This window comes from Aulonocara stuartgranti (genome assembly GCF_965226115.1).
Source record: "Aulonocara stuartgranti genome assembly, chromosome: 8".
NCBI classification, from domain to species: Eukaryota; Metazoa; Chordata; class Actinopteri; order Cichliformes; family Cichlidae; genus Aulonocara; species Aulonocara stuartgranti.
In genome coordinates this window covers 20,600,801-20,744,979 of record NC_138959.1, presented here as the reverse complement: position 1 = coordinate 20,744,979, position 144,179 = coordinate 20,600,801, and the positions used below count along the sequence as shown (strand labels likewise).

Sequence of the window (144,179 nt, the reverse complement as noted above, 5' to 3'; positions counted from 1 at the left end):
TGCTACTAAGCTTCCAGGAAATCAAGAGGAGACTTCCCACAGCAAGATTTTAAATAAAATGAAAGATTCAATATTGACGCTGAGGAAGACAACTAAGGTGTACGACGTGCTCTGCCTTAAACCTTCAGCAGCGTTGGAACATGAAAACTCGTGGGATGAGGGGAGCGTGCCAAGCTCCATCGACAGCGCAGAAGGAGTTCGAGGATGACATCATGATTCTGTGAAAGCACAGGAACCAGAAGCTATGGTGGTGATGACAGCAGTTTCCTATGAACATCACCTAACGCTGTGCCACTATACTGTGCATACGATGACACTCTGAAGGCTGCTGGGATCATAACAGCAGTAAGACAAGAGAACCCTGCACCCTTTCCACAGAGGTGTTTCTCTGCAGAGCGTGGACAATGAAGGAGTCATAAATATCCCCCTCGCAGGATGAAGGCCTGAAGTGAGGTAATGGGAGGCCATAAAACTAGAGTGCTGAGAGGTCTGCAGCTCTGGAAATAGCTGAGAACCATGTTGACAAACAACAAAACTAACTGGTATGTTTGAATGTTTATTCTACATACATTTGGACTCTGGTCCTATGGACAACGATGGAAACAACTGGAAGAGACATTCATGACGCCCTGCAGAACTCAAACCACTCTGCAGAGAGACATGTGATGTGCACACCTGGAGGAAGCATTACCAAGCTGAGATGTTTTTGAAAATGTTACTTTTTTATTTTCACTATTAAATTAACAATTTCTTTGTTTGCTCGTAAGATGCAGTTTGCCATGAGATGAGCTCAATGAATGGGATAACTGCTAATACATTTGTTGAACTGTGTACCTTTTCAGTAATTTAGGGTGATTTGACATATGTTGAGTATAAAAATGTTTGCATTGAAACTGTCAGACATGAGGTATTCATACCTGGGAACTTTTCAGGCATAAAGGTCAAAAAGGGGGGAAATGTTAGATTTGTATTGTTGATTGTCATTTATGCTTAGAAATATTTACTTATATATGCTTAGAGTTTTGTAATTAGTTGTAGATTGGTAGAGGTTTTGATCCTTGATAGTCTGCAAACTTTGTGTGTATTAGACAGCACTTTGGGAGCATGAGAGGTCATACCGTGTCTTATTATTTTATGGTAGGATTAACGTAGTTGCGTCTGTTCTAGTCTAAGTGCTCTTTGTTTAGATGAACTGCAGGACTTCCTCACCGTGTTATCTAGGATGAACCATCTAGGGTGAGGGGGAGGCTACCCTCTTCCTGACCAAGGATGTTTGACCCTTTGATCAGCAGTCCACACACACACACACACACACACACACACACACACACACACACACACACACACACACACACACACACACACAGGCAAGGTACTCTTTGTTTGTATGTAGACGTCATATGTTAATGAACTTATGCATATTCATGTAACCTCAATAAAAGGACAGTGTATGGGAGAACGGACGAGACCAACTGGAGTCAAGCGGTTGTCCGGTTCTCTCCCGTGCACGAGTAACATGAAGAACTTTGCCTATTTGTGTCTTGCTTAGCAGTGTAATTATATTGTCTTAACGTTCCAGCGAATAGGTTTATGCTACAAACCTAACACTTACCGCTAATCATTTTAAAGCTCAGTTTTTAAAACCGTACGATGTAACAGCCCAGCCCATGCAGCAGTATATGAATGACTAACCTCTTATTGTGGATGGATTATCTCACTTATTCTCCTGACTGAAGTTCGGTCCATTTACAGCATCCTGCCATGCGATGCGATTGCATTTGTCCCTGACCACCGAGAATCCTCACGTTAACTTTTATCGAGTGGTTAGCGTTCATCCTCCAGCTGCATTGTGTCTATTATGCTAACATGGCTGTGTCACTAGCGATCACGTAATTTGTTTCTGAAATCCCTCAGTCAGGACAGTTTTTCAACTCTCAGTGATGCCACAGTGATCGCTTGACCTATGGACCTGCAGCGGAGTTTGGGCCCAGACACGGCTAATGACGTCAGACTGGATTGTTTTTACCCCTCTCAATTCAAGAGCATAATCCTAGCTACGGTGACCGCTGTAGCAATATCAGTTGGTGTATTTTAAATAGCTTATGAAGACTTAAAACAGCTTTTTGTTTTTTCTATAAGCCCACACAGGGTGACTCCTGTAGCCACAAAAACTTCTCAGTCGATCTATGACCTATGAATTCTCTAATTAAGCGTCCTGTCTCACATCGTAAAACTTTTTGTGTATTATATAAACTATATATAGGTCGATAGATAGATAGATAGATATGATATGAAGCTATCAACACTTTAACATGATTTTCTTTCTCTTCTGAATAAACCTGATTTACTGCAAATGTCTAAAAAAAAGTCTTGAGAATTAGTTTTCATTATTTATTGATTTTACTGATCTAAATAGGTCATCACTGCAGGCATACACGATGGAAGTAATGCAACCTTGCAAAATGGTTTAAAATTCACAAAAAGTTGATCCTGACTTCAAAGATTCTGTTAGTTTTATCAGAATTTTGCCCTGGACTGCACTTTTTTAATACAAAATTTACATTTTACAAAATGTCAGCTTGAAACATCTTTAAATTTTGCAACAAATCTGCAAGTTTAAAATTAAATAATAGAATTAGCACCTAGGTGTTAGCTGATAATGTGTGCCGGTGACAGTTTTAATTTCATGCAACAAATTCCACCGTTGTTCGCTAGAAAGGAGAACCTTGCAGTCTTTTGAACAACATTCAATGAAAACAGAAAACACTGAAAACGCCTGTGATTGGAGCTTTTGTATACCTTTGCTTCAGAAGCTCTTAAAACCAGAGTCAACAATGCGCTGCTGCTCTTGAATAATTTTCTGGCGGCTTTGGAAACATGAAAGATGCTTGTTGAGCTGCTTTTGTACCCTGACTGAATGCGAGGCTCAGCAGAGAAGAATCAGCTTACTCCGTGCTTAAGATGCGGCACATTTATTTTCACAGATGTCGTACGCTAATGCAGCATTCACTCGACGACGATGCCGCATTGTTAGGAACATAAAGAAGATGCAAGATATCATATACTGGTACACATAAGGGGAGCTGTTGGCTTTTCATATCCGGTGTGACAGTGCAGTGATACTCTGCTCTTTGCTCAGAGAAGAGAGACTGAAAGAGAGATAGCTGGAAGAGTGCCTTTCATCTTGAAAAGATTTAGGGAAGCTTAGACAATGACTAAATTAAAATGATTTTTCTCTCTCTCTGTCTCTTCCACTCACTTCTTCTTTCTCATTTCTATCTTTCCTTCCAATCGTCTTTCAATCTATGTCTCTGTGTGTTTTCTGATTGATACACCCATTTCACAAAGATTTCATGCTTGAGGAATCCCAAATGGGTCTGGTCTCATGACAAACAGATCAATTTTTATAGACTTGAAAGTTGCTGGTCTTGAAAATTGTTTGACTATCTTCAAGACGGCCGCAGAATTTTGCAGCCGAGCTTTCTCGCGCGCTCTCTCTCTGAGTCATGGGCTTCATTTATTGTTCTTGTTGTTGTGTCGTTGTCATAAACCATGTGTGAAGGCACTAATATCCGGGACTCTACAGAACCTTTTGTGCTAAAAAGAATTTGCCAAGTTGAACTACAAAATGTATCAGGGGTTGGGGAAAAAATTAAAGGTTTCATTTTGAGGAGTCTGAACCACTGTTAAAAATGCTGATACAAAGACCTGCATGATGTGCTTAATGGTCTGGAGGCTTTTAATGTAAACAGCAGGTGGCAGAGGCTGTGAACATGGTGGCTGCTCAGGGGTGGGGGAAGATGTTTTGAAGCGATTCACCTGCCTCTTTGATATACCATTGGCAGCCTGGAGTCACACTTCAACCCTGTAACTTATGCACACACACCCATGTGCACCTGCACAGTCACTCACATACTGAATGCTTTTTAAATGTTTTTATATTGTTTTATAAAAACACATTCATTTGCATGCAAGTGTGTGCAAGCACCCGCAAACAATGTAATTAAAATGCCCCGTGTCTCCACCTGCAGTGATATTCTTCGGAGCAGATTTTCACAGTGAGCAGAGCAGTCATGTCTCTAAAAGTGCTTTGATCACAGCAGGGTTTGCAGTGGCAAGGTGAGCAGCACATTTACATCTCAGAGTACACAGCAAGGTGAGCCTCCAAGCCTCACTGCTCCTTTGTGTGTGTGTGTGTGTGTGTCCGTGCTGGCTTTTTATTCTCTTTATAATGTCACATTTCTTTTATTATTTGTATGTGTGTGTCAGGACCATTATATTTTATCAGGAGGGTTTCTACAGTGGGATTTCAAACATATCATCAAGTAGTTCCTGTAGAGTTGACACTTTTCTTTTCTGCTACAGTAGCCCCAAAATTTTCCAGTGCTTCAGACTGCACTCTTTTAGTTTTCCAGTCAAATAAAGCAGCGGTCCCCAACCTTTTTTGCGCCACGGACCGGTTTATGCCCGACAATATTTTCATGGACCGGCCTTTAAGGTGTCGCGGATAAATACAACAAAATAAAACTAGTACCGGTACCGAAAAAAAGAAAAAATATTCATAACACACGTGAAAAGACCCAGGAAAACCGATTAAACGATAAAAACGATAACAAAATAACGCTGAAAACCGATAAAAACCCTGAAAACTATACATTTCACACCTGAACCTCAACGACTCACGGACCGGTACCGGTCCGAGGCCCGGGGGTTGGGGGACCGCTGAAATAAAGGACTCGACCAGTGCAAAGAATTCTTGCATTCTTCACCCGGTGGGAACAGATCAATGAGTAATCAAAAAAAAATACAACTTTTAACCTGGACTTTTCCCAAGTGCTTCAACGACAACAATGTAACTCTTAAACAAAAGGAAACAACAATGAATACACTGCTCAAAAACATAAAAGGAACACTTGATCATCTGGATTGATGCCCTTCTACAGCCCTGCACAGCTCTCCTTATGTAACACCTGGTCTCCTGGTATTTCCCCTACACTCTTGATACTGTGCTGGGGAGAGACAACAAACCTTCTTGAGAAGGCACGTAATGGATGTGCCATCCGGGATAAGCAGGACTACCTGTGGAACCGGAATGAACTTCACATACTGCCTCATGCTTTCAGCAGCGACTAGGTCATTAACAAAAAGCTATATTGAAGAAAAATCAGAAGGAGGGATAAGAAGAGCGTTATGGTCTGTAGTCACCACCCGAAAAAACATTCCAGTTTTGAGGGTTTGTTTGATGTTGCCTCTTCAGTAACCAGCTGTTACTGTCTTTTATACCCAAGCAAGTGAAATGGATTCCTAACTTGAGAGACAGATTTTTTTTCAAAATATTAACAGAAATAAAACACTGAAAAAGAACTTTTTAACATGTTAATGTTTTAACTGTTTCTAATCTAAAGTCTAAAATTCGAAATCGAAACTATTGCAGTGAAAGGATGGAGGAATAGAAGTTAGACAGTTAGTGGCATTTAGGAAAAAGTGTAACATCTGGACGGATCAATTAGTTGTGATTGTATTGATTTGTATTTCTGTACCTCACAACATTTTCATATGTTCCTCGTGAGCCAAGTGGCAATTCAAATTTTACGTCAATTCCCGACAGTTCATGGAAGATTTTTGCGCCACCTACAAAGTCATGTGGACAATCGTTAAAACGTCCACGGCGACTTGCTCTGCTGCTTACTGGCAAAGAGCAGTCTTTAAGGGGCATTTCTAGCACGACTAATTTCTGATGTGCTTTTTTTGTTCAGGCTCCGCTCGGAAGCGTGTTCGCAATCTCCAGCGCTGTAATCCTCCATCACTCTCACTAACAAGACTTTTGGATGCGACAAACAACAGAGGCCTTGAGTGTGTGTGCTTGTGTACCGTGGATGACAACATTTACCAGTCTACTAAATCCTGAGCGGGCAGCCACATAAGCAGCCAGAATGGTAGATTGTGCTCCTGAGAGCAATGACTCGTAACACTGATGGGGGGGGGCAGTAGGTGGAAGGACAAGTTGAGGTTGATTTACTACTCAGTGGAGTTGCTCTCCCTGCTGAGATGCTAGCATTCATTTACAGTGTATGCTTTCATCTTGCTTGCAGTTAGGTAAGTTTTTTTTCTTTCTTTGCTTTCATATAGTGCACAATTTGGACGCAGTGGTAATATTTTAATGATTTTTGAAGGAAGAACAGATTAAAGAGAGACAGAGGTGCACATATCAGCTAACTTGCAAAAATAAAGGAGCAGCAGAAAGTCATAACGCTGGTTTATAGAGCAGAAGAAAACAGGTGCACAGTCCCATGGTGGGTATCTGCAACCAACCAGCTCTAATCAGACCAGGTAATCATTCTCTACTTGGTTTGTCCAGTCCCAGTTGGGGCCAAAAACAGGTGAGTCTGATTAATCAGCAAGCAGACGCAATTCATCTATCCCCGCATGACTGTTCTCAGCTGGACGGGATGGAGTTTATTCACCTTGAATCACTTCCATCTCTTTTAGAGTTCAACGATTTGTTGTGGTTGAGATTTTCTCCTTTGTTTGAAACGCTGCACTGTAGACACTTGAGGACATTTTAAATATTTTCCCATCATCCAGGCAAAAATCTCATCAACTGCTTCACAAGCCACTGACATCCAATACTACCCTTCAAGGCCAGTGGCACCACAAAAGTCACACAAATCTAACTTTTAAATACATTTCTTCCAAAAGAATAAGCAACGACATACGTACGTTATCAGGGAGAGGTTTTTGCATACTGAGCAGGTCTCCAAAGGCATATCAAAGGTGTAAAATATTGTAACATAATTCTCTGTATGTTCGCTTAATAGAGCCGAGGAAGTGCACAAATATGTATCTTGATATAGAGCAAACATCAATATGCCTAGTGGACATGCTTCCTGATTGATTTTCAGCTGCAGTGGATAGATGTGCACACAGGCACGCAAGGTTATAGTCAGACTGATGGCAACTACTTTTAATAGGAAACAAGAAGAAAAATTCTGCAGGTGCTGCTGAGGAGGAGGAGGTGTGCTTTATTTTCTGAATGTCACATGCCAAACAGAAGAATATCCAGACAATAAAATACTGCTTTTAATTAGATGCACTTCATCATAGTAACACCCCATGGACAAATTTTGCAATGCTCTGTCTCCTTATATAAACTACCTAAGCACATATGTCCTCCCTTATGAACCTCTATAAGAAAACAAGGTACAATTTATTTCCTTAAAGGTACCATGTGGAGTTCTTGGCCTTTACTTGTGCAGTGGATAAATTTCTTTACAGTGGGTACCCTGCTTTGTTAATGTTATGCAAGCATACGAGGATATATGTGTGCAACCTGATGTTTTATGTTGGCAGCGGTAATGCACAAAGAAAAGTAGCAAAGGAAAACGAAGAAGAGTGCAACTTAACAAGTATGAATAACTATCAGAGCTTCAAAATTTTTGCTTCATATATCAAAAAATGCTTCTTTTTTTTTATGTGTCCAAACTTTACCACAAAAGTTTTATGTAAAGTGGAGCTGTTTGAGCAGAATTCAATTCAATTTTATTTATATGGCGCCAAATCACAGTAACAGTCACCTCAAGGCGCTTTATATTGTAAGCTAGACCCTACAATAATACAAAAAGAGAAAACCCCAACAATCATATGACCCCCTGAGCAAGCACTTTGGCAACAGCGGGAAGGAAAAACTCCCTTTTAACAGGAAGAAGCCTCCAGCAGAACCAGGCTCAGGGAGGGGCGGGGCCATCTGCTGCGACCGGCTGGGGAGAGAGAAGGAAGACAGGATAAAGACATGCTGTGGACGAGAGCCAGAGATTAATAACAAGTATGATTCGATGCAGAGAGGTGTGTTAAGACATAGTGAGTGAGAAAGGTGAGTGAAAAAGAAACACTCAATGCATCATGGGAGTCCCCCAGCAGTCTACACCTATTGCAGCATAACTAAGAAAGGATTCAGGGTAGCCTGATCCAGCCCTAACTATATGCTTTCGCAAAAAGGAAAGTTTTAAGCCTAATCTTAAAAGACTAGTAGAAGGCACATGTTGATCTAAAATCAGCCTTTCTCTGACCAACCCAGACTCTTTTCATCATATTCCTTTAAAAAAAATTGTACGCTTTCATCAAAACATTTTATAAATTCAGAAAAAAATAAAATCTCTGTGATTTTTTTGCTTCCTTTTTTATATACTTTAATTTTAAGACTTCCTTTTCTGTCATTAGTTGGTCAATTTAAAGCAACAAACACCAAAGTAAAGAATAAAGAATTATTTTTCTCAAGTGGAACAAGCTGGTTACCGTGGTTATACATCCCACCTTAATGATGAACAGAGGCCTGTTGGCTGCATTCACATCTACTTTACTACACGACACTACAGGAATCCCCAGTGTATGTTACAATGTGATGCCTAAGAGCGCAATGAGCTACACTCGCTCCAAATTTGGAACCATGTCAGTGCCCTCTTTTCATCATCAGCAACAGTTTCTGTTAAAGATTTGTCTCTGGCATCGAGCTGTAAATTACATACATGCACACAGCAACAATAACATAACCAGGGAGTGTCTCAAGTAGTAAATTGTCCAGATAGTATAGTACACCTCTTTGTCCCTTTAATTTCATGTGTCATACGGTCTTGTGGTGAATAGAGGATGATGAGCAGCCTGGTGTGACAAGTAACAGCACCTGAACTCCCATTACTGCTGTCATGAAGAGCATATTCCACTGTAATGTATGTCAAGACATAGTAAACTAGAAAGACTAGATAACTTGGGGCTGTGCCACGGGTAACAACATATTTCATAGGTTGCATCATGTGTTTCAACTCTAAATATATCACTGCTACTGGCAGCAGTGGTGCATTCTCTGCATTGCTGCATATTATATATATATCGCTGCAAAAAAAAAAGAAAAATGTTACATTGGGCTTTGATGGAAATGGCTTTTTTTACATGGAATATTTTAGGTTCAAAACTTGCATTGAGCTAAGCATGAAAAAATACAGAAATAGATGCCATGGTCAAAATCACGTAAAGGTAGGATTCAAACACCAGTCATGAGTAATACTGAGGCGCTCGCAGTCCTGCAGAATTTTAAGCTGTCCATAAAGGGATAGGATCATTGTGCGGATATGATCGCTCTCCATTTCCCAAAGATTTTCTGTCCAGGTTGGTGGATAACACAACTCCCATTATCTCCTGAAACTCAAGAGCACCACCATAAACGACAATTTCGCCAATCAATACAGTAATTCCATACAGGAATATGCAAAGAGTTACAAATGGGGTTGCAAAGAAGGGGGTGTGCAGGGAGCAATGTCACAATTTATTCCCAAGATGCATCGGATAAAAGCAGACATCAGTGCATCTGTCTGGCAGCGAGTATCAGCAGGAAAATGGACAGTTGGACATTTTTATCTCCTGGCTTTGATGTTGGTGAAGAGGCTGATGGACGTTCAAGGACAACTGCTGCACTGAGGGATGGGAGGGACTGAGAAGGGGTGGGACAGCATTGGGGGGGGAGGTTAAAATATGGTGGTGTGTGAGAAGAAAAAGAGCAAGGGGTGGATGGGATAAAAGAGACACATTACAAAGAACGTGAGAAAGGAAGACATGGCTGCCTCAACACCTACTGGTCTTTAAACATTTACCTGTGCCTGCCTGTGCTGAGGGGGAGCAATGGCTGTTTGATTCCATTACACTTCTATTACAGCTGTAGTTAATGGCTGCGTCACAGTCTATTAACTGCATTCATCTTTGCCTCTGATATATAACAGGACATCAGCATTGAACAAAGACAGATGACTGTGGCTCCCTGCTACACCATTACCCTACATCCATGCACATGATGAGGTGGAGGACACGCGCACGCACACACACACACACACACACACACACACACACACACACACACACACACACACACACACACACACACACACACAAGATTTACTACAAACCAAGAGGAAATGCACATAGACCAAACACACATCGTAATATACTGTACACTGTTACAAATGCTGTAACACAGACATTCATCTTTCTGTCCTCTCCTCACTAATGTAGCAGTGACAGCCACGCAGTCTAGTGTGATAACAGGAAATGGAGCGAGGTACTTTGAATCTAAAAAAACTGGCACAGATACATCTGTATCTGTGAAATCAGAAGACGCCAGTGTAAGCATATATTCAGTTTAGCAGATATGGCATAAACAAGAGAGGGGGGGGAAACAGAAGGTATGCATGAGTGAGCGTGTTAGCGTATGTGGATTTGAGTTTTCATTCACGGCTCAGTTCCAAACTGCTGCCTCTATCTGACTGATCTGAATTACGGAAATGAACGTATCTATTCCAGGGTGTAACCTACTCCATATCACAGCATATTAAAAACATTACAATGGTGATAAGAGGTATGCAGTGAGAGAGTAAAAACACAAATTTAAGCTTTTATTGAACTGAATAGCTGATATTTTCCTCTCAGTTTGCTGCTCTGTGAAATAAACTGAAAATAGATCCGAGCAATATGAGGACAGCTCAGCCTGAAAGAAATCCTGACAATAACACTGTATATGTAAAATCTGATTTCTGATATGACTTATATTACATTTCAGCTTTTGCCCTTTATTTTTCATGAACTGAGCCATGAAAAAAGTATTTGCCTCATTCCTGATTTTTTGTAGTTCTTATTTGTAACAGTTAAATGTTTTGGAATAACAAACAAATTTTAATATTAGACAAAAAGAATCTTTTTTTTCTGCAAAACTCAGCTAAATTTCTGTAGCCACACCCATGCCTGATTGCTGCTGAAGAAACTCAACACCTGACAAATGAAATCACTGAGGGTTACAAAACCATTTGGTGTCCCAAAAGTGGTTTTGGAGTCCCAAAATCACTGGAAGTTTTGGGACTCCAGTGAACTACAAACGGAGAAAACTTGGAACAGTGGTGAACGTTCCCAGGAGTGGCTGGCCTACCAAAATAACTCCAAGAACTTAGGCTACATTCACACTGCAGGTCTTGATGCTCAATTCCAATTTTTTGATCAAATCCGATTTTTGTTTGTCTGCTTGTTCACACTACAAATAAAATGAGACAGCAAACGTGCTCTAGTGTGAACCCACAAAGCGGCCCGCATGCGCAAAAGAAGACGTCACACACAACGCGCTCTGTTTAGATCCAGACCAAACAGTATTGTTTGACTGATGACTTTACATTTCCCAATTTTTGCTTTAAGTTATTTTGTTATTTACATAATAATGTATATAACCTAATAATTATCCTTATTGCTGTTTTGAGAGGAGCGGTGCTTCAAAGTATAGTTGCAGATTTCTGTCAGAATCTGCAGATTATACAGTACAAATAAAATGTTCACGTTTCTCCAACGTTGTCTTCCCAACAGTTTCACTAAAATCTACACTGGATGGCCAGGAAGCGTTCACGATGTCTTATCGGGCGCTTCTCCGGAGCTGATAATTGGCGTCTGTCTTGTGTCGGTGACGTAAAAGACGGATTTAATGCGACTTGACCGTTCAAACAGCAGTCGCTTTCTAAAACATCGGACATGTATCGGATTCAGTACCACATACGAATGTGACCCAGATCGGATTTGAAAATATCGGATTTGTACCGTTCACACTGTCGTAGCATGATCGGATATGGGTCGCATAGGGTCAAAAAAATCGGATTTGATGTGCCTTCACCTGCAATGTGAACGTAGCCTTATTGAGGACTCATGCAGGAGGTCACAAACAACCCAGAACAACATCTAAAGAACTGCAGGACTCACTTCTCTAAGAAAAAGACTGGGCAGAAACGGCATCCGTGGGAAAGATCCAAGGCGAAAACCACTGCTGACCAAAAGGAACACAGAGGCTCATCTCAAGTTTTCCAAAACACATCTTGATGATCTCCAAGACTTATAAAATATTCTGTGTTGACGAAGCAAAAGCTGAACTCTTAAAGAGGTTTGTTACCTTTGATGTGAAACTAACACAGCATTGTATTCAAAGAACATCTACCGCTGGTTAAACATGGCGGTAGATGGCCGCTTCCTTTCCAATATCCAATATATTGGTTTCTGAAGCTTAAGGCCATTTTAGACAGTACAATGATCTGAAACACACCAGCAAGTCTATCTCTGAATGGCTTAAAAAATAAACAAAGTAAACATTTTAGAGTTAAAGTCTGGAGATGCTTTGACCTGACCTTAAACAGACAGAAAAAACAAAAAGCGGGCCAAAATTCCTCCACAGTGATGTGAAAGACTCATTGCCTGTTGCTGCAAAAGCTTGATTGCAGGTTTTGCTGCCAGGGTTGCAAAACCAGTCATTAGGTTTAGAGGACAAACAGAGTCAGGTAGGTTTGGATGCCTTCATGGAAAGTGGGCAAACACTTGTTCACGATGATGAGTGAAATTATTATAGTTTAAAAACAAGTGGAGCAGTAATTAGTAGCTATCACTGTCAATGCACGAGTACAGCCTTTTGACCCAGCCTGCTAACCAAGCTAGCTTGCATTAGCTGATGACTTAGGCCTCTATTATAGCTGCTAAATTTGGAGTTTCAATACCTAAGCCAACAAATCAATAGATTTAAAAAGCTACCGCCATCTTTCATATACAGATTATGATTGCGTGCACATTAAACTTTAATATCAACTATCTTTTTTGCACTGGTGGGAAAAAAAATTAAAAATCCAATTAGGAGTCAAATTGAGGCTTTAATTCTTAGTTGACTTAGTAGCAGTGTTCACATCGTACATGTCTGCACTGGGGTGAGACAAAGGTAGATCAGGAGCTCCCTGCACGTTTAGTTAATTTCATAAAGGGATTATTCATGGTCTCAGCAGTGCCTTAACCGAGCCACTCTGAGATGAGACTCTCATTGCTTCTCTCCTCCCTGCTGGTTCTCGCTCTCCAGCATTAACCTATTTAGGGGAGCTTTCAGACCTCTCCATCACCCCTATACTCTTTCACTATTTATGAGGCCTGATCAATACAGAGTGGAGCGCCTACATGAAAAATGCTTCTGGAGAAACCGCAGAGGAGAGCACATCAAAGACAGGCCTCCCTTGTTTCCAAGAGATACCACTCTCCAAATTAATATAACCTGATACACAATGTGAAGAGCCCAGACCCCACAATAAGAAAACAGAGCCCGGAGGCTAACACCCTGATAAAGCAGTTTTATATGACCCTTCTTCTTCCCTGCCTTCGTCTACACACCCCCTCATAAAGCTTTATCAAAAGCTAATTAAGCCAAAAACAATGAAATAACTCATAGGATGTCAGCCTCTACAGAGCTCATTGTATGAGCCTCTTGGCAATAGTACCCCACAAAAATTATATTGTCACTTACCTATTAATGAAGACAAGTTTGCATGCACTCTGTGGTCTATTTTAATTTATATTAATTCTCCGCCAGCCCTCATTATGAGCATTATTAAGCTGCACCCGGAAGCAAAACAAGGCTTTTGACCTGAGCAGGAGTTGGAATAAATCTCTCTTAATCATTTAGCAGCTCTGAGCAGGCAAAATACCTTAACAAACAACCTGACAGAAAGAGGTATGTGAGGAGAATTTAAAGGATAGTGTTTCTATTTATTTATTTAAAAGTAGGTCCAAATGGCAGAGAATGAAGCAGAATCTAGAGGACAGCTATACCAGGGATGATAAGTGAGTTGCGCTAATTTACTGAGAATTTCTGCACAAATTAATTAACTATAAATTAGAAAAACTGATTGCACCATCAGTAGTTATACTAGGTAGATAGGTAGCACTGCAACTTTGCAAGCTAGCAAAAGAGAGAATTTAACTGGCCACCTTTTTGTAAATGCAAGCATGACACACATGTGGTTCAGAGTCTACAGTATTTATTAGGTCTCAAAGCAAAATTATGCAATCAAAAACACAGCTTTGCTTCAGCATTTATCACATGATGCACACTGGCCTGAAATGCATTTTTCCCTCATACACAATCGCTGGAAGAGGAGCAGTGAAACAGCAAAGCACATTTTCTGAGACTGACAAAAATGTTTTCTTTTCATTGTCGGAACTGGGGCCATTCTGTCTGCTGGCATTTGAAATGCCACATGATTTAGGGTTGAATTCCTCTAGAATTAAATAAAATTTCTGCACATTTGATCTGAAATGATGAGGTACAGATAAGCGACTACACCCCTAAAAGTACAGCGTATTTTTATACAAAATGGGAGCAAGTTTGCTTGTGTTTCCACTAAATCATCTAAAAGTTAGAGAATTACTTAACATTACTTACAATATTTATTTCTTCTTTCCTGTAAAATAAAATTTAAGTTGTAATTTTTGTAATATTGCAGTTTTACTCACCAGTCTAAACAGGACAGACGAACTAACATTCATTTTGTCATGTTTCTAGTTAACTCAGCTCTGGTGCAATCACAGCTGGCAGTACAGCTGGCACAGCTGGGTGAAAAAACTGTAAAACATCTGTGCAAATTTTGCAAATGTAACAACTTTTTACTAAAGAACTAGTTTTGGGGTGTTTGAATCCCCTATGTGCTAGTAGCCTTAGATCTGCTGCTTCCGTTTCCTTCTAATCTTGCTTCACTGAGGAAGCCTAATATATTTTTTATGAAAGCCTGATCATTAATGTTGTTGACAGTAAGGTCACAGATAATGTCCACACCAGAAACCACAACACAGATTCTAAAAGAATTAATGGGCAACGATTGGCTAATGAGGCTGAAACTGCATCATTCCAGTCAATTTAACCAAACTGCCCTGCCTCCGTTTTGCATTGTGATCACCCAAACTGCAAAATGCACCTCAAAGTGCACTCGAGATTTTCAACAGCCGATTCTTTTCCCTAACCGAGACAAGCCTCGCAGACGCTCTTTTCTCCATCTTTCACAGCAGTCAAATTAGTGAGCCTACCTCCGTCCACTACAGGAAGACGAACCTGTTGTTAAATGATCCATTCTTTCTTTGTGGGCGTCTGCTGTTTCCGGTCAGTGAAGAGTGTCTATTCTGCCGTGCTTTCTGAGTCTGTAGGAATGTAACAGGGCTGACTGAATGCGGGTGGTACTCTCTGATTAGAGCACCTGTATGTCTCTCTGACTGGCACAGATATCTGCACTGCCCACCTAACTGGTGAATTGGCTGACCACCTGTCCGAGCACCTGATTGTGTCTAGTCTGACTGCATCAATGTGGAATTTCCTAAATGTTCGTCTCTCTGTGCAAAAAATTGAATTTCTGCCTGAAGGCAGATGTCTGTGACCTGTCTGTCTGACAGCTTGACTGCTTGACTCCCAAAAATGCCTAAATATTTGACCAGTCGCTTGGTTGCGAACACCTGCCTCGCCTCTCGCCTGCCACTCTCAATAGCTGTTTGCCTGCGTGAGCCAGAAAGTCAATCACAACACAATCACATCAAGTGACAGGAAAATTGGGATGCAAGGAACAGCCATTATTGATGCTTTTATTTTTGCGAGTGATTAACACATTCCGCAATCACCCATCAAATGTCAGAAATAAAATATTACGAAGCATCTGACAGCGCATATGCTATATCGCTCCGTTCAAATCGCTTCCAAACTTTTTGTCCTTCAAGCCAAAGTCATTAACTTTTTACATTACCTTTTACTGCAGATACCACTGGACATTCAAGGTTAAAAGCTCAGTGCCACTATGATAATCAGAGCAAGGGTAACTGGCCACAGTGTGGGCTGAAATAGATCTCTTGCTGAGCAAAAAAAAAATGCATATAGTACAGTATTATTTTTTATTAGGTCAAAAATGCTTTGTAAAGCATTTGCAATGAGAGACAATAGCAGGATGAATTTCTTACTGGGATAATGTGCAGCGGAGCTTCTTCCTCAGCGTGTCGTCTCTATAAATATTCAGAGCCACAGTCCCGGGGTCGTGTTTGGTGCTAGGAAAGCAGTGGTTGTTCAAACAGGGTTTTGCTAGCGTGTTGCAAAAGGTTGACAGAGGTCATGTTGACTGAGTGGCCCTCTGGCCTGCCTCATTTCTTCTGTACATAATATTTAAAAGTTTTCCTGTTTCGCTGTCTCTCACGCTTTACTTGGCTAAACCCTCTATCTCTTCATCTCTATGCTCATCTTACTGGCTACACGTTTTCTTTTAGTTTTCCCCTATTTAATAACCTCTCAGTGCTTATTCCTTGAATTCCACTTTGCCTTATGGGAGAATGCTTGGACAAACCAGAAGCATGTGAGTTTAGCACAATTAGTCACCTTAATACTCTGAGATGTCCCCTTTTCCAGTTTGTTTCTTTCATTAATCTATTAATTAATACGCTTCAGAGGTGCTAGTTGCCATTTTTTTTGCTGGACTGTATATAAAGCATGGATGTAGCCACTGTGATGTCACCCGTGTGTTCGTGAAATCCTATTCTGAAGCCTCAAGCTGAGAATTTTGGTCATGGACATCCAGTTTGTTTGTTTTTTAAACTTGATGTGAAGAACAAGAGCATGAAGACACTGCACTCACAGAATTTGTCCATTTCTCTAAAGCATACTGTGTTCACTATCTATTTCACATGAGATCATAATTTACCAAACAAATATAAAGACAGTTTTAATAAGACTTGAAACTAGAGGTGTAGGACATGAACTCCTCAGAAAAAATATTTACCTTTATCGTATAGCAACTGTAAAGTAGAGTAATTTCCCATAGATTTCTATATATCCAGAGGAGTCACCCTCTGCTGGCCATTAGAAGAAGTGCAGATTTAACTCATTTTGACACGGGTCATGTATCTCACAAGGAAGCTTAAGTTTTCTATCGGTTCAAAATGGTAGACGTATCTAAAACATCACCACACATCTATGAAAAAACTTGGACTGTAAAACTGAATTTATGAATTTATGATTCTAGATCAGCCCCTGTTTTAATCACCAGTGTGAACAGAACAGGCAAACTAACATTCATTTTGTCATTTTTCTAGTTATGTCAGCTCTGCAGCAGTTATAGCTGGAACAGCTGGGTGCAGATACTGTAAAAGTCTGTGCAAATGCTACAAATGTAACAACTTTCTGTAGCAATAAGCTAGTTTAAGCTAGTGTGTGGTGCAATCTTTAACTTTATTTGCTATCACAGCATCAAGTCATGTTTGGACATCAGCCAAAACATCTGAATCCCTCACATCACAGCGGCCTCACATCTGCTTCTATTTCTGTTTAATCTAACTTGACTAAGGAAATAGCTCTGAAGTGGGATTTCTTCCCATGCTATTCACTATATCCAGGGAAGTCGCCCTCTGCTGGCCATTAGAAAAAGCACGCTGACGCATTGACTCAAGTCTGGCATCTCATCAGGATGCTAAAGGGCTCGATATGTTCAAAATTGCTCTTTGTCATTGGCTTAATTTTCACTGACCAGAATTCTACGTCCATCTTTTATTTACAGCCTGTTATTAAGCTTCAATTGCTTAGCTATGAGATCCTTCTTAATATTGCTGCTGACTTCCTGTAAAAACCTGCACTCTTTATTCCTTCATTAGTCCTTCATTCCTCCCTTTGGCTATCCTTTGTCCCTCCGCTTCTCTTTTTTTCTTTTTTGGTTTGTTTGTTTGGGTGTTGTTTTTTCCAACCCCTGCTATCTGCCTTCTGAAAGCCTCGGTCCATTCAATTAGCCATCTGGTAGCCTGGCCGACAGCAACAGCAGCAGTGAGACTGGCCGGTTTGATGATGCGACCTCTGGGTTCAGGACAGGTGAATGGTCCACAATCAGCCACTTTGATTACTCCCTTAACCACTGCAGAGCAACCAATTTACCACAGGGTTACCACTGAACCTATTAACCTGTTAGCCCACACAGCCACAGTGAGGAAATTGGATGCTGAAGGAGAGGATGTAATGTGGTGTTTTCTAAAGGAAATCCTGTTTGATTTCCATTAGATTTGCCCTTCAGCTGTAGAAAAATAACAACAGGAGCCAGTTTGTGTCCATGTGATACACGATTATCTGCGCTACAGTCACCATATTTGCAGTAGGAATCTAATAGGTTACACTCATTCATTCAAACACCACTTTTGCCCTCACGTTAAATGATAAACACGTAAGTAATGTGGAATATCTTCAGCATGGATCAGGACACAGCCCAAGAGTTTACCTCTGTGTAAGCACGTGTGATATTAAGGTGAGTAAGAACAGGAACCAGTTCGATTATGCTGCTATTTTTTTCAATTTTTTCAATTTGTTTTTACTTTTCAGTTACATGTTTGAAAGATTATTTTAGTGCTCCTAAGTACAAAATTGAAGATAACACCAATGCCCCCTAATAGCTTTACAATGATAGTTATTATTACTGCGAAGGATAGACTGAGACTGGCACTAGGCCATAGCTTAAGCTGTTATAAGATGAAACATTATAGAGCAACCATTATAAAACATTCCTCAAAAGCTGCAGAGAGCCAGGAAGCACCCACAGCAGGGAGCCAAACACACTGTAAAGGAGATGAAATGACCAAAAAAAGGAAAAATAAAGAAAAAGGAAATTAACTTCTGGGCTTTCGCCTGCCTGCAGTAATACTGGAAACTGTAGCTCTACTGTGAACAATTTCAGCTCTACTTTGCACTTGGAGTCAATTACACTAAGCTACACTCCAATAGGATAAATGAGCCCAGAGGGGGGGAAAAAGAAAGCATGTCGGCGGAGATGTGCATGAAAGAAGGGACGGATCTGCTAGTTGTAGCAGGCGATCAGTGCTTTGTGAGAGATCTCACTGAATGCCAGATTAAGCTTCGAATGTTGGAAAACAAAATCCTGCTGTTACACCGATCCTGTGAGTGATGCCGTAACTTCAGCGACACATTTTCAGAAATCTCACACATAAAAGTTTCAAAGCGGCAGAAATATGATTGTTTGAAGCGACGACAGAGAGAACTTGAAAAAGTGGGTTTTTGTAATCACTGAGACAAAGAGTGGCAGCAGCACCTGCAGAAACTCTGAATTCAGGACAAATTTCAACACAAAGAGGCAATTATTTGGTATTATACTACTGGCTATTGTTTTAATGAAGGGTCATGTACCATGCATTTAAATGCCCTGTAACTTCCAAGAACTAAATACAGAATATGATAAGGCGGAGACATGACACATGGATATCCCAATCCCTCAAAGAGTCGGTTGTCTGTTCGGTGCACATATCTACTCGTTACCGTAATAAACACGCACATACGTACCCTTACTAATTATCTGTATCCGTAATGTGATGTGGCATTTGTCACATCCTCCGGAGTGTGAGTCACAGAAACGGATATTTTTGGAGGTTTCTTCCTCTTAAAAGGGAGTTTTTCTCCCCACCGTTGCCAAATGTTTACTCATAATGGGGCCATCTAATTGGGTTTTGGCTTTATTACTGTTCACCTAATAATATAAAATGCATTGAGGAGACTGTTGTTGTGATTTGTTGCTATATAAATAAAGTTGAATTGAAGTTAATCTGTGGAGGTGGAAAAAACGGCTTAAATTTTCTGTTTGAGCCCAGGTTGTAAAACCTTTAACCTTTAACAGATGATGATCAGTGAGGATTCTTCATGACCAGTTTAATGTCCCAGTGACCACTGAAGGTAAAGTTACATTGCTGTCCCCATTTGTTTAGACTGGAGCTTGGTCTTAAAACCCCTAAAGTTTCTGCTCAGAGTCGCGAGGGTGGCTGCTGAACAGCCAGACTTGTTTCTAAAAGCCTTTTGATCCAGTCCTCTTTAAAAGTGTCAAATTATTGACTGGAATGACCCCCACTAATATGTATGCGAGTGAACTTCAACACTCCCTAAATATAACTTCTATCTCCTGATCCTAACTGTGTCTTTGATCTCTAATCAGAAATAGATATTTCAGCGTCCTTAAAACACTCTCATACATATCCTATCTTGGAAAGATGAACTTATTAACTCTCAGTGTCCTGTTTTTCATATTGGTATAAAATTTAGAACGACATTATCCACTCTGTGCATGTCATGAATCCATAAGTGTCTCTAATTTAGGACGGAGGAAAAGGAGGGCTGCAGGAAGGTGACCCCAGCTGTGTTCTTAATCATCAGCTGGTCCAGATGAGGTTAAGAATGGAAATTGGCTTGGCTCTGTAGTGAATCTATTATCATATCTCCTCACCCTCATCTACCCTTCTTTCTTTGTTTCTCATCTCTGTTAGTCGCTGTTTTACATCTTCACTGCCTCGCCTCGTCTATCTGTCTCCTCATTTTCATTCACTCGTTTTCTTTACTCTCTTTTCCACCTTCATCTTTTTTTTCTCTTTGATGTTTAAAAAAATGCCTCAGCATATTGATAATGGGATTTATTTAAATAGTCTTTCCTAAAGCGAAGGACATTCTCTGTGACATCTGCAGTAATTACGTTGAATCATGTTGGTGATTGTCCCGCTGGCCTGTGTAATCCTAGAGACACTTACCGACCAACAGTCAGACTCTCGTGGTTTACTTTGGCTCCGAGCCGCCGCCAACTGTGGTCGGCATTATGTTGACCATGTGTTTGATACTTCTTCAGGGAATTTTGGCACTAGGAATGATGAAATCGTTAACATTTGGAAGTTAGAAGGTCAAACTACAAGGACATTGTGAATTCACACGTTTTTAGTACATTTGCACAAAACATTCGATCAGTGGTCATGAAAATTTGAATATTAATGATCAAGACACTGACCTCACAGCCCATTGTTCCTACAGTGGGCTAGTTTCAGTCATTGTGCAAATGTACTGTTTATAAGGTTGGAGAAAGATAAACAGAATCAACCTTTTGGGGACTAACAAAATGATAGTGATAGTTTTTATGGGTAACATATTTTTAGGGTGTAGTGCGTTCTAAGCCTAAATGCAAAACCTTTTTTTCAAAAAGCCTTTTGATTTATTGTATTGTATCTCAGTTGGCCTAAAGAGCTGCTTGTTGTTGTTTTAAGGCAAAAAACAAAGAATGTTTTTTTTTAAATAGTAAAAGAAAAAGTTTTCTTAACCTCCTAAGACCCGAACTCTTTCATGGCATGCATTTTTAATTTCACTTTGCTATTTGGCCTTATAGTGTTCGATAGAACATTATGAAGTCACAACTGAGTAATGACCAAAACTCTTTATTTGGTGTCTGAACACAGCAGCATTTTACCTGAGTACAAAAACAAAATGAGAAACAACAATTGTCCTCCTTTGAGCAATATGGCTCATTTGAAAGAACAAAATTTTGTATTGTAGTCTCGACAACTCAAAACATGATGTTCCCTTAAGTGGACACCAGGTCCTAGGAGGTTAAATCACTGATGATGTAGACGACTAAAAAATGCATGTATCAAATATAATAGTTTTGGTGTTACAGGTCTAACTGTATGTGCTGCTGTAGCGAATCAACTTGAAGGCTAGATTTTAGGAACGGTTTAGGCACAGGGCTCTAAAGTGCAAGACCACAAGGTAGAAAATGTTCTCCTCTTCCTTTTTTTAACAGCATAATCTTTGCCAATCTTATTTTTCAGAAAATTCAGCAAATTTTCCAGAAAGTCACGTCGCTCCCTTCCGCCGCTCAAAGGACTCAGAGGCTGTTCTCACACAGTATGAGATTTCCTTTCACTGCAAACACTTGTTGGTTCATTAGGAACCTGTTGGAATGACTGACTGCAGCTTGTTAGGCTGATTAAAACATCACGTTTAATTAGCGGCTGTATCACGGCTCACTTCACAGCTGCTGTAGCATCAGAAAGATACAGGATACACTGGAAGTGTTAAAGTCCCTGCGCTCTGTCTGCCATGTTGGCATGAAGCCTGACAGTCACGAGAGAAGTGAGTGACAACACACTCTACTCCTTGTTGTATGACTGTGCTAATAATCTATCCAGGGATTCCCAGAAGTCTGGACCTCCGGTTTTTCCTATTTAAGGCTGATTTTTCCCTAAAATGAGCAGTTATTAATCAATTACCAATCTGTAGGAAGTCAATAGGTTCATGTATGAAAAGTTTGATGCTTACAAAGAGGATGAACAATCAGGCATACTCATTATGTTGTAGGTACAAATTTTCTTTACTTACTATTTTTTTTACAAATTCTTATTTTCCAAGAAACTGGAATGTAGGAAACTGCAACGCTGAAAGTCAACTGTAAATCTCAGTTAAACCCTATCTGTCTGCAGCAATGCTGCAGGATACATTTTGATAATACATTAATATTCAACTCATTCCCTGAAGTTCATAGCTGTAGGTCAATCCACTTTATGTAAACACTAAATGATTTTTTTTTAATCAATAAAGAAATGTAATCAAGCAGTGCTACTAATTAGAGAGAGTTAGGGAAATGAGAAGCTTGCTGCAGGAAGTAAATAAAACATTTGATTTAAATAACATTTTAACCTGTGGGGCTGCGTTAATTTGTTCACACCGATTATCCCTATATGCAGCCGGCATAGATTAATGAAAACTGTGGCAGGAAGAATGTGTTGAGCTGGAAGATTAGGCAGATAGCTTGTTATTGTATACTGAAAACACTGAAGGTTTTCAGGAACACAAAACATATCCTGCCATTGCATTCAATATTATTAACTATTGGTTTGTATTTTCCAATACTGATAATAACACACGGTCTTGGTCTGAGCAATCGTTCTCCAAACTTTCTGAAGGTCCTTCTTTGGACATTGGCTATTTATTCAGTCATTTTCAGTCTAGTCCTTGAACCAGACCATTTTCAGAGGAATGTGTTATCACTGACCTATGAATTATTCAAAAATGTATCTAAGTCAAGGAATGGCATTTTGTAACTAGCAGCCTGTAACAAAAACTATTTGTTTGTTCCCAATTTTTTCATTGAATCTATGAAAAATATCACAGACAAGACAGTTTAGCAAACATAAAATACTGTTTTTGCATTAACAAGGAAATTTACAAAGAGCAAATCTCAGCATGGTGTGCAGTGTGTACTTACACCGCATTCCAAGTTATTATGCAAATTGTGTTTAAGTGTCATAAAGATTAAATAAGTTGTTTTTCAACTAAACCCATGGATGGAATTATGTCTCAGGGCTCTTTGGATCACTGAAATCAATCTCGGACACCTATGATCATTAGTTTGCCAGGTGTGTCCAATTAAAGGTAAAACAACTAAAGAAGGATGTTCCACATTATTAAGCAGACCATGATTTTCAAGCAATATAGGAAGGAAAAAGGATCTCTCTGCTGCTGAAAAGCGTGAAATAGTTGAATGCCTTGGACACGTAATGAAAACCTTAGATATTTCACAAAAACTTAAGCGTGATCACCATAATGTTAAGAGATTTGTGGCTGAGTCAGAGCACACATGGGTTCGTGCAGATAAAGGCACAATGAGGAAGGTTTCTGCCAGACAAATATATCAGATTAAGAGCGCAGCTGCTAAAAGGCCATCACAAAGCAGCAAACAGATATTTGAAGCTGCTGGTGCCTCTGGAGCCCTGCGAACATCAAGGTGTAGGATCCTCCAGAGATGTGCAGTTGTGCATAAACCTTATATTTGGCCACCCTTAACCAATGCTCACAAGCAGAAACGGCTGCAGTTGGCCCAGAACTACATGAAGACTAATTTTCAAAAAGTCCTGTTCACTGATGAGTGCAGTGCAACCCTTGATGGTCCAGATGAATGCAGTGGTGGACGGCCACCATGTCCCAAAAAAGGCTGCAACGTCAGCAAGGAGGTGGTGGAGTCTTGTTTTGGGTTGGAATCACAAGGAGAGAGCTGGTTGGCCCCTACCTGAAGGTGTGAAAATGACCTCTGCAAAGTATGTGGAGTTTCTGACTGACCACTTTCTTCCATGGTAGAAACAGAAGAAATGTGCCTTCCGCAACATGCAAGACAGTGCACCATCTCATGCTGCAAGGAATACCTCTGCATCATTGGCTGCTATCGACATAAAAGGAGAGAAACTCATGGTGTGGCCCCCATTTTTCCCTAACCTCAATCCTATTGAGAACCTTTGGAGCTTCCTCAAGCAAAAAAATATGAGGGTGGGAGGAAGTTCACATCCAAACAGCAGCTCTGGGAGACTCTTCTGACATCCTGCAAAGACATTTAAGTAGAAACTTTCCAAAACCCACAAGTTCCATGGATGCAAGAATTGTAAAACTGCTATCAAATAAGGGGTCCTATGTTAATATGTAACTTGACCTGTTTGCTTTTGATTGAAATAGCTTTTGACATCAATCGATAGAAAATCACACAATACGACACTATCAGTCATGGACTGGCCTCATCAGAGCCCAGACCTCAACGTTGTTGAAGCAGTGTGAGATCATCTTGCCAGACACAACAAAAAGCTGCAAACATCCAAAGAAGAGCTTTGAATGTCCTTCAAGAAGCTTGAAATTACAAGAAACCTTCCTAAGAGAGTTTGGGCTGTGTTGAAGAACAAATGTGGTCATGCCAAAATATTGACTTTATGGTCATCTCAGGCACACAGCTCTGGCTGTGAGCAGAGAAGCCCCGCCCACTGTCAAATGTTCTAATGTGAGGGGCAGCCAATCAGAAGGAAGCTGAGTTAAATAAACAGGTGTTAAGCAGTGCATGAACTCTGCAGTTAAACTAAAGTTTAGTATAGGTTACTCTAGTATTCCAAAATGACTACAATTGATGCCATTTTTCCTATGATTCCTAAACACATTCATTTCTTTAAAAGCTAAAGGTCAATTTACATAACCTTTAACTGCTAGTCCTGTGATAGACTGTACCACCTCTTGCCCGGTGACAGCTGAACCGGATTTTAATGCTTGTTCCTAATTATTTATTTGAGGCAATCTTCAGCCCACAAGCAAAACCAACAATAGCAGATGTGCAGAGGATAAAAGATCCTGTTAGGATTAAAACTGCAGGTGATGAGTGAAGAATAGAAAACTGAGTTTTGTGCAGCACCAGTTTCATCTGTAGGAGAAACGGACAGCCCTGTCCAAACTAATGTTCTACTTTAAAACAGCAAAGACATTTTCTGATCTCACCTTCTTTAGAAGTTTGTTTTCCCCACAACATCACAGAAGTTTTCCCCCTAACTTTGCACATGTGATACTCACCTAATCAGACATTTTGAAAGCTCTGTTTTAGTTCACATCTACTGCGCTTGAGCAGTGAGAGGTTTTGCGGTGGTTTCTGAGTAATCGTTCTGGAGTCATAGTGTCAAGTGGAGGTGAGATACAACACTGACCTTTCGTGGCCTTTGCAAACACAGTTCTGCAAGGTGAAAAGGTTGCAAAACATAACTCAAAGGCTGTTGGCACGCACACGACCAAGGTTGTTTTTTGTTTCATTTGGAGTCCTCGGGGGTTTTTGACTGTTAGTTCACCTTAAGCCTCGTTTCTGAAACCAACAGGAATCCAAAAACAGCTAAAATTGTTCACATTTCTAGTTTAGAGTACAGCTTTCTACCAGGCCCCTGCAGCATGATAGCCAGTTAATCAATACATGACCTGATGTTAATTGTTACATTATATCCATTGATTTGGTGAGAGTTTCTCAGCCTCTACCAACATCTGATACAAGTGCAGAATTGATTCAAAAGTAAGTCAAAAGCAGCGAGTGAAGCACACAACCTGAACAGCTTCACAGCAGACTGAAACTAAAAGTTCTGCACATACAAAACATCTTTGACTGTTCAGACATGTTATAATCCAGAGACGTCAGATTCATTTTACATAGTGAGCCACATACAGCTCGATCCTAAATGAGCCAGACCAGTGAACTCCCCTTTCTACCAGCGTAAAGTTTACCATTTAGAAAAAGATAAAGAAGGGCGATTTCAACAGTATTTCTTAGTGTTCTACATGATAAAGAAATCCTCCCATAGTAAATGAAAGAAATGTGTCAGTGATTTAAAATGTAAGAAATAAATGTGTAAAATTACAGAAAAAGATAAGATTTCTGTTGTGTTTTTTTTAACTGTATCCACTGTAAAAAAAACTGCACTCAGTAGATCATAAAAAACAGGAACCTTTCTGTCATTTAATTGTTTATCTGTTACTTAATTACTTTGGTGTCGGTGGCCATGGGCAGGGATGGACTGGGACAAAAAAATCGGGCATTTTGACTAGAGACCAGGTATTAAAGCCGTAAAGCCTTTGAATGAAAACAAACGCCGTGGTGACAGTGATGTACGCTGTCTTTTTGGTATATGTATGATTTCTATACATTTTACGTCAGATAAAAACTTTGGCTGTAAGATTCAGATAATTATTTAATAAAAGCGAGACATTTTAAATGAGAATAGGAAAGAAAAGTATTTCTTTGTGCCCCCCTTTCCGTGTTAATGCCCGTGGTGGGGCATTAACAGGGGTGGTGCCCTGGCAACACTTTGCTAGACCCGCCCCTGCACAGTTACCAGCTGTCAGCTACATAGAAAAGGATCCTGGGGTTATTTGTCTCTCAGAAACAGTTCATAACTTTCCTTCAACTCATTCATGTCACCTAAAAGGTAAACCTGTTTCTCCATCACCTGTTCAGCTCTGATGATTCAGTAAGGACATCTCCTGGTTTCATCCTCATGTTTCCCTCTCACCACATATCCAAACCGATATCATGACCAGCAGCTTTTACAGCTGTGGCTCCAGCAAACATCAGCTGATAGTAGAAATTAATGTTAAATAAATTCTAACAACAGCTGATCAAGCTTAAATGTGCTGCTGTTGTTTAGCGCGACATCCGCTGGTTTCCTGTTTCTGGCGCAAAGTGGGCGATAAACAAACAAGAGAGAAAAGCCAATCAGCTGATCATTGATCAGTTTCATGATTGAAGTAGCAACAGGAGAGAGAGGGGGAGAGAATGTGAGAAGAAGAGGCAGCTGTGCAGCAAAGACACAGAATAACTCCAGCTTTGTCTTTTTTTCCATTGTAGCTGAAGTCCTGGACAAACTGTGTTCCTTCTCAGCTCAATACGAAATGCGTAATATTTTCTCTGAATACGAGACAATTCAGTTTTTTAAGGGGCGGTTGACAACTCTACTAACTAACCTTATGAATAAAATAAAGTTCAGTATCAGTAACATCAAAGCACCCACCCAGCTGTATAGAAACTCCGTCATGCTAGCTAGCACGCAGTACAAGTTATTGTAACTGACTGTAAAAAGTCAGCACGACAAAAATAAACTCCACCTAAACTTGGTTTATATCTGACCCAGATAGACTGCAGGTCATAACTTCTTAAGTTCAGTTCACTTGACACTCGGACCGGCTGCTCGGGTCTCTCCTCCTCCTGCCTCCCCTTTCCCTCATCCACCTGCTGGCCTCTGTGGAAGCTCCGGCATAGCCACCACCAAACAACTGACTTATTTTTACACACTGGCCAACATCTGGCCAATCCTCCATATGTTTCCACTGTGAACAGCAGGATTAACCGGGGACTCAAGGTCCGTGCATTTCTTATGTGAAGATGGAAACTCATTAGAGGGAACAGACTTACTGGTGAAAAATAGCAGAAGAAAAAACAAAACTAAAAAAAAAAACAGCTGATGAAATTTAAACTGAGCTGATAAATATGATCTTAAAGCGGGAAGTGTTTTGATAAAGGCCTGAATGGTGGATTAAAAGACAAGTGATTTAGAAAAAGAATATGCGATGTTTGATCAGAAGCAAATTAATCTGGAAAACATCCATATCTGAAATCTTTTCGCCGTTCATAAGCTTTAAATGTTTTTACTGGTGTACTTATGATCATCTCAATGATCAGATACTATCACACAGAAAGCTCCTGTTAATATGAATGAGCTAGGCCCCCTTCTTCTCCAACCTTACACATATGCATAAGTGGGAAGCTAGAGGTGTGGAGAGTGTTAGCAAACAAAACAGAGCAGGCATCAAATGTACTAACCCGGCATCTTTTAGCACTGCCTTAATTCTTCATGGCACAGATTCAACAAGGTGCTGGAAGCAGTCCTCTGACATTTTGGTCCATATTGATAGCATCAATGTAAATCTCCTGTTCTATCCCACAGGGGCTCTGGATTGAGATCTGATGATTTTAGAGGCCACCGGACTACAGCTACCTCACTGTCATGTACCAGTCCCCCTGATTTACATTGAGATTGAGTTTTGTGGCATGGTGTGATGTGGTTTGAAGCAGACATCAGCAGAATGGCCGATATTGAGACTCATCTGACAACCAGAAGATTTTTCCAAGCGTCTTTTGTCCAATTTTGGTCAACCTGTGTAAACTGTGGGCCCTGTTTCCTGTTCTTGAGCTGCAATAATTCATATTCAGCATTTTTACTCAGCTCCACGGGGTGCTTTAGTGCCTTTGAGCATCTCACAGATCTCAGAAGTGTTGTTTTCCCTCACAGTGTGGCAGTTACCAATTAGGTGGTGAATATACTGGAGCAAAACATTTTTTGAGAAGCTGGTGATGGCTTAAAAATAACTTTTAAAACTTTTAACAAATGCACTGATAAGAGTTTACATTTTTCTTCTTCTTTAGCGTTTAACACAACGGACCATCTGCCTCCGTCTCACCCTATCCCTAGCATCCTCCTCTGTCACACCAACCTTCTTTTTTTCCACCTTCACTACATCCATGAAGCTCCTCTGAGATCTCCTCCTGGCTGACAGCTCCATATTCAGCATCCTTTGTTCAGTATATCCACCATCCCTCCTCCACACATGTCCAAACCACCTCAGCCTTGCCTCTCTAATTTTGTCTCCAAACTGCTTAACCTGAGCTGTAAACTGATAGCTAACAGAATATTAGAGGAGAGATGAAATAAAACTGTATTAACATTGTGCGATTATGGGGTCATGACTATTTGCTGGGAATGCACACGACAAGGATGAAAACAAAAGCCATTACTGAACAGTCAAAAAGAGGAGAGGGAAACATTGAGAGCAATAAAACACATAAATGGAGCATCACCAAAATTAAGGACCACATGTGGCAGTAATAGTGAGGCAGATCCCACTCGTTTTTATCTTATAGGGAAGCCCGGCCTAATCTAACCAAGCAGAATGTGAAAGTAAACAAGTCAATACAAAAAAAAAAAAACCCAGAACACAAACCAACAAACCACAGTATTTTGGTTGAACGTCTTTTAATTTCTAAAGCGGAGACTGATGCCTCCAAACCCATCTCCTTAAACCAACTCCTTCATTAGGTACACATCTTTAGCTGCTCGTTAACAAGTATCTAATCAGCCAGTTACATGGCAGGAACTCAGTGCATTTAGGCACGTAAACATCGTCAAGATGATGCTTTGAACGTGGCATGGTTGTTGATGCCACATGCTGGTCTTAGTACTTCAGAAACTGGTGATTTGCTGGGATTTTCACAACCAGCTCTAGAGTTTAAAAAGACTGGTCTGAGAAAAGTAAATGCCCATTGAGCGGTGGTTCTGTGGGTAGTTCTCTGCCTTGTTGACGGCAGAGCGCTTCATGCTGTCAGGAAGGCAACAGCAACTAAAACAACCATCCACTGCAGAAGAGCAGAACTGGATGGACAACACGTCGGGCGATGATATGGCAGCAGAAGACCGCACGTCGTAGCAGTTACATGTGCTTTCAAAACGTCATTTATTACTACCATCCAGATAATGTTCACAGATGCCTTACAAACCAAATACAAACAATTAAGGGACATTATTAATTATAATAATGGTGAAATAATTCATCTAAACTGGAGTTTAATCAGCTATGGCAACATTTATTATTAGAAACTGTCACTGATGCATTTACGATGACTTTATGTGGTCGCAATAATAGAATAAAAATGTAAACATTTTCACTTCATAATAACACACCGGGCATTTTTAGGTCCGTCACACATCATCCACAAAAAAAAGAGCCAATCAAATGACAGCAATCTCTCTTCTTTCTGCACTTTGTTCTTCCAAATACAATTTTCTTCTCAGGAGTGAATGAGAATGCAATTGCAGCCCATTCACCGCTTCTCATTTCACTTTAGATTCGAGCTCACAGCTAAAAAAAAAAGTTGAGCCAAAATTATCCTCGGAGAACACATCACCTCCTCTGGATGATAAAAGGTAAAAATAAAAGAGGTTCTGAAAGGAATTTTTGAAAAGCAGTCATGAATAGCATGTTTAAAAAATATAAAATAAAAAATCTCTGGACCACATGGATGCAATCAGAGCCTCTCACACCTCCCATTACTGTGCATTACAGCAACACATTAGGGAAGCAGCGTGAATGCACAGTAAGAAATTATCACAATTAACGCATTCATGTCTAAACCACAGTACAACAGCTTCGTTAAAGTGTTTGATGCAAAGTGCTTCTTTTTGCCTTTGAGGGGGATAATTTCCCATTATGCTATCTTGCTAGCATAGCAGCTAAGACACCCTGCCAAAATAGCCACGGTGAAGGAAAAAAAAGCATGCAGGCTGATAATACAAACAGATGCCACATGAAAGCGATCACATCCCAAACATCAGTTAGACACAATTTACTTGATTTCCTGCAACTGCCTGATTTTGTGAATAAGTCAGTGAGAATGTATCAATAGGAGGAAATAACATGATTCACTGCACTCTAATTAGAGATTCAGTGAGATGAAAAGGGAAGATTTGCTTTTTGACATGGGTCACCCACAGAGAAACACAAATACTATCTAAATGTCATCAGGCTCACTGTAGCCACAGAGTCTTTGCGCGATAATGCGCACGGTGAATTCATTATTTTCATCTATTTTCATCTATGTGCCATTATAACTCCGTCAAAGGGAAGTGACTCACACGAGAAAGAGAAAGTGGAAAAGCAAAGTAAAAAGCCAGAGTTGAGGAACATCTCTCAAACACGATATGCTCTCCAGAATGAACGGGGTCTAACTTTAATATGTGTCCTCAGACTTTTTCTTTTTTCCAAGTGAGATCAAATGAGACGATCTCTTTACTGTGTGTGACGACCTGATAGCTTGAAAACTATCCGCTCCTAAGACTCGGTGGCTAAAGCTATCGGAGCGCAGATCAGTAATTACTGCAGGTTGTCAACAATTTATCACAGTGGCCCCATGGGGCCCCCGCACGGAGAGGCCTGGACGGTGCTGCACACGCGCACGCCCGCGTTAACGGTCACTCGTGCAACGTGGCACAGCAGAGGCACACATGCACCCGCATGCATGGAGCCTCAAAGACACACAGTTGTCAGCGTGACAGGACATTACCTTCTGTCCTACATGATAACGCCGAGCGCCTTCAGCATGGTTTTGTATGGCTCTTTGAAATGCTCACACACATAGCAGGAGCCATTCATTCACGGAACAGTTTATAGACCAGGAGGAAAATTTTTTCTATAAATATTCGTCTTTTTTTCTTCTATTAAGGTTTCATTCTGCAGGTAAACAAAGCTCTCACGTCTCTGCATTATCATAAAAACCAATTAAACAAATATCTTTTGTCCACTGATTTGTTTTTAACCTCGCAGGTTTATTAAGTGTAACACGAGTTTGGCTTTTGTTCCTCAATGAGCAAATCGAGGCATTATTTAGCATCTAGTGGCGCCGTCAATTGTCAGAAACTTATCGCAAACTATATAACAATCCATCATCAAACAGCTAAGGTCATGCTGTAAGTTTACCCCACTCAGCATGCACACGAAAAACATGAAAATGCATGCTGACACCTGCACGCATAGCCTCCTTCACCAGACTGTTAAATGTGATTTATTAAAAGTGACAACAGCATCAGTGTTTTTAATTATTAATAGGGAAGAGTCCACGGGAGTCATCTCTCAATCCTCCCCACAAAGGTAATAGGGTTATTTGTTGTGGCGGAGGCCCGTATACTATGATTCATTTGACAACCGTCCCTTGTGTCAAGTGGAATTGCAACGGCACATAGATAAGGAGGCTATTCTCGGTGATCCAGTGACATTGACCTGCCTTACAGGAAGGCACACACACCTGCACACATCCACATTTACAAACACAAAGCCACACACTCACACACACGCACATTTAAACTGATTTGATCTGCCAGGCAGTATTACGCGTCCTCTTACCGAGATAGAGACACTATTACACAAGCTGAAGGTTAACATGTGACCTCTTTTAAATTGCACCTCGGCCGGACGGAATAAAACCAAACACATTAAGAGGTTAAATGAAGGTTAAGTGATGTTAGTCTAACTGTAATATCCGTGTGTGAATCTGAATGCCGATGCCAACGAATTCATATTTATTCAGATTTTAAAATGTGTCCGTGAATGCAATTTTGCATGGTTGCACACGGTGTTTATCATTCAAGACATCTGTCATGCTGCACAGGGGTATGCGCAGCATTTCAATCTGTGCTAATTACAACCCTCCTGTGAAGGAGCACTGTAGTCTGAAACCTTTTCACTGCTCTTTTTGCAGGACTGCAGGAGCCCAGAACAAATTAGTCTAATAGCCAGAAAGTGCCTCCGACGCAGCGGCAGAGGTTAACTAGTTGGGAAACGTAGTCAGCTCAGCTGGACAAGGACAAAGCAGAATGTTGCTCGTGTCACTTCATTTGGATCGGCCTCAAAGATGTTTCTGAACACCGGGCAAATGCAAATTAGAGGCGTAACATAAATATTTCATAAAATCTTTATTTAAAAGAGGAGCTACTATGTTCATTTTCAGATCCATATTTTAATTCTGCATTCTACTAAATAATTCAAATTTTATTTATATAGCACCAAATCAAATGTTTTATATTGTAAGGTAAAGACCCTACAATAAAAGCAAACTACACCATGTGTCTATTCTAAATCTTTCACATATCAGCACATAATTAAAAAAAAAAAAAATCACCAGGCCTTAAAAATGGGTAAATACAATCTGACATGAACTACGACACACATGCAGCGAAAGTTCATGGAAGAAATTCACAAATCGATGGGGCTGCCTTCCCTAATTACCCATGGAAAACTTTGATTTTGGCAATAGTTTGGAGAAGAGGTGTAGCTAAGAAGTCCGGTTAATAGATCCTTTTCATCTCCTACAGCTAACGTCAGTATACAAAATTAAATAAATAATTACATTACTTTCCATCAACCATCAAAGTATAAAATTTCCCATATTTTAAGCTTTAAAATGTAATTGGGATGGTTTTACTGCATGCTACATTAACAAATCTAAAGTAACCAGGAAATCCATCAGTGCCTGTGTCTAAGATCACGCCCCTGTGTATTTGTTTATCCCTCCAAATCCATCAGCCAACCAAATTAAAACTGATATCTTGGTGTTGCAGGTTTCCCAATATTATATCCAATCAGGGACAAAATTATTCAGCAAAGGTTGTCTGCTATAGTTGGAATAGGTGAGGTTGCATTACTGGGTGGGTACAGTGAGGGCATAATCAACTATAAAATGTGTAGTTATGTAAAAAATAGACTATGAATTAATGAAAAAAACACATGTATGTATAAATATACATATACATTTTAAAACTTTCTACTTAAAAAGAGTTTTAAAATGCGGTCACAAATTTAACATGATTTCACGAACGTGCAAAGAGCCATTCTGTCATGGTCCGCGGCCCGGCGTCTGAGGTGCTGATGGGATGCCCACTCCCGTGGGCGTGGCCACTGACTCCACACCTGCATCCCATCCCAGGCGATCACCAGGTGGACCATTTAATCCTGCCCAGCCTGCTGCTCCACGCCAGTCCGTAGTCGTCCTTCAGCGGTAACGTACACCTGCGGGAAAGCCCTTATGTAAACCTATCCGTGTGAACTAACACTAACTCTGCCTTGTATACTCAGATCACAGCTCGGCGTGTTTGAGCCACCAGCCTGTCCACCTGCCTGTCCGGAATTTGGATCACAATCAGCCCCAGCCCCCTCGCCCTTTCTGGAGTTCCTCCCCACGGACCCTCACCCCTCCCTCCGGTTCCCTTGGCCCCGCTATCATCGTAAGACGCGTACACTACCTCCCCTCGTATGCTGCCGGTTTACCCGCACCCCAATAATCCTTTTTTCTTTTTCTGTTTCAGCCTCCCACGGTCCCGCTCTCGGCGTTTCCTGCGCGATTCTTCTCCCGGTCCCTCGGTTTCTCTGGTTCCGTGCGTTCTCTCCCTTCTACTCTCCCGGGACACTCTCAGTTATAATAAAGTTTATTTTTTCTCTCGTACCGCTGTGTGTGTGTTCTGCTCCTGGGTCCAGCTTGTGTGTGTTGAACTTCGGTTCTTGACAGTACGGACTGGCCAGTATGGACCCAGCAGAACCACTCCGTTCCGCCATTAATAAGCAGGGCGCTATTCTCGGTCGCCACGACCAGCAGCTTCAATCGCTCCAGGACCGCTACCAAGAGCTCAGTGACACTCGGGAACAGCTGCGAACCAAGCCGCCTGATCCCGTGCCCCACGGCGTTTCGCCTCCGCCTTTGGAGCCCTTCCACGGGGAGTTAGACCTGTGTGGGGGGTTCCTTTTTCAATGCTCCCTGTTCTTCAGCCGCACGCCACACGCCTTCCCCACGGATGCAGCTAAAATCTCCTATTTTGTGGGTTTATTACGGGGACGTGCTTTAACGTGGGCTGAGGCCTATTTAACATCTCACTCCATTCGTGATTGCGATTACGATGATTTCCTGGAGGAGTTCCGGGCTACGTTCTCCCCTCCGGTCTCGGAAGATGACGCCACACAGAAGTTGCTGGGGCTCCGTCAGGGGCGGCGCAGTATCGCGGAGTACCTAGTCGAGTTTCGTACCAGAGCGGTCGCCGTGGGTTGGCCCGATTCAGCTCTCCGTGGGGTTTTTTTACGGTCACTAACCGACCAGATGAAGGACCAACTAGCTTTTCACGAAGAGACTAAATCCTTCGAAGAATTGGCTTCCCTCGCCCGTAGGATCGATAGACGCCTGCGGGAGAGGGATGCCGAGCGGCGGCTTAAACCTATGGGCTCCGTATTGCGCCCCGGGATCAGTGTTTCTCCGCCCACGCCCACGGCTGCGTGTGCGCGCTCTCCGTCGCCTCCCCCGCCCGAACCCATGCAGATCGGACGCTCTCGGCTTTCTCCGGAGGAGAGGGAACGCCGATTTCGGGCTGGAGAATGCCTGTACTGTGGGAGGCCCGGTCACCGCATCGCTGTCTGCCCGGTCCGCCCAAACGACCCGGCCCACCGGTAAGTCCGGGGATACGGGTGGGCAGCACGTTAAGCACTACTAGACCCCGATTATTACTGTCCGTTACCCTCGTAACTAATAACCAGACCTTTACATGCTCCGCGCTGGTAGACTCCGGGGCGGAACAGAATCTTATGGATGAGAGACTGGCTAAGAAATTAGCTGTGTCCCTCACGCCACTCGAGCCGCCCATCCCTGCATCCACGTTGAATAATCAAGTGTTTGCTTATATCACCCACCAAACTGCACCTGTACAGTTAGTCACATCAGGGAATCACCAGGAGCAGCTTTCCTTTTTCACTTTTCCCGCTCCTGACACCCCGCTTATCTTAGGTTACCCCTGGCTACAGAAACATAACCCTCGCATCGATTGGGCCGGAAAGAGGATCGCGAGCTGGAGTGTGTTCTGTCTGGCGAACTGTTTGGGGTCGGCCGTACCCTCCGCCTCAACGAAACGAAATTCAACCCCGCCACCCGCACCGGACCTCTCTTCCGTGCCCCCCGAATATCACGATCTTCAGCAGGTGTTCAGTAAGGACGAGGCGCTCTCACTACCTCCTCACCGTCCTTATGACTGTGCCATTGATTTACTCCCGGGAGCTTCGCTGCCCTCTAGCAGACTGTATAACCTGTCTCGCCCCGAAAGAGAAACCATGGAGAATTACATCCAAGAGTCGCTAGCGGCAGGACGAATCAGGCCGTCGTCCTCCCCTGTCGCTGCGGGTTTTTTCTTTGTGGGAAAGAAGGACGGGACGCTTCGCCCCTGCATCGATTACCGGGGTCTTAACGACATCACCATCAAGAATAAATATCCCCTCCCACTAATTAATTCTATTTTTGACTCACTCCAGGAAGCCACAGTCTTCACCAAGCTGGATCTGCGGAACGCCTATCACCTGGTTCGAATACGTGAGGGTGATGAGTGGAAGACCGCCTTCAACACCCCACTGGGGCATTTCGAATATCTGGTGATGCCGTTTGGACTAACCAACGCCCCGGCGGTTTTTCAAGCTCTAGTCAACGACGTGTTACGGGACTTCCTAAATGTGTTTGTTTTCGTATACCTAGATGACATTCTGATCTTTTCCAAAACACCCGAAGAACATCACATCCATGTGAGAAGCGTACTACAACGGCTGCTCGAAAACAGGTTGTACGTCAAGGCGGAAAAATGTGAGTTCCACGTTTCATCCATCTCCTTCTTGGGCTACATTCTAGCAGGTGGGCAGGTGAAGACCGACCCGGTGAAAGTCAAGGCAGTGTTGGAATGGCCGGTTCCGGAGTCACGGAAGAAGCTTCAGAGCTTCCTGGGGTTTGCGAACTTTTACCGCCGCTTCATCCGGAACTACAGCCAGGTGGCAGCGCCGCTCACCCAGCTCACCTCACCCAAAGTGCCCTTCACCTGGTCCCCTGAAGCCCACGCAGCCTTCGCTAAGTTAAAACGGTTATTCACTTCCACACCCATCCTAACCCACCCAGACGCTGCTAAGCAGTTTGTTGTAGAAGTTGACGCGTCTGATGCGGGAGTGGGAGCGGTTCTCTCCCAGCGGTCTGGGCCTCTGAATAAGCTCCGGCCATGCGCCTTCTTCTCACGCCGACTCACCCCCGCAGAGAAGAATTATGACATCGGCGACAGGGAACTGCTAGCCGTTAAACTCGCTTTAGAGGAATGGCGCCACTGGCTGGAGGGGGCCGCTCAGCCCTTCCTCATCTGGACAGACCATAAGAACCTCCTGTACCTGAGAACCGCCAAGAGGTTGAATCCACGCCAAGCTCGCTGGTCCCTATTCTTCGCCCGCTTCAACTTCACGCTCTCCTATCGTCCAGGATCGCGGAACACCAAGCCCGATGCGCTCTCCCGTCAGTACTCCTCCGACAGCGAAGCGACTCCCTCTGCCACCATCCTACCCGCCACCTGCGTGGTGGGCGCCCTCACCTGGGAGATAGAGGAGACCATTCGCCGAGCTCTCCCGGGAGACCCCGATCCAGGGACCGGACCACCCGGACGGCGCTTCGTTCCTGCTGCCGCCCGTGGAGCTGTCATCCACTGGATCCACACAGCACGATTCACGTGCCACCCAGGCGTGAACAGAACGACGCACCTCCTCAAGAAACATTTTTGGTGGAAAACGCTAATAAGGGACGTGAGGGACTATGTGTCTGCCTGTGCCGTCTGCGCCCGTAATAAGTCATCCACCCAGCGCCCCGCAGGCCAGCTCCACCCGCTCACTACACCCCACCGGCCCTGGTCTCACATCTCCCTCGACTTTGTTACCGGTCTCCCTGCCTCGTCCGGAAAGCGTGTCATTCTCACCGTTGTAGATCGGTTTTCCAAGGCCGCTCACTTCATCCCACTAGCCAAGCTGCCCTCAGCCGCTGAGACTGCCCAGTCGTTGGTTGCTAATGTGTTCAGGCTCCACGGAATCCCCTTGGAAATTGTCTCCGATCGAGGTCCCCAGTTCACCTCACAGGTGTGGAAGACCTTCTGTTCCGCTCTCGGCGCCAAGGTTAACCTAAGCTCCGGCTTCCACCCGCAATCCAACGGACAGACTGAACGTCTCAATCAAGAACTGGAGACTATGCTACGGTGCGTGGCCAGTCAAAACCCCTCCTCTTGGGTTACCTACCTGCCCTGGGTGGAGTACGCCCACAACACTCTAACCTCGTCCTCCACCGGTCTATCACCTTTCGAGGCGTCTCTCGGATATCAGCCTCCGCTCTTCCCTGAAGAGGACTTGACTCTCTCCGTCCCGTCGGCTCCACACCACCTTCGGCGCTGCCAACGTGTATGGCGCAGCGTTCGCAGCGCCCTCCTGCGTGCGAAGGAACGGCATGCGCACTACGCCGATCGTCGCCGCGCCCCAGCCCCTGACTACCAGCCGGGACAGAAGGTTTGGTTGGCTGCTGGGAACATCCCACTCCGGGGCACGTCCCGCAAACTAGCTCCCCGTTTCATCGGGCCATACGAGGTGGGCCGAGTCGTCAACCCAGTGGCGGTCAGGCTTCGGCTTCCAGCCTCCCGGCGTGTGCACCCCACGTTCCATGTGTCTCAGCTTAAACCAGTCCGCCTCAGCCCCCTGTGCCCTCCTTCCGCGCCCCCTCCTCCCGCCCGGCTCATCGGCGGCCATCCGGCCTATGCGGTCCGGCGTATCCTGGATGCGCGCCGGCGCGGGCGCGGCTGGCAGTATCTCGTGGATTGGGAGGGGTACGGCCCCGAGGACCGCCTCTGGGTCCCGCGCTCCTTCGTTCTGGACCCTCGCCTCATCTCTGCTTTCCATGCTTCTCTCCGCAGGCGGGGTCCCGGCCTGTCGCCTGGGGGCGACTCTTGAGGGGGGGGTACTGTCATGGTCCGCGGCCCGGCGTCTGAGGTGCTGATGGGATGCCCACTCCCGTGGGCGTGGCCACTGACTCCACACCTGCATCCCATCCCAGGCGATCACCAGGTGGACCATTTAATCCTGCCCAGCCTGCTGCTCCACGCCAGTCCGTAGTCGTCCTTCAGCGGTAACGTACACCTGCGGGAAAGCCCTTATGTAAACCTATCCGTGTGAACTAACACTAACTCTGCCTTGTATACTCAGATCACAGCTCGGCGTGTTTGAGCCACCAGCCTGTCCACCTGCCTGTCCGGAATTTGGATCACAATCAGCCCCAGCCCCCTCGCCCTTTCTGGAGTTCCTCCCCACGGACCCTCACCCCTCCCTCCGGTTCCCTTGGCCCCGCTATCATCGTAAGACGCGTACACTACCTCCCCTCGTATGCTGCCGGTTTACCCGCACCCCAATAATCCTTTTTTCTTTTTCTGTTTCAGCCTCCCACGGTCCCGCTCTCGGCGTTTCCTGCGCGATTCTTCTCCCGGTCCCTCGGTTTCTCTGGTTCCGTGCGTTCTCTCCCTTCTACTCTCCCGGGACACTCTCAGTTATAATAAAGTTTATTTTTTCTCTCGTACCGCTGTGTGTGTGTTCTGCTCCTGGGTCCAGCTTGTGTGTGTTGAACTTCGGTTCTTGACACATTCACAGTCAGAGCAGTACGCACAGTCGTAGACTGCCAAACACACCAACCTTAATCGCATTAGCTTGATAATTCACCACACTAACTCTACTCCAGCTTGGCACTAAATCTTTATGACCAGACATATTGCATATAGTTAACAGAAGCGACAGCTACTTACTAAACTGTTACCCCAATCTTCCCTCTTATAATAGATGAGAATGAGTTTGGTAGCAAAGCTAATGATTAAGGCACTGTTACCTTTTTGCACAATAGTTAGCGTTCAGCACACGTGCTTCTTTGGATGTAGGCAGATTTATTTATTCAGCTGTCAGATAGAGTTGGGGTTATTTGTTTGTTTTTCTTCTCTGTAGAGTCATTAAATGATTTATTGGTGACAGGGTTACACAAAAAGACGTACATATTACCACTGTACATGTTGTATTGCATGCTGTCTTTCATGGGTCATGTTTACCATTATCATCTACTGTGTCTCACTGTGAGACTTTGTAGCGACCCTTTATATTTACTGTTATTATGCGATTATTGTATAGTATTGGTCTTAACAGGGGTAGTTCATGCGCGGGTTAAGTTTTCCAAATGAGGTATCGGCATTCAAGTAATTACATTTTATTTATCCAGCAGTCCACATTTATAGCCGAGAAGACCATCAATGCATGTGCAAGTGCAAAAGGCTGTTTACCTAATAAAATGTACAGCTATTACATAGCTCACTCTTAAGTAAATATAATATAATTTCAAGCTACTTTAGAGCTACATAACCTCTTTAGACATGCACACTACTCTGATACTTAGTAACTTACAGACACCGCAAACATGCTGTTTGCCAAAATCTACTATTTTAGTGCTTTTATTGTTAATATAGAACATGTCTGTCACAGAGCAGTCCACATTTAACTACTCATTACTGATTGTGTTTGTGTTTTGTATCACAGATTCTTTTTCAAGATAAAATTCAGCAAAGGATCAAAAGTGGAGAAGAAGACTTCCAGAAAGCATCTGGCCATCAGTCTTTACTGGATAACAAAAAATGTGTGAACCTGCTCTCATCTGTAAAGATAATGGGGTGCCAGTGGCAGACCAGCCAGTTCCTGTATTCTCTGAGGAATGCCAATTGATCTACATGGTGCTGGGCTGTGAGCAAAAGTCCCGCTAAAGGACATCAGACCCTCATGGAATCCTCAGGGAGTCTGTTTCTGGCAGGCTGGTCATAAATATACACATGAGTAGCCCACTAGAGGTCATTTTGCAGTGGCTGTGGATGTTCTGTTCCTGTTTGCACAAAGGACTGGTCCTGCAGCTGGGCTGCTGCCCTTCTACAGCCTCATCCTACTCTCCTCGTGTAACGACCTGTCTCCCAGTACCTCCACCACATTCTTGCTAGTTGCTAAATTTTTTCATTTCATTTTCTGTTCTCGTTATTTGGCTCCTAAAAAGCCACTAAACTTTTTCATTTGTATAACAAATTGTACATAATTTTGAATTTTGTCATCAAGAATGTTGAAAGAAGGGGAAATATTTTCTCTTGTGTTCTATTTGTTAACAAGATTAAGTGTTGAGAACAGTGATGGAAGGTGGGATGAGGGTTTGAACCAGGAACCCTTTTGCTGTGATCGTGTGTAACCATGCAAAAACACAACAACAACAAAAAAAGTATTTTAAATATTTGAATAATCTTACACTTCACATCATAGGTTTTATGCTCTCAGCTATAACAAGTCTCACTATCACACACTAAAACAAAGCTGCTTCACATTCATTCAGACATTTTCTAATCATTTCCTATATTTCCTCTCACGCTCATCCTTCAGCACCTTCGAAGTTAAAAAAATTTTCTCTGCAAATGTCACGGTGAGGAATATTGTCACCTGCCCTCCTTTCCTCCTACCCTGCCTCTGTCTCCATCTCCCACCGCGCTGCTTCGACAGGCAGCTGAGCCAGAATTACACAGGAGGTGAGGACTAATGAGCGGGTTTGGAGCACTTTCTCATATCTACCCAGATGAACCTGCAGGTCTCCTGCTTCTCCAAACCTCTCTTATTCTGTTGTTGTCTCAGGTTTTAAAAGGGGTTTCTTGTTGTCCTTGCTCTCACTCAAACTGAGACCCAAACGTCAGACTCTTAATAACATTAATAATAACATAACATAAAATTTTAGGTGTAAAACTAAGAGGCATCCAGGAATCCTGAATCGAGCCGTGACCTTTTAATAATAGAAGCAACAGCAGCAATTGTCACAATAAGGTTAGGGGTTTGGAAAGGACTGCTGCCTGATCATAGATAAATAAATATCAATTTCAGGGTTCCTGCTTCTGAACATTTTGATATTAACATTTTTTTATTCTGCCCCACTTAATAAAGACCTACAACCCCCCGTTTCCTCATCAAATGAATCACGCTTTTCTCTTTTACCAGCACTCTTGTGGAAGAGACATCATTGACTTTCAATTACTGAACGCAGGATATAACTGGCCTAATATGGAAATCTTGTAAAACGTTTCACTGGGGATTGCAAAATAGGATTTGTGCTAGATGTGAACATTGGACTTGCAAGGTAATGGAGGATATATCCTTCCGAATATCAGGCAGACAAAGGGATTTGCTTTCACAGAAAATCTTTCCGACCTTGTTCCAAACCCATTTGGAGGTGTAAATTCACCACGCTTCACTCTCACAAGTCAAATTTACCCCTACTCCCTTGATAATTTCTTCCGATCCATCACCCAGCATGCTGATGTGTTGTTAGTGTTTGTAGCTACCGTGCAGCTGTGTCTGCTGCAAAACATACAATCAACCGGAGGCAGACCTAACAGACACAGAAGAATTTATTTGGTAAACAGGGTTTTATTTGATTTCCCGTTGTGCTGCGGCATACAGTGCAGGGGAACGATATTGTGTTCATTACTTTGTGTGCATTAGCAAAGGCATCTAATGGTTTATGCATACAAGACCAACAGCGGAGGGCTCAGATGATTTAAGATGATGCTCATTTTATGGAAATCAAAGCAAAAAATAAGAATAATTCTTGTAACGCACAGACGTTCTCCCTCCTTCTCCCTCCTTCTAGTTTTGTGTCTTGCGGTTGTCTCTGTCAAGACAATTCTCTGCCTTCCTCACCCTCTTCCTCCCCTGATCCTTCCTCACCTTCCCTCCATCCCTTTTTCTTGTTGCTGTCAGAACGCATTAGGACTTTGCTAACGAGTGACTTAAATTAGGATCCCCCACAGTCCTATCCAGGTGCGGGTAATGAGGTGGGAAGACAGGAGATTGGGGCTACCCCCCTAGTCCCCCCCAACCACCCTTCCACTCTTTGACTTGCTAAACAACAGAATAAGATTTTTCGCTGTGTTCCAGCAACACATCAAAATATTCCCCCATGTCCCTTAACAAGGTTATATGCTGGTGATGTGACAGACAAAATGAGCACGCCACAATTTTGGACATAAACTGATGAACAACACAAGCACTGACACTGGCGCATTTGTGACAGCCATTATTTGTTATGTATTGCTGTGGATTTATGGAAACTAGCACGGCAGACAGGCTTAATGATATGGAAATTGAAGTCGTAAGTTTGGGAAATGCAGTCATGAGTTCTCTTCTCAAGGCCATCAGTTAGATCTGAGCTCCGGTGGCTGATTGGCCGTGATCTGTTATCGTCCCTGTGGCCTGGCCTCTCACAGACAGGCTAAATAGGTGGTCTCCCTCCACTGGAGGTGGAAATGAATCTGGCCTCAGATCCCCACTCCTTTTCTGCTCCCTCTAACACCCTGCTTGTCTCCCCGTCTACCTATCTAGGCCATCTCACTTTGTTTGACGTGATGGATCCAAACGGAGAATATGTGTGTGTGTGTGTGTGTGTGTGTGTGTGTGTGTGTGTGTGTACCTCTGAGCCAAAGCTTCAACTTTCTAAAAGTACAGAATGATCGACTACAGCACAATTTTATTGAATCCAATTACCTTCAATTCTTTCTCAGGCTGATCTGATGCTCTGAAGCAGCAGTGTCAGCTAAACATTCAGGGACTCACATTTTTCCTGCTCTTCATCACTGTCCTTCAAGCCGCCGTGACTTATCAGAAGCAGCAGAGGCCTTGACAGAGTGACATAGTCGCAAATGATGGTCATGATCTGCCTTGCATGAAAGTTTTGAGAAAAACTAATCTTATTACCATCTCTCCTCGCTGCCTCAGCATGTTTCTGGTCCAGGAGCTTTTACTGTTTGAGTTACAGCAGGAGAAGAAGAGACGTGGAGCTGGACTTTCCATATATATATATATATATATATATATATATATATATATATATATATATATATATATATATATATATATATATTTATTAAGGTTCACTTGTCTTTCTACCGGGTTGCTAAGCTGTCACTCCATATACAAGGCTTTGCCTCTTAGCCTCTGCACTCCTTTATTAAACTTTTTGCAGGAGGTCTGCTGTGTGGGGATAATAATGTTAAGTCAACTTGGAAGGTATCACTCACAATAATGCAGATGTCAAAGCTGAGAGCCCTGGATCTGAAGGAAGCTGCAGAGAAGTGGCCAAAAAAAAAAAAAAAAGGGTTAGCCAGAGAATAGAGTAGTAGATAGAAGCGCACTTGTGCATTTACATTAAGCTAGTTAGCTTGCCTTTCTGGATTCCTAGCTGTATTGTTGTTGTACTGCAGGACCACTTTTTCAGTAATTAGAATTGCTATTGTTTTTGCTTTATTAAATTAAACTAGTGGTTCAGTAACATTTACTCAAGTGTTGTACCAACTGGAGGCATCAGTACTAGGGTTTTTGCAATTTGTGCAACTTTATACTTCTATTCATCAGGCGCCAGGTTATCTTGGAGCTCTCTGCTCTCAGACTGCTGGCTTACTTGTGGTTCCTAAAGTATCTCAAATTACAATGGGAGGCGGAGCTTTCAGCTTTCAGGCCCCACCCTCAGCCTAGTTCTGCCAGAGGTTTCTTCCTGTTAAAAGGGAGTTTTTCCTTCTCACTGTTGCCAAGTGCTTGCACATAGGGGATCATCTGATTGTTGGGTTATCTCTCATTTATGCCTTACAATATAATGTGGCTTTGAGATAAGTGCTGTTGTTATTTGGTGCTATATTAATTGAATTTTATTCCCAATCACGCCCCTCTAGGTAGCACTGTTGTTGTCCACATAAACTTTGAAGTCTCCCAGTAAGACGACAGAGTTCCCAGATGGAGCACCCTCAAACACCCCATCCAGGAACTACAAGAAGGCTGGGTACTCTGAACTGCCATTTGGCGTATAGGCACAGACGATAGTCGAGACGCATTCCCCAACCTGAAGGTGCAGGGAACAAACCCTCTTGTCCTCCAGAAAAAAAACCCAACCCTACAGACAGAAAGCTGAGGGTATACTAAGATACCCACCCAAGCCCACCGCCCCACTAGACTGAGACAGAGTCCAGCCCCTCTCCAGGAGACTTGCTCCAGAGCCCAAGCTGTGTGTTGAGGTGAGCCTGACTATATCTAGCTGGTACCTCTCAACCTCACGCCCTAGCTCAGGCTCCTTTCCCACCAGAGAGGTGACGTTCCATATCCCAGTAGCTAGTCTCGGTAGATGGGATCAAGCCACCAGGGGACATCATTGGCTGAAAACATGGCACACATTACACCTGACCTCTACAGAGCCTCCTGTGGGTGGGCTAAGCCATATTTGTAATATTATTCAAGCACACAGACGCATGAGTGTTATTAATATCATCAATTTCCTTGTAGAGGAAAAAGAAAACGTGAGATTCCAAACAGTGTTTTGTATAATCAGTCTTTAGTGATATTTAAAAATCCTCATAATGAATCTGACTCAACCATGGATTAAAAAAAATCGATATCTGCTGCCACAGAATGCGAAGCATTGTGGAAATCTGTAAATAAGCCCTCTTGTACATATTCTGTGATCTCTAAATGCAAAGATTTGGACCTGATCAAATAGATATGAGAAATCTGTCACAGATAGAGGTAGATCTATCTATCTGTCAGGGTCTCACTGGAAGCTGACTGGACATACTGGACAAGCTCCAGCATGCTGTTGTGTAGAGAGTTGGTCCCCAGTAGCACCTGGTGCTTTGTCTTCACTTTGAACAGCTTCCGTCTTTGTAGCTGGCTCCCTTCCTTGACACAAATCTCCCCTGTGGAAAAGAGAGAAGTGAATTGGTGTCTGCCTTCCTCTCAGGTACATCCTTCTCCCACCTACACACTTCTCTTCCCTCCTCCTCCACTCTCCTGCAATCCGCTGCCCACTCAAGCAGCTGTCAAGGTGAGGCTGTTTTACATGGTGAGGCTCCAATGCCCTTGTCCAATTTCACTTTAGAGTGAAGCTGGGCTGAACATGCCAATCCTGATATTACCAAACAAATTAAATCACGCGGTTGGGCGCAGAGGAGAGGGAGAGTGCTGAGGATGCTGGGATGAAAGAGGGGAGGGAGGAGGGGGAGCAGTTGTCAACTGAGCTGAGCAGCTTTCTGCCTGCTCTGATCAGGACATCCTATGAGGAGAATCACTAATTGGCTTGGGATGGAGGGAAGCACTGGAGGGAGACCATTCAGGTACTGCTGGCCTTGTCCTTAACAAATCCATGATGGTCAGCAGTTAAAAAAAGAGCAAACTATTTCAGCTTGAGGGCCATAATATGCTTTAAATACCAAGTCTATCAAATCTTAAATGTTTACTACATCACGACCTACAAAGGTTGCACTCACATTGCGTGTGCAGTGCACTCTGGGCCTATGACATGAACCGGCTGCGCTCCAGAGCTATCATGACAAGTTCTCTAAAAGTCGGGATTATAAAAAGTATGAAAAAATGTCAGCGTGCGCTGCTCTTGGCTGAACTTCCAGGTCGAAGGAAACGAGTCCTCATTGCTTTCCTGTCAAGAAGAGCAGAACGGAGCGGGGAAGAACTTGGGGAGGGAGATAACTTTCAGAAAAACTCGTGTCTTCAGACAGCGACTAAACAATGGCTGTAAGAACCATGAATTTGACTAGGATTAAAATTTTTAAATGAAAGTATTAGTAGAGTCCATGCATATTTTGGAATTAGGATGTTTTATCGAAAAAAAAGAGAAATTAGATCTGTACAATTACCTGCAACAGCTGCTGCCAGAAAGATGAGCTCTTTCTAAGAGACACCAAGGGTTTTGCACAGCGACTGCTAACATCCTGATTCTTTACCAGGCTCGTCTTAGTTTATGTGCTGGCATGCAAACATTTGCTTTGTACTTTTGGCTCAATTACAAAGTGAGCCTTTATATGAGGTTTTGCAAGCATTTCTAGCAACACCACCTAATAATAAAGCAATGAGTGAAGGAGATATAATGAATATCTTCCCCAGGTTCAATGTTAGCTTAGCTAATGGAGGCAAAACCAGGCAAACCATCGACGGAGATGACCTGATGTTTCCATTTGGGTCATTTTAAGTCCCTACCATGGCTAAAAGGCCACTTTTAAACTTTTGCCATGAAAGCCTTTTAATTCATCCTGAAATCCATTAAGAAACAGGGTTGTCGAATTCCCCACCAGAGTCGCATTCGGTGCAGAGCTTCCTGACTCCAGTCGTGCTGCTTTTTTATTTGAAGTGTCTAACAGGGAGTGAGTTTGAAGAGGAACAGCAGGTGTTTTCTATCTCTTATTAAAGGGCTGATTCTGGGAAAACAACAGAATGCGAAGACAGGCCATCACCACGTCCGAGGCTGTCTCTTGACTGGAAAACACGCTGCTTTGCCCTTACAACTTATCATCTATCATACAGAGTTTGCTGCCTCCTATAAGACACATACCAGGGTTGCTTATGGGAAAGTGGCAAATGTCTAATTTTAACTTGGAAGCAGATAAAACTGACGCACCAAAAAGTATACTAAGACACAGAAGAGCTCGTCTGATGACTCGATTGTAAGCTGGTGTATTTGGGGGTGAAATTTTCTTCAAGTAAATGTGGTGCACTATACTAGTAAATGTATCTCATCGTGGGACCATATCTCAAAGCTGATTATTATGTCTTCTATCCTTCTATTGTCTTTCTGCCACCCTCATTAACCTGCTCTCTCCTCTGATTGATCCCTAATTGGCTGATTGGCTTCAGTAAATGTATCATTGAGAGGGTGACCGGGTGAGTGTATGAGGCCAGACAAGGTGATGAAAGTTAGATCCGACTCGTTTCCTCTCACTTCTCCATCAGCTCTGGCATTGTCTTTCTGCTTTTGCATTTTTTGTTTATTAGTTAAGAGTTTATTGTTCATTTCCAGCAGTGCTGCTTTCAGTTTTGGTCCTATTAGTTGAGTTAACGAACACTAGTTTAGGGCAAAAAACAGAATCCACGACTCACTGTGGTTGGTTCTTCTTCTTGTTTTGTTTTCATTATTAAAGGTTTGTTGAACCACAGCAGTGTCGTGACATCTTATATGTTAAGTTCCTCTGAGCCATGGATTTAGGGAGTGTAACACTGGAGAAAGTGTGAAGGACTTTAAATTTTATTGGAACATATCTCATTGCTATAAAAATAATGGGAAGCCGTAGACTTTTCCATTAATTAAAATAATAACTGTGGTATGGAGCAAGAAAGCCGTTTGCAGAATCTGCAGCACTTGTTTGTGAGTATAAATGTGCTCATTCATAGCGCTGTGGAATTTTAAAAAAATAATATTAATAACTAAAAAAAAAAAAGTCTTCTGTTGCCATAAAGTGTACTTCAGCTTTTTTGCTACTGGAGCATTTCAGAGACCTCTCACTCATGGGTTCACACAGTCACCAAATCCATCACCACAACTTGCCTTACAGGTTTGAGAGCCTTTCTAGTGCCTTTCATGCCGCACTGCCAAGGGCAAGCACATTTCTAGCTTTGTACCTAATCAATGTGTCCAGCAGGAGCGGGACACCGATCGCTACTGCGCACAAATTGATTTCTGAAGCAGTGTGATGTGCTAAATAGTGTTTGACACCAGGAATCATGTAAACGGCGGTCAGGCAGTCACTTGTGTGATTAAAACAGGCTTGGATTTAAGGAGAAAATGGGCTTTTCTATTAAATGAAACTGAAGGGACACAAGAAAAGACAAACTGAGAGTGAAACAGGATTGAGTTAGAAGAAGCATGTTTAAAGGGAAAAGGCTCAGCGAGGCTCACTTTAGCACTACTACAAGTTCAGACGGTAAAAGAAATAGAACAAGTATAAAACCAGATACAACGCGAAGGAGCGCAAACCTCCACCAGGGCAGCTCTCTCTCTGGGCAGTACTTACTTTTAAGGGAAGTGTAGTATGTTTAGAGATGCTCTTCTGCATACTGCCGTTGTAACTAGTGGTTATTGGAGTTACTGTCGCCTTCCACATCATATTCAGAGCCACTTAGGTCACCTTTCTTAATCATTCTGATGCTCAGCTTAACTTTTAGCAGGTTGTCTTTACTATGTCTACATGCATAAATGCATTGAGCTGTTGCCATGTGATAGGCATGTTAGGTACGTATAGCTAACAAAGTGGGCAGGTACTCTGAATACAATAGAATACAACAGAATAGAATAGAAATATATACAATATATACAAAACAGCAGAAAGGCACACATTGAACAAAGTGCTTGAAAGTAGTGCAAAGGAGTATAGAGTCTGTATGTGAGTGGTCCGAGTGATGGGGGTTACTCAGGCTATGGCTCAGATGAGGTGGGTGGGCAGAGTTGGGGTGTATGTTAACAGTCTGAATGTAACAGGGGAAAAAGCTGTTTGTGAGTCTGGAGGTGTGGGACCTGATTTACCTGCAGCGCCGACCAGAGTCCAGCAGGTCAAACAGGTGGTGGGAGGGGTGCAAGGGGTGACCTGTGATGGTCCTGGTTTTCCTAGGACGGGAGGATTATGCGCTTCATGTCTGAAGTGTAGCTTCCCTTCATGCACACTTGTACTAACAACACTGAAGTGTGCTATTCAGGGCCGAGCATACTCCAAAATTAATCATCTTCTACTTTAACACACCAGCCAGAAGGCTTGTCTGTACTCCCTTTTTATTTTTGACTGAATTTTAAAAGAAATTACCGAGATACCGAGGATTCACAATACAGCACGCTGTAAATATAGAGCAACATGAAACACTGCACATGAAAAATTACAGACAGCTTAAATAAAAAACAAGGAATCAAAGAAGGTTTTGGCCCTTAACCTACTTTTAAAAAGCTTGAAATTCCACATACGTGCACCTAAGAGAACCTAGTTGATATTTTGTTTGTTTCTTTTTAATCAAAGATGATTTGAGCTTTAAAGCTAATATAAGTTTTTTTTCTCTCTGAGATGAAGCCAAGTTTGTGCTGATGAAGCTAACTACCTACAGGCTCCCAGTCTCTATGCAATTCTATTGCCAAAAAAAGCACCGTTCACTCCAAAGCCCTCTGCTGTCCCTCTCTGCAAAATATATCAGAGCAAGTTTCATTCACAGAAGTGAGTCGTGGACGGGCCTGCCGCATCACTGTCACCCTGACAGAGAGAGTGACTTTGATTGCGTACCATGCTGCTGTGTGTACAGCTTGTGCAATTAAAATCATAATGGCAGATTTTCGAAACACAACTAATGAGCTCGACTCCTCTGAGTGGAAATGCCATTAGAGGTCCTAATGGGGCTCATTCTCCGAGCAACAAAACAAATCCTCAGCTGTTAGATATGAGCTGAGCTGCTTCCCTGGCTGGAGATCAGCACACAATCGTTTTTTGATTAATACTGTTTGTTTACATGAAGACACAAAGAATCGTCTCCCCCCACTGCGCTGCAAAGCCTGTGATATATAATTGAATGCTGGCTGCGAATCCTGTTCTTGAACGATAAATTGTGCAGCAAGGCAAGGAGTGGATTAGGCTGTTTGGTGAAGTACTTTTTCACCTCTGTCTTTTTTTCCTTTTCTTTTTACGCTCAGTACAGCTTCTCCCCAGACTCAACATCTACTGTACGTTTTCATTACGCCGTATCCAAATGTGTCTCTTGTGAAATATTATAGCAGCTTAGTTGCGACTTTGCTGAAAAATTTCCCTTCTTCCACTTCTCCGTTAAGCTCTTTCCCCTTCCCCTACCCTCCCTTCAGCCATCCTCCACGGGGCTGAGGATCATTGGAGAGGGGAAGATTTCATCATCTGGTCCTGCCAGGATCTATTCCTGCTTTGGCATGTCCTTTGAGAGATCTGTTCTGTGCCAGCACTGATGATGATCCAGGCTCTACACCTCCACTCCCAACGGAGCACATCAATCACCTCCACTCCTCACAGTTCTGGGGAAGGGAGGGAGGCGAGGGAGATTTTGTGTGGTGGCGGTGGTGAAGCCTTTGACTCCACTTCACTCATATGATGCGCAGGAAAAAGGGGAATAAAGGTGGAGACGGAGGTGTGGGTGCCGCAGCCGTCACCTCTGCTCCTGTGATGTCTGCCTGCACTCGCAGGATGCCGGGAAAAGAGCCCCAGGAGGCATTTTATGACACATCGCAGGGGAGGTGGTGGGGACGGAGGGTTGTGGGTTTTTGTATGTCTGTTGTGGATTTCATATGTCACGTAATCTCTTTAAAATCAGAACAGACACCTGAGGCGTGAAATAGATGCCTGTCCCTACAGAGGACACCCACAACTGCACACACACATAATTGTTCAAAGAGATTGGACCCCCCCCCCCCCCCCCCAAAAAAAACGACTGAATGTGAGCCTGTCTCCACCTAAGTTAATCCTTTCATCATGTTTAGCATCTGAGACTTGACATAAATATCATTTTGTTTTTTGGAGAGTGTGATTAGTTTCAGGTCACTGAGTCCTGCCTGGATTCTGCCCAAACTGACGTGAGTCTGCTGGGAAGTGACGCAGCAGCTAGTGAGATGATGCAGCTGATGTTATGAGCTCTTATATCTAGAGATATATAGCTTATATTCTTATATAAAATCTTATATCTAGATATAAAACATATCTAGTTGTATATTAAATACAACTGTAATGAATATATATGCTGTTGTAAAGATAGCTGTGGTTTGTAGATGCACAAAAGCAAACAGTCATTATTAGAGCTGCTCAGCTTCTTTTTAATGCAAATATCTGATCAGTCAATCACATGGCTGGAGGTCAAGTATGCACTTGTGCATGTAGACATGGTCAAGATGCCCTGACAGAGTTTAAATTAAGCATCAGAATGGGAGTAAAAATGGTGATTTATTAGTATTTGAGTGTGCCGTGGTTGTTTGTGCCAAACAAACTGGTGTGAGGATTTTCCCACACAGCCATTTCTAGGGTTTCCAGAGTCAGGAAAAATATCCAGTAATCGCCAGTTTTCTGAGTGAAAAGGTCAGAGCATGACCAGATAGAAAGGCAAACAGAAACTAAAATAACCACTTGTTACAGTCAAGGTATGAAGAAGAACATCTCTGAATGCACAACACTGACAGCAGAAGAAGACCACACCGGGTGCCCCTCCTGTCAGCTAACAACAGGAAAGTTAGGCTACATTTTTTATAGGCCAACCAAAATGGGACAATACAAGATTTGAAAATGTTGCCCGTTCTGATTGTTTTGATTTTGATTGAAAGTATGGATCCATCCTGCTTGGGGGATCTTTTTGGCAGAGGGAGCAATTTGGGCTCCACAATACCAACTGAGCCACGACCTACATACAGTATTGTTGCTGACCATGTCCATCCTTTTATAATCAGAGTGTAGCCATCTTCTGATGGCTGTATATAGCAAGATAATGCACGATGTCACACAGCTCAGATCAGCTTACAGTTTTTTTTGTTTACTCTGCTGTGCAAATAGCCTTTGTAGTCACCAGATCTCAATAGAGCACCTTTGGGATGTGGTTAAATGAAGATTAACAACATTAACAACAACTATTTGGGCCTGACTAAGATGTCCTATGGAATTACCTAAAATATTTCAGATTCATGATACCCAAAGGACAAATCCTGTGTACTTAGATGATTGTGACATACCAGCTCAGTTAGACATTCACGGTTCCATGTGATCTATACTGATACTGGCTCAGCAACTATTGAATAAAATGCTTATAAAACTTGGTACATATATCCATACTTACCAGATGATACGCCCCCCTTCATCTTATCCAAAGGAATTACTCCAGTTTGCATTTTTCCCCTGCAAAACTAATTATGCAAGGATGCTAATTACAGCATGGCAAAGCCGGGTTTTGTAATGTCTGGAAATTCAGGAGCATCAAACATGTTACAGTTATTGTTTGAAAAGGAGAAATGAATTCTTCTTTAAACACGTCCTCTATCATGTTGTTAGCTTAACAAAAACTTAGTCACATTTGAGGGTTTGGGGGTTTAAGCATGGTTAGGGTTGGGTAGTTGCAGAGCTACATGACTTCAAACATCTGACTCACAATGCGAGGAAACAAGACAAGCTTCATTTCAGCTCGTCTTGAAAACATTTCCAAGAATGTGCTAAAGCCAAGAGAAATCCAACAGGGGGAGGGGAAAAAAAATCCAACATTTGTATAAACGATCACAGATGCTTTCTGTGTGTACAAAAGCAAGCACCTACCAAAACACTGCAGCCTCTTATCCAAGACGCTTACTGAAATGACAGCTACAAAGAAGGATGTTCACGGTGAATGTTGGAAACTAGCAGCTGCTGCGACTCGCAGACCAAACGCTCTTTTCTTTTTCTTGTGTGGATCAGAAACCTTTGGAGGGAGTGTGTAAACACGTTGAGAGGCAGAGACTGTTTCTATAGAGGCAAACAGAGATATAACCTTTGTTTATGAGTGCAGGCGGGCCGGCTGACAGTGTGTATAAGTCAAGCGAGGCCAGCCCACTCGGAGATCTGCTGGCACGCATTAATCAAGCACCGGCGGTGGGATGCCTCGCCACACCTCTGCAGGACTTTCTAACCAAAGCAAAGGGGAATGACCACAAGGTTACTGTACCTCCACGAGACAGAAGGCACGCTCTGATTCAACACTGCTGGGAAGAAATGCCTCCCCATAAAAGTCTGCTAACTGTGAACGGCGAGGATGACGGCAATAGACTTTAAACATCAGAGAACGGTTCGTCTGGAGTCATTTCACAGCAAGAGTTATTACAGCAATAATATCCAAGAGTGCGTCCTTCAGGGTGATTATGGCTGTGACAGTGATGCAATAGATGTGAGGCACAGAGGCACATTACTGGCTCTTATTGCTGTTTTACAACTCGTTTAAAAAAATGGGGAGAAGACTAATTGTTAGTTCTGCTTTATGGTAATTGTGAACACAGTTAAAACTCATTTTTGAGATTCATTGGTTTCTTTACAGTGTAAAGAAAACTGCAGGAGATTACAAGCAAAAGGAGCCAACACAGCTTCTCTATTAAAAAAATGAGCATTTTATTACAATAAAATGCTTATTTACAAGGCAAGAGAGAATTCTTCTGTTGGAAACGGTACAGTACCTCTAAAAAAATAAAAACAAAAATAAAGGGGTGGGGTCGGGGGTGCGAATAGCATTCACAGGCAGCTTGGGAATTACATATTTGCATTACAGTGGTCATATAGCTTACTACAACGCCAGCTGAATCCCAAAAAAAAAAAAAAAAGTGGAGAACAGAAGCTTTTTACACAGGAATCCTCTGACATCTTAATACAGTTCAAGCAGTGGATGAAATAAAAGTCAAAGAGCAACATCTGTTATTCACAGGGCAACAATACTCCTCATTTAGAAGGTATAGCAAAGAAGCTACAGGTTTGGGAGGACACATGACCATCTGAGAAGAAAACAAATCAAAGTGGAAACGTTCCAAGATCTTGATGCGTGTAAAACACATCGCAAACAACAAACAAAGTGTTTTAATTAGAAACTTCCACAAGAGTAAAAGAGTGGGTACCTAAACAAATCCTTGTAATACCACTTTGTCACAGTAAAGAGAAGGGCCGCTGACATTACGCAGGATCCCTGTCATTCTGATACAAAAATAAATATACAATGAAGGAGGCTTGTGTGTTTTTTCTTCTTTTAAAATAAAAATAAAATAGTAACTGTTGAGAACACAGGCAAGCTCTGACAACCAGGGCTTTTGTCTCAATGTGAATTCACTTTCCAAAGAGCAACATAGATGTAACGACCCTTGTCTGTTTTAATCAAACTAAAAAAAAAAAAAGTGTTTCCCCTTCATCCCGTGAACTCCGCTGTGCCTTTTCTCCTCTCTCGCCTCCGATTTCTCAGAGCCAGGGGTGCCAGGCTGGATCCATGCGACACAGATTGTCGAGGCTGTTTGCTGCAGCCACCAGAGTGTTGACCTTACTCTCGCCTCCCTCGAACTGAGCCAGGTTATGGAGGCGAGTCATGATTGCCGTGACGGCCTTCTGGACCAGCGAGACCAACTGCTGGGAGTCCATGTTCTCTGGCTGCCCGGCTGGGGACAGGGGAATGGACGTGTCCTCCTGGGTCTTTTTGTGCCACGCGATGATCTCATCACGAAGGACGGCCTTCAAGATTCCATCCACCTATGAGAGAAAGGAAATCAGGAGGTCACTTTCAGGAAACAGATTCATTTTTTAAGAAATATACGAGGTCTAGAATTTAAAACATCAACATCCTGATGATAAAACATTTGATTACTAAGGATTGACCACATCAGGATGCAAACAGACTTTCCCTTTTTATACTGCAATGCAACAAATGATGTAAAAACTGAAGTTTTTATACTGCAAACTACAGTCATAGAGTTTATATGAAGCTCTCAAATATATGATTATATGCCAGTCTCCTGGGCAGTGTGTTCAAACAGTCTGCCGTGGAAATGAGAGCAGTGAAACGTGACAAAAACCTCAGTTTATTTAAAGTCCCTGCTAATTTCAAACATACATATAAAACAAAGCTGTTAACTCCAATTTAGGGCATGGCAGTCATCTGCAGGGAAGTCTCTGAGATGTTAACAGCTCATTACGGTGACACAGATCTGAAACGCATAACCATCAAAACCAAGACCTGGCAATCATCGCCTGACTACGTACGCGCCGTTCCCTGCCCTCACCTAAAGTGTTTATTCGGTTTCAGACGGCACTAGACTGTTTAAATAGTTTAAGGCTTCACTATATCTGAGTGGATGATTGTTAAGTGTTTGTGTTTTCCTGTGCTCTGTGGTAATACCTCTCTGCTCTGGCCACAAGCAGCACTGGTCTCTGGCATTCAGTCCCAACTAGTTCACATGGTCAAGTGTTCTGTTTATTTGCATCTTAAGTGCTTCTGTGTCTGGAACATCAGTCAGACTTTAAGTATGAGCTTGACCCATACACAGGCCTGTCATTACTGCCCTGCTTTACATATATTACACAACCCAACGGCTGCTACTGTTTTTCACTGCTTTGTTTTTAGTTAAGCCTCAGACCTAAACCCAGAGGAAGTTCACCAAGTTTAAGTGCCAGGCAATATCTGGAGAGCGCCGCAGGAGCTTAAATTTGACAACAAACCGCAACGCTCGAGTCACCGCGAGCAACAGCAATGGCAGCCGACTGACCCCACTTCTTCTAAAAGCTTCCAAGACTCATGTGAATAAGTTATATAAATTAAACAAATGTAATTCTTCAAATATATCTGAGATTTAAACGTAAACTCAACATTTTTGACAAGCTCGTGTTACTGAATGTTTTAACAGTGATGTGCTCCTTAATTTTCACGAGCCTAAAACTAACACAGTGAGAGAGGTTTACAGTTAAGCTGTGATCTTTTGTGCGATGGTCAGTAGAAGCCAATCCTCTGTGCCATCTTCTGTGTTGTCTTATTAACAAACTAAGGCCAACATTGAAGCGACAAAAAGTGCAGTTCCTCAAATGACCACTTGAGGTTTGCTGCAGAAGTGAGTAAATCTCCTCAGGCTTGCATTTTAAAACAAACACCTTCAGGGATGAAGTTAACATGTTAGCCTCTGGAGATCATTTTTCACCCTCATAAGAACTGTTTAAGGCATAAAATTAGGGGCATAGCGGCACTAATAAACAGGCCGAGGTTGTAGCCAGAAGCAATGTGATAGACCTCACCTGTGCTGAATCACTGAACTGGATCTCACAAATATTATTCCAAGCTCTGAGGTACAGACCATCCAAAAAGCAACTGTACTGAACCGTTTTCAGCTCATAATTTAGCATTTTATTTGTTTGTCCAAGTAGGGTCACTTCCAGCTCCATGGAAAAAAAACAACCTGGTTTGGATATGCATCATGAAAAGTGAAAGAGATTCAAAAGTGTCCCTCCCACTCGTCCACTAAAGTTAAACCTCCAATCAGAGGCTGTAATCAATCCATGTATTACTTGTTAAAGTACAGGATTTCAAAGTGCTGTGATTTTATGGCTGTTCACCTGTAACAATCAAAACACAGACTGTTAGAAAGAGCGGATTCATGAGCTTCATGTCGTTGGCAGGCAGTGTAACAGCAGCAGCGGCTGCAGTGACTCCAGACATGCTTGCAAAAGTATGATTATCGTATGGATGCATGCCGTGCGCCTGGAGGGGGAAACAATGAGCACTAGAGTTTTGTAAACTTCATATTCAGCCATTTAATTTCAAGTTCACTGCAAGCTTCTATGTCTATTACCCATTACTTTAAAAAGCCGTTCTGATACACTATGTAATGTATTTAAAAAGAAAAAAAGGAAGCAGACGTGGCACCTTAAAGTTTGGCTGTGCAAAGCACCGAGCCACAGCGATCATCGAGGCGGTGAGTGGGCCAGAGACGCCGATGGTGGTCAGGAACTCAGAGATGTTTGGCGTCAAGCGGAATGGAACGGGGCGATTAGCATCCAGGTCACCTGTGGCGTCATTGATGTCGAAGCGGAAGTAAGAAACGTTGAGCTTTCCTGTGTCCTGAAATCAGAGGAGGAAATAAACATAACTTTTATACAATGGCAAAAAACAGAAAATAATCAGGAAATATAATTTTCTGCAGTGTAGTCCACATTCCTTTAACCACATTAGCACCAAGAAAAAACTCCTCGTCTTCAGTAAAGCTGGGAGAGCTACAAAACAAGCTCATGCCAACAAAATGGCTGCAATTATTGATCTTCATGTCCCAGAAACAGTAACATGTCAAACTATCCGCAGCACAGCATCTATAATCCTTAACTCACCTCCACTGCCCCCTGTTCCCCTCCCCCTTTGCTCTCTGCTGACTTAAATATATACGGCTGAGTTTCATCTTTTAAGCCTGCATTTATGTGCGAGAAGGCCGCTACACAAGCGACCATTCCAGGAAAGATAAGCTCCCTTATATGAAAAAGTGAGTAGCTCTGACAGCTTTATAGCAGAGCATTTCATTCCAGCTCGTGCTTGCTCTCCTCCTCCTCTGTCTGGCCTCTTCCCTCCCTCCCTCTTTCTCCTTAACACCCCCCCTCACCTACATTTCATTTGCTCCTCCAAGCCCCAGCAGAGGGCCTAGAGGCAGTGGGCTGAGACACCAGCAACTCCCAGAAGGCACAGATAAGCCTGCAGACTGTTGGCTGTGAAGGCAGCGCTCAGAATGCTAAAGCACCAGACTAGTGGTCAGCGATGGCTTCATTTAGAGGCCGGTGTGAAAGAAATGATGCAACATTACTGTGCAACGTGAAGTGACTCGGGGCTGCGGGCTTGACGGTGAGAAACCTCAGTGGACAAATTCCACAACAAATGCCAAAGAGTGAAGACACTTAACACTATAAGGAAATTCAACTAATTCTCAAGGCATGATGGGATGCTTTTACTGACCCTTTTTTCCCACAATGGTGTAAAGTATCATATTGGATGATTTGTGATATTCTGGTGCAAAATGAAGATGCATGTTAAGAAAAGGAGGAGGGTTATTGTTGATATCTGGATACAACCTTTGCCTGCAAACTATAATGATGAAATAATGGCTCAAATGTCATTAAGACTGGCTCATTTTTACGTTGTTCTGTCGTAAAAATGCTGCCATTGACGTCCATTTCTATCGTCACTGTATGAGCTCAATAATGGCACACGCCCACTGTGCTGCTCTGCACCATCCAGAAAATAATATAATTTCCTTGAGAAGCCCCTGTTCGTTTATTGAGCTGTTGATGTCATGTGTCATTGTGACTGGTGGAGCTGTTCCAGGGTGATGATACAAGTGATCTGACTGACAAATAGCGAATTTATTAAGCACCACGCCCTCCAATTTATATTCAGTGTCAGTGAAGATGCCACACTGCCTGTGGTGTTTGTACTTGTTGTTGATGTGTAGTTAAATTTGGGCTTATAACTGAATTAAGGACCTATAAACATTGTTTAGCAGTATGCTTGGTGCTGATTCCTAATTGAGCTCTATATGAGTCAACCTTAAGTAAAATACGGTCTTTATTTAGTCAAGATGAGGCACTGCCGCGGGTTGTGATGTCCCGTCCTTGCACATACACTCTCAGTTTGTGTGTGTGTTTATATGTGCATACACTCTTCGCACTAAAATCCGCCTGTGTCTAATGGGATCTGTGGAGTGGAACAGGCAGAAAGGGGGCTTAATACTAGTGCTTAGCTGCCCGGAGGAACGCCTGTCAGCAAAGGCCGATTAGGATCAGAGGGGAGGGGTGGCCGACTGACACAATCATCTTTAATAATGACTTTGAGAAAGCCGCCTGCAGACCCTGAGCAGCAGACAGATGTGTGGAAGCGCACACAAACATGGCCTCTTCAAATTGAAACGTCTTTGATAGCTGAGCAGTGGGACTGAATATAACGCTCTGTCAAAACATCCTTTGCATTGACAGCGGCTGGCTGACTGATAGGCCTAGCGTGAATGTCATGGGGGAGAATGGTAATTCATACAGTCTGATATGGAGAGGGTAATGGAGATCTATTAATGCATCTAAGAGTGTGTATATCTATTGAATTTGCCCTTGTCAAACTGATTTCACTTTCTCCTTCATAGGAAGTCCAACACATTGCTGTTTGTGTGTTTGCGTGCATTTCCCACCTGTGCTATCTGCAGCATCTCAGGGTTGAGTCTGTTGAGGTGGAGCATGAACTCTGCCAGACCAATGAGGGCCAGCTGGATGGTGAACATCTTTCGGAACGTCCAGTAATCAGTGGCGTTGGGGAATGTGTGGAGAGCCCACTCCTTCAGCATGCTGCGGGGAACCATGTTGCCCTGCACCTCTTTGAGAATGTCCCTCAGGACCTGGAAGTATACCATGAACAAGGATTGGAGGTTAGTTGGGCAGGGTCTTCTTTATTTGATACATCAATTGTCTTTTGCCATCATTATGAATTGCACCAGAGGTTTTAGTGGGTTCTCTTTAATAGCGTTATCTGACTATGGGAACGTCTCCTATGTGACCCCATCAGCAAGCTCAGCGATGGCCATGTTAGGAGAGGCTGCCCATGTTAGGAACCCCCTCCCTCATTTAACAGAGTGACATAGTGTGGGATGTCATTCGAAAACCACTTCTCAAATCTCAAGAACTCTGTTGGCAATTGGGCACTAAACTCAACTTTCAAAGGTTTTGAGCGCACCACTGGGACACTAGCACTTTGTTTCCAACATTTCAGTTCTACACGAGCTCACAGTACTAATACTGTTAGTGCTAGTGTTAAGTGGCAATGCTTGCATCCTGAAGAGCAAAAGATTTCCCAAAGTGAAGAAGCAACACTTCACTAATCATGGCTGCAGCTAACAACCCAAACGGAGGCTAGCTTGCTCGGCTAACCTGTCATCATTTTTCCTCCCTTAGCTGAGAGGGGATGGCCAGTGAGTGGCTCAACTTGTGCACAGCTCAATCAGGATCACAAACCATACTGTTGCAGTCGGTCTGTGGTGATTACTTTATCATTGCTTCAGGTCTTGGCTTAAAACTGTAAAGCCTTCTCAATGTGTATTTGGCAGCTATTTCATAAAGTCACAGTGGTTTTGAGGGAAGACCATAGGCTAGCATTTTGTGATACGGCATTTCATGAATGCTGCATGCCTTAAATTACTCACAGAAACAACCGGCTCCATTGTGAGACCTTCACGTAATATTAGCTGCCCTCTTCAGTTCCCCATTTGAACCCCTATAATAGGTTGATTAAAATTGCTTTCCTTGAAGACAGCTCTATTGATTACTTTAGCCTCAGCTAAGCGTGTAGGGGGGATCCATGCTCTCTCAGTGCATCAGACATGAATTCAGTTCTCTCTAGATAACACAAGGGTCAGCATGCAGCCTAACCCCACCTTTATCTTCAACGTTATAGGCATGCTCCCCTATAGATCTGCCTGCGTTTTAAGTGTGCATTAAGCTCAGCAGGTGTAGGAGAGAGTCAGGCTGAACCCAAGAGCTAACAATCTAATATGCAATTAGATGACATAACAGCTTGCAAAATCAATTTGTTCTTTTCACTTTATTTCATCACTTTTTAGAGAAAATCCTCCCCATCCAGGGAAAACTGAAATCTCAACAATTGCAGATTTTCAAATTAACTTGGGGTTTGAGGGTTTCTTTTCAGGCTGAGAAATTAGTGCATTTCTTATGCTACATTAATCATTTAATATCAATTATTTAAAAATACCCACAGAGCTGAAAACAATTTTCCCCTTAGATGATTAAAAGTTAAGTTTAGCTCAAGTGTGATGTGAAATTTCAAATCAGACACTCTGGATGCATGTTAATGCAGAACAGTACCACAACACAGTTACCTGGTGGCTAGCTTGTGTGCCTCTAGCCTGCACAGTGGCCAGGCGATCGTAGTACCGGGAGATAGGGTTGTCATGTTCGATGCCCTTCTTGGCACAGCGCTGCTTGTAGATTTCTACCAGTGACAGAGATGAAGGATTGTCCTCAACTAGCCGCATCTGAGGCGACACTGCCACCACTCGGGGCACTGAAGAGATGGAAGAAGGAAAAAAAGGTGGAAAACAGGCAAAGGAGAGCAGAGGAAGGAAGTAAAATAGAAAGAAGCACAAGAGAGAAAAATAAGTGGGAGGCAGTGATGGGAACACAGCCACATGAGTGACGCAGAAACTGTAAATATTTGTCTCCGCTTGCTAGATAAACTCCGAGTTACCATTGGAAACCATAAACCTGCAGCTAAAATACTCTGGAGTTTGGGAAAAACAACACTGAAGGCGTGCCTTCAGTCAACACCAAGCAGGGTCAAAGAAGGTAAAAGGCTGTGCACAGGTCACACAGTAGAAGCAGTCCAAACATTTACATGCAGTGACACCTCAAATCAAATCAATACCAGCAATTCATGTTTGAAGGAACTGGGTTGGTTTGGGCTGTTTAATGTTGTGTGCAGATTTCCCCTTAAAGACACCAATGAGCAAATAAATGTGTAAAACAAACATCTGCAGAGAGGTAAACCTCTTATGTAATCTCCTCACATAAAGATACTCGAAGAAATTGGTTAAAAAGCAGTATTTTCCAATATTGGCCATGTTGACTGATAATGATATACTGACAAGACATAAGATTACATGTTTTTATGTCTCTGTTTTCATAGTATTTATATGAAGGCCACTTATTTTAATATTGAAGATGTCTTTGTTTTCCTGGCACTAAGGAGGAAAATAACAACTAACAGGAAAAATTATTGGGATTAGTTACCAGCCAAAATACTATTTTAAACATCAGTATCGAGCCACAATTTCACAATCAGCAAATCTCTAAACAAAATCATCCCCTTTCTATTCCTAAAATGCGCCCATGCCTCATTTTAGTCATACCAGTAAAGAAGAGGTGCCTCTTGGTGGTCTCCTTTCTCTTCTCAAGACAAGGGTTTAGGAGCCGGAGAAGCTGCAGGACTCTTTCCTCTCGACGTGACTCAGTCAAGCAGGCATCATTCATCACCAGGTAGGGGTAGATCTTTCCATTGTGGCCGCGGATGTAGAGACGGCGTGCCGCGGTATTGTGTTTCTGAACAATTTCCACTCTGGGCATGAATCTGTACAGCGTTTCAGAGGAACAGAATCAGAGCATTAAACAGTGTGGGAGAGAGGAAGGGTAGGAACAACTGCGATACAAGAATGGCACTGGAGTACATGTGGAAGCCAGAATTTAAAATGAAAGGCTTTAAGATCAGGATAAAATCCCCGGGGGGGAAGCTCCAGTAAAAACAGGTCAATCTGACAATTGTTAGCCACTTAAATAATTTACTAAGTACCAACCATGACTACAGCAAATTCCACATGTGCTTATTAGCCCGGCTGCACCCGTGTAGAATAATGATGTACCTTGCAATCTTGATGTAGTAGTGTGTGGGTTTGGGCATTAGGAATTCGCCCGGAATCTCAACTTCAGCTGTCTGTGCAGAGAAATTGCTGAGGAAGCGACACTTCTCCTCAATGAGGAAGAACTTGGGCAGCTGTTTGGTTTTCGCCTCCAAAATCTTGATCCACTTCTTTAGCTTGGAGATGAGATTGTGAAGCTTCATGGAGCCTGGCACACTGAAGTCAAAGTCTGTAAGGATGGAGAATAGTTATTTCCTATACCCATTCATAAAAAAACAAAAACAAACAAAACAACAGAAAAAAACCTTGACTTGTAGTGAAAGCAGCTTTTAAACAACAGGTCCTTTGACAATTTGATGTTAACTGTATAACTGTATAAAACCACATGCAACCTCTGAAAGTGGTCCGATATAATCTGCATGTGTGCATGGGGGAAAAAGGAGTATGTTACAGTTGTTCCTCCTAAATGAACTACCCTCAAATTCCCCCTTCGGCAAGACATTAATCCCTTAAGTGTTCCAGTGGACCCGCTTTACATCACCAGCAGGACAAGACTGTAAAACTGAGCAGTTTCCGTGTGTGTGACCTTTAACCACCTATATACAAAAAATGTAAAATCATTTTTAAAAGTTCGCTAAAGCTAGAAACTAGAGACCAATTTGCGCTCTGAGGACATTCCTACTCAAAGCAACGTAAAACATAACTAAGAATAAAAAAAGAAAATATATTTCAAAGCTTATACATCAAATGACATTTCAGTGTTTGCAAGGTCTCTTTGAAACCACATATTAAGATTAATTGCAGTAAGATCTGGGTGTTGTTCTAATCCAGTAACTAAAAATACCTTGTTTTACTCTTATGGCCTATGGCAAGGCAGCGGTAACACACATTTACATCTGGGAAACGGCCTTTTTAAATATTATGTTGCACTGTTGCCCACTCCACTCCAGCAGTGCCTTGCTTAAGGGAACGTCACAGATAAGTTATTCATGGCAGCACAAGGAGAACTGTTTGCTCTATTGACTTAAAACTCCCTGTCGGAGGCCAGGAGCTGATTAAATTAGTGCCATAAAAATGAGAGTCTTGAAGTATTAAATTCCTGTTTCAAGTCACAACTCATATTGCACATAACATATTGAGATGAGCTGCAGCAATAACAACGGAAGGAGGGGAAGTGAGCCAAACAGGTTTTCCATTTTAGAGTAAAGCCCCTAGGACAATTCTGAAACACGAACACACACATACACACACACAGATGTGCACTCGACTACCTCTCCTATTTCAGTACACCCTGTTGTGCCGCCTGTTATAATGAATCCATGAAACTGCAAGGCCTTGCCATTTCAAACCCGTTCAATCTATCCCAGAGTGAGACCTCCTAATACTTTAAATAAGCCCTTTAAAACAGCCAATGTTCTTTTCGGAGTGGCCCTATTTCGCTATCTGTCCGCCTGCAATTCACCTGCCTTGAGAGGTAAAATTGAAACAGTCCTGTGAAAATTGCAGACCGACAACAATTCAGCACCATAAAAGTGTATAATGCTTACAAATAGAAAAGGTGAGGCACGCGCCACTGTTTCAAAGCCATGAGGAAATACAGTAATTTCACTCCATCTTCATCAAATATAAAACATTCCTTCTGTTTAAAACTGGAGAACCGTCACAATTCATTTAAAAAAATGAATGAAAAAGCTTAGCGTTTAACATGTTATCATACATGAGCCATCTAATACTTTTCCTGATAGAATCAGAGATTAACATCTCACCTTTCATTATAAATGGTAAATGGTAAATGGCCTGTATTTATATAGCGCTTTACTAGTCCCTAAGGACCCCAAAGCGCTTTACATATCCAGTCATCCACCCATTCACACACACATTCACACACTGGTGATGGCAAGCTACATTGTAGCCACAGCCACCCTGGGGCGCACTGACAGAGGCGAGGCTGCCGGACACTGGCGCCACCGGGCCCTCTGACCACCACCAGTAGGCAACGGGTGAAGTGTCTTGCCCAAGGACACAACGACCAAGACTGTCCAAGCCGGGGCTCGAACCGGCAACCTTCCGATTACTAGGCGAACTCCCAACTCTTGAGCCAAAATTTAACTGCTTCAATGTGGTAGTCATCTGCATTATGTTTAGGACTCAATGTGTGAACAGAGACTATACGAACAGAGACTATCGATAAAAAATCGACGCATTACTCATTTTGACTAAGATCCAAATCGGAAATATTTAGTGTCATTTGCAGGCCGTCATTAAAAGGCAAACAAGATACAAGTTGTACAAACTGTGATTACGCCAATTTTAAGAGTGGACATATTCCCTCCTTTTGTATTTAAATCCTGCTCCTCAGATGTGTGCCGACAATGTAAGTAGAGTCTGTTGCTGAGAAATAACGTTTGCTCTGTACCGGGTGCAATACTGAAAGTGAGTGGATAAGGGAATTATTTTCAGTCCCCCTGAACTTATATTTGACCCCTGCTTGGTGGGGAATAGGATGCTGAGAAAAAGAGTGCAGTGTGGAAAGTAGCCAGGCTGTTCTCTGACCTGTGTGTAGAAGTCAGTGCTGCTATTCTGCCTTACCTGGCTGTGCCAGATGGTCTACACTGCTGAAGCCAGGTTATAGATTGTGGAGCTGGAGGTGGGCCACCTTTCTATACAGAACCATCATTTCTTCATGTACTGTCCTGGCCCTGGCTTGTGCCTGGTTGACTTTTCTGTAGCGAGTAAATTCTGCTTTCTTATGGCAGACTGGTGAGCTAAAGTTTTAAAGGTTTCAGAGGTCACCAACATGCAGTATGTTTACACTTAAGACTTCTCACTAAAGACTATATAAAGTTACACAGGTGCTAAGCCAAACTGTTCAATTTAATCATAACACTTAGATTTAACTCTTTAAGTCTAATCAAGAGGCAAAAAAATTCAAAATCCAGGAAATGTGTGTGTTTTTGTTTTAAATATATTAAAAAACAAAACAAAAAACCTTTTCTAACAAAGGTCTCTGGAAAAGATCCACTGCTAAAACAGTAACTCATGCAAATAGCATTCTTCGTAATTGGATTTGAATGCCTCCCTGCTGCCAAATGTTATATGTGCACACATAAACCCATATTTTCCGGCCCACAAACCCTGTGAAAGCGAGTGAGCCACTAACGTGGTGCAGGGAATGGGAGCTTGGCTGCTCTGCAGTTCTGTAAACCCTGTTTGTTCCACTCTGGAGGGCTTGTGTGGTTTCGGTCTCTGTCGGCCCTGCTCCCGCGTAGCCGTGGGGACAGCTGTCTAGTGACGGTCGGCAGGCACCCTGCGAGGCAGAAGCCCTGGTGACGCCTAGCTGCGTGAGCACAGCTGGCGCCGTAACATCTGGTAAGATTCATCATCAAAGTGCTCATTCTGAGTCTGAGCTCTGTCTTGTTTGTGTTGTTCATTCAATCAGTCTGTACACAGCTCCCGAGCTTTTACCCGCCAAAGCCACCACACCTGTCTTCATGGTTTCTCACCGACTTCACATTAGTTTTCTCCTCTCTCTTCTTCCATCATGCGTATTAATCTCGGTCATTTTCTATGTTCATCAGGTCTGGTTAGCCTGCATTACTACTTCTTATTCTGTTTTAGTAAGAAGACATTTTCCCCCAGCTGCTTTTCATGCACTCGCTCTCCTTGTCCTCGGTCTCAGGGCCAAACACATTAGCCGCACTGGCCAGGCTCAGTACTAGTTAAACGGGAATAGCAGATGAGACTAAAGAGCAGGCAGGAGGAGTTGTTTGGAAATGCAACAAATAAAAGGAGGCGCGAGTTTACTGTGGATGCAATTCAGAAAGAAAGCAGAAGAAAACACAAAGGTTTATGTGAACACTGAAACCTGGAGGGGTCTTGCAGATGGTCCATGTTTGAACTGTGGTTCAACTCCCTTATGTAACACGGGAAAACAGACACGTGGCTTCCAAAAAAACAGGAGAATGATTGTTTTGAGGTAATGTCTCAGAGGGGGTCTTGGCTAAAATAAAACAGCACCTGCCTCGCTACATTCCACAGCTTTCACATGAATCTGAACACGCAGGCCAAAAACTGACCACAGGTTTCATTTACTGCCTTATAAGCATACACAGTGCATGACAGGAATTCGTCTTTTTAAATGTGTTAATCCATAACTGGGAAAAGATCAGAGACTTCCTCTTGTTGCAGAGTCTCATTCAAGCCATTAGTGTCCATGTCTAAGCACTTCAGAGAAAACATCAGGAAAGTAGAACGAATTTTCCAAGGCTCCAGGATATAAAAAAATAGGGAATTATAAGAAATAAACTACATGCTGTCTAGAATTCAGCTGTTAATGGGCCATCTCAATTATGGCATTCTATTTGACATTAATGTGCCTGTAACTGGAGGTCTGCCATCAAGTAAAACAAAATACAGACAAAAAAAACAAAAGATAAAAACAAAAAAAAAAGATGCAACTGGACAAATTCAGTAAATTCTTTTCATTGCTGCTGTATCAGAGGACTTTAGTGAATCCACACTGACAGTAGTTATTTATGTTAGTAATTCACAACCAAATCTATTCCTCTGTAAGTTTTCTATAACAAGAACAAAAATGCCAACCACTATATATCAGGCAAAATGTTTTATCATTATGCTACAGCAGCAGAAGAGAAAGCAGACTTTTTAATTCACCTACTTGTGCCAATACTGTATGAGCTAGATTTAGTTTTGGCACAGCAGACACCTGGTAAACAATGCTCAACAACAACACAGCCAGTACAAGTTTCAACAACAAAGCACCTGACTACTTATGAAACATTTACATTTCAGTAAAATGCCTCGTTTAACCAACACAATTTTATGGAAAGAAATTTTACTCAACTTTTTGTGGTCTGTAAAACCTGAACTGAAAACCGGCTTCACCCTCATATAAAACCCTCGAAAGAAATAAAGTTGTTCATTACAGGGTATTTCAATAAGTTGATAGAGGGTTTTACAGAGTTTTGAAAACCCCCAATGAAACCAGAGAGAACTTGAAATGTTTTGCAGCTTCCAAAAGAGCAGGAGGAAAACAAGTCTTCTGCTTTACGTCATCAAACTTTGACGAGTTGTTGATATCATCACCGCAATGCTGCACAAGCTTAGAATAGAAATGCTGCTGCCTTGTGTATAATCAAACCCGACGTGGGCGTGTGTACATGCAGTGTAATAAAGGCACAGACAGACACACATGCAAACACCTCTCTGACCAGTCACCAGCCCCAATCCCTCCCTAAAATCCAATCATCTACTTGGAAACTTTAATTACATTGTAGAGAGCCAGTGCTCCAGCTGCTCCGAGCGACAGCGGCAGCCTGCTCTAGCACAGATATGAGCTGCACGAGTGTCTGTGTAGATATAATGTGACCGGTTCAATATACTGTTACAAAAGCCAGCCATACACCTGACTTATCATTTAAATGAGTATAGACGTACAGTCGCACAAGTGCTGCTTTTGTTTGCTGAAGGGCGGCTGGTGTCTGGTGAGGGGCTTCAGTGAGGAGAGCTAGGAGGTGTTGTTGGTTTCACTACGTGGCCACTTGTCACACCTTGTCATACTCTCACAAAACAGCCCCCCCCCCCCACACATTTTACGTCTTTTCATATTCACTCAATGGCTCTGACGAAGCTTGAAAACTGAAACTGAATGTAAACATGGAGAAACAACCTCAAACAAAAACTTCTTCAGTGTTTTGCCTTTTTGTATAGCTCTATTTGACAGTATTTATAAAAGCCAACCAACCTGTTGTGAACTGTCCCTTCATCTTTTGGAAAACAGGATCCTGGGCTGTGGCTTGGGCCCGGCGGGCCAGTGACTCAGAGGCAGCGCTGGAGAACATGTTGGAAACATTGGAAACGTTCTCCAAGCCGACTCCAAAGGTGCTAACGAGCTTCTTGACAAAGTTGAGTGTGTGGGGTGTGATCTTGGCATCAGACACTGCACCACTCTTTTCAAAGGCCACTGAGTAACATTTTGCCAGGCCCTGCTGAAGCTGCCTTAAAACCTGTAGAGAGAAGAAGGAAGAAAAGAGAATAAAGAAATGCTGTAATGATATGGGAATTATTAGAGACATCCTGTCCTTCTTACAGACTTAGACATAAGTCATTTCCTCAGGAAAAAAAAGATGCAGCAATGTGACCAAATTGAGGGAAAGAAGGAAGGCAATGACTATGTTTCCCCTGCTTGCCCAGTGGAATGATGCATAGAGCCTGCAGCTGCTGCCCAGTGCCCCTGATCATCACAGGTAATCACACAGATACACACTCATAGCATCAAACTTCCAACCCTAAATCCCTCGCCCCATCCTACACGCTCACAGCACCCATCCATCACTTGTCTTCTCCCCTCTTACTGCATCACCGTCTGCCAGACTTCCCCTACAGAACAGAATAGCTGCTGTGTGTGGAAGCTGCTTAGCAAGGCTAAAACTATTTAAAAGTGCATCAAGTTCAGTTTGGACAGACGCACCTCATTATGTGATGCATACATGCTTAGCTTTAGAGTTTCACATGACCCTTATATACAGAAGATGTTCAAACTGTCATACATGAAAATTCTCAATGGCAGCTGTAATATTTTCTCGCCTTCTGATCTTCTGCTGCAGCAAAATCTGTTCTGCACCTTTTATTACTATTTTTCCCTCACCTCTTCATGCCAGTTCTCTCTGAACCACACCATCTGGTCTACGATGCCCTCCAGGGAGGAAAGCAGTGTGGGGTGTAGCTCCCGCTGCATGTGCATTATACGGCTGCAGCGCCACATCGGGGCAGTGGCCCTGATTGGCCCTGGGTCTGAGGCCCCTGAGTGAGGCTGGGCCCCAATTGAACTGGGCTGCTGCTGTCCAGATGAATCTGGGAGAAAAGAGTGGAAAAGAGGAGAAAGCAACGGAGAAATGATGGATTAGAAGAATGCAGAAAATCAAAAAAAGTGGGGAAAACACAAGATGAGGCCAATTCAACACTGTCCTGATAAATTATTAATAGATAAGGACTTGTTAAAAAACAAAAAAACAACAACAACAACAACAAACCAGACAAACAAACAAACAAAACCCACCTTTTATTGTTCAAAGTGTGCTAAATCAGGCAACACACTACAGGCACTGTTTACTTACCGCTTTTGTAGCGTTCCCTCTGCTCGATCTTGAGAGTCAGGTAAAGGGTGCGGATGGGGAAGTAGACAGCCTGGGGGTACACTCGTCCCACCTAGCAGATAAAAGAGGGTCACAGATTACATTTCAAAGACTCCCCCTAAGGACTGCAAAGGAGAGAGAGGGGTGTGGATAGAGGTAAAGAGGGAAGCGATAGAAAGAGAGACAGTGAGAGAGGGACAGAGAGATACTGTATGCCTATATGTGTCAGGGTGAGAGAGTGAAAGAGAGAGATCATACAGATACTGCCAAAGACCTGTACTCTTACAGAGGGGGTGTTTGAAGCTTTGAGTCAGTGGAGTTAGGGGAGTTAAAAACATGTCATGGCTGAGCTACAAAACTCAATGTGACTGATGATGAAACTGCCTTCAAGACTTCCAAGAAAAGTCACTGACACCACTAGAAGAGTTAATGGTCAAAGTTGGGACATAAGAGGCTATGAGTTTTAAACGCACAGCAAATTTACCTTTAAGTTACTGGGGTGCAAATCCTTTGATAAGTAATACACCAGGTGAATTTAATGGTCGTCTTTTATTTAAATTTCATGGAAACCCCACGTCAGACACATAAAAACCAAAATTTCCAGAAGCCTCGCAGTTTTGAACAAAGTGAAACAATTCCTTGATAAAGATGCACTTCGTACTCTGTACTGTACCCTGGTTCTTCCATATCTTACATATTGTGTGGAAGTGTGGGGAAACACATATAAAAATACAACTAATCCATTAGTCACAGTACAGAAACGAGCACTGCGTATTATTCACAAGGCTGGTTATCTAGATCATACTCACAAATTCTTTCTTCAGGCAAAGTTACTTAAATTCCAGGATCTGGTTAATTACAATACATCCATAATTTTGTATAAAGCTTTTACTAAACTTTTACTGGCAAATTTACAAACTAGATTTGAAATTCGAGAAAAGGTTTATAATGTGAGAGGCTTTGGAGAATTCAAATTACCCAGAACTCGAACAACCCGTAAAGGTTTTTGTGTGTCTGTATGTGGTGTGAAAATCTGGAACAGTCTGAGTTTACAATTGAAACAATGCAAAAATATTCATAGATTTAAATTTCTCTACAAACAGTTGGTCTGGTCACAGTATACTCAATGATGCTTTTAGTGTGCTCTGTAATGTCTGTTCCCTTTCAGTCGATTCACTCGGTACAACACATAAGTATGGGATATCACGCCCTCGCGTGTCCTGGCTGAAGAAACCTTTATTCACGCCTTTACGGCAGATGACGTGTGATGACACGCGCAAGGCCCCGCCCGCACATATAGCCGCTGCCATCACCGTCATCCCTCAGTTCTTACGCTCTTCACCTCGCTGAGAACACCTCTGCTGAGTTGGGCTAGCTAGCTACTGCTAGTTAGCTCCGTTGTCTGCCAGCTTGAACCTAGCTTAACTGCCCCTGTTGGTGTTAGCCTCCACCGCCCAGCTGGTGCGTAGGCTGCCCGCGGAGCGCTATTTTCAAGTTTTTCTTGTGCAGCGTTTCGCTTTGCGTTTTGGGAATGGACTCCAAACCGAAGCGAGCAAAGCAGAAATCTTCTGTTCGCCCCTGTCCTCAGGGATGTGGTTTCTCTTTGCACGACAGCGACCAGCACGATGCCTGCCCTGTCTGCCTGGGGATCGTCCACGCTAGGAGAGCGTTGACGGAGCCCGAAGCTTGTGCGTTTTGTCGCCAGCTCCGACGCTCGACCCTGGAAAGACGGGTGACGTTTGTGGAAAGGGTGCTGGGACGCTCGGCTGTCGCACGGCATGACCCTCTTCTTTCCGAGTCTGGAGCCCCGGCTTCGTCCGAGTCCGAAGACGAAAATTTTCAGGTCGATGTCCCCGCGATTAGCTGGGCTGACCACATGGAATACGTTGACGGGTTAGCCGATGACGGACCGGAACCATGCAGGAGCGCTGACGGGCTTCAGCCTGGGTTGAAGCCCGCCAGCGCTCCCCAGGAAGACGATGACGTGCTGGACATCGGCCTGGACATCCATGGTTTGTCGGAGGATGAGCAGGAGAGCTCATTGTCGACCCAATATGCCGCCGCTGCTGCGCCGGTCGGCCACGATGACACCTCTCTTTTCTCCCTGTTTCGCCGTGCCGCTGAGAAGCTGCAGGTGGACTGGCCCTCTCCTCCACCAGCTCGGAAGCCGTCGCGGTTTGCGGGTTTTTTCCTTCCACCGGAGCCCGCAACGGCCAAAAACTGCCTCCCCATGTTCCCAGACTTTCTCTGCGAGCTAACAGCGTCATGGGACAAACCTCTGTCTACCCGCGTCACTGTGCCCGGCTATGGACAGTACATGGAATTGGACGGCGCCGAGGGAGCTGGTTTAGCTAACCCACCCCCTATGGAGCTGTCTCTGGCTGCTTATCTGGCCCCGTCCCATAACCATGGTGTCGGTGGCCCCGCAACTCTGCCGTCCAAGCACTGCAGATTCTCGGCCTCGCAGCTGGAGAAGATTTATCGGGCTCAGGCCGGCACCGCTCGAGCCATGAGCTCCGTCACCATGCTCCAGACGTACCAAGCAATGTGCCTGGCGGAGCTTGGATCGCTGGTTCCGGAGGACAGCCCGCTGTCACCTCTTCTTAACGAGGTTAGAGTCACCACGGATTACATCCTCCGTGCGTCTCGCTGTGCAGCGCTCTCCCTGGGCAGAGGGATGGCTTCGACAGTGGTGGCGCAGAGGCACCTGTGGCTGACCCTCTCCGACGTCCCTGATAGAGACAGAGCTGTGTATCTGGACGCACCAGTGTCTGCGGCTGGGTTATTCGGACATTCACTTGAAGCCATTCAGGCTAGATTCGATCTGAGGAAGAAGCAGACGGAAGCTCTGCGCGACATCATCCCCAGACGCCAGCCCCAGCCCAAGCCCACTGCTAGCTCTCACAGGCCCGCCGCTCCTCTGACAGCTGGCAAGAGACCGGCGCCCACTGCTGGAGTGGGAGGGCCGCCGGCGAGAGCACGTACTCCGGCCCGAGCTCCACGCCAGTCGGCCTGGGGCAAAGGCCCTCCCCCGGGCCCCCGACGGGACCCGACGCCCAGGAGGAAGAAGCCTCAGCCCTCCTAGCTGTGATTGCGAGTGGGGAAGGGATCCGGCAGCAGGGAGACGCTGCTCTTACCCCTCTATTGCCGCACAAGAGGTGCCGCTTAAGTTCTGTTCAGGTTGTCAGCCCCAGAAGGCGCTGCACTTCCCTATCGCGGTCTCCCAAGCACATAACCCCTGCACACAGTTCAGATGTGTTGAATGTTCAAGCGACCACATCGAGTGTTCCCGCTGTTTTTCATTGTTATGCCCCGGAAAAGGTGCACCCAACAAAATGTATAAATGTACATGTTCCCATGTTGCAATCAATAAAGAGTGTTGTTTACTCTCAAACAATCTCAAATGCTCAACCTGCAGGCGAAATGAGCCAGGTCAGGCAGGGGATGCAGTCCCCTGCAGACACACTGGGGGGCGACGGCGCCCCGCCGTCAGTGCTGCAGGCCAGCCGGCTGGCTGCTCACTTCCCTCAGTGGCGCGCTTGCGCCCCCTCTCCGTGGGTGCTGCAAACCGTTGCCATGGGTTACCGGTTGCAGTTCCGGGTCAAGCCGCCTCGTTTCCAAAGAGTCGTGAACACGATTGTCAACCCCGAGGCAGCCTTGGTACTCAGAGAGGAAATACAGGCGCTATTACAGAAGAGAGCAATACGGGTGGTCCCCGCTTCGGAGACGGACAAAGGTTGGTACAGCCGTTATTTTGTCATTCCGAAGAAAGGGGGAGGGCTTCGTCCCATCCTCGACCTGCGAGTCTTGAACACGTACCTGCGAACGTACAGGTTCAAGATGCTAACACTCAGACAGCTCCTGAGTGCAGTCGGCCCGGGAGATTGGTTTGCGACAATCGATCTAACAGATGCTTATTTTCATGTCGCTATACACCCGAAACACAGGCAGTTTCTGAGGTTTGCATTCGAGGGCGTAGCCTACGAATACCTAGTGCTGCCGTTCGGGCTGTCGCTCGCTCCCCGCACCTTTACGAAATGTGCCGAGGCAGCGCTAGCGCCCCTCAGGAAGAGGGGCATCCGCATCTTGGCCTACCTGGACGACTGGGCTCTCGTGGCTTGCTCCAGAGAACAGGCGGAGACGCAGCTGTCGCGGGTTCTGTCACACATTCAGACACTGGGGTTCTCTGTGAACTTTCAGAAGAGCTCGCTAATCCCAGGTCAACAGATCGCTTTTCTCGGTCTGGAAATATGCTCTCTTTCCAGCCGCGCACGGTTGTCAGAGCACAGAGTGGCCGCGTTTCATCGCTGCCTCGCTCAATTTCAGCTGGGACGCAGACTGCGTTTCCAGACGATATTGCGCTTGTTGGGCATGATGGCATCTATGATCGCCGTAGTGCCGCTTGGGCTGTTGAAAATGAGAGCGTTTCAACGCTGGACTCTCTCTCACCGTTTGTGTGCTTCGCGTCACCTCCGGAGGAGGCTGCCGGTAACTGCGTCTTGCATGCTAGCTCTCCGTCCTTGGAGGGAGCCCGGGCTACTGCACCAGGGCTCTCGGATTGGGAGGGTGTTGTTTCGCAAGGTGGTGTCCACAGATGCTTCCCTAAGTGGGTGGGGAGCGCTGTGCGAGGGTGCGTCAGTGAGAGGGATCTGGTCCGCGGCTCAGCGCCAAGTGCACATCAACCACTTAGAGCTGTTAGCAGTGTTCTTAGCTCTAAAGCGTTTCCGTCCAGTCCTGCAGGGCCAGCATGTCTTAGTCAGGACGGACAATTCAACAGTGGTGTCTTATATAAACAGGCAGGGAGGAACACGCTCTCTTCCCCTGTTGCAGCTGTCTCGCTCTCTGCTGTTATGGTGCAGTGTTCATTTTCTGACTCTAAGAGCCACCCATGTCCCGGGCCACCTGAACCTGGGGCCGGACCTTCTCTCCAGGGGGGGTCCTCTGGTGAGAGAATGGAGGTTACACCCTTCAATAGTGGCTCAGATTTGGGATCTATTTGGCGAGGCGCAAATAGATCTTTTTGCTTCCAGGGTGAATGCTCACTGCCCCCTGTACTACTCCATAATCGACCACGATGCACCCTTGGGCTTGGACGCGCTAGCGCACCAATGGCCAGACGTGCTCCTGTATGCATTTCCCCCAGTGGAAATGATATCTCCAATTCTGGAGAGGGTGCGTCGGCATTCCCTCTCTCTGATCCTGGTGGCCCCTTGGTGGCCCGCGAAGTCGTGGTATGCAGAAATAATCAGCCTGCTTGCAGCAAGTCCTTGGCAGCTTCCTCTCCGCAGGGATCTCCTCTCTCAGGCGGGGGGGGAAGTGTTTCATCCGCGCCCGGATCTGTGGCACCTTCATGCTTACCTGCTGAGAGGTTAAACTTGGTTGCTAAGGGTCTGCCACCTAGTGTGGTAGCGACGATTCAGAGCGCCAGGGCCTCGTCTACTAGAGGCTTGTACGCTTACAAATGGCGAGCCTTCGAGCGATGGTGCCAGGACCGCCACACTCTCCCATTTCAGTGCTCTATTGTGGATGTTTTGACATTCCTGCAGGAGCTGTTGGATAAAGGCCTTTCGTTTTCGACGATCAAGGTTTATTTAGCGGCTATATCTGCTTGTCATATCGGTTTTGACGGGGTGACACCAGGTGCGCATCCCCTCGCCGTGCGTTTTCTGAAAGGGGTTCGCCGGCTGAGGCCCGTGCTTAAGTCCAGTGTCCCGGCTTGGGACTTGTCTTTGGTGCTGGAGGCCCTTTGTGGCCCTCCGTTTGAACCCGTTGAGTCGGTAGATATGAAACTTCTTTCGTATAAGACCGCATTACTTCTCGCTTTGGCCTCGGCGAAGCGAGTGGGGGACCTTCATGCGCTGTCTGTGCATCCTGCCTGCACACAGTTTTCTCCTGATGGCCGCAAGGTCGTATTGCGTCCGAATGCCGCCTATCTTCCCAAGGTCATGCCTGCATCTTATAGTTCAATGGAGTTTGAGTTGCTGAGCTTTTGCTCCCCTCCTTTTGAATCTGAGGAGCAGAGGAGGGTGCATTCTCTTTGTCCGGTGCGTGCGCTACGCACCTACATTGAGCGCACTCGGGATGTGCGTTTGTGTGACCAGTTGTTTGTCTGCTTCGCTAATCCGAATAGAGGTAGAGCTCTGTCCAGACAGAGGCTGTCCCACTGGATTGTAGAAGCTATCTCGCTGGCATACAGCACCGGAGGTTTTGCGTTGCCCCACGGGGTGGGAGCTCATTCCACCAGGGGGATGGCGACCTCATGGGCTCTTTTTAGAGGGGTGCCTGTGGCTGATATTTGTGCAGCGGCTAATTGGGCGTCGCCGCACACTTTTGTGCGGTTTTATCGGTTGGACGTTACAGCCCCTTCGGTGGCTCATGCTGTCCTTTCTGCTGGGTCTACCACTCACTAAGGATGTGGTGGTCCCGTTCGGTGGCTGCTCTGCGGGGCGTGTATATAGGTCCCATACTTATGTGTTGTACCGAGTGAATCGACTGAAAGGGAACGGTTAGTTATGTCTATAACTCCTGTTCCCTGAAGGAGAGGAACGAGGTACAACACAGGGTGGCCCCACTGAGCAGTTGGCTCGGTGAAGAGCGGCTATCGAACTGAGGGATGACGGTGATGGCAGCGGCTATATGTGCGGGCGGGGCCTTGCGCGTGTCATCACACGTCATCTGCCGTAAAGGCGTGAATAAAGGTTTCTTCAGCCAGGACACGCGAGGGCGTGATATCCCATACTTATGTGTTGTACCTCGTTCCTCTCCTTCAGGGAACAGGAGTTATAGACATAACTAACCGTTCTCTTACCATTGCTGGTATGGATTCCAAAAAAAAAAAAAAAAAAAAAGTGTGCGTATGTATGTACATATATGTACATGTGTGTGTAGATATATATGTATGTATATGTATGTGTGTTTGTTACTTGTAGTTATTACTGCCTGTTACCTGTGGTAATGCAATTTATAATTTATATATTCTGTATTCAGTTATGAAGGCTCTAATTGTTGTTTGCGAGCTGCCGTTTAGATGCTTGTATGTGCCCGGGGCTGTTGATGGGTCTGTATGCAATGATGGGCGTAGCTGCGGGAAGTTTGTTTTTTTTGTTGATGAGTGAGTATAGGGGTGGGATTTAATAAGTTTTCTTCATCCCACTCCTTTTTCAGGCAATTTTTGTTTTTTGTTTTGTGCATTTTATGTTCAATATAGGTATTTGTTGTGCCTGAAAATGAACAAATAAATGAAATGAATGAAATGAAATGAAATGTATCTGTACTAAGCCACTAAGTCATCCATTCTACCATCAAAGTATTGTGTTTTTAAAAAACAAACAATCAGTGAACTCAAACTATTGATATGTGGAATAAATTCTTCTTGATGTTATAGTTTTCTTATATTCTTCCATTTATAATGAAACTACATGATTGGCTGTTTAAAGTAGCTTTACATTATTCATAATTCAAAATAACCCATTATAATCTTCTACTGGGCCTTGGGGCAGTCCTGCAGTTCATCTTCTGTCCCAAACAAGCTGTTTTAGTCCCCTTGCCCCTCCCCCTTTAAGACAACTTTATTTTAAGTGGCTGCCCCCTGTAAACAGAAGCTTTTAACAGCAGGTCAGTGGGACTATCGTTTGGTCATCTAACATAACTGAGATGACCATATTCTAGGTGCTGGCATCATAATTTGACACTGCCCATCTTTAATATGAACATCCACCATGTTATCAGGATACATTGGAGAGAGAATACGCATGACAGATGACAAATTATTGGGGGGGGGTGGGGGGGGGGAGACAAGTCAGTGTTTGTGAAAGCTTACGATGTACCAATGTGACTGAGCTTCAGTTAGCTTTTAAAGTTGGTCACACTGATTTTCTTAAGAAGACATTTCCCTCATTTGGTGTTTTAATAATAGTGGTAGGGAATACTGTCTAAGAAGTTTAAAAAAACAAACAAACAAACAAAAGAAAAAAAACACACCAAAGGTGTTAAATAGGGTGTAAGAAAGCATTCAGTGACCCCTCATACCCTATGGATGGGTGACCGTACTCCCACCAGCATAGGAATATTTCATCTTAGGATAAAGGCGATCACTCAGAACAGCTCTGTATTGATTTACTTTGACAACAAGACCCAAACCATGCCAGCAAAACACAATAACAAAGCCACCAGGTGCCCTTACTGCAGGGGTAAAGAGTTCAGCCTTTCCTTCAGCCTGTAGTTTGCAAATACAGTTCGCATTAACTTGTGACAGAAGATTCAGGTGAGTCTTCAACTAAAGAATCTTATTTTGTCACAGTTGCCCTTTCTCAGGGAGGAGGTAACACATACATTGTCCACTCACTTGCAGTTAATGCACTGAACCTTTAACTGTACACAGGAATCATCTGACATCGCACAGACGTTTTACTAACAAGCTGGCAGGTTGGACACTTGCGCGGTCACATGCACCTCAGCTGGGTGATGTCTGGAAAAGTTCAGGACTGCGGTGTGAATGTGCAAACAGCATCTGAAAGCTCAGATGGTGATATGAAAAGTGTTTGTTTCGATTCACACTGTTTAAACCCTAAAAGTCTTGAACATGCAGTAAAACCTCTGACCAAACATCCATCCACACATTTTCCCGTGGCTACAGTCTGAATTCAAGTCACATTTCACCAAATAACACCAGAATGAATGACAACCCGTGCAAATTGCAATGTAAAGGAATCTCTCTTTGGATGAGCACCGTAAACTTGACACTGATATATGACACATACTCCCTGTCACAGCACAAAGTGAGCGCTTCAAGGCAGAACATGAGTTGTGACAAACCTCACTAAATTTTTTTTACAGTATTAAAAACTGTATGCCAAAGTAAAACAAGCCTAGCCACAGTTTTGCTGAACATTTCAAATACAGCCAAATTGGAGAATTGTTTTAAAAGTGCAGTGTAGCTGCCTGCAGGGCAGAAAAGAATCGATCCAAAAATCCAACAAAACTAAGCTCAATGTGGCTAACGGTGGGCCGAGGATCAGTGGTTACAGAGAGAGGGCTACAGTAGTGAGACAGAAGACGACTAGAAGACTGAGGATAAATGGATTTTGGAACCACTACGCTTTCTTTACCTTGACCCACATTCCTGTGACATCTAGCTGTCTTTAGAAAGATTCTCAGATTGTACAAATCATGATTACATAAAACTGAGTTCAAGTTGAAAACGGATTAGCCTGTGGCTATGTAACACACACTTGTACATCTTCCTTAGGTTACCAAAAGAACCGTTCCAGATCTCAGCTGGTCTGAAAATCTTCAAGAGACGTGGCTCCCAAAAGGAATATAACTCTACACTGGCCCGAAGGTGGGGAAGGGAGAGAGACAGGAATAACAAGGTAGTGAAAGGCTGTGGCCGCTTTGGGTGGAAGCCTAGACATATTAGACGTCTCATAAAGTCATAAAGGCAAACAAATGATTATTTAATTAGGAAAAACTCTCCACTTCCTCAACTTAATGTGACCCTTGCTCTTAAACAAACACATACATGGGAACTACATACACTATACATATCTAGCAACATTAGTATTCCCACTAATATTTACTAATTTTATATGTTGTACAAAGAGTAAATATCCTGTTTTCACATTTTTCTTTTTCAGTGTCCCTAAAACAGAGAAAATGACTTGAAATGAAAAGTACAATATGGAGCTGACAAGTGAGATGTCAAGAGCAAGTGGAAGAGGGAGTGCTAAGTGTCAGCTAACAGCTGTATTAAAGATGAAAGAGGAAGGAAGGCAAAGAGGAAGAGGAGGAACCAGAGATCACCGCACTAATGGGAAGATAGGAAATGTCATAATTTGGCACGGCTGAGGTGAACTAAGGGGAAGAGGGAGCACGGCAGAAACGGTGCAGGCAACGAGGGAGGGAGCGAGCATGTGTGGGAAGGGGTGCTGAGATTCTCTGCTAACTTCTGATTCATCTTCCCGCCTGCCCCCAGGCGCTCTTCTCCTCACCTTCATCAATATTTCAACATACGTTTTTTTAAACATCCCGCCGCCACAGAGAAACTCTAAATAATTCAGTCAGGCGAGAGGGATAAAGAATGCCATGCATTAAAATGTGGTTTGTTCTTTACACAAAAGAGGCAGAGAAGAAACGGGTGTCAACCTTTTACACTTCAGTCATAATAGCATGAAAAGGCGGACCAAAAGGAAGAAGTGAGTCTCTATGGAAGGAGAATTTGTATAGTCACAGACTGACATCCATTTTATATACGTACAGAAGCGATTCGGGTTAACTGAGACATTAAAGCTAAGCTTTTTATCAGTCATGTGTCATGGTCTAATATATTTTAAAAAGATTTCCAAAAACCAAAACAGGAAAATGAGGGTTTAAATAATTGGGATTTCCATCAGTTGTTCTAGAACTGAAGAAGCCTCTTGGATGAGAATCATCTTTAAAAATAAAAAAACAAAGAACCTCCACAGACACTAAAGCAAATGAAAATAATGGAGCAAGTTTCTACAGTTGGGCCTATATTTAACTGTATAATATGTATCACAATTGATACATGGGTTTCTGAGAACTCTATTTCATCAACATGATCAATACTTGCCATAATTTCAAAATGTTATGGACAAAACCGTTTTTTGTTTGTCTAAAATTAACATTGTTGTTAACAAGAAGTTGCCAAAAACACCCAATGTATCAAATGCGATAAAAATTTTGAATAAATATATAATAAAAAATATATTATACACAACATGATATAGCAAAAACATTTTTGTGGATTTTGTCATAAGGGTTAATAAACATCTCAGTTCCCCCAAAATCTGAATTTTCTGGCTATTTTTTGATGGGTTGGGTCTTACAGGGTTAACGGCTGACTTTCATAAATGCTATTTCTTAATGGGCTTAACAACCAGCCATCAGTGACATGTTTCCTTTTAATCTGCATACTAAAAAAGTAAGAAAGACTGCTAAAGTAAAGCAATCTTCATTTCTTCACACTCACATGGCGATTATGATGCTACTACACACGTACCCAAAGGCTAGAGGGGGCCTGTCAATGTAGGCCAATTTAAATTCTAATAAAATGCTTGGATTTGGGTTTATATACATTTTGTATTATATTTTCCTTCTAACCTCTAAGTATGTTTTTTTTATTCAGCTATCCAATGTGTGACACTTTTTAACTTTATCAAAGTCACTTTAAAACCTCGCCTTTTCACTCTCGTCTTTTTATCCTCCTTCACAGTTTCCCTCACATCCTCCATACAACATTCCAGCTCTGTTGAGAGGATGGCTGTTTGTTATAGCAGACTACTCTTTGAAGATCACCCTCTTCAAATTGTGCAGAAATAATACTCCATTAAGCAAAGCAAATTAGTCCTTGGTTTAATTACTAGCTCTGTTCCTGCAGTGCGGATGCATTCAATATTAACTTCATAATCATTTCTTGAACAAATAATTTAAAAACCAATTCACCAGGGACTAGTGGAAGCCAATAAATTGTTGTAAAAGGGGACACTAAAAGAATCTGGATGCTTAATTTGGTAAATAGAAAGCAGGAGAGAGACTACTTTGGCGTGAATGCAGTTAATTTATCTTGATTAGAAAGACGTGCATAAGGACTGACGCTTACACACTAAGCCAGATGTGCTGCCCCAAATGCATACAGAGAGCCAAGCAATACTAAGATTGATGGTGCAGCAAACATCCAGACCCACTGAGAGCTGACCACAAAGATTTTTGACTGAAGCACAAATAGAGTTTTGCAAAAGCCTCACCTGACTTATTAGGTTAAGCAAAGGCTTTCCTTCTGATCCAACCAGGCAGGTCAGAAGCTGTGGTATCCATGCCAACCACTGGATGGGTGGGACTCCAATACAGTACTTGTCAACAGCATCGGCCAGAGTGTTCTTGTCGTCAAAGCTGAGGAGCCACAAGACCTACGGGTGGAAAAAAAAAGGTGTTAGAAGGTGGGATGAAAGTCAAAGATAGTTGGGGAGAAAGGACAGAGGCAGAGAGAGAAGAAATAACAAATGTGAAAAAGGTCACATAAAGGTCAATAATAACAGTCACAATTATTTACCTACTGCAAAACACCAAATCGCAAGGTGCAACATTGCTACCACTAACCAGGCGATTGCTGTGCAGAGCAATATACAAGTGCATCTTTGCAATCCTCAGTATGATCAAAGCTGAGCCATGTGGTGGTGATCTCTCCTCCCCTGGTAAGCTTGTGTGTGTGCATTATGATGAAGACATTATCCCCCCACCCCCCTTCCTGTTTCTGAGTACACAGATTGTGCATAATTACTGATAATGACTGGTCATCTCGCTTCATCCATCAGGAGTAAGCGCTGCCAACCCACTTTGGCAGTACAATACTTATGGGTGGGGTCATCAGAAAAAAACAAAACAAAACAAAACCCCCCATTTAATATGAAGGTGAAGCTGGCATTAAATTATTTAAACAGAAATCAATAGTAACAGCCGATCTACACACACACCAAGGTGGCTCTGTGCTGTGGCAACTTTTCGAGAGGCTACACTGAATGAGTTAGTGTCCATTTAAGAAGGTAGGATGGTTGTTAGCAAGAGGTTCCATCTCTTTACCTCCTAGGCACTGCCTGCAGAGTTGCTGTATGGGGGAAATCGGTCAGACTGTTAGAGAAAGGTCAATTCATGTAGAGGGTCATGAGATTGGAGTGTCAGGGGATGCCATTAGTCTGTTGACCCCAAGTGCCAGAGGATGGCCTTCACTCCACCATCGATCTACTGTGGGAACCCATCCCTGCTGCCTACCCTGCTGCTAGACTGTAATCGATCAAATTACTACTCTACTTTTAACCATGGCTAAGCCTGAGAGGTGGAAAAAAGAATGGCTTTCTTCTCATTGGCAGCAATAATGTATGGGGTAGATGAGGTCAGGAAACTAGAGAATGAAAAGTGACTCCCTGTTGTAAAAAAACAAAACATGGCTTTAGGCAGGAAGGTTGCTGGTTTCATTATCAAGCAAACAAAACATTGACAACTGAAATCAAGAGATAAACAAGCAACCACAGAAATGTTGCCATTATCAGCATTTTGCAAGGAGTTTTACCAACCAAGATGATCATACAAATCCCTCCCCAGCATCCCACTTCTCTTATCACCTTTGCGAGGTACTTGCGGGACTTGCTCTCATTTTGGTGACGGCAAGCATGGAGGTAACAGGTGATGGCAGAGACTCCCAAGTGGAGCTGACGATCTTTAACGAAAATGTTCTCTAGGTAGTCGCCCCACATGGCCCAGGCTTTCACCAGAACGTCATGCATCTGTACTGCTGCTGAAAAAGCCTTATTTGCCTCCTCTGACCTAGAACAAGAAAGAAGGGAAAGGAAAAGTGTTAGAGGGTGAAGGGTATATTACCGTTAATGAGTGTCAAGGGCAAGTGAGAAAAGGGAGGTAGCTGGGGGAAAGGAAATAAAATTGAGTGAAAGGTGAATCAGAAGGGAAAAAGGAAATAGGTAGAGATGCTGAAGAGAGCAGCATGTAAGGGGAGAAACGGTGGGAGGCGATCGAACAAGAGAAAAGGAAAAAGGAGTGTGCGAGAAATGTTGATCACATCTTGAAATATTAACTAAACATCAATAAACCACAGATTTTCAGCAGCTGTAATCTTCAGCGTTTTTCCCCTCACGGTACTGTAGAATAAAAATTCATCCCAGTATGAATTAACAGTTTTGTTTTACTATGTGGCTGCAGTATCCACAAGCACACAATCGTAATATTCATCCACACTCCGCTTTCATATAAACCAGACACTGAACCAAGGTTTTACGCTCCCACATCACTGCTACATTTAAGTTCTTTTTGCTGTCACTGAAGTTGTGAAGCTAACAATTAGTTTGATTTATTTAATTTGGTATTATTTGGTGTTTACTCTGAATTCAAAATCATTAAGCATTCAAATTTGGTTTATATTGAATTGAATTTCCCGGTGGCTCCTTAAGCAAAATAGGGCGCTAAGAGAGGTTTAAATGCAGACGCCAGCCAAATGGACAGAACCATCTGCTGTATTCACATGAGAAAGAATTGGTCTCTTCATTTAAAAAAAAAAAAAAGATAGTTTGGTGGAGTTGTTTGTCATTTGACTTGGTCAGTTTATTGGATATGGTTTTGTTAATTGTTATTTTTCAGTATAGTTCTGTTAAGGTGACCTCTTTTGCTTATGGGGCCACTTATTTCTTAAAATAGCTTATTTTCTTGATGACGGACTCTTGATATCATCTTTGGGGCTTTTTTTGTGTGGGTATAATAAAATCCACATTTTATCTGTGTCTGCACTTATATTAACTATTTGGTCTCATGGTATTATGTAATATATCTTAAACCTAACTGTACAGATATAACTTCATATCTATCCATCCATCACTCCATCTTAATAAATTCTTGACAACTTCTATTGTGGTATTGCGGTCTAGCAATCACACACTTAAGATTCAATACACAAACTATTAAATAGCAGGCTATGAAACAGACAAGTAGACTCTGGCAACCGACCCGAGTTTTGACTGCAACATTTATGCTGACAGGGAAATATATTCTGAATCATCAGCTATTTTCACCATGCCAAGAAGCTTCTAACCGTTGGCACGCAGTCTGAATAATTTTTACACACCTTTCAGTCTCTGATTAATAAATAAGATGCAAGCGGCACCCCGAGACGCACTACCCTGCAGTCAAAACAAGGAGACAGGCCTGTCAATGAAAAAGTCTTACTGAGCTGAAGTTGGTGAATGGACCTCCATTTCAGGAGTGCTTCCAAAACAGCTCTGCCACTTACTTGCAGTGAAATGTCTCCCAAGCCAATCAATTAAAATGTGTTATTATAAAAGGCATTTGGCATGTGATTAAAAAACGGGAGCTTGATTGCTATGGGAGTCAGAGCCGAAGACCCTCCAGTAATACTTAATGGGGTTTCCTCAGTCGCTTTGTGAGTGTTAAAGTACATTAACGCTTTCTGCTAGCCGGCTCAACAGGAGCACAGTCACCCAACAGACTGTCAAATATTTGACACCCGTTTAATTGACTGATCCCAAAATCCTTAGCACATGTGGTTGCACATGCACACGCACACACATAAGAATCTCTGAACCCCTCACCCCCACTCAGCTGTTAATTCTCCCCTGGTGCAGGGGAAACTTAATGATTGCAATAAACCCTGCTGAGGTGGAGGCAAGTTTTGCTGATCCCAGAGATTCCTGTAAATTGCCTAGAGTTAATTATTGAGCTGCATATACATTTAATAAGCCTTCCTCAATTTGTCTTTCACCCCTCAGGACGCCATGTCATGACAAAATGACAGGCAAAAAAAAAAAGAAAGAAAGAAAGAAAAAAAAAGCTGGTGCTGAAGAGGAAGGAATGTTAAGGAGTCTGGCTGTGGGTGTGCAAGGCCCAGCTATATATGGAGAGAGCAGTTGTACACTCCACAGGCAAACCCTGCAGCGAGAAACAAATTACTGACACCTGATGGCAAAGATTCTCATCTAAGCCATGTCACATGGGTTACCTGCTAACAGAGCTTTAGAGGTGGATTACTCTGAGGCAAGAATTGCCAAGTAAACATAACTGCTATGTACTGGCAGGATGAAACACCCACACAGTGTCAAGGGACCACTGACACAGTTTCAAGGCAATGTGATGATGAATAAAGGGAAGGCAGCGCCAGAAATATAAACTTGGATGTTGACAAAAAAAAAAAAAAAAAGCAAAAAAAAAAAAAAAGCACAATGCATGAAAGGCCATCAAAGACTAAACATCTGGTTAACGTACTTGTTGATTTGAGCCAAGAACATCCCCTTTAGAGCGTAGAACTCGGCCGTCATCTCCTTGGTGAAGTACTTCAGGTTGGTTGACTCTATCACTTCTAAACCCTGACAGACAGACGCCAGAACAACAAAAGTTAAACTTAAAACAAAACTGCAGCAGGTAAATTTTCATCTACGTTAGGCAGAAGATTTCTCAAGAAGTGCCGCAACGTTGTGTTTTAGACAGAGCCATAATCACAGGTGAAGAACAAACAAACTGCTCACTGTTCATTAAGAAGTAAGAGTAGAGGTGTTAAGGGAACTAAACTTCCATTACGGTGAGCCTCTGATTAGGTGTCCCCTATGTACTGCTGTGACAAACGATGTGTAGCAGGAGAAATAGACAGAGAGAACCACAGATGAGATAGAAGGGAGAGAGGGAGAGAAGAGTGTCTACTGGCACTTTTAATGACTTGTGGTGTGTTGAACTACTTCTATTAATCAGAGCACTCCATGGGCTTAAGAGCAAGCTCCTGAGTTACACACTCTCTTATAAGTCTCACTGCTATAACTTGTCACCTAGAGCCACCCCAAACACTTATTGCTCTTTCTATAGCTCCCACTCAAAGTACCTCTAACTATGCCTCGAGCTACTGCTGGCAGATATCAGCCCAAATACTTAAATTACTAACGCGTCAAATGCTTCCATGAAAGGTGAAAATGATATATGCAGAAGGTAGCAGTCGCTTCAATTTGATATAGAAGCAGAAAGCAGAACACATGGAGCTTTGTATCTCACCTGCATGCACTCATTCTTGCCCATGACACCTGCCAACTGCAGATAACACTTGACCTGCTGCCTGATCTTCTGGAAACAGTCAACAATGGGCACTGTGGGGATGGTATGGATACGACTCAGAATGTCCAGAGCCACATTCACCAAACCCTGGGGGAAAAAAGTGCGATAGGTTACAATTATTTTTCTTTAAAAGATGGATGCTAAACGTGACATTGATCTTTACAGATTGCATTTATTCATTTTAATAGAAGTCAGTTTGTCGGCTTGAACCAGTACCTGTTTGCGAGCTATCTTGCCGTACTGAATGATAGCAGAAGCTGAGGCATGAACTCCCAACATGGCGTTGTTGTTGTTGGGATCGTGTTGTGTGTTTGTCTCATATGCTGTCACAATGGCTGTGGACAGACAAAAAGACAAAGAAGCATTTTTTTCCCCTGCACAATTGATAAAGTTGATAAAGAAACCTAAAAGAGGGGCGCTTAGGGCAGTCTGAAGGGTGGGGAACTTCAAGCACTCTAAAGGCTCTGCTGTCATAACGCAGGGGAGGGCACTGGGGACACTAAACGTATTGAACAGTAAATGAACCATGGCGATGAATTTCATCAAGAAAATTCCATTTCACTTTAAGTTTGAAGGCTGTCATGTATAAATGAAGTGGATTTTATTGGCATGGTGCTGCAGAACCACCGCTATCATTATTTCAGTGCCTCTCAGTAAGAGTTGAAGCTCAAGTTGCTTGAGACATCACATTTTGCAGTGGCTGCCTTTCTGAATGGTTTCAAAGTCACTGCGGGAGAGAGCTGAGCACTGAGCAAGGTAAACATGTGTGTCTGAGTGTGTGTGTGTTGTGTCCTGCAGTGAAAGAGAGAGCGCTTTAGTGGGCTGACATTTGGCAAGGTACTGAGACCCTGAGGGGGTTCTGCACGTCATGGCCTTTTAAAGAAGAGCCCTTCATGGAAGTAGTGGACACCAAAGCAGCAATGTGAAAGTTTGTCTGCATGAGTGTGGCATCCTGTAACACGTGTACAATGGCTAAATTTATGTTTCAGTATATCATGGTCTTGCATTTAGATGCAGTTGTGTTAGAGCACGTGTCATACCTTGGTAGTGATGTTGGCGCCACATGAATATGCTGCTCCAGTGCGACAGGTCGTCCGAAACAATAGGCAGTCGGTTCCTCCATGTTTTCACCACAGTCTTCATGTCGTGGAGGCTGGTGTTGCGGCCGAGGTTAGCCGTCTGAAGCCCTGCATTAATTTGGGCCGCTTCTTGCAGCTCAATGATCTGCTGTGCAGCCTGGAGAGAAATGATAACTAAACCTTTTTTGTATTTACGATTCAATATTCATGATAAACTTAAACATGCCTGCCTGATTCTTTGACTATTCCTGCTGAAAGTTTTATAACTAAGAAGCTTTCAATAAGAATTTCTTTTACTATCTTATGATAAAATAAATGCTGACTGCATGAGAAAGTAAAGTTAAAAGTAGTTGAAAAGCAATTCTTATTTATTTAGCAAGGACAATGACATCAGGGTAAGTAACCCTCGCCATATTCTGATACCATAGGGAGGTAGGGTTACCGCAGAGGGTTCAAATAGAATGAGAAGAGGTTTGAGTGAGGGAGGACTGATGGAGCTGTACATTACCACTTTAAATTGAACATGTAGAATTTTATTTGAGCATTTGAAGTAGCAGAAATATATCAAATGGTTGTCTTGCTTACAATAACTTTTTCTTTGATGTCGAGTCAAAATTTTGTGTTGCCAGGTCTGCTCCTACAGTCAGCGTTAGAGATTTGGTCCAGAACGTACACCAGCTGATCTTAATCTTGTTAATATTTTGTCTACACACCTAAACAAATGTAAACATCCATCCAGACTTCCTTGCTTAGTTTGCTCTGCGAGATATACACATTGTCCATCTGTCATAAATAACCATCTTGTCAAGAGAATGTTTCGGGGGAGTTTTTCTCGTCTTTTCCTATTTTTTTAAATTTCACTTATTAGCTGTTATAAATGTGATGCTGATGGATCATTAAGTCGGTAATATCAACCCACCGATAAATTGACATTTAGAATTTCGTTAACAGAAAGACACGAGTAGAAGCCATAGCTCGAACAAGAAGGGTGATGGCAAGAAAGATGGCGTGACTGCTGTGTTAACGGAAAGGAGACGCTAATGTAAAAGCATGGAGATTAAAAAGGATGATTTAAAATGCAGCAGGATGAAGGACTGTTAGTCTATTGAGAGATAAGGTAAAAAAAAACAAAACAAAACAACATCACTTAATCTAACCACATCCAAGTCATTTTCTTGAAACTCATAGTCAAGTACGAGGTCTACAGGTTTGGGGGGAAAAAAAACCGCAATGCCTGCTCAAAACAGTGACACTCTTTATGTAGCAAATATCATCACATTATGAACTTTTACACTATTTATTTGTACATAATGCTTTCAGGCCAATATGCCTCAATTGTTATTGGTCAAAGAAACCTTGTGATACTGCAGATTGTTAAAATGTCACAGGAACAAGAACAAAACACATTGAGTACAATGCAGCAGTAGTTTTTTTTCATGGCAACAAAATTATTTTGCAGGCAAAATCATTATGCCTTCCTACATTATTCAATAGCTAATCTGCTTGGATGTGGCCAGAAAAAAAGGGGGAAAAAAAAAAAAAAAAAAGACACGGAGATGGGGAAAATGTGAAAATGATAAGCGAGGGCTTCTATCTCATTCTGTGAAAAGAGGCCTCATTGATTGGCCCAAAGCAGCATTGTGAACATATAATCAATCATTCTATTATAACTACTCATCAATCAATATTAATGCCAGCCCTCGTAATCAATAGTGTGGATGATAATCCATTGATCGTCAGCCACTGCTGAGAGCTGGGATTTGATGATAACTTGATTCAAATAGTAGTTGAACCTCACTGTATTTGCAGAGTCTGGGCTTCTTGGTCTGTAAGGCTCATGGAGTCGTGAATTTGAGATATAGAGTTTGGAATGGAGATTTACAACAGGCCGCTTGGCTGGGCAGAGGAATAAATAGCTTGTTTTCCCTCGGCTAGGCTAAATAATTGGACTCCACATATCCGAGCACATGCACGAGCATGAACACAAATACACACACACACTAACGAGGAACATAGTTGCACAATTCAAATACCCATTTTGAAAAGATAAATGTAGTAAATCAGAGCAAGCTGAAGACTTAACCCCCCATTCCGGAATGAAATCTCCCAAAACAAAATAAATTAGGCCGTACAATATTTTTCACAATTATCTGTTAATATCAGCTGATGGCCCATTTCTAACCTTCATTCAGACTATCCCATTCATCATGTAAATGTAATTCTGCTGCAGGTATTTAATCAAATAGTATCTGATGGCAGGGAAGTAATTACAGCCGTTCTAAACTAACTCTTTATTCTTCACTCTTTCTCCCCGTGTTCCTCCATTCTGTTCACTCTCCACCTTTTTCAATTTTCAGTCCCTCAGTCTGCCGCCTTTTTTTCCACTCTCCTTTTTCATCTTTGCCTTGTCTATTGTAATCTCTTGTGGTGGAATCAGAGAGGCTTAAAGGGTTTTTGATTTTTTTTTTTTAATCATCTGTCTCAATTTTACAAGAATGGAGTGAGAAGGTGGGGAGGGGGCTTATCAGCATTTCTCAACAGCACAATGTCTTAGGGTCTAAATCCAAACTCTTTATGTGTTGGGTATACTGACCTGAAGCAATGGCGTGTGCACATGGGAAACAATGTGAGGCAATCTCCTCCACTCACGAATGGCCAGGCTGGAGGCCATCTCCACCAGCCGTTCTATGAAGTTGAGCTGCTGCTCCTCTGGGTTGCAGATTGCCAGGTAGCCACGGTGCATGTTCACCTTCCAAGCCATCTCCTTAGGGCAGCTTAGCTCCACCTGGAAATTCATACAGTAAGAAAATGAAATATTTAAACAAAAATTAATGGTAGCAACTTAGTAGAACAATCACAATTTTGATTCAAATTAGCATACTTTTGCTCAATAACAGTTAAAAGATGAGATCAGTCTCGTACAGCAATGGACTTTTACTATCATATACCTGCCACGATAATTTACAAGAACAGTGCGGTTGTTGAAAATCTATACGTTTCCTTTGTTCATCAGCATAAATGTGTGTTTTGAATCCATCTTATCGTCATTCTATAATCTACTATCTCTGGAAAATGACAATGAGAAACATCTTTCTCTTGCATTTTTTTATGTTGAAAATAAATCTACTTTTCTTTCCAAAAAAAATAAATAAAAAAAAATAGAGGGAGAAACACAGGATAAAAAAAATCTTGTGAAAAGTGAGTATCAATTTCATTTTAATGTCATTTTCTTACAACGGGTAAAACACAGGCTATGTGAATAACAAGTGCACAACGTTATGCTTCAAATATAAATATACATATGCAATATAAATAGCTTGAAAGAATTAAGAATTTCACACATGAACTTTTGACAATTTTGTGCGTTAGGTTGGGAGGTTTAGCAAACATCTACATTCTCACATGTACTGCTTTTAGGTAAATCCCAGAGGAGTTCATATTGAATTGCCTGTTTGTTTTCCTGTGTGTATTTGTCACCATAATGTCAAGTAGAACAGCGCACACTCTTCACAGTGCTGTAGCAGTTTTAATTACATGAAAACATCTGAGGGGAAAGGGCCTGTGACATTTTCCTTGTGCAATTTAGTACTTAGACAAATATACAACAATATTGGTTGCGATTTATTTTGTGAATGGGTTCGGCGGAACTTTTGTACTAATGACTAATAAATTTGACACGCCTGACACAGAGGCGAAGAAGCAGAAAGGGCCTTGCTATTGATTAATAAGCTCACCGCGTTAGCATCAAACAAATAACACCCGCAGGGAGGCTCCTACGTCACACCTGTGGCCTGCTGTTGTGCGTTTATAAGTGAGCAAGAGACACAGAATGACAGAAGGCCAAAAGGATAAAGAGTGAAAAGAGCAAGAGAGTGAGGAGGTATAGGTGTGTGCATTTGCGAAAGCTCTTCCGATGCTGGAGAAAATTACAGTGATCGGTCAAAGCGCACTTATCGGGGGTGACGCTTGATGAATATCCTGGAGACAGGGCCGCCCTTATCAAGAGCCAGCTTTAATTGAAAGCAGGGACATTTGGACATTTTGAATCTGAGCTGGTGAGGAGTGGGCATGCAGGAAACTGAAAGCCTTGCTCCTCTCCTCCACCATAAAACAAATCACCCTGCAGCAGATGCTGGGGTAATTATTCACACACACACACAGCTGTCGTAAATATTAGCTGTTGCAGCCAGAGCTATGGAGCGAGGGATGAAGAGATGGGGGTGAAAGTAAAAGTAGGGTGGGCAGTAATAGTAGAAAGAAGACCAAGTAAAGAAGAGAGGTTGGGGAGGCATGAGACAAAAGAAAGAGGAATGAGTAAACAGAGGAGGCAAAAGAATGAAACAAGAAGGAGGGGATATAGTGAAGCTGGTGTTGGCATCCAGACAATTTAATTAGATGTCACCTTCGGACAGAGCTGCTCAATGGATTGGTTCCAAGTCTCCTTGAAAGAGCAAAGTAGGAGTATTTGTTATATGTCAAGTACTATCACACACCCGCCACCCATCTATACTTTGTTTTAGGAAAACATGAGGCCAATAAATTCATGGACTAAACAGCTTAACTGCATTTCCACAGCTTTATGGCCGCCACTCTTATTCTTCCAGGGTGTGTGAGGTTACAGAGAGGTCAGACAGCACCAATATCAAGTTTCTCTACCTCACACTAACATGAGGCCTGGGTTTAATATCCAGGACTGCACTAGTAACAGGAGTAAAAGAAAAAAAGAAAAAAAAGAAGTCTAGTGGAGTCTGTCTGGTTCATTGGGTTCATGCCTACAGGCTCCACTGTGTCTGTGACTTTGTTAGTGACAACTTGCAGTTACTGTTTCTATTTCCTGTGAAACTGTTATTGGTACCTTTTGAGGACAGTGAGAGAAGAAATCTACGTGAATGTGTGTAGAAAGAATTACACACACATATATATATAAATACTTATATATTGGAACTGTGCACCCCTCACCTGCACCAGAGCCTCCTTCATAGCAGCCCAGTTGGAAACCCTCCAAGCACACTCGAGCACCAGATAAGGGTTTGAATGGCCTTTAGACTGGCCGTATTCAGTCAGCGGTTCCCACTGGTTCAGTTCCTTAGAACAGCTAAAGACAAAGGAGATGAGAAGTTTAGCAAAGATTACATTTTCTATACTTGACGATAACATTTCTTCAGGTTTTTTTATTTGCTCAATCTACATTGCTATGCCATTTTTAAGGCCATGTTTTTAGCATCAACAGGCTGCTTTGCAACTCACATCCTCGACAGCTCCGCTTTTTCTTCCTGTCTCTCACTTAATCAACATGTCTGCTTTGTTTTCTACAAGTCTTTTTAAAAGTCACAATGTATCATTTAAAACCCTAAACATACTTTCCAAGCGTTACACATTTCTGTGTCCTTTTCATTTTAGGAATGATCTTCATTGTAAAATGCAGCAAACACCAAGTAAATTCACAGCACATTTTTTAAAAAGCACACATAAAAACACAAGAGACAGCTGGATTTGCAGGGAAGCATGAGGGTCATTTCTTGTCATGACTCTATCTTGTATGGACTTAAGAAACATAAATCTTACCGTATCCAGTGGTCCTCCCACAGCTGGTACTCTGGGAATACTGCCGGGGAAACATTGCTCCTCTCGTGCTCTTTTCTAGCCTTCTCCATTGCCTTCTCGTAGCTTTCCTGAGCCTGAATATATATGTTTTGGGTTAACAAAATAGACATTACAGCATAACAGCACCACAAATTACTACCTCAGTGAGTCTACTTTAAGCTTCCTCTCACCTGTTCAAAGAAGCCATGCTGCTCATAGGCAATGGCTGTTGCCGTCTCAGGAAACTTGCACCTCTTTTGCCACAGGCCTGCCCACATGTCCTCCTCTTGGAGTAGAGAGTAGAGCTCTGCCAGAGAGTCCAAAATCTCCTATACGGAAGAAGAACACAATATGGATAGAAGCAGAACAAATTGGATCATCTGCAGTGATCAAACTGTAAATTTAATGAGAGCAGATTTGCTAATGAGTCTAGTTCAGACAGGATAAGAGGGAGATTTTCCAGCTTCAAAGATGAGGCTGCAGTGACGTGACAAATATATGTTTAAACCCTCCACTGTGGAAAAGAACCACTAATGAAAGGAACAGCAGCAATAAGCATGAAAGAGCCAAGTTCATTTTATTTTGTTTAACGCCTGACTCATATCAGTCCACCGACTATGAGAGAGATATCTGCATATCTGTGACCCTACATAATTATAGACCATAATGCAAAAAAGATGCTTGGGTTAGAAATATACTTTATAGCACAATTTATCCAGCAGAGCAGATATCTTGAGCACATGTAGTAGAGCCTGCAAAGCTGAGAAAATGGCAATGACTTCAGGGTTGCGTTGATCGTGTTTCGCAATATCGGAGTTTATTTACTCAATAGAATTCCTGATTTTATTGGACTTTTCTTTGTCTTACAGAGTCCTGATTGTTTAAAAAGCCTTAAAAAGTCAACACACAATCTAAATGAAAACCCATTACCTGCTGAGGTGGCGTGATGCTCTCCTGTTCATAGAACTCTGTGCTCTGCTTGGGTTTACTGTGCAAACTAAGACCTTTTTCAAAGGCCTGCTGCTCCAGCATGAGAGTGGAACGTAGCCAGAGGTTGTGAGTCTTGCCCAAGTACTTCAGGACACAGGGACGGATGGGGATAGGAGGTACACACTGGGACATGGCTTCCACAAAGCAGTTTAGGGCACTCGGCTGGCAGTCCCTCTGGGCCTGGTGGCTGCCACTACAAAGGAAAGGACTCATCTCTCCGGACAAAGCCTAAAGAGGAGAAAAGGCGAGATCATCAACTACCCAGTATTACTTTAGCAGCAGTGCTCTGATACAACATATTGACGAAAGCATTGAATTGCATGTACGGGATGCAACATGATGCCATTTTCCAGTAAGAGAGTGCTGTTCAGAAACAGGAAAAAAGAGGTAGAGGATAACACATAAGAGGAATGGCAAGGGACAAATGACACAACTGTATGCTGCTTTTCTGTATCACACCACATCATGATCAACAAGTTAGTCAAGACCAATCAGTGAACCATGTTGCACTTTTACATACATATCTACGGTATTTTCTGCAATACTGCAAAAACATGGTTACTGCATTAGTAATAAAACCACTTTGTCCAGCTCTTTTTATAAGCCGTCCTTTTTTAAAGTAATGCAACTTTGAAGGAGGTATATATTTATTCAATACAATGTGAAAATCAGTGAAAAATGCATGATATGCTAGCTTGAGTTGCATGCTACCACTCTTTGCAATCAGAGACTCACACATTTGGACAGAATAGACCTTGAGTATGATCATGGGGTTAGTGCTCTGAAAATCATGACTGACACACTCTGATGTATTGGTAATGAATGCAATTTTCGCTGCCCGATGACAGCATGGAGTAATTTATGCCTTAATGGTCACTTTAATTAGACTGGTGGTGAACGCCAACGTGTCATCAAAATCCTTCCGATGGAAAATATACTTTTCTGTCATTCCCTTGTAAGAGTCAACCCAGGGATAGAAAGCCTCAATTGCAGTAATCTTTCCATTTTTACCATAAGTTGGCATAATCGCTACATAAAATGCAGAGACAGGCATCAAAATAAATAACTTAAGTATTTGTGGCTTGAGGTCTGGCATAGGAATAAATTATTCAGAATCTGACCAGTGACTGCATCTCGTTTAAAAGTTGAATCACTTTTAATTATTTTGAGACAGAAATAAGACTCTGCCTGTTTGCACAAGTTATTGAAACAGTACAGAAAGGCATGTGTTTGTATATGATGACCACAAAAAGAAAATGTACACGTTAACTAGAAATAACATCTGTTGGTTTTAAGTCTCTACCTGCTAATCGAGCTGCAGTTTACATCTACTGACATTTAATAATAATGTGAACCCTTTAAAGGAATTTCATAGCGGACACAACAAGCCTAAGGGAGCATTTAAATAATATTTCTTTATGTCTTTGGATGTACATATTGCTATTGCTGAAGCTAAAAAGAAATCATCATGTAAATCACAATGCAGCATGCATGTCTTTCTCTTGACTATTCACAGGATATTGGATGGTTTGGTCATGCACGTCACACACTGTTTTTGTCCATTCTTGCTCTGGGAGCCAAAAAAAAAAAAAAAAAAAAAGAAGAAGAAAGATGCTAATAAATTATACTTACATGCTGCTGTCTGTCAGACAGGATCTTCCAGAGGCGAGGGAAAAGCTGGACCCAGGTCCTTTCAGCCAGCGGTGTGGAGATGTGACAGAGCTGAACCAAGGCGTTTAAAAGTGCCCCCGTCTAACACAGAAAAGAGACAAATGAAAGCTTCTGGCTGCTGATTCTGCAAGGCACTGACTCTTAATTCATGCTTTTAGGGCTCAAGAATATTGCTGACATTTTCATCCTTCTTGGGGGTTAATGAATAATGCCACTGGAACATGAAAATGTTTTGAAACTATAATTAATTTAATACATAAAACATTGTTTTTGAACTGCAAGTAGTCAACCTTGGATGATCTCTGTAATTTTGCCTACACTCTATCAAAGTTCAATTCATTTCATCAGCCGGTCAAAACTGAAGGCGTGCCTTACCTTGACTTCCCGTAATGAATCAAGAAACTTGTCATGGCGGTTGGTGAGCATGTGCAGTTGGTTGCCTGTGTCTCTCTCTGCTTGCTCCTTAGTCTTGGGAATGGCTGTCTGGTCACCTGGTGCTAATTCTATGTCAATTTCTACATCCTACCAGGGGGTAAATGAGGAGAGGAAAAACATGTATTGTTGTTCAAGCTTTGACATTTAGTCTTCGTGTTGGGCTGTTTTTGAAAGACCATTTTATCAACAGCTTCTTGATAATGGACGAATGACGACAACAGAGACAATTTTTAAGACGAGCAAAGAGGCACAGCATTACTCTTTTCTTAGACCCACAGTATGTAAAAACTCCTAATGGGATAATGTGGCAATTTATGTGAGACATGTTGCGAGGCGTTGTGCGCCTGTCTGTGTATCTCACCTCCTCCTTGGTCTCGGTGTTTTCCCTTTCGCGAGGCTCCTGCTTGACGTGCGTTGCCATGGCAAAGGCGGCGCGGTCGTGGCTGTCAGCCAGGTTGATGACGTTTGTGATAGATGGCAGCATGGATCCCTGGCAGCTGGTGCCAATGATGGTGTTTCTTTCGCAAACTGCCAGTAACAACTATCAAACACACAAACAGGTGCAAAATACATAAAAGAAGATTGGTGACGGTTGGTGGCAGATAACCAGCACGTAGATGCCCGCAGGATAAAAACCTTACGAAGCCTGCAGAAAGACCCGAGACCCACTGCTTACCTCTATGCACTGTTTGATCCAGAAATGGCTGCCCATGGCCTCCCAGTTCTGAGAGCAGCAGATGTACAGTAGCCTCTCATAGACGCGCCGCTTCATAGAGGCATCAAACACCTCAAAAAACTTGGCTCTGATCATTGGCTGACTGCAGCGAAGCCCTGAAAGGAAGGCTGGTTCCAACTTTGATGTGATGTCGCTTCCTGAAAGGCTCTCATCCCTAAAGGGGCAAAAGTTTTGTGAGAAAGAATCTGAGATGCCCGTTACCAAAAATGTTCTTAAAAAATGGGATGTGTGGGCGTGGGGCGATTAGCGCCCGAGTTAGAAAATGTCACCATTAACTTGTAATACAGAGAACTGCACACACAGATAAAACTTGGTGCCCCGTGCACCTGAGAGCTGTTGGCAAAACATGTATATGCCACTGAAACAATGCAGGAATTTGCAACTTGGAAAATACTCTTGTTTTTACAACTTTTTGAACTATTTCTTACATTTGGTGTGGTTAAAACTGAATATTGGGCAAAAGTCTGCATCTTTGACAATAAGACTGATGTAACATTACCTACCTAACTATTGAAACAACAAATGCAATCGTTTCCACGTCATTCTACAGCACTGAATGTGCTCCGAAGCGATGATTCATAAAACAGAAGCAGTGAGAGAGTAGGTGGGATGAAAAGAATAACACGGTGCCACAGCTGCATGTTGCTCGTATTTACACCGTCCTCCTAATCACACTTTGCGCTGGCACAGCTGCTTTATCCTTCCATTATCATTACTTGCTGTCCATCATGGCTTTACTGCTCATTTTAAATCTTTTGGCATCAGGATGCGGATACACTGGGCTGATTAAATGTGTATGTGTAGAAGATGGAAAGGTGAGGAGGGCCACAGTTTGATGAATAGCCGGTCTCTCGCCTTTGACCACCACCTGCTGGGTGTCCTGTCATCAGCTAGCTGAATACTGATAGTACTGTAACCCTATTATCAATCTTCATCGGTCAATCTTTTCGTGGCCATCTTAAATTTTCCAGCTTTTAATTGTTTTTTTGTTGTTTTTTTACAGCTACAATGATTCTAAATTAGTTCATCCAGTTCCTGAGTTTAACAATCTTATTATAATTATTACCATCGTTAATAATTAACTTTTCGTCATAAAAAAGGAAAGGTACACTTCTGGTACTTCAAGCTCTTCCTCTTCATCTTTATTTTCCTTTTTCCCCCTGACCCAACCTTCTGTGTCTTTTCCCCGCCTCAACCGCCCCCGACCTTCACTTCTCACGTTAAGATGGATGCAAGGGCGGTGTGGCGTCAGTGGCGTGGCCATTTAGCCATGTGATGAATGACAGTAATTACCTGTAGACGTAATTAACGAGGTCCAGGAACTGGGCGTTTAACTCAAGTTCATCAGGGAAACGCTTCTCTATGTAGGTCATCATCTTCACCAGCAAGATGGATTTCTCACGCAGGTTTGGCATCTGAAAGGGAAAGAAGAATCGGGTAGAAAGTAGGATAAAGGAAAAAAAAAAATTATGAACAATAGACAAATAGAAAGGTGTGAGAAAAGAAAAATAATCTATTCTCTATTCAGTTGTTTTTCGCAGCTGCACCTGTCTAGCTCAGCTGTGTACCGCTTGCTCTTCTTCAGCTTAAAAGAATATGAAGACCAGAGAGTCCTCTGTAGGTATTATGCTAATGCTAACCTTACTAGATTTAGAAAATGTGCTTCGCTTGTTGTTTGTCCAAAGGTTTCACACCTTTCACAACTTTGCTGATTCAGTTCTTAATTTACACCTGTTTTCATGAGAGGAATTATGCCAGGATCTCTTGAATACCACATTTGTTTTTGTTTTTTTCCTCACTTAATACTGTTTTACTGTCTCACACCTGAACAGTCCCCTCCTCCTTACCTGGTTGGCAGCCATTGGAGAATTGTTTTTCACCCACTCTTCCACGATCTTGACAACAGCACGGAGGATTTTGGGGTCGGGAGACTTCTCAATTAGGGAAGTGAGGATGACCTGGATAAAGTTCTTCCTCATTTCCATGCTCATGACGGACAATCGTGTCTTCACCAGGTCAAGACTGAGCATTATCAGCTCGCTGGTCACTATCAGAGCAAACACATGGAATTATTCAAAGGAAGGGCTGAGACAAACTACAGAACAGATGCATTTATCTGTGCATTTATCCATCTTCCTTCTATTGCAAATTTTCTGGCCTTCAATAAATTGAAATGACTTATCTATTTTTAAATGGTGGCAGCAGTCAGAACTTCACATTTTCAATACAATCAGGATGGAACTACTACAGTTAAGCTTATTAGATTACTGAAACGTGAATAATCTTTAGAGGAAAAAGCCTAATGGTCAGAAGGCCTTTGGTCTTAGTGACTAACTGTTCATGGTGGACAGTTAATGTCTGTGTTTCCCGATACAGTCATTAGGGACCCATTTAAAGCACTGATAGTATCTTACAGTCATTACCTCCTGTCTGAAGAGTAGCAACAGGAATTATGCACTGCCAGACTTTCTGAAGTTCAGAAAAGTAAATGAACAGGAAACCTAAACACGTGTTTTTTCCCTTTCACCCCCCTCACGGATTAATATAGGGCAAGTTGTCAAGAGGTTCTGTGTCAAACTGTGACTACCCTTTCAGACCCCACAGCAAAAGAGCACAAGGTGACCATCTGTTGATACAAAAAGAGCAGAAGACAATACAGACTGGGAACCAGAGCTGAGAAACATTTCCCGAGAAAGCATACTATCTGCACAAAGGATCTCTCCTGACCACAAGAGCTATTGAGAACACAGCTGGGGCTATTGATATACAAGTTTTGATACTGTCTTTCTACGGAAAGAGGCACTGGTGAGACACCTGGGATATATGAGCTTTAACAATCTGAGAAAGGCTGTAATGCGAGTGTACATTCATGTCTGTGTTGTGTCCACCTCACACACAGTCAGCTCCTTGTTGGACGTGGGCTGGGGGAAAGTACGAGCAAAAACTTCCCCAATAATGTCAGCCAGGTGTAACTGCAGCCAAGTAGAATAAGTTCAGCTGAAATAGTAGTGGTTATCTGGTGCCAAGTTTGGAGAATAATGGTGACTAATACGTTGTGAACTCAAAATACTGCACATCTTTCCTATGTGATTACTTTTTAAATTACATTTGCCACTGGCTTCCTCACATCTTTCCACTGTATTTATGTACCTGTGCTGGTTTCAGTCACCCCTGGGTTAGCCTGCTGGGGGCTCAGGTGTTCCCGCACCATCTTCTGTAGTGAGCGCATGAACACTGAGATGAGGCGGTCAATGTAGCTGGCATTGTAACTGCAGGCTGACTTCAGGATCATCAGTGTCCCTGTAAGACAAATGAAGGCAGAGGGATAAGAAGTATGGGAAATGGAACAGTTTGACAAGAAGCTTCACTTCTCTGGGGAGAGGTAACAGACACAGACACCTGCAGTCAGCTTGTGTTCATTCACGCAGCTTGATATATATATTTCCCCCCCCTCAAGAGTGTAACAGAGGCAGAAATAAGAATGAGTAATGTTCTTCTTTGTTGCTGTTCCCCAGAGAGGAGACAAATGTTAAAATGTCACCCCCTGGCCAGACGGATGCATCACATCGCTGCGACTTTACTGCAACAGCAGGATACAGAATGCTTTTTTTTATTTTATTGACCACCACTGTAATTTTAGGAAACTGCATAAAGCAGCATTACCTTTGGACTGCTCTCAAATAGCCATTTATCACCTTGAATGGCCTATATTTTGAAACCTACTACATATTTCATCTAAAAGAAAAAAAAAAATCAAAGTCTCTTTGAAATAAGCTTCAATGAAAGCTTTTTCTATAAATACTCTGACATCTGGGTGGATAACAGTAATGTTTGTACAGGAAGAGGGGCGGAAAGCAGCAATCCTTCCCAAGACAATCTTTCCCAAACCGCTGGACTGTGGCCCCCATTTAAATAGACCAGATGTTAGCCCGAGCAGCAGAGCCCATCGGCTTGCATTTTAACGGCCCACTCAATGGCTTAACTGGTAAAAGTAACCGAGGGGCCGCTTGGTGCTGTAGTAAGAGTAGGAGATTGACTTTTTTTCACTTCTAAGTATATACCAACACAAGAGTAACCGAGGGCAAGAAAGGAGGAAAAAAAATAAATGTGAGAGTTGGTCTTACCAAAGAGCTGCGTGGGGTTAGTGTTGGTTGTTGCTTTTTCATAGTTGGTAAGCCCCTCGTAGATGACCTTGCCCACAGCAGCATATAGACACTCAAGTTCCTCATACTTAGATGCCACATTTGATGTGCCTAGAAAAACACAGCAATGTTTGTTTCAAACAAAGAACAGCTGAAAATCGAAATCACTGCCGTGCAAAGTGACGCAGTTATATTGCTGCAAGGAATCAGCATCATAATGTATTGATCACACTATGTTTCAAGCCCCTTTAGGCCTTTGTCGAAAGTGCTTTAAAACAATTCATACAATGACCTAAAACAGATGATGCTCTATTCATTTTGTATGGAAAGATGCGGGACAGTTATTCTCCCATAAGCATCTCTCCATATTTCAAAATGACACACAATCAATCACATTAAATTGCACATATATGTTAAAAACACAACCAATTACAACACTACAACAAAACATTAATTTAAACAATTACTTACAGAAATGGCACGTCTTATGAATAAAAATACAGGACTTGCAGCTTTTATAAGTCATAATTTTTTTTGTAATTATGCAAACAATTTTTGTTGGCTGTATCATAATTAGGTTTGTAAAATCCCCAAATCCCATGCCAATGAGTCTCAACACTTAATCCTTTTGGGGAAGCAAGTTTGTAAATTATATCGCCAGTATAATTCACTTCTATTTATAATTTTATCACAGTGTGGCATGACGATTTCTCAGAAAGGAATCAGATATATAGTGTTTTTTCCTGTGTGCAGCTGGTCTGGCTTCCAGTGAGAATTTAGAAATAAATCATTGCAGCTTACTAGGCTCAGTTGGGAAGATACTCATGAGACGAGAAAGAAGGGAGTGGACAGCACGTAGCACTTTGGTATTGCCGCAGGTCATGCACGCAGCGATGCCCCGCTGGAGCGGCTTGAAGTGAGCCAGGACGGCTGGGGGCTGCAGCACTGTCAACAGGAAGCAGAGAATCTCCAGTCCTGTGCAGATGTTGGAGATGTTCGCTTGGGCTGGCTGCTCCTGAGAGGTCAAAAAGGAGTAGACATTATAAGTGGAAGGTCATTTTTTTTGGTATTGCTCTTAAAACAGATAGAAATCCATTTAGACTTTTCAATAAAAGCCTCATATCTAAAAAAAATAAATAAAAATTATTGATATGTATCTTTTTAGCCAAGCGCCCAATGCTAAAACAAAGCAATATAGATAATAGTGCAATTTCATCTGCAGACAGATGAAACAACCGAGTTTTTTTTTTTATTCCACTCAACTCAGAAATCAATACTGCTCACAAACACACACAAAAACAAGGCATTGTGATGGCTGTTAAACCAAAGATCAATGGGCAGCATCGGTTCCTAATTTTGTCTAAATTGCAAACAAGGTTTACAATGGCAGGGCCAAGAGGGTAATCTGGGACAGATCCATGGCACTGATCTTGCCTAATGAACAAGGTGACTCTGGTGATAAGGCTCCTGCTAGATATTAGGGTAGTATTGATTTGACAGTGCATTAACAGAAAAGGAACTTGTCGCTGCAGGAACCATGCAGATGCAGGCATGCCTGTGAGACTGTATATGTTTTGTGTGTCTCTCAAGTTACACTCCAAATACAACCTCCTCATGCCACTCCCCCCAGACTCTTAATCACTGCTGCGCCGAGACAATGAGATGATAAAAGGTAATCCGATTTACAGCATTGTTCATTAGTCTGAGTAAGGCAGCTAGGCAGGTAGAGCGAGGTCCCAAGGGGGTGGGCCTGCATACATCTGCATAAAACCTACAGAAGGCCTTGTTTGTTAGACAATCCCCAAAGGGATATGGAAGGGCCGACTGAGTTTGTGTGAATGTGTGTGTGTAGGGAGAGAAAAGGGTGCGGCCGATGAAGTGATCCCCAAAAGAGAACAAGGGCAGTACGTGACAACTGGCAACGCGTGGTGATAACCTTGTCTGAACAGTGACGCCCAATCAGACCAGAGAGATGAGGAGGAAAGGAGACATGGATGAAAAGAAAGAAAGAGAATAAAAGCTGCGATAAGAGGCTGGATGGAAAAGAGATGAGAGGAGGAAGTGGTTAGACACAGAGGGAAAGGCGAGGACAGATGAACAGAGTCACAGTGGGGCGATACAGAAAGCAAGGATGAGGGCTTTAGGATGTAGAGGGGTTTTGGGGGGTTTGAATGAGAAGGCACAGGCCAACCCGGATAGAGTGCTGTTATCTCACCACTGTCATTATTTTGTCATTATGGTGGTTGGCGCCTCACTTCATGCATTACTGATAACAGACAAAGGACTCTGAGGTGTTAGAGCAAACACTAAGACGGAGCTTAAGCGGGGACAGGGAAAACTTCTCTGGGAAGCTATTAGTTATCCTCAGCTGTTTGCTGCTTATTGCTTGGAGCTTGAACAACAACACAAAGATTGAATATTTTGATTTTATTCAGACTAGTTTGACTGAAGTACTTTGAAAAATTCTTTTACTAGTAAGTCCAAATAACAAACTTACATGAATACTCTACACAGATATTCAGTGCAGAATAACAGCAGTACTGACAGGTTTCACACCTAAATTATCACCTTGTATGGATCTGGCAATATGAACCATGCATGAAGTCTAATGTAACAATTATTCTCAAAGTACATGCCATCTTACCACTGTCATTAGCAGCTTGTCAAACCATTGTAGCTTCAGCTCAGCACGAGGCCACATGTCAGGCCTCAAGGCTGTCTTCATCAGGCTGACACAACGGCGAGACAACAATTCCCCTGGAGATCCAGCCACATTGGTGCTATCGTTCACCTAGAAAAGAAAGGAACATATTTGTCTAGGAACTTAATTCATGCAGCTGGAGTTCAAAAGAGGCTGGATGGATACCATCCAGGATGGATACCATCTTTCAATCAACATTCCCTGTGCAAACCTTTATAGTGATAAGCATGCACTTTAGAGAGGTATCCTTGAAACACACATTGAATCCCTATCAGCGCTAGGTGTGATGTCCTTTGGCTGATCACAATCCCTCGGGCCAGTGAGGACATAATTTTTCTACTGGGATCAATTCAGTATCACACTACACTGTTATCGAGAGGAATACAAAGAAAAGATTATGTTGCTATAGAGTGTTCTGTGAGCACCGAGTGATCCCCAGTGGTTATAGGGAAGGTTATATTCAACAGAGATGCTTGGCTGAACAGTGAGAATGAAACTTGGCCCAAAAAATAAAGTAGGAAAAGTCAAGGTGAGTGAAATCTCAGCAGTCTATTTCAGGCCTAATAACCAAGGTCGTCAATGACTCTAGAGTGACTCCATGTGTGTGTGTTTGTGTGTGCGTTATCCTCACCCAAACGAGTGGTTAGAATAATTGTGCCTACTTGGAAGGACTAATGGATGGCAAAACACGTGTGTGTGTGTGGCTGAGGTCTTACCTGGCAAGCAATCCTGATGAGGAAGTTGACCACAGTGTCTGTATGTTGTTTCTCAACAGGTTTGTTGTGCATGCTCTCTGTGCCTGGCATGGACTGGCTGCGGCCAAATACCTACAAACACAAACATTATAATCTGTCAAATATAGATAAACTTTTTTCTTTTTTGACAAAAGAATGATTACAGAAAGTTGTCAAAAGGCAGAAATGCTGTACAAAGGGTTTTTCGGTCTACAAAGAGGAGGCTCCAGCCACAATAAGTCTGATAACTTTTCTGACAACTTTCTGGGCAATTAATGTTTCCTCAGCTTAAGCAGAAACAAATTCTGACAAGTTAAAAAGACGCATTTTTATCTTGACATCACAAGAAGAGGCACAAAAAACAGAAATTATAACAAGAGCACAAATATTTATTACAATAACCTTTAAGTATTTGTTTTACTTTTGTAAGTGTCATTCATCCTTCCATCCTCTTAAAGGTTTTTCCAGTTAAAGATTGTAGCTGGGCTGGAGCCTATTCTAGCTGTCACTGAGCGAGAGACAGGTTTTCACTCTGTTGCAGGGCTAATAAATCTGTGATCTGTAAATCGACATACTTTAAAGGACATTTACATTTTGGAATTCATTATGAACACTTTAATACATAAAACAAGCTTTCTTTAAAACGTGTAGTTACTGCCCAATTATGCCCTCTAATCTACGACATGCAGACATTAAGCTGATTGTGGCAGAACTCCAGATGTGTCAGGCACATCACGAGGCAATTTCAGAGTCTTTAATCTAAGTATAAACTGCCTTTTGAAAGATTGGCATTAGTGCAAATTAACAAATTTGATTAAAATTTTGAACAGGCGATTTTACAACAAAGGTATCCCAAAAGACCTCAAAACAAAAGACCACAGAGGGATATGATGAAGTATATGTGACGCTGCCATACTGCTGTAAGACAAGCTGGATAACAGCAACAACTCTGCTGTCAATCCTGTTAGCAATTTTTCCCCCTCAGACTCATTCAATAAATGACTGTGGAGACAAAAACGTAAAACTGGCTGTCTTATTAGTAGCTTTCAAACTGCACAACAAACACCCTTAGAGAAGCAAGTAACACAGGGATATCAAGTGAGAACTCTCAAGGTAAGACATTCTGTCTGGGGCACGAGGGCCCATCAGTCACAGCCACATTCGTCTGGCATCTGACTAATTACTAACTGAGCTCACCGTGGAAGCCGCTCCAGTTGCTGTACGGAATCTCTTGACGTCCTGTCCAGCCCCGGCGGATTCTAGAGACAGGCCTCTTTTCACAGCAGCCCCACTGGTCCCTTCACCACCAGGACCTACCTCAGCCTCAGATTCTGGCTGTTGTGCCAAAGAAAGGTACACACAAGAAAGGAGGAGACAAATCCAATTGTTAACACAATATAACCACAGTATGTCTCTTTCTGTACAATGCAATAAAGCTGAAGTTTGTCACTAGCTCATATAGCAACATAAGTAATGAGCATTTATGGTACATGGCTCAAGAAACGCTTTAACTGCTATGATGAATAAGGTTTATTTTGTGACTTAATGAGCGTCTTCAGTCTGAAGGAAAAAGATTTTTGTGAGAAGTGAGAAACATAATTTGGTGACTCTGTATGTCAACATCCTAGACGACCATCCCAAACTGGTACTCCTGACATCAACAGAAGTCAGTAAAAATAATGTGGTTTACCTGCTGGTCTTTGATCCTCTGCAACTCCCACTTGATGACCACCTCAGCCAGGTCCACAGCCAGCTTCCTTTGCTCTATAGTCACACTTGGAGTGAAGCCCAAACGCTGCATTGCACTGATCATGTGCTGCACCAGGTGGTGTCGGACAGGGTAATACACCTGGGGGGGGAGCACCAGGTATAACTTTGAAAAAGTATCATAATGCTGAAGTACTATAAACAAGCAATATTTTCATATCCCTTGTTCTGCTAATATTCAATTGACATCATCCACTTTGACATCAGAGCACTCCAGATTATGCAAAACACAGGTTTGTATTGGTTTTGGTTTTTTGGTGTATGTGGTTTTTTTTTTAAAAATTCTAATTATTTTGTAACTGTTAGAAAACAATTACTTAAGTCGCCCTTAAGTCCAAAAAGCCTCATAAGCCATTATTTCACCACAATACATTTGAAATCCTGCAATTACCATGTGATTGAAGAGGTGACTTAATGCAGTGCATCTGTTAAATCCCTTCAACAGTTTAGAAATTGCAGACAATGTTATAAACAGTCACTCCACACTCTTTAAAGAGCTAAATTTGTGTTACTGTTGAATAACCTATGGACCTAACTGTATGATTAAAAGATAGAGTGTCACAAAAGCTTATGTTTAATATTATATACAGAAGCTGTCAGGAGGGACTGGCGCATTTTTTCTTCCACAAAGCACCACAGACAGATAGCACCAATGGTAGAGTTTAAAAGAGGCACAAAAAGTGACTACAATAGCCCCTAAGGCTAACCAGACGAATTTAAACGTCAGTATAAATTGCACTGTGGCTTGGGGCGTGTGTTCCTTTCATCTGTATCTCTCACAACTTGAACCTTTACTCTGTAAAAACCAGATGAAGTCTGGAAGAGTGGAAAACTAGTGTGGATGACAAGATTACGGGTTTTAAAAAAAACAAGCTTGTTTTGCATGAAGTGGAACCACTTAAACTCTGCGAGACCAAAAAAAAAACCCCATTACTCATACAAAAACAGTTCTCTGTCGTACTTGCAGCCCAAAAATGTGAGTCCAAAAAAACGTTCCTCAAAAAATTCTGAATATCTTGTCATATTGTGTTATGTTTGATACTTTGCTTAGATTTAATTAAAAAGTTGAGTTAGGTGCCTTTTGTATGCTTGAATATTCACAGGTCAGTGTTAAGAGGCTTTAACTTAAAAAACAAACAAACAGAAAGGCAGCCAACGTTGAAAGAAAAAACCTTCAGAAAGCCTGGAGAACTACTGCTCAAGCCCACTTAAAAAAGAAACAGGAAAATCCGGCTCCTTGGAAGCAAACAAATAGAAGCAAGGACGAATGCCTCAAGACTTCTGCACAGTATTGTACGAGGCCTTCTTCCACTGCATTAGCAACAGAAGAAGCAACCAAACAATGGCCTACATATGTCATTTGCTGCAGCATCTTGTTCCTGCGCTTCTACTAGAATCACACAGAACGACTCCCAGGAAGCTTATCCTTGTGCTAGCTCCATCTGCTGCAAAACATCTAGTGTAAACCAGGGTGTCAAACTCCTTTTACATGGCGGGTCACATACAGCCCACTTTGATGTTAAAAACGGGCTGTACCAGTGAAGCCTCCTTTTCTATTAGTATAAAGAAGTTACATATTTAACTGTTTTTCTATATGATGAAGAAAACCTGCTGCGGCAAAGAAAGTAATCTGTCAGCGCAACTCTTTGAACTTAATTTGTAAGAAATAAAATGACAGAAATAAAATGAGCTCCTGGTAGCTCATTGCCCAGACTGTACAGATTAGTTTTTTGTTTTTTTCCCTTCCTTTCTTTTTCTTTTTCTTTTTTTGTTGTTTTGCCGAATGTGGACAGCGTACATTTGACACCCCTAGTCTATGCACAATGCACTAATATATGGGAGGTGGACAAAAATAAAGGCAAGTCCACACATGTACAGGAAAAGTTTGTTTTTATGTACTCCAGACCTACCAGTTTAGATTTTAGAGTGATAACACATGCAAAGTTAAATGGGGTGTTCAATCACTTTGAAACTTTTAGTCAGAATAGGCAAACTCTGACATCAAATTCTTACTTAGTCTCAAGGACATGATGATACACACTTAGCCCAACTCAAGTGTCACGCTCAAGAGTCACTTAGCTTCCGAAAACTGAACTGGGACTCTCAAACACACATGCAGACAAAGGAGCTAGAGATGAGATGTCTATCTGAGGGCTTTTGTCAGTGTCAAAGAATATTAAAGCTTCTCACTTTGAGGGTAATTATAGTCGATAGAGTCGACAGAGTGGCTAAGCCCTGTCCATCACATGTGCACACAGACAAACACGCACACAATCTCTCCATTTCTTTATCAAACGCACATGCACAAAGTCTCTCATCTGTCTGTCATTATCTCCTCCCCAGTGTAATTATGCTGATGTGATTACATTAGATTAGTCATCTGGCCCAGTGAGAGCGGCCTGTCAGTGAGATAGAGACGGAAGCTGAGGGAAATGTCAGTCTTCTGCTAAAAGACTGTCGCTCTCTGACTGGTGAGGCGGTGAACATCAGCTGAAGAAGCGAGAGGGCACAAGTGTCTTTCAAGTTTATGGAGGAAAGCGAAAAGCAAGCTCGATGATCATTTGCTTTTGTTGATGACGAGTCCACATGAGCTGCTCTTTGACTCTACTGATCACTGCTGTGAAGGGTGTGTTTAATGCTGTATCTGCATTAAGTCAACTGTGGACACCAGGCGGTTGACATAATTAGACATGAGAGTCCAGCTTTTGACTTGATAACAGAGCAAAGTACAAATGATCTGGCTACAACCAATATAAAACTGAAATTAACAAAAAATCATAAACATTTTTAATTGGTCTGCATAAGATCATCTACATTTTAATGAGTGTGCTCCTTTCCCATTAGGAAAGATGTGTCATGTAATTCAGAGCACTTAGATAATCAGTAAAATTAGCGTCTCAACAGTCTCCCCCCACGTGGTTCCCTGCAGTGAGCATGCTGAGAGGAGAGCCGGCAGAGACACTAAATGGATGTCTATGTGTGCACTTGAGTGGCACTTAACATCTCAGTATGTGTGGTGGCAGCTCACCTCGAAACACAAGAAATCGTAAAACAGAAAACGCTGATATTTTACTGTCATCCTCAGAAGCATATTACTTTTGCTATTATTAAGTGGTATAACAAATCTGTCATAAATAATTTAAATGACAGAAGGAAGAGCTCCATCCATCCCAGGAGGATATCATGGGGACTCAATACTTTTGGTAGTAGTGGTCTGACATATGGAAGTCTGCTGCTGCCTAAGTTGCATTAATGTGTGTGCTTTTTTTTTTCTTTTTTAAATCTACTCACCCTGAAGTGTTGCACAATGAGATGGAGTATGTGAACCAGCTGTGGTACAGTATGCCCCTCCTCCACAATGATTTTGCGAGTCCAGTGCGTCAACATCTGGTGGCCGTCCTCCATGCGTGCAGGCACTGCCGGAGTCAAGATGGCCATAGCCTGGCGGACTATGGCCCGGGCCTCCATTGTGTGGGCTTTCAACAGGCTGTGGAAGACCTGTACAGAGCAGAGATCGCATGTCTAATTTACCAACATACCATATACTTGGCTAAAATTTACTGTCCCTTAAAAGTGCTGTTTTCCTGCCTACACATTTAGAGAAGATAGAAAAAGCACACAAACCACACACACACACACACACACACACACGCACGCACACACACACGCACACACACGCACACACACCTTCCTTACAGAGTTGGGGAAAAAATGAAAGAAGCTGATGACAGGCATAAATGCAAATGCTTCATCACTTGAGTTGTTAAGCTGGCTCCACAACTGCTAAACCCATCAACACAAGATACAAAATTTAAAAGTGGGGTAATCTAAGAAGTAGAGCTGGGCGATAGAACGATAACGATATGTATCGCGATATAACTTTTACTCGATAGAGAAATTAAGCTATCGCGATAGACCTCGCCGCTCTTGTCCTCTTTAAAAAAAAAAAAAAAAAAAAAAAAAAGGTCAGCCAATCCAAATTAAGTAGCGCAGAGCCGAACCAATCACAGCCGCAGCGTCACGTCGCGTGACTTGTTACCTACAGCACAAGTGCCAAGCCGCACGTGTGTTTGTTTGGGAAGCAGCCAGCGGGTAATGGAGCCAGCGCGTAATGGAGGAAATGAGTGTGCCGACTAGAAAAATCAACCGAGCGTGACCGAAAACAGATGATGGTTCCAATGCCGGAGAGATTGTCGAACGGAAGAGCCATAGAAGTTCCGTAGTGTGAAGGTATTTCGGCTATTTCAAGTCTGACAAAAAACAGAGTAGCGTGCACTGTAAATTGTGCCGAAAGCAAGTCTGGAAATACAATAAACTGGTGCATGCGTCACACTGTGCGGCACGTTATTGTTTCGGTGAAATGAATTTCTACAATACTGTTACTGTTAATTCTACTCTCTGCAGTGTTTAAATGCTTACATATACACACAGTTACTGTCCGTCCACACATACGACTCTGTTCTGCTTCTATGCCCCAGCTTTGTTTACTTTTTCCCACCGAGGCTTCTAGACTTCTGATTGGCCGACATTTCTGCACGGTTAGGAATCTAGCGCCACCTGCTGCTTTGGCATGTTCATAGCAGCGTTTTCCTTCATTTCTGCCTTTATGTGTGGACGGGATTATTTTTTTAAAACGAAAACGGAAAATCTCCGTTTTCAAAAATACCCGTGTACGTGTGGACGTAGCCTCAGTCTCTGACTGGAAGCGCTAATTCATCATTCGGCTTTTGTCAGACTAAAGTAACTGTTAAAACTGTTTGAAAAGCTCAGCTATACAACAAGGAGAGATTGAGAATTTCCTTTTAGTTCTCAGTTTATTTGATATTGACAAAAGTTAGTCAGTTTTGTCTGTTCTTCTGTAAAACAAACTAAGATTTATTTTTAGAATTAATATTTTGTTTCTAAGTGGAATTGACAATTTAGTCTGTTTCGTTTGTTCTATTTTGAAACTTAAACGCTTTAGCGGCTGCCTTTTGTGTAGTTTGCAATATTTGCCTTTATTTATCTGAAAAAGTCTCATGTTCCTTAAGTACATCTACCCTGTTGAACTTATTATGGGAAATAAATATTTAAATAAAAACAAGCTGCTGATTATTTCACATTTTACTTGTGAGCAACGGCACATTTAAATCTTACAAATATAGTTATTTGGCTTATATCGTGATAGATATCGTTATCGCCTGAAATGAAAAAAACATATCGTGATATGAAAAAATCTCATATCGCCCAGCTCTACTAAGAAGTGATATTTCAAAAACTCAACATAAAACAAGACGCACAACTTATGAATAATAATATTGCCTTTTCACGCTCATCTGTTAGATGCATGAAAGCAGGCAATACATTAAGTAACATAATGCTGGATATCTAACTCGAAAAACAAAAGAAGATCAGGCCATGCAGATGGCACTCACAGCACTCAAGACTGCCATCTGCATGGCCTGTTCCTGCACTTCTTACTCCCTTGCCTCTTTGCTAACCCAGTCCTTTATATTCCCTCTACCTCTAGACGAAGACAGCCTTTGATTAAAATCTCTGTCCATGTCAGCCACAAGCCTGCACAGGATCTCAGAAGTCTGCCGATGAACGGATTTCTTTCTTAGTTCTTTCTTACATCAGTACATCATAATCTTCTGCAGGCTTGCTCTTTAATGTGACTGCATGCAGTTCAAGCTCCTGCAGCACTGAAAGTGATATGTAAATATTACTAAATCTGACATAGTAGGACCGTCGTCTGAAACTTTTACAGAAAAACCATTGAGGTGCTCATTTAGCCATGAAGCTGACACATTCAGAGGCCGACAGATTAATGGAAGTGCATGGCTGAAAGGGGCTTTAGTGAACCAGGGGCACCCAAAATAGTTCCTCTGACTTCACAACTACACAGCATTTTCTTCATAAGTGTGACTCAGAAAGCAAAGGTACCTTTCTAAGTGTACGCCGTTTTCTACTGTGAATTCATCTGCTATGTTCCATTTTCAAATCCATCTTTTGTCATTTTTCTGTTGTGTCCCTTTTCGGCATTGAAACATTTATTAGCTCTCACCTGCAGGACAATCTTCTTGTGAATGGCAAACTTTGCGATGATGTGGGCCAGCAGTAAGTGACCACTGTATTTACAGGCAGGATCAACGCAGGCTTTAGGCAGAAGGCACGGCCAGGCAAAAGTCATAAGACGACGCAGCTTGCTGTTGCGTGACTTGTTGTTGTCATGAATATGGTGGGGAGCGTGCTCCACTAGCAGGGTGGAGAACTGCAGTAGGCAGATTCGCAGAGAGTCCAGCAGGTCAGCCTGCTTCTCCGGGTCCAGAACCTTGGAGAGGGATAGGAAAGAAGTGCCATTAAAAATTGCTGGGCAATACAGGAAAATTATAACGTTTTTGCAATCTATAGCAGAATTGGCACAGAACATTTTCAGGAGCTTGACTTGGTGGGATGTTGTATTAACACTACTAAAACTTCTCACAAAAAATACTTTAGCCCTGTTATGCTAATTCTTAACAACTCCAGTTGGAGATCAATAAGTCTCCTCATATGTAGATAAACAATAAGCCGAAACTCACTCTATTGAATAATCTGTACTTAAATTTCTAGAGTGTAACACAGTTCATTGATTCTGAATGACACTTTACAACAACACAATCTAATTTTACATATACTGAAAACCTTGCATCACTCAAACCACCCAAATACCAATTCCCCAAAGAGAACGTACAGAAGACAGCACAGTACATAGGGAGACAGGGAGGTGAGGTAGGAAATCAGTTTTATCCAGACTGTAGAGGAGCTATTAGCAGCCATTAGGATTGGTGTTAGTCAGTGATGAGATCTGCCACAGTACAAACAAACATGCCGACCTTTAGCATGGTCACAATGTGACATTTACACCAGAAATTATAGTCTGATGAATCAAACGTGATAACAAACAGAGAGGAGCTTCTGGGAGGAAGAAAGAAAAATCAAAGACATGTAGGGGAAAAAAAGGAAGAAGAAAGAGATGAAATGACAGTAATTAAAGTGTAAGGCCATGAGAGAAGAAGATGACTAAATAGGATGTAGCTGATGATGACTCAGAAAGGAGAGATGTTGGGCTGATAGGACATTATGAGAGGAAATGCAGCAGGTAATGAAATCAGAAACAGGAACACAAAGAGACACAAAGTCATGGAATAAACAGACAGCAAGGGTTGTCTGCTGACTGTGAGAAGAAAATGGTAAGAACGGTAAGAAGAGGAAAAATATGAATAACAAGATAATAAATCCATGTATTTTATGGATTTAGACAGATAGAGATAGCATGTGTACCTTGGTGATGAAGACACTGGTAATGCTTTCAGGGTTGTCTCCTTCAGGGTTGGGCGGTCCGAGCAGCTGCTCACCTTCTCCCTTCTCAAAGCTATACAGGAAGGCTGGATTCAAGATGTGCTGCAGCACCTATTAAAGAAGAAAAGTGGAGTTTACAGCTTTGACCCTTTCAAGAGAGATTACAATGGATGATTCCACCGATAGCACACTTTCAAGAAAGGAGAAACTAATCAGTGAAATCACCTAGTGTACCCTTTTCAAACCTACATTAAAGAAAACCCTGCACACAATCAGCCCTCAGTGGCAAACACATAAGTGATTACACAGAAAGGGGTAGGAACAAGAAGAGAATACTTTCCGGACTGATAATAACAGCAAAAAATAAATAATAAAAACAACTGGATTGTACAGAGAGAGAGAAAAAAGACACATTTGACCACAGCAATGTCAAATGTGGCACCAAATGATTGCAATAAATAATTTAAAGAGCAAAAAGAAAACAATTTCCTCTCTGAGGCAAAACTAAAGAAACAATGTATTTCCTTAATTAATCTACAAGCATTTAAAGCAAAAACAAAAGTCAATAAGATTTAGAGTATCTTAACAGGGAATGTGAATGAGGGCTTGATTAGTTTGTAAAATCCGACTAACCCAACCACTATACAGCTAACGACTGCATTTATTAAAGAAGCTGCTATCTATTAATGAACACCCCTATTCAATCCATCACTGGGAGGACAGGGCATCGCTCAGTGGAGAATGAGCTGTGGTAGCATATGTTCCATCTCCTCCATTAGCACAATATTCGCTCTCTTTCTCACACGCTGAACACACACTGAGCATTACTCTGTTTTTCAGTGTCATCTATTCCTATTAATTCTAAGCTTCTCTGATATCAATCATTGTACGATAACAGCATCATTTTGTAATGCCACTGATGATGTGCTCCTGCAGGAGTTCTGGGCGAGTGGCCTAGATCACATTCTGCAGGTGTCTTAATTATCTTAAATTTCATTTTCAATTCACATATAACAAGTGTGTGTGTGTGTGTGTGCGCGTGTGTGCGTGTTGCAGTTAGGGCTGCTCAATTAATCTAATTTTAATCACGATTACGATCTGGGCTTTCAACGATCATTAAAAATGACTGAGCCGATTATTAGCCCCTCCCTCATTTATCCGCGACACCTTAAAGGCCGGTTCGTGAAAATATTGTCGGGCATAAACCGGTCCGTGGCGCAAAAAAGGTTGGAGACCGCTGATTAAGAGGACCCGAGGGAAGCTCGGAAAGCTAAGCAGAAGTTATTTGGAGAGTGACTGCCGTTGGTTGAAAAGAGAGTTTAAAAAAAAAAAAAACTTCAGTGGTGTTGCACACTATTTTATATTATTTTTTAAAGTCATTGTTAACCCTTTAAAGCCGGTCAGAGCAGCACGCTCCGTTTTGCTTAACTATTTTTAAATCCCTGTAGAACCTGAACCGTGTAAGCTAGCGCAATAATTTGTTTTGCATATGAAACCGGAGGAGTTGTACTTACATCTGATGCCATCAGCTTGTCCTCGGTCACGGTTTCGTTCCACATATAGCTTTTCAAAAATTGCATAAAAAGCGCTTGCAGGAACAAAAACATAATATTCCAGAAACACGCTTCGCCGTTCCTATCAGCTGTTCGTAACACTTCCCACAGTGAAATGATGCACATGCTGTTTTCTTTGCAAATTTGCATCATAGGATTGTTTTTTGTTTTTCCTGCAGTATATAAAAATTGCTGTATCTCCAAAATAAAACTATGAAGACACTCAAAATAAATTTCCTGTGGTGGGAAACTATTTTTTGCAACTTTATTGTATTTAAAGTTTTGAGGGATAAGCCTCTTAAATTTCTCCAAGTAGAAATATATGTAAACAAAACAAAAGCGATTTTCAATTTTTTTTGTAGTTTATTGCACTTTTTTGCAATTTATGTAATTACTATGGACTTAATGCATACATATTATTAAAATATGGGCTATAACAGTTGTATTGATGTATAGCAACTTGAAATGCTCCCACAAATGGCACTACAGCATGTAAAAAAAAATAATATAAGCTCTGGTGGACTTGGTTCTATAGTAGGTCTTAAAGGGTTAAATAAATATCGTCAAATAATCGTGATCTCAATTTCAGTGAAAATAATCGTGATTATCATTTTTGCCATAATCGAGCAGCCCTAGTTGCAGTGCCCATAGATTTCCTCTCTGAGCTCAATTAAGGGGAGCTGTGATAACTGGGGTGGTGAGTGGTGGGTGGTTGAAGGGGGGTCTTTTAATGTCTTTATATAAACCAGAAAAAAATGAATGGCTCGAAGCCACAATGAATGTGTGATGACGACAATCACTACTAGATGTAAACAGTACATTCATTTTACACATGACTAGATAAAGAGATGCAGTCTCCCTTTGAGTGCACATAACCAAGGAGAGTAGATGAAGTTAAGAACTCGGCTTCAATAACGTGATTCACTTAAAATGGTTTGATTATTTGTTTGAATAATAATTATGTTAACTAAAAGACAATGTATGTTAGTAATAGAGTTGCTCAAGAACAATATTTTGAATGTGAAAAATCAAATTAATTTTTAACAATCGTCTTCCTTCATCTAAATGATGTAACTGTCAAGAATCCTTAATCTTCCTCATCGCTGTTTAGATTATTGTGCCAGACAGGGTACAGGTATTAAAAACTTGCACACGTGCTTACTGTTTAATGTCTCTACTCGGGGAAGGGATTAATCGTACATATTGTAAAAAAATGTTCTACTACACTCTTTCTCATGTTAGAACAAAGAAGCAGCAGAAAGCAAAACAGATGCACGGCACATCATAAATTTCATATATTTGTTTGTTTGCTCGTCGACTGGAGATGGATTCTGCAAATAATGAAACGCCTTTGAATAGAAGAGCAGCACAAAAATGGTTTTCTATAAGAAGTGTTTGGATAAAACAAAAAGAAGGAACACAGCAGCAGTACCAGCAGCTCGGGGTCAGCCTGCACTACCGTAGATGATTCATTGCTGCTGTCCCATTCTGCTGTCTCTCTCCTTCTCTCTCTCTAGACACTCCTCTGTTTGAAATACTCTCCTGGACCTTTCTGATGTTCTATACGAACCTGAATTTCTAACTCCCAGATTTCCCGAGAAACTGCAAGCGCACAGACTCACACACTTTCCTATGATAAATGCTACAGGCAATTATTTAAATGTCAATGGAGGCAACACCCACGCTCATTCTCATGCTCACTACTCGTACACCAATCAACACAAACATATTCGCACAGAAACACATCACGCCTGTCAGTCTGGGTCTCTGCCTCATCTGCACAGCCAGCATCTGCTGCACACCAGCGGAGGACAATTAAGGCGGAAAAACAACAATAGGAGCAAAATTTTGCTGGGGGGGGGGTGGGCTGAGCATGGTGGGGTGCTGAAGCTCTGCTAGCTAAGAGAGTAAACCTTGCTGAAAATTCTAATGCAGCATTTCCACCCAAAAAGAAAAATACAGAGAAATGAGCTGGCTGAACTCTCTCTCCTCTGCCTTTATTCTGCCTCTCATTTTCAGAGCCCGTATGCAGCTCAAGGAATGCAAACTGAATACAAGCAAAAGGGACAGGTGCAGTGAGCAGCACCAGAAACACTGTTTGTCCTTGGATTTTAGTGGTGTGTGTGCACATGGCATGGTGTGCCTGTGAGTCTACAGTTTTGTGTGCCTACCACACAACCATTTGGGTATGTGCTATTGTGTGCCAGGACAGGCCTTCCCCACTGACCCGTTTGTACTTAACAGCAGTGCTGTTGCTTCTCTGTGCCAGGTTATGTGCCATTACAGCTGTTCGAAATATGTGTTTGTGGGTGTGGGTGTGTGTTTGTGCCGATGCCTGCATGCGGGAGAGGGAGCTTAATTAAAATGCAGCCTGAATGACTGTAATGCTTGCAGCAGCAGCAGCAGGTCAGGTAGAGACTACAGAAGCATTCATCTGTGAGCCTCTGAGGTCCTAGAACCAGACAAAATGACCTTCCCCACTCTATCAAAGAACTTCTGGTACAAAACACTAACTATAAAAGTCACACAGATCAGGTCCCTAAATGCTGCATGTCCAATAGTTGAGAAGGAAAGTAATCGAGCCGTGGAGATGGGGAGCTTATGATGAATATGATATTATTAAATCTCTCTCTCTACAATGAAAAAAAGCCCAGAACATAAATTTAGTGTTATTTTCAATGAGTTTTTTAAAAGGATCATATTTATCAAATGTGTTTTGTTTTATTTTTAATAAGGCTGCTTTATAGTATTAAAATTGCTGCATCAATGACAACAAGATGTCCTTAGAGTCCCGTTTTAAATTGAAACATCTTGTTTTGCAAAATCCAGCTTTTGTGGACATGCAAACCTGAAGAACTCCACTACATAAAACAAAATAAAGTCCATGATTGCTTGTGCAGACACTGCATCATGAAGCAATAAAACCAAAACATGACACATAACATGCAGCAAAATATTTGCATTATGGCTCGATGTCGTTCATTCTGGATGCGTGCCCACACATAATCAGTGTGTGCTATTCAGCCGTGGTCAGTATGGGTCACAGATGTTAAAGTATCTGACAGGAATGGTATTACATATCTACCATCATAATAATCCCTCAACACACACTGCCAAAGCACCTTCCATCCATCATTCGAGTGCCTATTCTACACCAGGCCAAAGGGGAGCTGCAGCCTGTTTTACTTCAGCATGAGGTGGATACATCTGGATGGGTCAGTCTTTCACAGGATTAATATGATGTTTGGTCAACAAATGTATTTAAAATGTGCAAATAGTATGAGATCTCTGGTCAGAGGTGGAGGGATGACTGTTTTAAATAGTCTTAATTGAATTAAACTACACCATTCAAACAAATATCCAATGAATTTCAGTTGATTAATCATTTATTGTCTTACATGTGTGTAACGATGAATACATAAAATTCCAAAATAAGCTTATATTTAATAATAACATAGTACCAATTTTAAAATCAGATATGCTGTCTTTGCATGATTTTCAGTTAAATAGAGGAATGGACTTATTTGCAAAATATTTCACTTTTTCCTTTTCCTTTTTTTTTTTTTTTGTTAAATGGGTTATAGGCATTTATCCCCCTGACGCACAATATGTTGTAAGGAAGCGTAGGCAGAGGTTGGGATACTGTGCGTCGTGCTGATTATAGAGACAGAAGTGCTGACCTGAAAGCATATTTAAGTGCACCATCATCGCTAATGTGAGTTACTACATCTGGCCTTGTGGATGCTGCTCGTGTCATCATAAAAGAGTAGACAACCAGTCGGATACTTTAACTACAAACAGTATACCAACAGTATAGTGCTTGTTGTCATGTTATACATTTACTGATCGCGCTATTGGATCAGTTTAGGCTACACTGCTTTTTCAGCATGTCATACGCAAAACTGTATTCTACCTCCAGGCATCACTTCAATGTCAATTTCAAAAGAGGGTAAATATCTGCAGCCTGTACTTATAAACTAACGTTTTTCGTCTGATTGGATGTATACATACCTTTGCTTTAAGCTCATCGTTGAAGTGGGGATCATTAAACTCAACGAAACGGAAGAACAGGGCACGTTTCTGAGGAATGGAGTAATTCTTGGGAATTTCCTCCTCCATATACTCCTTCAGGAAGGTCATGTTGCACAGGAAGCGACCCGTAAAGGCCCTCAGCAGCTGGAACAGCAGCTCAATCTCAGAGTAGTTACGCCTATTAAGAGAGAGAGTGGATAAGTTCAGTGCACAGACACAAAGAGATGTGGCTAACGTTAACAACGGGGACACTATAAAACACAACTTTCAAATAACCTTAGAAACCAACGCACTGTTAATTAGCCACTTTTATATATTTTTTTTTCTAAGCAGAACTTTGTTTGTCAAAGGAAGGTTGACTGAACTCATTACACTAAGCTAAAATTACTGGCTGAAGTGTTTGGGGGTTAATTGCAAGGTCTGAAATAAACATCTGCTAAATGCCTAGTGCACCAAGTGTGCTAGCACTTTCTCAGTGCTCACACAGAAAGGAAAGGGTCAGAAGGTCATTTGTGATTGGAATGTCACTTGAGTAAAGTTGGAAAATGCAGTAACTTTAAAAATGTGCATTATTAACCTGTAGTGCTCACACTACTGAAACTATCAACTAACACTCTAATGGTCACTAAGTCTTCAACAAAGCTCATTAGCACTGCCTGGTTGCTGTTTTTGGGGTTTCACATCAGTCCACTGACAACATTTCATATCAACAGGCAAATTCAGCGTGCAACATCTATGAAAACTGCAACATTTCATTTTCATTACAATTTCAGCAAATCTACTTACTTGCAGTAGCTTAGCAAGCAATAGGCCAGCAGCTTTGGCTCCTTCCAGTTAGTGGCTGCCATGTTGTCTTTGCGATGTCTTTCCTGGAAGGCCTCGCTGACCCAGACTCGCCTCAGCTGGCTGACCAGGGAGTGCTGCCCTGCAAGCCAGCCCTCATCATTCTTCACTATGATGCTAATAATCTGAACAGATGTGAAGATGAACGAGGTTAAATTAGTTAAGGATAAATAACAGAAATATGAGTTAAGCTGTATATAGATTTGGATCAAAAACTGCCGAGACATCCCTGAGTATAACAACTGTGTGAATGTGAGTCCACCTTAAAGAACAGACTGAATTCTGCATACCTTAATAGCTTGAAACTGCAGGTCTAGTCTGGCTGTGGCAGTAGAGGGAGATCCAGGTCGAACAGTTGCTGCAGTGCCAGCAGAAACAAGCAGGGGGACGAAGCGGTTGGGATTAGAGGCCAACACGTCTCGTAATGGCTTGGCATCCTTGTGTTTCAAAAAACTCTGCATGTGAACAAAAACACCTACTGTAACTATAACACAAAAGAAAATGTATACTATAACAATAGACTACAAGGTCCACCCCATTCAATCACCAACAGTGCATAGCAGATATACAGACTTGTGATACTGAACGATGAAGAAAATTAGGAAATTTTACTGGAGCAATCCATCTCAATTCTGTGTTAATAGGACCACTGAGGCTCGAAACACTCAATACATTTCCGAATACAGCCCATTGCAAATGCAACAAAGAAGCAAAATACATTTTTAATGGCAAATGTGTCAATGAAAAGACTGAGGGGACGGCTACTTAGAGCTCCTATTGTCTGACCATGAACATGCGGCTCCACTGGGGGTCGTTGAGTGTAGCCTCCATCATGAAAAGCTCCACTGTCTGAGATGGGTGACGCGTCAGGAACTTGATCAAAGGCTCCCTGAACGGGCTGCCAGCCTAGTGCGAGACAAAATAATGAGGAAACTGAAGGAACATAAGCAAAGGAAACAGCCTGAAGAAGAAGGGATGAGAATTACTTCACAGTAAATATGGACTCCATCACTTCCTTGTGAAGATTTTGATTATAACATTTAATCCTGCATCCTCTAAATCACATATAAAGCATTTCTTTCCCTCTTTTATTGTATTTATTAAATAAGACCCAACACTTACTTTCTGGCCCCATTCACCCTCTTAAACATAACCGGAATAACCAGAAAAGCATGTCTAATTTCTGACATGTGGCTCAGGGGGTTGGGAAGCGCATCTGTAACCGGAAGGTTGCCGGTTCGATCCCTGGGCTCTCTGTCCTGGTCGTTGTGTCCTTGGGCAAGACACTTTACCCTACCGCCTACTGGTGTTGGCCAGAGGGGCCGATGGCGTGATATGGCAGCCGCGCTTCTGTCAGTCTGCCCCAGGGCAGCTGTGGCTACAACCGTAGCTGCCTCCACCAGTGTGTGAATGTGAGAGTGAATGAATAGTGTCATTGTAAAGTGCTTTGGGTGCCTTGAAAAGCGCTGTATAAATCCAATCCATTATTATTATGTCTAAATCCTTAATGATAGATACTTTGTTAATGGAAGAAACAACTAAAACCGCCCTCTTTTTGAACTGTTTGGGAGCGATCTATTTGCTAATCATCCAACTGCTTTCACTGCCTGCCCGATGCAGTTTTACACCACTGTTAGATATTACCTACAACTCCATCTACATAATGCAATTGGTTTCCTACCTCTATGAGCATGGCCCTCTCAGTCTTCATGACCACCTCTAGTAGAGGTTTGACTAGAGTCTGCGGTGCCGCTGGGATCAGGTGGAAAAGGTTAATGATGGCTGAACAGATCTTCATCTCCTACAGGAAGATTCAAAGACATACAACAAAGGGAACAAAGGAGTGGATGAAATTCTTGGACAGATGAGCTGCACACAAACATCATTCCTGACAGACAGTCTTGATCAACAGCCACTGTGGAAAGACGAGGATGAACCTCAGTCAAATGACTGAAAGTGCAATTCGTAATTAATAGGGTGTTAACTTCCCACAGGAAAGATGCAGAGTACCACACACACCAGCTTTTGGATTAGACAGAGTAAAAACAAATAAAAGGAGCAACATGGTTATTTTATAAATCCTATGACTTTTGCGCTTCCAAGATGCCAGAAGGGAATAAAAGAGCAGAATTCAACATTTCTAGACACTCAAAATTAGAGTTAGAGTGAAGCTGAGATGATGGTAACAATTCTCGAGATGACAACAGACACATGGACACATAAATACAGGGCAACTCCACCACTACCATGACATTGGCTCAATTCACCAGCACGACACTGGATCAGACCAAATTTCAATCACTGACAAAGAGTTACCAACAGAGGGCGCAACACCGGGTCGCATCTCACCTCAACACCTTCCAACGCAGGCTGTGCCAGAATGGGAGACAATGATCAGAGTCAGCAGAACAGCATGTGTGCTTTTTTTGTGAGGCTATCTGTTGTCTGTCTTTGTTCAATATGGAAGGTGAGCTGATAAGATGGGATGATAATGGAGGGGCAGATTATCGCAACCTTTACAAGTGACCGCAGGAAAAACTTTTCTTAGCCTCCGGTGAATAAAAAGGCAAGGGCCACATTGGAAATAGAGGTCAGCTAACATACTGATCGAATGATTTTTTTGGCTTATCGACGACATACTTATATATGTTGCCTGATACACATGGACAAGCCCATCATTTTTAAATTCCAAGATAACTTTAATATACTGTGTATATATATATATATATTTTTAATTTTAGTTGGGTAACACAGAATCAATGGAATAAATACTTAAGTAACTGAAACAAAGTCTAGAGAGTGAGGGCGAAAAGAAATAATCATATTTCATGCATGCACTGTGGTAAGTTTTGTTTTTTATCTGTCACAAAAACTCTTCCTCGTTACTACACCCCGTCAAAACCCACACATCTTCACACCATCCTCTTCGTCCCTGCTCTATTCCTCCTCCCACACTTTTCTTTTTCCTTTATCATAATTGACTCCCTGACCCTGGTTCTGCTTTCACTTCCAGGTCTGCTGTCAACGGGCACAAAGACCAAAATTTGGAGGGCATGAAAGACAAAAGGCCAATTTGCATCTAATTAAAACAGAACACTTTCAGATGGGTTAGGATGAAGTCACACAGAGTAGGGAGCAAAGAAAAAAAGGCAGGTGTTTTGGCCAATCTTTCTGTCACCTCTTCTCGCTGCCTTTTACAAGGTTATCTGCGGGGAGATAATGAGGAGACAGAGTACGAGGCCAACCACAGCCTGCCTGGTGCCTAATTAATCATTGATTGTAATATGGACACTCACAACTCATCTGGGAGGAGGCCACACAGAGAAGGGGCACTGCATGTGACTAAGGCTATCTCAAAACAAGGGGCAATTTCTCATTCCCTATTGGTAATGGTATTTGCTTTGGACATAACAGATGACCTGAACAAATATGGCGCCAGCAGACGACCGTATCAACATGGTCCTAGTGGCCGTGAATGCTTTTGTACTACACTGAAGCAGGATTTTAAAATAAGACATACAAAAGAAAAGAAGACAAATACATGTCAAGACTGTACAAAGATTCCCATCTGTGGTATTTTTGCAGTTTTACACGTGGGCAGATCTGAAATGAGTTTACTTACGCTGCCATCGCTCCGCTGGCCTCCTTTGTGTGTTATTACAACTACCTCCATCCACTTCCGCAGGTGTTGCTGAGAAAGAAAAAGAAATAAGATGCCTGTGTTTAAGTAAGGTTTTGATAGCTGACTAAAACTAAACTAAAAACTAAGTGCCAAAATTTTTTAGTTAACTAAAATAAAATCAAAAACTAGTCTTTGAATAAATAAAAGCTGATGCCTTAGTATTAACCTGCCAGTTTTAACACAGAATTCGACGTAAGTTTCTCACCATCATCTGGTCACAGAATTTGTCATTGAAGGAGTTGGGGAAAAGTCGTGTGACAGAGGTCAGGCGGTTCACCACATTGAGAGTCAGGCTGCGGTAATCACCCAGCATCATCAGTAATGGGCGCATGTGAGTGTGGATCTGATCAACCTCAATCGTGGCACCTTCCAAAAACTACAAGAGGAGAATGGACAAAGTAGAAATGTTCAGCAACAAGACAAAGTGACGAGTGGTTTGTTTGCCTTGATTAATAATATAACACGTATACAACACTCAAATATTATTCAGATTTGTGTGGTGATGTTTACTAAAGTTTTGGACACAGTGATTTTAATTTCACCTCTATATTTTTCCCCCTAATCATGAGACTTTTCAGGTTTTCTAGCCCCGTGAACTGGTCACTACCCCTTGTGTCTCCATTAAAGTAATAAGGCCACTCAAATGACAGCATGTTGAGCTGTAAACGAGCACACATGCCAACCAAACACTGATGACGCACACCCACACACCCTCACACACACGGGAGGGAATGATGCATGGCAGCCACATTCATTTTCCTCTCAGCGTTGAGAACAAACACTCCATCCTGTATCGATCTGGCCATGGCAACGCTCATTAGTGCTAGCAGGGCAGAGATGAAAGAAGGGAGAGAACAGAAAATGGCAAGGAAAAAAAAATATCACAGGATAGTGAAAAGGAGTGATGGTGGCAGAAAAAATAAATAAATAAAATAATAAGGACACATAAATTGATAGGAGAGGGGACAAAGAGCTTGGAGTAAATAGATAGAGGCTAAGATGGCATGGATACTTTAATGAAGTATCCAGAGCTGGTTCAGGGACAGTGTGATAAAGCTGACGGAGGTCCACATAAAGATGGAAGTGGGTGCGGAAATGATATGAGGAGAGAATTAACAAAGACCTTACAAATAAAAAACTATGTGTAAAGCAAGAAATGAGAAGAATGGAAAACAAGATAATATACAAACAGAAAAATAAAGAGGTGAAAGAGGAAAAAGTGACACAGTAGAAGGCCATTTCAAAGGTGCAGAAAACCTGACTCTGAAATCAAATAAACGATTGTGACTACATTTAATTATCAGTTCGTGGGTAGATCACCTCATAGTTTAACCAAACAGATTAATGCATATTTTAAAAGGTTACGGCGTCAAGTCTAAGCTCTGTTGTGGCTCCAAGGTAACTGCAGTTAAATTAGGTGCTGTAACACAGATACAAGCTTTCTCAGTAATCGATAAAGTCTTGAAATTAATTCCAAACAATTCAAAAACAAAGCAGTCGCCAGGATAAAGAGCTCTAAATAGAAGAAGTTAAATAAAGACGGTCTCACAAGCAGAAAAACACAACTAAAAGTAGGAGACATTTAGCCTTGCTGAAAATTTGCACCACATTGTGATACTGTAAATTAACAACATGAACCTGGCATCATGATTTCTAACAGCAATATTGAGAACATAAAAAGTTATTCATCTCTTAGAAAAGCATTTTTTTTATATATCTAAAACTACTACAAAAAAGGAAATTTAATTGAGGTGAAAAAATTAACATGAAATGATGTAACACTGACCTTCCTCATGCATCCCTCACCCGCCTCCTGTAGCTCATTGTTGGTGGAGTTGAGGGCTTTGAACAAGGCAGCAATGATCTTCTCTCTGGACTGTGGCAAGTAGTTACAGGCTGCCAGGGCATCTAATGAGGATAAAGAATATTAATGACACTCTACACTTGCATGAATAGACTATAATAATAGTCTTAAGATGTGGTCTACAGTACTGATTTAGACAGGGATTTTAAGAAGGTTTAAATCTGACACGCACACTCACACATGCACACGAACACAAAAGAAGAGTAACCATCCCTGGTACACTAACAAACAATGCAGAATGGGGCCTACTTACTGAGGGCTGCTATACGGAGGGGAACCAAAGAGGGAAGGCTCTTGTAACAGGGCAGCTTCATCAAAGCAGCATCCTCTGCCTCACATAGGTTCAACAGCTGGATAGTGGAAAAAGCATAAATATGACATAAAGAGCAGAGGTGAACAGGTCAGTGATCCATTAAATTAGATCAAGCTTATATGCACCGTGTAAAAGGATAAATACTTAAAACAGATGAGCCAAAGCCAAGCAGCAAGTTTGAACCCACAATATTGTTTCTTTCAAGGTTAAAGTCCTAACAGTTGCATTACTGTGCAGTTCACAATTAAGAAAGTCAAAATGCTCTATGCTAATGACTCACCTCTGTGTAGAAGACCTTGTGTTCCATGACATTAAGGTCCATTGTAAAGAGGCGGGGCTGCAGAGTAGTGCAGAAAGTGTTACCCTCCATCAGGCCGATTTGGGCATTGGCAGGCTGGTGACGCAGCAGGTGTTTCTTGGGAGGAACCATATCTTGCAAAACCTAAAGAAAAGACAAACCCATGAAAAAGGCCCTTGTGTTGTCATTACATTTATATTTCAACACTCATCTTTAGATAGAGATAAAAAATTGGCCATGTGTACACCTGCTGCTGACAGAAAGTAATACTGCAGCTTTTTATTGGAGGTCCTTCTATTCATGAATGCATTGCATTTAAGAAGCAACAGCAGCAAAGTATTAATCCGAATTTAAGGTTTAGAGAAAACTGTTAAGACTTTTACCTCTTTGTGTGGTTCCATGATCACAGTAACACTCTTGCCAGTGACCTGGGCTAGCACCTGCAGGGAGTGCATTGCCTGCTTTCTAACAGTCGAGTTGGGGGAGGTGACCTCTCGGACCAAGTCATGGGTGACCATGTGAAAAGACTTGTCCTGTGCAGCTAGCAACTCCTCTGTCTTTTCTTCATCTTTTAGTGGAGTGGCACAGCGCACCAGCAACTGCTCCAGGGTGGTCTTCGCCATGGCTACTGCTCCATTTGACACCTGTGGATAAAAAAATAAATTAAAAAATTAAAAAATTAAAAAAAAAAAAACAGGGGAAAAAAGAAAAATCAGTAACTTAATAAATACAAATGCCTGAACAGGAAGAAAAAAAGACATGACAAGTTATACAGTATACAGGGCTTACAAAAAAGCACAACCAGGTAAATCTTTGCAACCACAGTTATTTAATAAATAAAATAAATGCATAACAAGTTGTAATCAATTGCTCTCACCTCTCCTGTAAGGTCCATCATGACAAACAGCAGTGCTTTGAGAAAGGTGAGCTGGTTTTGTAGCACCCAAATCAGAGGCAGTCTCTCCATAAGGAACTTGATTGACACAACACCACCAAGCTTGGCATACCAAGCTTGTTCATAGCAGCAGGCACACAGACGCTCCACTATGTAGGAGAAGAGGGGCAGCTGGCATGCCTGGGGATGTAGAAGCCAGGGTAATTAAGGGCGATTCCCATTTAAAAACTATACACGTAACACAGAGTCATTATTGCAAGATGCTAAAAAATGAATTGAATTTGATCAGAGGCTAGTTGGATATAGAGTTCAAATTTCAATATGAAAATGAGAGTAATCAATTTGGCAGAGTATTCATTTTTACGAGGATGACAGAATGAAGTCTTAGCTGGGTTAGTTTACCACAAATTTGCAGAAAAACAATTCATGCTTTTGTTAGACTGCTAAATAAGTGAACCATATAATGCCCTCCTCTTAGTAACGTACCCTCTCCTTAGACCCAAGGATGATGCTGGCCACGTCAAAGATTACGGCCAGGGCGACTTCCCCGATCTTACACAGCTCCTTCTCCTCGTAGGCCATGCAGATAGCTATGGCGTCAATCAGAACAAGTGGATCCATGCCCTGTGAGCCATTCTCCTCGCTGTGGAACATAGCTGTGCTTGGCTGGCTGCCCAGCTGGTAGCACGGCAGCAGGAAAGGGCCTGGGTTGAAAGAGTAGGACAAGAGGAAAGGATCATGTTTCATGTCAAACATAAGAATGCTACAACTTTACGATAAAGTATGTGTAGATTTTAAACGTCAATTACAAGCATATGTATCACAGGAAACCGGAAATGAACTAATTTATTTGAACAGCCGAGAATAAAATGTTGATCACAGGGCAAAAGTGAACACTGTTAAATATTAGATCTATATTATCTACTATTAAATCTATAGTACAAAGATTACCAGTCCCTTACCACACTGCTGAGCCACAGCAACCATAGTATAATGGCGAATCAGGCTGGCTACGAAGGGCAGCGCACTGGGCCTCAGGTCTTTTATCACAGCAGACATGAATGCTCCAGTCAGGGCCTGTTCAAAAGTTCGGCGGGCAGGTGTGTCTTGTGCCTTATAGCGGTGAGAAATGATGACACTGGGGATCCACTTCTCAGTAAAGCTAATGAAGGAGAAAACCAAACAATGAATGGGATGTCTACAGATTAAAAAGGATGACATATTGTGGCAGTGGCATGCAAATTTTTTCAAAAAGCCCAAAAGCAATGTAATATGCATTCACACAACATTTAAATGTATATATCAATATCTATTGCCTGTTCTTAAATTTTCTGTCTCCTTTCTGTTCCTTCTGAATTCTTTTTGTCCCTGTTGGTATTTTTGTTATTTAATGCAGCTGAAGGCAACTGAGCCATGATGTGATTGAGCGGCTGCTTTCTCCATGCTTGAGCTTGTGTTTTATAATGCCACATGCCAGGGGCAGACCTGATGGATCGTCTCATTTTATTATTGCCATTTAAAAAAACTGCTCTTTGGAGAACGAGGGAGAAGGAGCGTATGATGCTGTGGGAGGGAAGAGGGGTGAGAAAATGGCAGCGGGCATGGTCTACAGAATGTCAGATCAATTGCCCTTCACTCATTCTGGGGCATGCCACAGTATCACTGCTTCGTTCTTCCAATTTGGCATTTCATGAATTGCAGTGGGGGAGGGGGGGGGGGGGAGGGGGGTCTCCCATTCTTCTATAGGGCTTTGGAGCGTGATGTCACGGGGGTGGGCGTGGAAAGGATTTTGGCCCGATCCGCCATTTTGGGGGTCTAAGTAAGGAGCGAAAGCATAGCCATGGTTCGTACTTGCTGTGTGGTCGGCTGCAATGTTCGATCTTACGACCGGCACGGGAATAAGTTTCGATTGTCTTTTTATGCTTTCCCAACCTGGAAGCAACATGAAGGAGCTCATGTATCGGATATTACCAAACGAAGGCGTCTAGCCTGGATAGAAGCCGTGAGACGAGCTGATATCAAGTTCTGTTACGTCTCCAGATATATCAGCTGGTGTGCTCAAGACATTTTCATTCCGGTAAGTTCTAAATATGTTCACATCACACTTTATAGCTGAATAATATCATCGTTGGTGGTCTCGGAAGTTATAGAAATTGCGATCAAACATAGAATGGAGTGACTTGATTGGTTGATGTAAAGACAATAAATGAAATGAGACAGGAAGGACACAAATTGGCGTTAATAATTTACCCGATTATCAATGTGTTAATTTGCATGTACTTTACAATTATGGGCATATAATATGATAACGATATTTTAGCAGTTCAATGATAAATGTGTAACATTAATTATGGTGGGGGGTGGAAAATGGCTATTTCACTCGATGCACTCCAGCTGACTTACTTTGACGACGTACTCAGAGTTTGGCGGCTTGAAAATAGCCAAATCTTGCGCCCAGCCATTTGTAAATTGGATGTGCGCCTCCAGTGACTTGTAATTACGAAACTGGTTCGCTGTGTAAGCGCATACTCCACAAACAAGATACGTGAAGATATCGGGGTAGGACAGTGGCGGTAAGTCGTCTGGGTCTTTACTCCACTGCCGTATTTCATATGGGTCCAGATTTGCGATGCACTCTATTTTTTTTCCAAGTACCGCTGCTTCGCCTCTGGACGCAATCGGTCTCTATACCGTCCGTTTTCTTTTGAGCTGCTTTTAAGCATGTTTCTTGTCGTCGTTGTTCCAACACAGTGTGTTTGTTTTGATTCGTAGACCCCGAAAATGGAGCTGCGCTCCCACAATGCATTGCGGCGTGACGTCAACTCCAAAGCCCTATACTTAGATTGAACAAACACTAAGGCAAAGAGAGATGTTTGAATGATGATGAAGGGAGGGGGAGAAAAAGAGAGAAAATCTTTCAAGTGAGAGAAAAGACAATGCAAATCGAGACGACTGAAGAGGCGATGGCACAGCCCCCGTGATCGTAACTGACACACTTCATTACCCCCATGTGCACAAAGACGTATTTGTGGGCATATGTGTGTTAGTGCATAATGACAGGAGAGTATAAGGGGCATGGTGTAGAATAAACAGACAGGGGAAAGTCAATTAGCCCCTGCCCGGGGATCAATGATGGTAATGTGACTAACCCACCCGACAACAACCTTCTTTCCTGTTTGTCTGTTCATATATGGGTTTCCGCCTTGAAGCAGAGCCTGCCAGAGGGTGTGTCTGCAAATGTGTAATTAGCAATGCCTGCCCTTGAGAGGGAATTGATGAAGCAGTGTGGGGTGAAGACATCAAGGAGGAAAGAGAAAGTGGGACATGTCAGCAGGTAGCAAGACAGTTGGAGGCGGTGGAGGTAATGTACATAAAAACCTCGTGTGAGTGGGAGAGGGCAGACAGGAAAGGTGAAGTAGATGGCAAGGTCAACTTGTGCCAAGTGAAGGTAGAAAAAGGTAGGTGATTAATCAGAGTCTGGCTGTGTATGTACTCGAAAGTGTAATTTTATCACTTAAGTGGAAAACCAGTGTAGCAGATACAGCACCGTTTGTCAACTCATTTATTCTAGATAAAACTAAGTGAATGTAAACACTTCCTTAGGTAGTGTCAATGATTTTTCTTTGGTATAAACTCCAACACATCTATAATAGAGCAAATAATTTATTACATCAGGAATGGTACCCAGGTGCCATGTGGCAACAATATTAAAGTGTATGCTCCAGTCAAATCAAAGCAAGAATGTTTACTCACTTGGGATGAGACAGAAGCTGGTAGAGCGAGTGCTTGTTGTCATCCAGACTTGTCATGGCCACCAGGAAACACTTAATGACCTCCCAGGCCTGTCGTCTGTAGTATGGCTCAGTGTTGGCACTCTTCAGGCAATCTAGGGCTGTCTCAATCGCCTTAGAGGAAATGCAGCAAATGTTACTTCAAAATCTTCAACATTTTCATTCAGAAACTGCAGATTTCTCCGACTCACAATTCCAATATCCTTAAAATTATTAAAATGGGAATTAAATTGCATATGCTACATATGTGATTAATTGGGAGAAGTAACACAGAGCACCATCTGGTTGAGCAAAGGTCATTATCATTTCTACATTATGGGCTGTCAAGCCACGGCAGCCAGGCACTTAAAGGGAGAAAATGAACTAATTAATGCCACTCAGAACAGGGAAGAGAACATGAGGAGGAATACAACAACTGAGAGAGCACGAGAGGAAATGAAGGCACAAGCAAAACCGAACTGTCGACCTGTCAGTGGATTACTATAACCAGATGTGTTAGTCAGGACTGGGCCTCTAACAAATCCTTTAGTAATTAGATATAACATTTAAAAGTAAGATGTGTTAGAGAAGATTTCTCAGCTGATATGGTAAAAGACAGTTGGACAAGAGCTAAAGAAGACAAATAAAAGCTAGAAAATACAAATATATTAAATTCAGTTACAATGTGCCATTTCTACCTGTTGTACCACAGCAAGTTATGCATACTTGTATTTTTTTTTTTTTTATCTCAGTCCATATAACAGCACCTTCAGTTGCCCTTCCCTAATGTGGCAGCAAACCGCATGGCTGCATCTCAAGCCTGCCAGAGATTTATGCCTTTAGCCATAACATGTGGCTGTGCAGCATGTGACAGTCTGTGTGGGTTTCTGTCGGCTGCCTGCGCCCATGATGATGATGGCAAACACGCAGACTGATAGCCAAAAAGAAGGAGCAGCCATTAGTGAGAGTAAATAATGCCGTCATGGTGGCCCACACTAGATTGATGATTACTGACTGGGGATGAGGAGGAGAAACAAGAGATGAATTTAATTACCTGGAGGACACACACATCTCCTCACTCACTTTCTCTTTCACACACACAAAACTGTGACAAAGACATATTGCTCCCAGTGGAGAACAATAATGAGGAATATCAAACTCTTTTACGTTTAATTCTTTCCTTCTAAAAGTAAATCAAAAAAGGGAAAAGGGGAAGAAAGAGTCCAACTGGTATAAGAAAGTGCTATAAAGTGAAATACTCCCAAATCTTTTCTCTCTGGCAAAAAGCTAAACAACACTGAGGATAGCATAAGGCCTTTTCCTGGCTCAAAATCGACCTGTGCCGGGGTAATTACGCACATAAAAATATGACATATTTTAACGCAAAATCTATGCATTTTCTTCACATTACAGTTATTGGGGTTAATGTTTTCTGCTCTTTAGAAATATCTACAAAGAAAAGAAAAGGGCACAAAAAGACCTGATCATATTTTACCTTCTCCATGGGTAGCTGTATGGATGCTTTGCAGTCAGTGAATTCAGCCTTGATGCTGGGCCCCTGGACCTCAGTCACTACATAATGTAGTCTCTGAGACTCCTTGAGCATCTTCCTGTTGCTGCCTCCAAACTTTCCCAACACCCGATACGCTACATGGGAGATGCTTTCTGCTGGATTACGGAGAGTACGCCACAAAGCCTAGAGCAAAGAGTAGGAAGGGAATAAACTATAAGTTTAAGAAAAAACACACCAGGTACATTGAGGGGGAACGTGGCTATATGGAAGCTTTTGAGTTATCCTTGTATATAATCAATAAAACATTTTCATTCTCTTCTATGAGAAGAGAAAAAACTGTAATCATTATCACAAAAACAACGCCCTACCTGCATGAGTTCAGCCCTGACAGGTTGGATGTGATCGTAAAGGAAGTCAGGTTGTAGGTTGTCCACACACAGCTCCAGGGTACGAAGGCCTTGGCTGACCAAAGTCTGAGAGCCGTTGAGTGCAGATACCAGTGGATCCATTAGCATGGGTAAATATGGCAACAAGGAGCTCAGACGCACTGGCACTGTCAGACAGAGCTCCACAAACAGGTCCTTCATGTGCTGCTTGTGAAGGCCACTCTGAAGCATGTTCAATCCTAATAGAAATGGAAATAGGTGCTTACAATATTTCATACATGAGTTGTCTGTAATTCAGAGTAATGCTGTGTGCGGTTTTTACCTTGTAGCAGGTTAGGCAGAAGGGGTAGAAACTCTTGGTACAGAAGGTCGTGGCTGCCTCCACCAATGGAACGGAAGAGAGCACGGAGAAGCAGGAAGTAGTTGTAGGGCTCCTTAGCTGATTGAGCCAGTTCCATGGAGCTGTTTACTATCTTGTGGAGGTGCGGCTGATGAAAAGGTAAAGTCTTATCAGTAAAACATGGCAATGGTACAGTGAAATAAGTGAAATAGTCTGCCACTACGCCCCCCAAAAAAACTAAAAGAAATATCCATTTACCTTGAGCATCTGCTCATTCTCAGCAGCAAACAGTGATACTGAGCCAAAAACAAGTTTAAAGAGCTTGAGGTAGAGGTTTGACAGCTCAACATTGGAGCCCATCTCTGGCAGTCTTTCAAGAAGATACTCTACTAGGATCGTGGCAAACAGAGCAGACGTTGAGATGTTGGCCAGGAACGAATTTGCCACGATCTAGAAAACAAAAGAGAACAAGAATTGGAATTTGAGCAAGTGATTAATCAAGACCAAAGACCTTATCCCATGTTATTTTCTCTTGATAGGGGAGACAAGACATACCTGCAGTGCGTAGTTCTTCGAGATCCTCTCCACCATGTAGGGAACGGTGGTCTGAAAAATCTCTTTAAATGTAAGAGGGTTCATCATGGTGAAGACCCCAGCAAAGTGCTCCAAAACTTCCTTCTCCTCCTTCATGCGTACAGTCTGGCAGTTAGCCACCCTGATGTATGTCTGCTGATTATTTGCCACCTGCACCTGGTCATGATACACATGAATTATACCACTACTCCATGATTGTCTGTTATGAGACACCATCACCCCTGCAGTACAGTCAGTTTTTATTAGGTTGTACCTGGTAGATGTCCAAAGCCTGCATGGCATATTTGACCAGCTTAATGTAGATCTGAGTCTCCTTAGGCTGGAGCTGCTTGTTAGGAATGAATTGAGCCTCTGGTAAGGGAGGGGGGGGGGGGGGGGGGGGGGGAATCACACATTTTGAGATGATAAAATCTTGAATTTCCTTATGAAATTATTGTTACGTGTGCATTTATACATTTTTCTAGATGCTTTTTAATCAGGCAAGAATAGTCGAGCATGTGGGATTTTATTAGATATCAATAGGTTTGCAATAAGTGCCACTTGTGTGTCCCCACTCACCTCCAGGTGCCTTGCAAGAGGTGATACCCCAAGTAATTGTCTTCACTCCACACACTAAGGTCTTGACCAAACTGCGGCAATCCGACACCTGAAAGGTCTGCTTGTCTTCCTTTTCACCACCTCGGTCAAAGGGCGTTGCAGGTGGTTGCGGTGTCACAGTAACAGGAGTTGGAGGAGCAGGTGGTGGAATGGCAGGGGTGGTGGATGGAGTGGGTGTGGCTGGCACCGCAGGTATCGCCCCTGGATCAACAACACCCATCTCTGACTGAGGTTTGCATTTCTTGAAGATGGACACAAGCTGGTACCGTGCAATGGTGTGAAATTTAAGTACAAACACCTGTTGATAAAGATAAGGAAAGAGGGAAAATTTTCAATATTTATCTAGCCATATGTCTATTGAAATAAATAAGACTTTTCAATTGAGCCTTGTGCAACCCACCTCCAGCATCCTCATCAGGATGTCTCGCCCATTTCCGTTCTCCTGCTCTGATTTCGAGCGGATACAATCCACCAGGTTGAGCAGCAGCTTGCAGGACATGGTCTGAATGTTACTGGGAAGTGACTCGTCATCAATGTTTTTAGCAAAGAGCTGCACAGCTAGAGATAAATCTGTCAGGGTCAAGTTCTGGCGCACATGATGCACCAGGTCTGCTAGTGTGCTGTAGGCCAAGGGTCTAGAAAATAAGACAGATATGTAACTGTGACATTTGGAGGTGAATCATAATTATATTTCATTACTAAATAGTGGTACAAACTGAACAGACTGGCTTAGTGAGGAAGCCGTATTTTCTAAAAGGCAGAGAAAAGCAATCAAAGAGGCTGAAAGAACAAAAGGATATGGAAAGTAGCTTTGGGATGAAGAGAGAAAGGGAGAGAGAAGACAAGCTAATGAGTGACAATGATAATCCTGCCAGATCTCATCCAGCTGCCGTGCTTCCTATGTATTACTAATGTGAAATGACAGGCATTTTGTTGATGAGGTGAGCTAGTTTGGCAACTGAGGCGGGTCAAGGAGGTTTTGCAATCCAACTAAAGGAGGATGTGCAAGCAGCCTGCACTCTGGAGACGAGGTTGTACATGACAACTTGACAGTGCCTTCTGTGCTGCAGTGTTTTCAGTCAGCTTCCTTGAGAATTTTGCAGTACTGAGAACTACCTGATTAATATGCTAGGACACTTAACATGCACCTGGCTGAGAAATCATCCATGAGAAAGAGGCTGTTCTGACACAGAGGAGTTCGAATGATCGTGACTACACATACAAAGAACTTACCTAAGCGTCTCCCGAGCAGTGTAGCCAGAACCGATGAGGATGGACTCATCAAAAAGTTTGTCCATACATGGGATAAACTCTGAAACACAATGAAGTAGATATTGTGAATTCAGAGCTGATAGTTGCACCTGAAACAGCAGCTGATGGGTGACAGAATTAAATAAAAGCAGTAAAAGAATATATTAAGAGGGTGTTACTGGAAATGCTTTTATTTGTGATTAATACACGAAAAAAAAACTACATGCCATTTGGTTTATTTAATATTATAAATTTAGCACTGTGCCTGACACTGCTTTGTCAGCAGGAGGTTAACAGCAAACACCTAACAGCGTTGGTAAATCTGTCACAGAAAATAAGCCAAAATCAGTAAAAGTGGTTTGACCTGCAGCAGAAGAAGTAACTTGCAGTAAAATGCAGAAAATCATCCAAAATGTGTCGTGCTATGTCAAGGCTTCACTGATGGATGGTTGTGCTTTCATTCCATTTCATCTACAGTCTCACTTTTAACCTCTCAGTCACCAATTCAAAATGAGGTTCTATAGCTACATTTTGACAGCTAATAAAAATTTTATTTTGGAAAGAGTGAAATGTGTAAGCTCAAGTATGCTTTGGAAAGGATCCAGGCTGCTGGTGTTTTTGACTAGAACAAACACATTAAGTAACACTTAGCATTAACGTTTTAGAAAAAGGCAAAACATGTCTAGTGCCAAAAAAAAAGAAAAAAAAAAGAAAAAAAGACTTTAAGACTGTAAAAAATATTTTCGAGACATCAAATCATTCTTTGTTAGGATGGATTACACAGAATGTGTTTGTGTCCATATACGTACGGCTACGCAGGTCAGTTGTGAGGATGTGCTTGGCTGCAATCAGCAGTTCTTTGCGGAGATGAGCGGTCTCAGAGGGGCAATTGGTCAGCAACTGCAGCATACCCTTTACCATCTGTTGAGAGTACTTTGCTACCAAGTCCTAATATGGTAGACAAACACATACAGTATGATTAATGATTAGGATTATTTTAAAATGGATTATTCTGAGGGCAGTCACACACCAAAAAACAAACAAAAACAAAACAAAAAAAGAAGGCAGTAATAATACAAAGAAAATCTTTTTCAAGCTCTTCCTTTGCAATGCGGAGACACACACACACACACACACACACACACACACACACGCACACACACACACACACACACACACACACACACACACACACACACACACACACATATAATTCCTGTAAGTGGGTTCTAATTTCTGTCAGTGTTTTTGAAATCAGTACAAGTTGTCTCAGAATGTTTACACACAGTGAATAAAGCAGGTGGTAAATTCAGAGAAGCTATTTGTGCTATTATTATTTATTATTATTATTATTTTGGTTCAAGAAACTAAAGCAAATGTAACTCAGTTTTAGCTTCGTTTTTCCATTGTCTTCCAATTACTAAACAGAAAATAGTACACCTTTTCCTGCCAATCACAACAGCTATGTGCAGAAACAAAATTCAAACACGTGCAAATGATTCACAACATCATGACACATACAAAGATGCATCTGAAATTACATTTATGTTACTTCACTCAGCAGGATCAAATGACACTGTTTTGCAGTGTCATTAACCATCAATAAGAAGTACCTGGTAGATTCGAATGATGTAGGCCAGGAATGACAGTGTCTTGATCTGGGCAGCAATGAAGTCTGCATACAGCTCCTTGTTATAAAGCTTGTGTTGTCTAAAAAAAAGAAACAAAAAAGTCATTTAGTCCCATCAAAACACTGATGACAGTGTTAATGATGATGTATGCCTGCAGTAATTACAGAGGTTAAAATCGTGGGAGTCAATTCTACAAGGGTGACTTATTTGCTTGCGTCATAGCAGAAACTGTTTCTCTGTATCTGCTAGAGACTGCTCAGGTATTTTGTGTTAAATTAATTCTGCTCCATTTCCCTTCTGTTCAGAATGCTTAACAAAACCCTCTCCCCACCCAGAAAGGTCTCGTATCTTACTAAAACAACAATTTTTTTAAAACAATTTTACCTTCCCCAAGTAGGTTTTAGCAAGCAAGCAAAGAGCCAAGCAACACTGTCAGCTAACTTGGCATTAGCAAAAAAAAAAAAAAGAAAGAAAAAAAAAAAGGAGGAAAATGAAATCAGTTCCTCAAACCCATTTCAAAGGCTGTAAATTGGAAATAAAAGTTATTACTCAAACTCGTATCTGAGATACACTCCCACGGCTCACATAGATGCTTTTAGCCGGATATACTTTACCTGGCCTGGGGAGACACTTGAAGCATGATGGTGTTCATGATGAGAGGCACAAATTCTGACACCACATTGTGAATGTTTAGTTTGTACAGCTGAGGAGACAGAGCAAACATACAACCTGAGTTACTACACAAAAAAACCCTCCAACATTTTGATATACACATTGTAATGTATATACCAAAAATACATTGCTGTTATTTAGTGTTTCCTTTGCATTTAGATTACAAGTTTTAAACATAATATATTATAAAATGTTTTATAAGCAAGAAAACGTCCCATTTTGAAGCAACCTTCATTCTTTTTTTCTCATTCTGGAACAACATTGCCTTATTTTCCTGTGTGAACAGATGTGTATATTACAAAAGTTCAAGAGTATTACACTCACTTGATACATCAGCACCACTATGATAGGCAGCTCTGCTAGCACCTTGAGAGACAAAGAACCCCGCGGGATGATGGTGTGCTTGAGGCAGAAAGAAAAGGACAAATGTGAGTCCTGAGTGACACAAAAGCTGGACATAAAAACTGTTTCCAGGAAATGCAATACTGCTGCATAAAGAGGAGGTAAATAGCTCAGTGGAGTAATAACAACTACTGTTTGCGTTCACATTTTCTGGATTTTTGGAGTTATGCTTCCACTGTCATTTTTGTCCAATGAAGACCAGAACTCATTTTAAGGAAAAGAGTTTATGAAATTTACATTTAATAATGGACAAAGTTTCCTAGCGAGACAAAAATTATATGCAGCATCAGATTAAACTGACAAAACTGTATGGCTTATAAATGTTCAGTTTACCCGGAGCAGAGAATTCATTACTCTAATAATGCTGAAAATATAAAACAGGTCGCTGCTTTAAAAATAAGAGCACAATGTATTATTTAATACATTTTATATCATGGTATTGTTGCAGTTGCTCTTATTGTATCAAAACAGTGCACTACTACCCTCCACTGGCTGCAGGCAGTACTGTAAAAAGTAGACAGTATTAAGTAGAAACAACAGCTAGAAAGGGGCGGTTAGCTCACTGTTCGTGTTTCACTATCTTCCCTCTCAGGTGCAGTCTTAACCAGCACTGATGTGATCATCCCCACCATTTCTGGTGAGGGAACTGTGTTCTCTGCTATCACCTGTGGATTCTCAAAATACCTCGCCTAGAAGAAAGTAGAAATAGAAGGAAATTACGACTTGATAAAGATACAGGTGGCAAGGAAGGCGAGCAGTGAGAGAAAACAATGGCAACTTAAAAGTGCTTTCACTAAAAACAGAGTCACATCAGAAACAACACTTTTACTATCACTATACCCAAAACCACCTGCTGAAAAGCCTTTACTTACAACAACTTTAGGAAGGTCTTTGTAAATCTGCTTCACAAAGTCCAAAAAGTGGTGAATCTGGGGAGAGAAGAATACAGTAAACATGTTGATCTAATACACACAAACTACTTAAATGTTCTATTTTTCATGAAAAGTTACACAAGTACTTCTGCCGCTGCTGTCTCTCATTCAAGTCTTGTTCTTCTAAACATGTTTAGTTTGCTAGTCATATTTTTATTGATCACTGTGTGTTTTAAGAGATAAAGTATTTACTGTATTTGTTAATTATGACTCATCACATCTAATGGCCATTTATAAAAAAAAGTGTCCTTCAAGAGATCATAATATTTCTTCATTAAGGACAGCATTTATGGTAAATGGCCTGCTTTACTTAGTCCCTAAGGACCCCAAAGCGTTTTACACTACATTCAGTCATTCACCCATTCATACACACATTCACACACAGGTGATGGCAAGCTTTATTGTAGCCACAGCTGCCCTGGGGCGCACTGACAGAGGCAAGGCTGCCAGACACTGGCGCCACCGGGCCCTCTGACTAGGGCTGCTCGGTTATGGCAAAAATGATAATCACGATTATTTTCACTGAAATTGAGATCTCGATTATTTGACGATATTTATTTAACAATAACAATGTATTGAATAATGGCTTTAAAGATTGTCAAAAAAATAATATAAAATAGTGTGCAAATACTGATAACAGTGCAAATGTTTGCAATATAAAAAATAAATGAAAAATGCAACTTAAAGAAGTCCAGACGCTTTTCTTTGCAAGCTCCTTTGACTACGATGACCTGGATGGCTGAGAACCTTCACAGACATGAAAAATGTAAACATCTATGTTTAGTGAACTTTGTTACACGGAGCAGCGTGAGAGTAAAGCACGAGGGAGGTGCTAATAATCGGCTCAGTCATTTTTAATGATCGTTGAAAGCCCAGATCGTAATTTAGATTAAAATTCGATTAATTGAGCAGCCCTACCGCTGACCACCACCGGGTGAAGTGTCTTGCCCAAGGACACAACGACCGAGACTGTTGGAGCCGGGGCTCGAACCGGCAACCTTCCGATTACAAGACGAACTGCCAACTCTTGAGCCACGATCATTATGACCAATGATCAGGGTTTTTTTTAACTGATTATTAGTTAACTAAGAATTCAGACTGAAGACACACATAATATCAGCATCATCACTTTCTCAACTGTCATTACAATGCCCAACAAACTTTAAACACAGAACACAAAGATGCTCACCTCCTGAGAGATTGGAGGCCGGAACTGTTTGTGTAGCTCAATAATGATGCGAAGGCATATCAGCACATTTTCCTCACTTTCAATCTAGAAAAACAAAAAAACAAACAAAGGGGGAAATATAAACATAAAAAGCAGCCACCTGACTTCATGTGTGCAATGCATAATTACATATATGATAAATTACTAATTCCTACTATTCACAGTGAGTGGTAAAAATCAAACATCAAGATGCAAAATATTTACAGTAAGAATATTGACAATATAATTTTAAAGCACCTGACAGGTATAAAACCATAAAAAAAAAATCACGATGTTGTAAGAAAACAGGGGTTCATACCTCCAGGAAGCGGAACATCACAGAGAGGATGTTCTTGGTGTGGGGACGAAGGTGCTCATTTGTTGGAATGCGATGGATGATTTCCAGCACTAGCTTTCGCAATTGCTTAAAAAATTAAAATAAAATGAAATAAATAACAGGTAATCACGTTTAAATTAAGAATTCAAACTTCATTACACTCATATCATTTCAATTCAATTCAGTTCAATTTTATTTATATAGCGTCAAATCACAACAGTTGCCTCAAGGTGCTTTATATTGTAAGGTAAATATCCTACAATAATACAACTTTGATTAAATCCAACAGTCACTAAATTCATTAGATGTGTTATAATGAATTTCATTGACTAATGTACCACAAACATTTAACAGCTCTGTAAGGGGGGGAAATCCATGCTAAACAGTAAGTTTGGGTAACTCAATCAATTCATGCAGCTTTCTCTGGTTCTGTTCATCCTTCTACACTGTTGTGCTGTCAGGTGATAAGCTTTGTTGATATTAGCTGTAGATTTTTCTGCACACTACTGAATATAACGGAAATAAGTTAAAGTAACTCAGTCACTCAATTTGTGCATTTTGCTGTTCATCCATGTAGATTGTTTTGGTGTGAATTGATTAGCTTTGGTGTTATCAGTTGTAGAGATGTCTGCATTTGAAAAACACTTGCCTTGTGGTGCTCTAAGCAAAACCTCATGACTCAATTACTGAAAAGTAGGCACAAGTCATCATCTTCAGGGTCACTGAAGGAGCGACTTTTTCTAATGTTTACATAGAACAACCAAAAGATCCAGCTAGCTAACAGTACAGCTCAGAGACCGCTATCCAATTGATGGGTCTAGTTCAGTTATCCATTGATTAACATTTCAGTAACCGTGTCCTGTTGATTTAATCAAGTGGTGCTTTATGTAGCAAAAAGATGTGATATTAGTTCTATTATAACAAAGAGAAACCAGACACCTTTACAACAGGTATGTTAAAGACTCACACCAATCTAGATAGATAACACATCTTTTTAAAGTTACCTGTGTTGGTTTTTCTTGAAGAAACTGCACCTCTCCATCCTGAAGAAATGTAAGGAAGCGAGGGATGATATGTTCTAAGAAGGTGGAGTACTGAGGTGAAGAGGTCACATTCTGAAATAGTCAAGTACAAAAAAAAAACAACAACTTTGTTACAAGTGTTTTCGTGTTTCTGCAGGCTTACATTAATACATTAGAAGTTCTCATCTGATAACCTAACATCCCATGGTAATGACCAATAGGGCTTCTGGTGTAGCCTGCATTACCAAGCTAATAGACAATATTACCTATACCAATACTTTACTTTATATTCCATCTGTGGGTCTTTGTTTACAGTACAAATATGAAGGCAAGTCAATTTTAAATAACAAAACTGTGTTATAGACAGTTATTTGGAGATTTCCTTTTTCAAAGTTTGTTTACCTACATGCATCCAAAACCAACTCAGATATAACTTCTCATTACTAATGGTGCCACAAATAGATTACAAGTATAAATCCAAAAGTTTCCTGTATCAAAGCATTTTCATCTCTGCAAATATTCTCAACATTTATAATACCAACATTTTTAAGGTTAGGATTCCAGTTACCACTCAAAATCTCACACAATTACATTTTAGTAAGATCCATAAAAACTACCAAAAATCCACCATAATCTATCTTTAGAGACAAAGAAAATGAATCTACTCCATCACAGATTGGAAACATTCATCAAACTCACCTCAAAGTTCTCGCTGACCTCCTGCATCATCTTCAGTTTAGTTTCATCAGCTGGAAGTTGAAGGACAAGAGTGTCACCATTAATCAAACTTGCTAATGATACAGTTCCAGGTGTCATTGTTATCTCCATGTGCTCAGCAGGGGCTCTCAGATCTTATCAGTTTTACTTTCAGCGTCCAGGCTAATCAAAAGGTACATCAAGAATCACACAGACACACACGCACACAGTCACAAGCACTCTCCCACACATACGTACCTTTGACTGGACTAAAGCATATCGCTCTCATCACATCGCTCATGCTAAGCACAGGGACCTCATCTGAGCAATTTTGGACACACCAAACAGGAGTAACGAGCTGCATCTAATAACTAATGTGCATAAGAAATGTGCCTTTCTCACATTAACTATTCCCTTGCCCATCAAAAAATATGTACATTTATTATTTCATATACTAATTGCAAAATTCTGGGTGGACCCTGAAGTTTAAAGTAACAATTTCGCCAACAGCCACTGCTACTGATATTTCAGGGTTTTGTTGTTAATGTCATCTATCTCGCTCTTTATAAACAAGGAATCAAGGAAATCTGCACCGTATAAGATAACTGAATCTTTTAAAGTTGCTCAGCTCCTCATCACATTACCTATGAACATTTAGCTTGTGCAAAATTGATTACCGTTAACTATTGTCATTGGCAAATGTCACTCCCTTTTTGATTAATGGCAAATATCAGTGAACAAGGCCAAAATCAACTGACATGTCCACAACACTTTTATAAAAAAAAAAAAAACTAATGCACACACATCTTCCTCCTAATAACCGTTAAATATGTATGCCAAGTATCCATACTTAAATTGGATAATGCCTCTAAATCCCAACAATTTATCTGTAACTGCTGGATTACTGTTGGATAAAACCTTTTAAACCCATAAGGGCACTTAAGTGTTTAGAGGCTTAAAAATACATGCAGCTATTCAAACAATAAATCTGCATTTTGAAACAGTAATCCTCACAAAAACAAATAGATATTTTCTAAAACTAAGTAATTTTTTCCAGATTTTTCAAACATCTGACACCAAAAAATACACAGCAAGGTTTATGAACTTACGTGTGTTCGCATCTGTTAGAGCTGCCACAAATTGCAGGTACTTCTTCATAAGTGTGGTCTGGTCCACCACAGTGGGACTGGGCGCGGGTACAAAGGCCATGGTGGCAGCACGGACAGACTGGGATGCAGTCTGCACAGGTCTACGCGATCACTTTGAGCTCATGTACACTACCTGCAAGAGGAGATAAATTACTTATCTTTGCATGCAAAAAAAAACAACAACAGAAGATGTATCTGATGAGCATTCAGGTAAAATTAGTTTTTAACAGGAAACCTGCTGCGTCCCACCAACAAACCGGTAACGTCCATAATAAATAACATGCCAATAAATGGGCGCAGAGTGATGACATCATTATGCATCAGCTAGCACAATTTCTGTGCACTCTAATAGCGTTTGAAAATTTAAATGAACAAACTTGGGGTTTCGGCATAAAACTGGAACCAATGTTTTGTTAAGACGCATTGCAATCTTAATGATTTACTCAATGAAACACAAATTTATACACATTTATTTTAGAGAACCAGCTGTCGAACGGCAATGCTAAGCTAGTTTCGTTAAAGAAAGAAAGCGCTCGCGCATCCCAGAACATTAAACTCCTTTAAGGAGACTATAAACAAGAGCCACAAAAAAATAAAGCACATTTGCTTCAACTAAAACCTACCCCAAAACACCAGTATCTAAGACTCCCCAAAACTGCTTATATTTATCCAAAGTTTGTAAGAGAGAGCGAATCTTTCACTTACCAAACGCCACAGACAGGAAACTGTCCCTCGCCTGTATGCGCCGTGCTCGCGCTCTCGTTTGCGCCCAACGATGTGTGATATCTCTCCGCGCAATGCATATTATAGCTTCTTTTTTAACAATGAAATATGGTATTATGATATCTGTTTAGCATTTATATGTGCATAATAGTGACAAATTCGTTATTAAGCTCTATAATAATGCATTTTTTAAATGAAAAGCTGTTATCCTAGTACCCGCGGAAGAATATACAGTGTAAAACAGTAGCTATAAGACCATCATTTTCGATGGTCTTCTGGCTCCTAGGCTTCTACAGTAGAGGAAGTAGTAGGCTAAGTAACATGGTTCCTGGAGGTAATAGGCTTCCCAGTGGG

At 42.2% G+C, this 144,179-nt stretch overlaps 1 protein-coding gene across 1 annotated transcript; it reads right to left on the bottom strand.

The window, feature by feature from the left end:
• Window positions 1-53,229: 53,229 nt before the first annotated feature.
• On the bottom strand, window positions 53,230-143,870 carry trrap (transformation/transcription domain-associated protein). The gene is made up of 72 exons (XM_082543626.1): window positions 143,808-143,870; window positions 143,064-143,235; window positions 141,958-142,007; window positions 141,241-141,351; window positions 140,219-140,323; window positions 139,882-139,965; window positions 138,633-138,689; window positions 138,324-138,449; window positions 137,683-137,760; window positions 137,301-137,389; window positions 136,669-136,765; window positions 135,865-136,003; window positions 135,038-135,116; window positions 134,205-134,439; window positions 133,766-134,102; window positions 133,461-133,558; window positions 133,169-133,363; window positions 132,872-133,063; window positions 132,596-132,761; window positions 132,256-132,512; window positions 131,870-132,070; window positions 130,358-130,509; window positions 127,567-127,766; window positions 127,091-127,308; window positions 126,587-126,784; window positions 126,093-126,353; window positions 125,692-125,853; window positions 125,352-125,448; window positions 125,021-125,142; window positions 123,440-123,610; window positions 123,175-123,243; window positions 121,234-121,353; window positions 120,339-120,458; window positions 119,843-120,007; window positions 119,496-119,677; window positions 118,689-118,887; window positions 113,107-113,235; window positions 111,848-112,114; window positions 109,093-109,299; window positions 105,725-105,883; window positions 105,232-105,369; window positions 104,017-104,127; window positions 103,244-103,390; window positions 101,401-101,614; window positions 100,582-100,710; window positions 99,608-99,757; window positions 98,305-98,504; window positions 97,751-97,872; window positions 96,398-96,611; window positions 96,083-96,262; window positions 95,662-95,808; window positions 95,248-95,367; window positions 93,556-93,843; window positions 92,817-92,954; window positions 92,608-92,720; window positions 92,002-92,137; window positions 89,636-89,827; window positions 87,004-87,199; window positions 86,180-86,298; window positions 85,904-86,050; window positions 85,130-85,230; window positions 82,468-82,669; window positions 81,097-81,258; window positions 69,314-69,404; window positions 68,845-69,050; window positions 67,942-68,203; window positions 62,181-62,406; window positions 61,674-61,891; window positions 60,645-60,829; window positions 58,947-59,150; window positions 56,654-56,848; window positions 53,230-54,492 (listed from the first exon to the last, which is right to left on the bottom strand). The coding sequence occupies exons 2-72, from the start codon at window positions 143,161-143,163 to the stop codon at window positions 54,208-54,210; spliced, it is 11,532 nt and encodes a 3,843-aa protein (XP_082399752.1). The 5' UTR covers window positions 143,164-143,235; window positions 143,808-143,870; the 3' UTR covers window positions 53,230-54,207.
• Window positions 143,871-144,179: the final 309 nt, after the last annotated feature.

Bases quoted from the DNA above. Each gene is read 5' to 3' on its own strand.
- trrap (XM_082543626.1), bottom strand. From the start codon at position 143,163: ATGGCCTTTGTACCCGCGCCCAGTCCCACTGTGGTGGACCAGACCACA. The intron at 127,767-130,357 runs GTGAGTAAACAT...CTCCTTCATTAG, and splicing joins CAGCTTCTGTCTCATCCCAA to CTTTACTGAGAAGTGGATCC. The intron at 127,309-127,566 runs GTAAGGGACTGG...CTTTCAACCCAG, and splicing joins TGCTGTGGCTCAGCAGTGTG to GCCCTTTCCTGCTGCCGTGC.